The 136,744-nt window shown below is 39.8% G+C and overlaps 3 protein-coding genes and 2 long non-coding RNA genes across 7 annotated transcripts; 3 read left to right on the forward strand and 2 right to left on the reverse strand.

Moving 5' to 3' along the window:
* Window positions 1–37,961: 37,961 nt before the first annotated feature.
* Window positions 37,962–64,836, reverse strand: LOC142160519 (uncharacterized). Its single transcript, XR_012693255.1, has 7 exons — window positions 64,788–64,836; window positions 46,670–46,708; window positions 45,093–45,128; window positions 44,737–44,763; window positions 43,890–43,925; window positions 39,715–39,768; window positions 37,962–38,016 (listed from the first exon to the last, which is right to left on the reverse strand). It is a non-coding gene; the product is annotated as an uncharacterized LOC142160519 (long non-coding RNA).
* On the forward strand, window positions 52,277–61,712 carry LOC142160518 (uncharacterized). Its single transcript, XR_012693254.1, has 4 exons — window positions 52,277–52,392; window positions 52,915–53,007; window positions 60,660–60,748; window positions 61,258–61,712. It is a non-coding gene; the product is annotated as an uncharacterized LOC142160518 (long non-coding RNA).
* Window positions 64,837–84,744: 19,908 nt separating the features above from the next.
* RPN2 (ribophorin II) lies at window positions 84,745–99,325 on the forward strand. Of its 2 annotated transcripts, XM_075177635.1 has the most exons (18): window positions 84,745–84,946; window positions 86,227–86,420; window positions 88,964–89,059; window positions 89,136–89,311; window positions 91,523–91,598; window positions 92,739–92,873; window positions 93,127–93,303; window positions 93,471–93,589; window positions 93,749–93,854; window positions 94,450–94,541; window positions 94,619–94,733; window positions 95,005–95,199; window positions 95,567–95,653; window positions 96,075–96,170; window positions 96,648–96,723; window positions 96,813–96,942; window positions 97,321–97,391; window positions 98,906–99,325. In XM_075177635.1, exons 1-17 carry the CDS (start codon window positions 84,910–84,912, stop codon window positions 97,370–97,372), a joined length of 1,959 nt encoding a protein of 652 aa, XP_075033736.1. In that variant the 5' UTR covers window positions 84,745–84,909; the 3' UTR covers window positions 97,373–97,391; window positions 98,906–99,325. The 2 variants fall into 2 exon arrangements, with proteins under 2 accessions (XP_075033736.1, XP_075033737.1); XM_075177636.1 differs by lacking the exon at window positions 97,321–97,391 and having other exon boundaries at window positions 84,748–84,946.
* A 1,161-nt stretch (window positions 99,326–100,486) lies between these two features.
* GHRH (growth hormone releasing hormone) lies at window positions 100,487–109,207 on the reverse strand. The gene is made up of 6 exons (XM_075215391.1): window positions 107,825–109,207; window positions 106,249–106,329; window positions 101,874–101,999; window positions 101,676–101,780; window positions 101,505–101,594; window positions 100,487–100,743 (listed from the first exon to the last, which is right to left on the reverse strand). Coding segments are annotated over exons 1-6 (447 nt in total). The 5' UTR covers window positions 107,827–109,207; the 3' UTR covers window positions 100,487–100,700.
* A 5,857-nt stretch (window positions 109,208–115,064) lies between these two features.
* Window positions 115,065–119,686, forward strand: MANBAL (mannosidase beta like). Of its 2 annotated transcripts, none has more exons than XM_075177637.1 (3): window positions 115,065–115,178; window positions 115,561–115,728; window positions 118,949–119,686. In XM_075177637.1, the coding sequence occupies exons 1-3, from the start codon at window positions 115,101–115,103 to the stop codon at window positions 119,054–119,056; spliced, it is 354 nt and encodes a 117-aa protein (XP_075033738.1). In that variant the 5' UTR covers window positions 115,065–115,100; the 3' UTR covers window positions 119,057–119,686. The 2 variants fall into 2 exon arrangements, with proteins under 2 accessions (XP_075033738.1, XP_075033740.1); XM_075177639.1 differs by having other exon boundaries at window positions 115,096–115,201.
* The last annotated feature ends 17,058 nt before the right edge of the window (window positions 119,687–136,744 follow it).

Consider the following 136,744-nt stretch of genomic DNA (forward strand, 5'->3'; position numbering starts at 1 on the left):
GTATTTGTGAACTTTTATCAGTAGATCCTTTTCTGAAAGGAAATTTGTATTTTAGGTTTATTTTATTATCTGTCCGTTGCATCCACTCTGCTTTTATAAAAAGTGTCTGTACAGTGACATCACATTACACGTTGGAACTTTTGAACTGGAAATTATGTAGGTGGGTATACATTCCATGAATAGCAGTTAAATGATACTTTTTTAAAAAAAACCAAAAAAACAACAAATATGTTTCCCTTTTCTTAGCAGGACAGTTTGACTCATTCTTAGCATTACATAAGATAAATTATGTACATACAGCCTAGATTATAAAAAAAAAAAAAAAAACATACAAAAAAACCTTTTATTAAGTTCCCACCATCTATTATAAAATTTCCATGTGGAGCAATCATTTCCTTGGCATTGTGCAAGGAAAATCTCCTGGCACAGGAGGCTGCCACTTTGCCTGCATTTTACCAGGAAGCCAGTAAACGTTGGATAATATCCAGTCTGTGGCAGCAGTTTGCAACAGCAGCAGTCATTCCATTTCATAAAAGCGGCCAGACCTAGCAAGTACTGAAAGAGTCAAAGGTCATACAGATAGCTGAGAAAGTAATATATAAATGTATATATATATATATATATATATATATATATATATATATATATATATATCTCTACACATTATGTATATATATATATATATATATATATATATATATATATATATATATATATATATATGTGTGTATAGCCAGCAGTAGAACGTCCAAGACATCCACTGGAATCTCAATTCCCATAATTCTCTAGCTTCAATGCCTGGAGAAGGTCTAACATAAGTGTTTCTCTGTGTCAGTTGAAAGCTGATCATTTTTTAAATGATATATTTATTACATTCTTTATAGATTCCAATAAAACACCTTGGTCTGCGCTTTGAGCAACCTCACCTATCAGAATCACAGTATGGAAAACGACTACATACAGTACACAGGTTATGTCTTGGCCCAGTCCCAGCCAAACGTTCGATGTGCGAATTTGCAAACCGCATATCAAACTGCAAACTGCAGTTTTTTAATTCCCCACCAAAACCATGGTTTCAAAATACAAATATCACATTTACAATGTACTATAAATCAGCTACTAGTTTTATGCTGAATTCCATTCCAGTGTTCCTCTTAAGACCCTAACACTAAACCCAGTGTAAGCCCACATGTAATACCTCACTCGAGACCTATAGTTAAGCTGCCCCACAAGGCCGGTTATGTAGATTCTGAACTGCTATACTAATAATCCTACATATGACTAGGAGATCTCCGGCACTAAATCCAAAAGTTTAGGATCTCAAGACCAGATGCTTAGGATTCTATACAATGTGTCCTGCAGGAAGTCAGTAATACCATCTAGTACACAGGTATCTGCCACTGAATATTACTAACCCTATTGTAATAGACAGCACTCAGACATCTGTCCTGCTATACCAGCATTCAGGGCCCTCTTTTCCATTGGGCACGATGGGCAGGTGCCCGGGGGCCCCACAGGCAAGGGGTCCCCATAGGCAGGGCTCTTAATTAGAATAAATAATCCTGCAAAAGAAAAAACCTGTAAAAAAAACCTTCAAGGGTCACTGAGCAAGTACCTCTATCTCTATATATCTATATCTGTATCTCTATACATCTATATCTATACATCTATATCTATATACATCTATATATTTTTATATATATATATATATATATATATATATATATATATATATATATATATATATATACATATATATATATATATATATATATATATATATATATATATATATATATATATATATATATGTAGGGGCCCTGGTGCACTGCTTTGCCCGGGGGCCCATAATGTTGTTAAGATGGCCCTGCCAGCATTTCCTGTAATCCTTTACAGCAGAAGGGTAAAGCACAGGGAAATATGAGTTAATAGATCTATATAATATATAATTGTCCCTATAGTTTCAATGGACGAATTTTGAACGTGCCAATTGCACTTTTTCTTGAAAGTGCGCTTTTAAATGGCAGTAACCCATACCAACCAATCAGAAATGTGCTTTGTCAAATCAAGCTCAAGGTAAGCAATAAAAGCAAGTGTCTGATTAGCTGCAATTTGCACTAAATAACTCTAAACATCACACAAAGTGGTAATTGTATGAAATAAGGTGACGTTCTGTATATATTTTCCCTTGTCCTATGTTCTCTCCCTAGCTCACTACTACTATTCATTCATTCTTCCATGCAATGATCTATTCCCCCCTGAATCCCTCTTTCCTCTCCATTCATCCTTATTTTTCTCCCCCCCTCTCTTTCAGCCTCCCCACCTGCTCCTCTCGCTCCCCCCACCCGTTCTCCCTATTGCATCATTTCATACATTCCTCTCAGATCTTTAAATCCCTCCTCAGCTTCTAGAAATGAACAGAAAGTGAAAGTCATTTCCTGTCCAACCAGAAAGTTTTATGTCACCAAATAAATGTGTTGTTTTTTTTAAAAAAGAAAAAAAGCACCCCCATCCAGGTGTTTGCAGAACAACTGGGTATTATACAGAGAGCAATGTGTGTATTGGAGTCATAGGTTATTATAGCTGGAGAAAACTCTCAACAGGAGGCTTAACGAGGCGTTTCAGAGACATTTCCTGCATACATCACAGAACAGGACATACAGACCAATGACTTCACAAAGACTATAGCGGTATGAAGTATGAATGCACAACACAGATTTGAATATTCTTGCAGCAAATAGTATGATTCTATTTGGGAGTATAGTTATAACCATACTTGCCAACTCTCCCTGAATGTCAGGGAGACTCCCTGAAATAGGGGTGATCTCCCTCACTGAAGAGTCTGGCATTCTCCATGATGCTGAGCCAGTACAAGACGTGGTTGGCTTCGCCATCTGTGGCATGATGACACAGTTCTGAAATTGTGTCCTATGTCCATGTATTGATGCCTATGGAGGTGGCCATGTTCATGGAGACCAAGAGTAATCAAAGACTGACAGGTAAGACAACATGACTTCAGTAATGGAGACAGAAATGTAAAAGACTCTTCAGTTTCTAGAGATTCATTAGCTGCTTTTCTTTAACACATAGTTGCCTACTCTCCCGGAATGTCCTGGAGACTCTTGCATTTCTCCCAATTCTCGTCCACGCAATAGATAAGTGGCAGGGGCGGGGCTTAATGAGGCAAATATTGCGTCATCTTAGCACATTTAGGGGTGGGGCCAAAATGATGTGATTCATCAAGCCCCGCCCCCAACACACCCACCTCCCCCGGGATCTCCCTGAAGCCAACAAGGAAAAGTTGTCAATTATGGTTATAAGTTGTCAGTTACCTCTCCAGCAACAACAGCAGCTATGCTTACAAAAAGAGGTCCTCACAATGTTTCAGAAAAGGTTCCTCTAGATTTTTTAGATACTTCCTTGGTAACCTTTTTACTATCACCTGTCTCGATAGCAATGTTATTATAAGGGCAGGAAAATAACAGAGAACCCTTGAAAGAGATATCTAACCATATCTTAGAGCAATTTCTGAAAATTATAGTGGTGTCAAAAAGAGGTCTTTCGTTTTTAGGGCCGTATAGGACTCGGGTAGTACTATGTATACAGTTACACCTCCTGTAGATCATGTCACATTTCAGCAGCCCAAAGATTAGTGATGGGCAACCTGATACACCTCAGGGGCCTCATGGAGAGGCCCTCTGACCTCCAAATGGGACGCACATTACCTTTACTCTCAGTAATAAGTTAAAACAACACATCTAATCAAAGATAGAGACACCTATCTGTAATAACATGTCAGCAAGCACTGAAAACAAGTGTTATAAGGTATAACAAACATCTTTGACAATACAGTAGGAAAGAGCTGGGACCACAGGTGAAGGGTCGTATATTTCTGTTTTACTACAAAGACTGTTATATGCACCAGCATTGGTACAGAGACAGTGTTATATACATGCATTTCCATTAATGCATTGCTACCTGCTTTACCACAAAGATTGTTATATTCATGTATTGTCTTTTAGGTGAGACTCCTCCCTGCACTACCTCAGAATTTGTGTTTTCATCTGGCTTCTCTTGGCAGCGGTGACTAAGTGGTTAGCACTTCTGCCTTACAGCACTGGGGTCATGAGTTTAATTCCTGACCATGGCCTTATCTGTGTGGAGTTTGTATGTTCTCTCTATGTTTGTGTGGGTTTCCTCCGGGTGCTCCCGTTTCTTCCCACACTCCAAAAACATACTGGTAGGTTAATTGGCTGCTAACAAATTGACCCTAGTCTGTGTGTGTGTGTGTGTGTGTGTGTGTGTGTGTGTGTTATGGAATTTAGACTGTAAGCCCCAATGGGACAGGGACTGATGTGAGTGAGTTCTTTGTACAGCGCTGCAGAATTAGTGGCGCTATATAAATAAATGGTGATGATTACTACAATATCCATTGTGCTTGTATTCAGACCATCATTATATGCACTGAACTGCAGTAAAGTCCATTACATTTCTGCTATAACATCACCACGTTCAGGGACATCTACCTACTGGGGACACCACTGTTTCTCATTACCGCATCCCTCTCACAGGCAGGATCCTCTACACCCTATATCTCATGTCTGTAACCTTTGTACAATCCTGTTGTCATGTCGTAAGTAGGTGGTATTATGCTTATTTGTATTCATGTATGTATTATATTTATTGTATTCATGTATCTCGTACCTGTTTGACGCTACGGAATCAGCGGTGTCCTATAAATAAACACAGACAATGACGGGTGTATGGTGGTTTGGACCGAAAATCTATATTATACACAGAACAGCGCATTCATCTATATTATACGCAGGATACAGCACGTACATCTATATTATACGCAGAACAGCGCGTTCATCTATATTATACACAGAACAGCGCGTACATCTATATTATACACAGAACAGCGCGTTCATCTATATTATACGCAGGATACAGCACGTTCATCTATATTATACACAGAACAGTGCGTAGATTTATAATATACACAGAACAGCGTGTACATCTATATTATACACAGAACAGCGTGTACATCTATATTATACACAAACAGCGCCTACATCTATATTATACACAGAACAACGTGTACATTTATATTATAAACAGAACAGCGCGTACATCTATATTATACACAGAACAGCACGTACAGCTATTACACAGAACCCTGCGTACATCTATATTATACACAGAACTGAGTACATCTTTATTATACACAGAACAGCGCCTACATCTATATTATACACAGAACAGTGTGTACATCTATATTATACACAGAACAGCGCGTACATCTATATTATACACGAACAGCGCCTACATCTATATTATACACAGAACAGCGCGTACATCTATATTATACACAGAACAGCGTGTACATCTATATTATACACAGAACAGCGCGTACATCTATATTATACACAGAACAGCTCGTTCATCTATATTATACGCAGAACAGCGCGTTCATCTATATTATACACAGAACAGCGCGTTCATCTATATTATACACAGAACACCGCGTACATCTATATTATACGCAGAACAGTGCGTACATCTATATTATACACAGAACAGTGCGTACATCTATATTATACACAGAACAGCGCGTACATCTATATTATACACAGAACAGCGCGTTCATCTATATTATACGCAGAACAGCGCGTTCATCTATATTATACACAGAACAGCGCGTTCATCTATATTATACACAGAACACCGCATACATCTATATTATACGCAGAACAGCCCGTACATCTATATTATACACAGAACAGCGTGTACATCTATATTATACACACAGAACAGTGTGTACATCTATATTATACACAGAACAGCGTGTACATCTATATTATACACGAACAGCGCCTACATCTATATTATACACAGAACAACGTGTACATTTATATTATAAACAGAACAGCGCGTACATCTATATTATACACAGAATAGCATGTACATCTATATTATACACGAACAGTGCGTAGATTTATATTATACACAGAACAGCGTGTACATCTATATTATACACAGAACAGTGCGTACATCTATATTACACACAGAATAGCATGTACATCTATATTATACACGAACAGTGCGTAGATTTATATTATACACAGAACAGCGCGTACATCTATATTATACACAGAACAGCGCGTACATCTATATTATACACAGAACAACGCGTACATCTATATTATACACAGAACAGCGCCTACATCTATATTATACACAGAACAGTGCGTACATCTATATTACACACAGAATAGCGCGTACATCTATATTATACACAGAACAGCCCATACATCTATATTATACACGAACAGCGCCTACATCTATATTATACACAGAACAGCGCCTACATCTATATTATACACAGAACAGCGCGTACATCTATGTTATACACAGAATAGCGCGCACATCTATATTATACACAGAACAGCGTGTACATCTATATTATACACAGAACCCTGCGTACATCTATATTATACACAGAACAGCACGTACATCTATATTATACACAGAACAACGTGTACATCTATATTATACACAGAACAGCGTGTTCATCTATATTATACACAGAACAGCGCGTACATCTATATTATACACAGAACAGCGCGTACATCTATATTATACACAGAACAGCAGGTACATCTATATTATACACAGAACAGCGCGTACATCTATATTATACACAGAACAGCAGGTACATCTATATTATACACAGAACAGCACGTACATCTATATTATACACAGAACAGCGCGTACATCTATATTATACACAGAACAGCGCGTACATCTATATTATACACAGAACAACATGTACATCTATATGAAGAACAGAGCAGTGCTTCCAGATGCATACATTTATCATGTTGAAGACTGTACAATGTTATCTAATTATGCAGGATCTCACTCCTAGGGTTAGGTTTTAGTAAGCTGTAAGTTCAAGTGAGTGACAACTGAGCAATCTAATGAAATGGAGCCATCCTCCCAAGGTAACGGAATTTCCTGCTGCATGTCAAGTTGCCTGTCCTGTGAGGTTTGTGGTTCTCCTGGTAGTTATTACAAACTTAGTAAATAAAGGTTTAGCAAAGGAAGACCTGGCATTTACCAGGGTCACTTGTGCCCCTGGAGCAGCCAGGTCTCGTTAGCATCACCCCCACTGCGTTCACGCTTGACCTGAATGGTAGGGGTCAGAGTTTGAAAGATTTATTGGTGAAGTGCAGGACTGTAACCGACATCATGGGAAGAGAGACAAAGATTGGTAAGAGTGGAGGCTGTTCAAGGGGATTTAGACTGAAGACACCAACAAAATAGAAAACTGGTATAGAGGTAGTATAGTTAGTGAGGTGCTAGATGGACAAGGACAGCTAGGAATTCCACTTTCAGGAACTGCCCCAGTGATATCCTTTTGCGGATTGTGGGTGCAGCTGGAACAGGGCCTGATGTAGAGTCCAGGACACCCTAGGCTAATACGCCCACAGCGCCTCCTCACCTTCTACACCAGGCTAATACGCCGTGGGTTAAAAAGGTCCTTAATTAAAAATTGGGCTTTGCTTCATCCCTCCACCGTTCAGGTGTTTTCGAAACTCCGCCCCACTTTTTAAAAGGGTCACGGCGATCTTTGTCACTTATTTTCATTTCATTTCAAGCGCCCACCCAAGGGTGACTCATTGTTTTCAGCCTTTAACATGGGCAATACATCAAGATGAAAGAGAGCAATATATAGGCTCATTCCTTAATGTATAAATCTCATTAAATATATATTTGGAAGACATTCCAATTGATTTGTTTTTATGTTTTTTATATTTTTATTCTTTTTAATAGTAGTCACGTTGTAGACAGACAACACAACATCTATCTTTTAAATGGGTCATTTTAAAGTACTGAATTCTAAGTATTTATTAATAAAGTTTATCGACCAATTAGGTATGGAGGCTGAGTTTTTATAGCCCCGCTTGGATAGGAGATCATTTACCTTGACAAAGTCCGAATTGAGTGGATGAAACGCAGGGCCATAACTAGGGCTGTGCGATAGGGGTGACCGTCCAGGGCGCAAAGCTGAAGGGGGGCGCAGTTTAGGAATATTTTAGGTTAATTTGGTTAAAATTGAGGGCTATGGGGGCAGCATTTGCCTTTCTCGCCCCAGGCGCTAGCATTCTAAGTTACAGCTCTGATACTTTGCAGCCACCAAACATTTGCGCTCCTTGAATCACTTCCGCGTTCCATACACGGTAGGACGCCAACTTCAGTAGCGTGGACCTAGCCTGCTGGGAGACAACTATCCGGACCACCGAGTAGGGATAAATAGGGTAAGACAAAGGTTTTTACCTTGCCAGTGTACCAACGCTTACTGTGACCTTTAAAAAGGGCTATAAACATTACATACGGCAGTTTTTCCTCTTGTTGTCTGTCTATTATACTTTCCTATTTGACACTCTGGAGTAAATGTATAAAGCTGAGAGTTTTCCGACGGGTTTGAAAAAGCAATTAGATTCTAGCTATCATTTATTTAGTATATTCTACAAAATGATAGCTAGAATCTGATTGGTTGCTATAGGCAACATCTCCACTTTTCAAACCCAGGGTTTAGTAAATACACCCCAATGTGTATTATTACATGGTCAATGTGTTTATTACATGTTCGAATTGCATCTAGAAATACGCTTTCCCATATAAACTGTGCTTAGAAGGTGCAAAACGTGCCCCATTAAGTGTATAGGTTGAGGCCCCATAATTACCACCTCGGAGGAAGTGTAAAAATCAAGTGCTGTGGAGGATTGGTCAGAGAGAAGAGAGAGCACACTGTGAAAGGGGAGAGACAGATACGTTAAAACACAGGATGAGAATGAAGTGAGAGAGCAAAAAAAAAAATCAGGTAAAGTAGCAAGAAATGGACAGAAGAGAATAGTAAAATGAAGAATAGAGTAGATGTTGGAAACTAATGGAATGAATTCTAGGTTATAGCTGGAATCACTGGGTTTGGGGGATGGAAAGAGGAAGGGACAGAGGGGGTTGTGGAGCATAGGAAGTGAGAGTGAGAATGGAGGTGAGTTGTGCCCTGGGAGCTGTAAATTTCTCCTGGCTTCGCTGGTTTCCATTAGAATGTTGGCTGCACATCAGAGTATGTGTCACGGGATACGAAATAGCTGTATGTGTGCAGGTGTGCAGTGCTCTCTGCAGTCAGTGCTGGAGGAGGTACCTGCGCTATGTAGCAGTATGTGATGGGGAGCAGGCTGCTATTCCCGCATTCTGAGAAGTGTGTAATGAATCGGAAAGTGGCCAGTTCTACTACATCCTGAATATAAATCTGTATGAATGAATTCATTTACATACGTGTATATACATGCACATACTTTCTGTGCTTCTCTGCACACTGAAAGTTTGGCTGTGAAGGGGGGGGGGGCTAAAGGGGAGGAATATGTGGCTTAGTGGAGGGTGGGGGTCTCATATTCCCGCTCTGTATTTTATATTTTAACATTTTTCAGCTGTCTGTGACAGTCAGTTACAAGAATGCAATGGTAGAGGGGAAAAGGCGGGTGGGGGGATTAGGGAGAGATGCACTGTTTGTAGGGGTAGAGATATGGGGAGCAAAGAGGGGGAGGATGAGGGGCTCTGGTTTATGTTTTTTTTTGGGTTAATTTGAGGCTCTGGGGAATGAAAATGTGAAGCTATCAAGAGATCGCATCTGAGCAGGGGGAGAATAAATTCCTGTGTGTGTTCTTGAAGACTGAAAGAAGTAGGGGGGAGAGAGACAGCAGGAAAGGAGAGAGAAAATGAGAGTGGGTAAAAGAGAGGAAAATAAAGTGGAGTAACGGAGAATGAAAAATGAGGGATAGAAAACAGGAATGATGAGCAAAAAGGTTACAGTGGCGGGGGGAAATGACCAAGCAAAGTGACAATGAACAGGAGAAAGAAGCCACATTTTGGTGATAGTATAAGACAAGACAAAAAAAATAAACGTCACACTTATATACATAAAACATATCTACAAAACTTACACATATACAGAGAGCAAAACTAAGGCCACATACCCACTGATAGGTTTTTTTTTGTTAATGCTAGCACAGAGGCATGGTGATTAGCCAGGGGCGCACGCAGCAGGGGTTTCTGGGTCTCCAGAAACCCATCCCCTCCGCTAAAGGAGTGCCCCTACATAGCGGCACTGTACTATATAGCAGCTGTGGTGCTGTCAAAGAAGTATCCGCTGCGGTTCTGTATTGTATACAGCACCGCCACGAGCGCCTCTTTGACAGCGCCGCGGCTGCTGTATAGTACAGTGCTGCCGAAACGGATGCATGCGCAGCAACTCTCTCGTTTTTTTTGGGTTTTTTGGGGGGGGACCCCTAAAAATCCTGCATGCGCCCCTGTTAGCATTGCTGCAGTTACCCTGTTTTTCTCTGGACGCTTCGGTTTCCTCCCACAATCAAATAATACAGGTAGGTAAATTGACTTCTGACCAAATGGACCCTAGAGAGTGTGTTTTAGGAATGCAAGCTCCAATGGAACAGTCACTGATGTGTATGATTATATATACACTGTACAACGCTGCGTAATATGATTGGCACCAGTGGCCGAAGTGGGCCGGTGTACGGTGATACGCCGACACTTCTACAGCTTTGATTGTAAGGCTATCCAGTTCCATTCACTTACATTCTCCATACCGCTATTCTAAATTTCCATACCACCGCTTCTACATTTCCTCTTCAACCACTGGTTAGCGCTACATAAATAAACATTAGTAATAGTAAAAAGACATGTCCGCATTTGTGTTTGGCAAAAGAGAACGGTGCAGCCATTCCCAATGTATTTTGCCCTTGGTAAATGCAAAAAATAGAATGCAATGCTTTCAGAAAACAGAAGGCAATGCTTCGCTAGTAAAAACTTAAAATATGTATGCGCTCTAAAAGGCATCTTATACCCATAGCCAACCTTAATTTATTGGTCTATACGTACCCTTCTACATCTTCTTCTTAATACATTGCTCTAACTTTCTGCCTTCTGTGTTTTTCACCAAGACAAAGTTATTATTTCCATTGTTGTTTGACACAACACAGTTTAGCTTTGCACATTGGGTATAAACTTTGTCCAGAAAGCAACATTCTGTCATACGTGAGGACAACTCTGTATAGAACATATAAAGGCAAACAACACAATAGCCAACTAGAAAAATAAAGCAATGTATTTTATAAAAGTTGTTGATACAAATTAACATAACACACAGAGGACTATACACAGTTATACACCATATTCTATATATTTGCTTCTTCTTATGTTAATAAAGTACAAAGCAGGTGTAGTTTACTTGACTTCACAATAAAAACACAACTTTTATAGAATACACGTCATGTAGTCACTTTTTATGTATTGTTTGATGAGGAATTCAGAACTACACACTAAAAAGTAGGAAATGAACATGTCTCGGAAGAGACTATAAATTTCCTTAAAGTGTATCTGTCACCTCGCCCTATCAGAGAAGATAATAATGCAGGCTATCAATTCACTAGGAGCCAGTACCTTATGCAAGTTAGTCAGGGATTGTTTAGGTGATGTCACTGATTTCTAACAATTTGATTGGATGCATGCTGGCTCCACCCCACCATATGGATGATTGTACCATGTGACAGGTCCACTTTAAAAAAGCGTGTGAAAAACTGCTTTTCTTTTAAGGATAAAAAAATAATCCCATTTTTTTACTTTTTTTATTAGAATTTGCTACAAAAATATAAAGTGATTCCATCAAAAACATTTCTTTTGTGTTTTTTCCATTCAAAACTAAAACTGAAATTGTTAGTGTAGCTAGTGTGATGCCTTATAGGATCTAGAAAGCACATCATCTATATACTCTGTTTCCCATCCACTTACTACCTGGAATAATAACTATAAATAGTACAAAGCCTATTGTATCTATTGTACTCCCCTTCATATAGTTACCATCTCAAACATTTTATTATTTCATACGGGTTGGGTACGGTTTACTGATTACGAGAAGCCCGACAAGGTTGACACCTACAAAAAAATTCCGACTGACTAAAAAAAACGAATAGAATAAAAACAGACTTACCTGAAAACTGCAGTGATTCCGAAGACCCAGCTGTCCGGCACTTAGATGTAGGTTAAGTTAAAGCGGCAATGTGTGGATGCTGAAGGTTAAGTGTTTAAACACTTAACCTGCAGGGTCCTGACATTGCCCTAGCATGTGACATTACAAGCTTCTCAGGTCAGTTATGTCCTTCTGCTGTCACACAAGCACTTTGATATTAGGCTCTGGCTTGTGATTCATATGACTACTCCATTTCTATACATGTACATACATATAGGACATATACTATATATAACATGATAAAAAAGAGATGTTCTGTGGGGGTATATTATATAGCAAAAGTGCATGTGATATGCATATGGCTCACAATATTTTGAAACAATTTTTCTTGTCGGCTAAAAAGGAGGAATTTACTTAACACTGCAGTACCACTTGTAACCATCAGGTGGCAGAGCAATGCTTATTGATCAGTTCCTTGCCATACAAACATTTGTAGTGAGCTGTATTTAGACAACAGTGCAGAATGGAAACTTATTATACACTTTTGGGATTTTGTTAATATATATGTTATGCATAACAATGTTACTTGGTGAGTGAGTGTTAAAGTTACGAAAATAACACAGATAATGCCCAGCAATGATATATGCCAATGCTAATGCCAAAACAGCAAGATCTAATATGTGAGTGGTACGGACCCTGATAATGCCCAGCAATAGCAGAAATGCCCAGTACGATATCCAGTAGAAGTAATGCCCATTGATAGCCGTGAAGATCATTAAGATGTCCATTAGTAACAGTGATGCATAATAAAATTTAGTGAAAGAGGAGAAAGTGCGCTTCTTTAAATTAATGCAAAGTGTACAAGTTAATGAAATCATTTGAGACGACAGCCAAGGACAATTGAGACCAATTTTGTTTGCACGTGCAAAATAAAATCCCTATTTGTAGCATTAATCACCTATACCACCCCCACCTCTCTCCCCAAACATTGCGACAATACCACCCCCACCCCTCTCCATCCACATTACATTAATACCACCCCCACCCCTCTCCCACCATATTACATTAATACCACCCCTACCCCTCACATTACACCAATACCACAATACCACCACTCTCCCCACACATTACACCAATACCACCCCCATCCTTCTCCCCACACATTACACTAATACCACCCCCCTCTTCCCACCCATTACACCAACACCACCTCCATCCCTCTTCCCACACATTACACCAATACCACTCCCACCCCTCTCTCCAAACATTACACAATTACCACCCCAACACCACCCCCACCTGCTGCTTCCACACAACACGCCCTGTAGTCTGGAGCAATAGGAGATCCCAAACCTGCAAGTCAGAGTGAGAGGCAATTGGCCAGCAGGGGGCAGGCAGGGGCCATGTCCTCCGTGCGGAGTGATTTTCCCGGAGCATTTTCTTCTTTCTGGGCAGTAGCAGACCACACAAATACTTGTCAGGAGCCCTCAATGGTGCCCTAGGCAGCTGCCTAATGGTAGCTGCTGGGCCTGAGTGTGACAGCTCAGCTCACAGCTCCTCCACACTTCCTGGAAATAATTTTGACAGATGAGGGAGAAAAAGTAAAGTACTGTAAATTCAAAGGTATTAAATTAAACACAAAATATGACAGGACATATCCCGGAAGTCAGTGGACCTGGGACTGCTACAAAAACAATTATCAGGTATGCATGTACATCTAGAACTTAAACACACATAATTATTATTATTATTATTATTATTATTATTATCATTAATAACCTTTAATTATAGTTTGCTGCATGAGGTACGCAGCACTGTGCAAACAACAAGACAGTACATGATATAACAGTACAATACAGTAAACAAATAACACTATGGGGCGTATTCAATTGTTCCGAGATCCCGCAGTGTAAAAATTATCACGGTAGTAGTTAGCTGGATTTCAGCTCGCGGCTCAGGGAGCTGCGAGCTGAAATCCAGTGAGAAAATTACTGTAGTAACTGTTTTTCCGCGCACTATTACCGTAATAACGGTAATAGTGCGCGGACCAGGGGATTTACGGCGTTTCCGCCGACAATTGAATACGCCCCTATGACTCTCAACACAGCTACTGGGGTGGGGTATATTCAGCTTAGGCTGAAAACTGTGCCCATTAGAGTGGGTGCAACTAACAGGTTTAGAGCCACTGAAAGAGGGGCAAAGATCATGGAGAAGTGGAGTTAATGGGCAGAGAGCCCAAGGAGGAGGTGCGCAGTGTAGCTGGTGAGCAAAGGTTATAGGTAATGAGAACAGGAGGGAAGAGGGCCGTGCTCACTAGAGCTTACAATCTAAAGGGAAAGGGGTAGACAAATGGTTGACACATGGGGGTAAGCCAATGTAAGGGGATCTGAGGGTAAGAAGCAAGAGAGGGAGAGATGGAGGATAAAAGAGGGTGCGGTATATGGTGAAATAGTTAGGTGAAGGACTGGTAGGCTTTTCGAAGCAGGTGGGTTTTCAATGACCGTTTAAAGCTAGGGGATAGTCTGACAGAACAAGAGACCTTGAGTATCCAAATTAGGTAAAGCATGGGGGAACAAAACAGGGATCGTGCCCATTAGCTATACATATTTTCTCAATAGAACATCATCATTTAATAATACAGAAGCAAATGAATTTAAAGGATAGACAGTATGACGCCACATACAAATAGAAGTATGTCACAGTAACAACCGAGTGGACATATGTTGTACGCACACAGAGCTCTTATTCAGTCCAGGCTCAGTTATGTCACACACATGCTGAGCACATGTTCACTAAAAGGTAACATTCATTTCTGATGAGAGGGAGGAGAGGGATCCTTTAGGAAAAGGGACAGAGAAAAAGGGAAAGAGAGGAAGTGGAGAAAAGAGAACAGAAGAATGGGAGAGAGTGAAGAATAAGGATAAAAGGAGTGAAAGATTGTTCTATAAAGAATTAATAAGCAAAGACTTGGGGGAATTCTCCACCCATCATCATCATCAGCAGCAGCTATTTATATAGCGCCACTAATTCTGCAGCGCTGTACAGAGAACTCACTCACATCAGTCCCTGCCCCATTGGAGCTTACTCTGCCAGATACTGACGTGCGAGGCATGCTGGGGCTTGTAGTTTCACAATCCTGAGATACTTGAATAATAGAGAGCAGGGCCTATATTACTGTGTTTGTTTATAATTGCAAAGCACAGCAGAGTATGCTGGCAGCAAGTAAATATATGTTATTAATAATAATAATAATAATAATAATAATAGTAACAATGTACAGGACTACAAAGGAAGCAAAAAATGAGATCTTCATAGGAGCCAAACCCAGCTGGGGGCAATTATTAGACTGAAAACAATTATGTCAAATGATTCCAGTTTGTGAAAGCCAGTTCAACAACTAGGTTTTTCTACACTGTGATTTCCCTGCACTGTGACTCTACCAGACAATATGTATAAATTAAGAAAAGTACACCGTAGGGCTTCATCAGCTATTATATAATAACAGCCATGAAGATGATCAGTTAGTAAACAGTCCACAGCAGCAGATAAAATATTCGTAATGCTCGTCTTACAGTAGGCAGCTTGTTCCTGACTATAATTCAAAGAATGCCAGTGTTTAAATAGAAAGATTACATAAACAAGCAAAGTATGATCTTAAAGAATGTAGAAAACAGAAGCCCTATCTAAAATGCTAACAGGGGAGAACTTCTGCGCCCTCTGGTGTACATTCTGGGAGTAGCACCAAATCAGAAATATCTTTACAGCTGCACTAGCACTATCTACCATTTTTCCAGCTTCTGCCACAAATCATTGCTGTTCATGGTATTAAAAGAGTGGCAGAGAAGATGGGGGAAGCTGTGAGCTGGGAGAAGGATCACAAGCTGTAAAATAAAGTATCAGAAGATGAGCTCAATCAGTCAATAGACTACAACTGGAGGTGTCATCATGGTAATACGGGAGTAATAATGCAGTTTAGCCAAGGATAGCTAGGCAGCCTCAACCCAAGAATGCACTTATATACACAATTTTATTTTACTTACGAATAGATGATGCAAGAACCCCTGAGGCTGCTCGGTTAAGATATCAATCTACCATCTGACATGACTTATATGGTCTAGTCATGCAATTTGATCATACATTAAAGTCAATCTTGGGAAAATTTATTCAAACCGAGAAGAACTGTTTCTGAGTCCTCAACAGTCTTTTGGCCATTTGAGCTGTTACATGGCTGGAACCCTTGGGGTATACTCAACCTTTTGAGAGAATTGTGGATGGAACAACCCTTTATGTACAAAAATGTTTTTTTGTATGTTCTAAATATGACCAACAACCTGGATTTAGTTAGTCAGTTGGCCCAGGAAAATCGAAGACACGCACAACAAACTCAAGAGTGGTTGTATAACTGACCTGAAGGACCTGTCACAAGCTGGGTAGTTCTGATGGCCTCACCTGCCAGTATCTGCGATGCTATGTTGGGAGGAGCAGAGTCTAAACACGCCTCAGGTCTTCACCAGGGATCCACGCAAGGAGATTTGGGTTTAGCTGCTGAGACGTGCAGGTGGCGGCCCTCCCAGGTAGGAGGTACGGTGAACAATCGAAGTCGTGCAATCCAAGGTCAAAACCGAGATAAGGTAAGATAAGGCAAAGGAATCGTCAGGAAGCCAGAGGTCAAACCAGGAAATCAGGATGGGTCCAAGGAAGAATCTGAAGAGGGTAGTCAGGCAAAGCTGGCTCAATTCCGAATAGACAGGTAAGCAAGGGGGACAAAGCAGGCAGCCGTCCCTGGCACCTAATCTGTGTGCGGAGACAGCGCCTGACAGTACCCCCCCTCTCCACTTAAAGGTGCGTCCTGCAAGGATTGTCTTTTGATGAAATCAGCCAGAAGACGAGGAGCATGAAGATCTTCCTTATGTCAGGCGCCGTCCCCGCTGATCGCTGACAGCCGGGAACAGACGCCCGACTTCCTGCTTTGCCGTCGGGCGCATGCTCCCTGCCTCCGTCCCGTTGCTAGGCAACGGGACGCTACTACTCCTCAGACGCCGCTCCCCGGAAGCCCTCCAATCAGGAACTGTCCCTGGCTATTTAAACCTGACTCTGGCGCCATTAGGGTGCCAGAGTAACAGTTCCTTTCCTGGTGTTCCTGGTTTCCATACTCCTGCAGTGTTCTTTGTATTCCTGTCTCCTCATTGTGACCCAGCTCGTTTGACTACTCTTCATTCTGTGTGACCCATTCTGCTCAGCGACCTCGGCTTGCTTGACCATTCTCTGGATTTTCCCTGGTACCCTGCATCCCCGTTTTGGCTTGACCCGGACGTCTGACCCCGCTACACTACAGCGGCAACTGGCTAGCAGGACCGTGACCTGGGTACCCTGTGCAGCGAAGTCCAAACCTCCTTGCGGGGGTCCCTGGCGAATACCAGGGGTACGTTAGACTCCGCACCTGTTAGTTCAGTAGCGTCAATACCGGTTAGTGCCCTGCTCTCATTCTCCTCAAGAGGCCACGGCCTGACACCTTATACACCCATGACCGTTCTTCGGGTCCATAGCCCTTACAATGGACCAAGTACTGGGAACGCCCACGGAAGTTATGGGTATCCAAAATATGGCTGATTTCATACTCGTTGCCAGAGGCAGTTAATAGAGGCTGTGGTGAAGAAGTCTTGCGGGAGAACCTGTTGAGGATCAGTGGTTTCAACAGAGACACATGGAAGGTATTGTGAATCTTCAGAGAGGAAGGGAGACGCAGTCTGTAGGTTACTGGGTTAATGATTTGTGTCACCGGTTATGGCCTAATAAATCGTGGAGCAAGAGACCGTAAAGAAGGGGGAGGATCCAGTGGTATCATGTAAGTGATTATTATGGGCGAATTCCGCCCAAGGGAGCAAATTGCACCAGTCATCTTGATTACCGGAGGAGAAACAGCGGAGAAATAGTTTAACATCCTGGTTTACGCGTTCCGTCTGGTAAATTGGTCTGAGGGTGATACCCCGAGGAGAACTTTAGATCAATTCCAAGATCCTTACAGAAAGCTCTCCAGAAATGAGATATAAATTGTACCCCACGGTCTGATATAGTCTCCTGTGGACAACCATGGAGCCAGAACACCACTTTTATAAAAACTTGAGCAAGTTTAGGAGCAGATGGAAGGCCCTTTAATGGTACGAAATGGACCATCTTCGAAAACCTGTCAACAATCACCAAAATAGTATTGAAACCCTTATTGGTAGGCAGATCGGTAATGAAGTCCATGGAAAGGCTTGTCCAAGGGTGCTCAGGAATGTGTAGAGGCAGGAACAACCCAGAGGGAGGGAGCCTAGGAATCTTGTTTTGGGCACATATATGACAAGAATCTATGAACTCTTTGAGATCAATCCGGAGGGTGGGTCACCAGTAGTGTCGGGATAGAAGAGAGAAAGATTTTTTGAATCTGGCATGGCCAGTGAATTTAGTAGCAGGGGCCCAGCGGAGGGCTTTCAGGCAAAGGTGAGGTTTGAGATAGGAACATCCAACTGGAGGAGTTCTGGCACTGGTCAGAGCACTTATGCTGGAAGGTTCGAGAATGTGAGGAGGATCAGCTGAGGGTGCCACATCCGCCCGAGAATTCTGAGTACCAGAACAAAAGGTGAGGTGAAAGGTGAAGACCACCTTGCCTGACGGGGATTTAGGCAGCGAGCATCCCGGAGGCAGGAAATGCCTAGCAACGGAGACGCGATGTACGGGTACATGTGCCCGAACTTCCTATTATGGCTGGAAGTAGCTTAGCTATGGGACGGCCAGGAAGAAGAGAAGGCATCCGTCCCCGGCACCCGGTGAGTGTGTGGGGACAGCGCCTGACAGGACCCTATTAACGATGATTGTGGCCCTTAGGCCGCTGGCTGACCTCTACCCTTCACTGGTGTAAATAAACCGTGAAGAGTTTAAAAGAATAGATGCTCTCCTCTGCCAGGTCAAACTTTTAAGTGCCCACATGAAAAATGTAATACAGGCAGGTACCATTGTCGTTTTACTACTCCTGTCCCAGACTCCCAATTCATTCTGCTTTTTAATGTTTTTAAGTTTGAAGGGGATGCCCCATCTGTATCTAAGCTGGCTAGAACATAAAAGTTCAGTCAAAGGTTTAAAAGCTCCCCTTCTTGTAAGGGTGGAATGTGCTATGTCAGGGTAAAAGTCTACTTGGAAAATCCCTGACCAGGAAAATGGCCATCAGATCACACTACTGCCTTTATAACCTCTGAAAGCAATGAGCATGATCCAGTTACCAGCATTCAGCTCATCATCATCATTTATTTATATAATGCCACTAATTCCGCAGCGCTGTACAGAGCATGCAATCACATCAGTCCCTGCTCCCATTGGAGCTTACTATCTAAATTCTCTAACATACACACACAGACCGAGAGAGACTAAGGGTAATTTAAAAGCAGACAATTAAACTAGTAGCATGTGTTTGTAGTGTGGGAGAAAACTGGAACACCCGGAGGAAACCCACGCAAACACGAGGAGAACATACAAACTCCACACAGATAAGGCCATGGTAAGGAATTGAACTCATGACCCCAGTAGTGTAAGGAAGAAGTGCTAACCACTAAGCCACCGTGCCCTGAGATCCTGTTTTGCCATTGTAGGCCGACTCATTAGATTTCCAAGACCCGGGGCCATCTTGGGAGTGTGAGGGAGTTTGACATTGCCTGAATAGGTCAGTCAATTGGAATCCAGATTAGATTTTGTTTTCATGCGTATAAATATGTCAGGGGCAGCAGAAGTTGTTCCTAAACAGGTAAGTAGTATTATATATTGATCTGCAATCTGTTATTGTGCTTAGGTCCAATTAGTTGCCAAACCAAATATAATAAAATATTTTCTAGAATGGCAACCACATAGGGAAACATTAGCTTATATTGGAATAAAATAACTTTTTCCTTTCCCTAGTTTCACACATTACAACAACCCCAGAAATTCACCATAAAATCTGGACTAGTTCTCTGGGCTCTAGGGATGCCAAATATGTGTATACAAGGTCTGACACAGTTATATGACCCAAGAACTAAGATGTACATTTTAGTTTAAATGTATTTTCTTTTCCATGATGGAATTTTTATTTGGGGAAACCACACAGTGAGTGTAGACTCTGATGGATCTCTGCATACTAACACTATTCAGTACATTGTTAGTTTTATTTTTTAACAGCTTCTATATAAGATATTATATCCAGATTACTGTGAATCTAATAGTATTAGTGGCAGGAGAGACTAGGGAATTTCTGGTGACATCACTACGATGGACATCCCTGGCAGCCCATGTCCAACAAAGGAGGTCCAGCGCAGTGTTGCTCCGCCATTAGTGGTACAAAATAAGTTTGTTGTAAACTCACCCTAAGAAGTGAGTATATTTACCATAACGTGACCTATTGAATGCTACCTCCTACACTTTATCTTGTTGCAGGTAAAAAAAAATAATTTTCATGACTCTATATCTTGTAGCATTAGGGAATGGTGATGTATTTAGTCATCATTTGGTGCGAAAAGTACATGATAAATATTTTGTTGTGCACATCCATGCGAGGTTACTTGAAGATTAGTGAACGGTGATGACTTAGGTGATGCCGCACCAGAACTTGAAGGAAACTTGCTCTGTAGCTCTGGCTCATAAAATGACCATGAAAAAAACATAAAATACAGCTTACAATAAACAGCTACAAACACCAATGCAAATCACAAAAACATTTACACTACACAAGAGACGCTTTGGGGAACTAAGTGTATTCAAACCTAAAGAGACTACAAAGAAAGTTATTTAGGTTGTTTTCTCAAACCTCAAATCATTGTCTGTACATGGGTATTCCACAAACCAAGCAACTGTAGAATAACGTCATACAATGTTAAAGTGTTCCAAAGAAAAATTAAACAGAATCAAGCAAAATACAGGAAGTCAAAAGGGTTGAAAATAGAATGAATGGAGCTAGTTAACAGGAGAACATTTGTAAAAAAAAAAATGTTTACAAAAGGTTACTTAAGAAATATATGGCTTGGTACAATTATGCTTAAATAAACGTGGCAATTATATAGTTAAAAAGAAACGCAATCACAGAGTGATTAAAGGTTAGCCAAGCAGCGTGTGTATTCTCTAAATTTCCTGCACAATATACAGTTAAAATATACGAAGCAAAACTTTTCAATTAACATTTTCATTCTATGGGTGGTACAAGTGACAAAAGTGTATCCCTGGGGATTTCACTGAAGGTTTCACCTTTAGCAGTGAAATGAGGTTTATCACAATAAGGCCAGTCAAGTTGAATTAATTACCCAGAATGGCTGCAGGAATTTGGGGCCCACTGTCAAGACTGATTGCTCAAATTAAAGCAAGTTTTCGAGCAACAGGAAACTGGTTTTGGCTGTGTCTAGGTTTGCAAGTGTGAGACTCACGAAAGTGGTCGTTTCTGGATACATGGACTAAAGTATCACTGGAATTGTACTGAATTATAAGAAGTTTATCCCATAATTGAAACTAACATTTAAGCATGTGTTGTGATTTCTTGTAACTTAGGGTCTATTGGTGGTGACCAGTGAAGGTAAAGGGCTTTTGTGGCAATAGTGTTGAGACCAAAATCTTTCCCAAGACCTGATCAAAAAAAGTAGATGCCGGAGGAGTTGATTGCTGTACTGTATATACAAATTAATTTACGATAGACCACCCCACAAATTATCCCAGTACATATAGATAGTAACCACAAGCTTCTGAACCTAGGGTGCTTTGAATACCTGTGAAACTACGAATCTCATAACATATGATAATACAGGCGAGATAGTTGAAATAATCTGATACAACCTGTTCTATGTAGCTAATTACCTAACTTTTTATAACATAATTTTCAATCACTGTGTCCGCTGATAAATATTTGCTGACGTTCTGATTCAAGCGCAGTATAAAATAAATTCTTCCTTCTACTATCCATAAGAGGTATAAATTAAGAGCGGCGTTTGAATGTCGCTGATTAATTAAGACGGCCATTGGAGCTCATTTAAATGCTAACCATATATAGATTGTAACAGCAAATTTTTTAACTAATTGTGCTTTCAATATTGTGAGATCACAAACTTTTCAATACATGACAAGATAGGTGTGATAATTGAAACAATTTGATACAGTCTGGTTTATGTAGCTAATTTTTGGCAACATAATTTTATTCATTGTGTTCCCTGATAAACACATGCAGACGTTTTGATTTGAACACAGTATAATAGGAATACTTCATTTCACTATCTATAAGAAGCAGGTTTATTAAGATACACATTGTCATGCATGATCAGTATGTTATTCAAAGACTAATATTATGGGCCAAATAAAGCCGATTTTATATGTATTGGAATAGACTAAGCATCATTATAATGTCATACTATCTGACAGTGAGATAGATTTGAATAGATTGTTAATTCGACAACACAATAATTTCTCCTAAGTGGTTAATGGTCTGATTTATGGGGCTGCTTAATATTCAAATGGAGGTTTATAATGTGGTTATAGTGGCAGCATGGTGGCTAAGTGGTTAGCACTTCTGCCTCACAGCACTGGGGTCATGAGTTCTATTCCCGACCATGGCCTTATCTGTGTGGAGTTTGTATGTTCTCCCCGTGTTTGCGTGGGTTTCCTCCGGGTGCTCCGGTTTCCTCCCACACTCCAAAAACATACTAGTAGGTTAATTGGTTGCTATCAAATTGGCCCGAGTCTCTGTGTGTGTGTGTGTGTGTGCATGTTAGGGAATTTAGACTGTAAGCTCCAATGGGGCAGGGACTGATGTAAATGAGTTCTCTGTACAGCGCTGCGGAATTAGTGGCGCTATATAAATAAATGATGATGATAATGATGATGATGTGGACATTTATTAATTCATATTTAATTTATTAATATCTAATTCAGTATTGTCAGTAGTGTGTTTAACCTCTTGTGCTCCATATATACTTAGAGCGCTGCTATCTTGTATATAGCGTTTAGAGGTATGATGTTAATGAATTAAGTCAAATGGGAATCAAATATTAAGTTCTTTTTCGTCTAAATATTTACTCAACCAGTGAAAGTATCTATTCTTTTTCTGTTTTAGTATACAATGTTTCAATATAGGGATCGTAAGGTTATAGAATGAAAGTTATTTTTAATTTTTCATAGCACAAAGCAAAGGACAAATAACCATAATTAGTCTTTATCACCTCCCCGATCAATATACCGTAACCTGTCAGATTTGCAAGGCATTCGTTTTCATCATGCACAATATTGTATATAACGTAGCATAATCCTGCTGTGTCCCACAGGTGACTGTGTTCAGCGGATCCACCCGGCTGTATAAGATGTCTATAATTAGAGAAAGCAATATAAATCACTCATATTATTCAGGGAATGTCCTTTGTCATATTTTAGTTACGGTTAACAGTGCAGGTTTTCCATATCTCCTTGCTGGAGCACAGGTGTATTCATTACTGACTGACACATTGTAACAGATAAACAGGGGGTATAATTATTTCCCTGGTCTCCTGGAAGACCTGCACTGTTAGGGGTCCCTGAGGACTGGGTTTGGGAAACCCTAATTTAAGCATTGATTAAATATAGCCTTGTAGCAATCTCTTCCAATGTAAGAAAACAAAATAAAATGTGTGATAGTGAGTGTATAGTTAAACTAATAATATAAAGGGTTAAAATATGGTGTCAGGTAATGTGAGAATATTGAACAAAAATATTTAGTGAATATGTGGCTAAATAAACAAACTAATATAATAAAATTAATGTGATTAGCTGATATTAAGGTGAGACAAATGGAATTTACGAATTTAAAATTAACCATAATTATTCTGTGAGATAAAAATTTTAATAATTGTAATCTATGGATTAATTGCATGTATGTATGTATATTCCCAGTGTTGTGGTGTAGAATCATCTCGATATTTATTAGTGCCCAGTGCTGCTTATCCACATTCCCCAATCTTCATCAAAATCTCCGAAACAATGTGATATCGTCGAGGAGTTTATGATAAAATCTCCAATAACAGGGCCGAAAATGAAAGTGAAATTTTATATGATTGTCCTACACAACAGAGTTCGTTACGATTAATATTATTTTCCAATAGATTCCATTTGAAAAATAAACAGAGTGAAGCAACTGTGAAAGTGTTAGATTTTTGTTGCCAATAGTGATATCATATAAATATGGTTATCTAATATTAATACAGTTGACCTAAAATCATTATTATTAAAGGTGAGGCCATTGATAAACGTCAATCTAATTATATATATACATTCTCAATATTATAATACTGAGCCATCCTATTAATATTCATATTTATTATTTGTAAGTTTCCGATATCAGCCACCAACTCCCCCCGATCATCATCCAGACCACCTGAGCAGTGCAACCCAGCACGGCCACATCCTAAGTAAAATATATATTATTATATGTATAAATCAAGGCCTATTACGTTTATTGTCTAACTTTTGATCTTCATCAATAAAATAATGTTGTCTGTAGATTAAATGCCCTTCTGATCGGAGAAACGTCAGACGCCCAGATGCTGTCCGTGGTCCTTGTAAGAACTAGTGTTCAGGTAATTATTGCCATCACTATAACAAAATCTATCATTGTCATCCTTTTTATAAGCCATTGCCATAGTGAGACTTAGTGGAGCCATCCTTGTCACTACAGCTGTAACCACCCTAACAGCGTAGTCCTAGATAGTATTAGTTAGACAGATTGTGCTATTTACATGTTAAGGTGACATACTGGTATTACAGTTTCTGTTGGTTTTAGTTTATTAAATAGTTTCCTCTTACATCAAATGTATGGGAATTTTTCTCTACATGAAGTAAATTCGGACAACATTTACTTCTATGGTATGACATAATGGTTTTACTTTCTGTGTTAATTATAACATATTTCTTACTACATAGATAGCAATTTCAGTGCTCAGATGTTTGATTATAATCTTACAATGTGGAAAAAATTAACTATTTCAGATATCTTTAGTCTTCTTCTACAGACAATATACTGAAATGGATTACGTTAATTAAGTCCACAATTTAGCTAAAATGTTCATAATTTATGATTAATGTCTGTAAGTTACACGATTTGGCTAAAGTATTCAGAATTTGTAATCTATATCTGCAGACTTTATATTTGTAGTTGGTATCTGCAGGGTACACAAATGATCATCTAATTCCTAAAGTATATTTATGATATTCTTTTTGATAAATATCATAAAGTTGTTGTTCTCATTTAATCCTTTTGGACTAATTGTTTCCAAGATAAATATATATTTAGCTTCCTTTATTAATAGTTCTTTTTGATGTCACCTCCTCTGATGCCCAAAGATATTTTTTCAATTGGAAACGCCTAAAGGTGTTCAGGATTGCAATCATGCGTTTTGAGGAAGTGTTTGGCTACCGTAGTTAGTTGTTTCATTTTTGATGCATCAGTTCTTGCATTGCGAATATTGCTAACATGTTCCAATATTCGTTGTCTCAATGGTCATGTCAACATATTTGAGATTAGGGGGTAAATGTATCAAGCTGAGAGTTTTCCGACGGGTTTGAAAAACCAATCAGATTCTAGCTATCATTTATTTAGTACATTCTACACAATGATAGATAGAATCTGATTGGTTGCTATAGGCAACATCTCCACTTTTCAAACCCGCCGGAAAACTCTCAGCTTGATACATTTACCCCTAGATGTACAAGAAAGACAATAGACAACTGCAGGAGTTTTACAATTCATTAAGAATTTGATGATATGTTCCCTTTGATATTTGTCCTTAAAGGATTGACGTTTAAGTATATATCTGCATGCTGTACCACATGGGAAAGAGCCACTTGTTTGATTCCACTTTAACTTTATGTTTTCCATTTTTGTAAAGTGGCTTTTACTAATAAATCTTTAAGAACGTCTCCAGCTAATTGGGATCTTGTCACCAATCATCTCTTTCAAATCTATATCCAATTGTAAGATGTGATATGATATGATGTGATCATTTGACCTTTTCTTATGAGTTGGAAAGAGTAACCTTTCTCTATCCACTTTTTTTTGTGGCTTTGTAGGTTTTTTTAAACAGAGTATGGCTGTGTCCTCTCTGAATTAGTCTCTCTTTTAATCAGAAGCACCTTTCTCAAATGTAACCGAATCCCTGCAATTCCGTTTTGTTAGGAGGAATTTGCCCTTCGGAATGCTCTTAATCGTTGCTGGTAATTGTGAACTGTTGGCATGTAAAATACTATTGGTTGCTGTAGATTTTCGATACTTATCTGTTGTTAATACATTTTTAGTAGATATTGCTATTGTTAAGTCCAGGAAGGTTACCTGTTTGAAATCAATCGTTGATGTAAATTTCAAATTGATGTTGTTGTTATTATTCAGTAAGGATATAAATTCATGGAATCCATCCTTTGCCCCCCCCCCCCCGGATAATCAAAATATCATCTATAAATTGCAGCCATTTAGTAATATTTTTAGTGTATTGTTGGTTTCCTGCTCCCACCAACCAAAATAAATATTCACAGAGGGGGGAGCGCAGGTCTTCCCCATCGCCGTCCCTCTAATTTGTAAATAATTTTTTTTATTAAATACAAAAAAAATTGTTAATAAAACTTCTAATAATTCCAAAATGAAATCATTATGTTCACTTCTTGTCTTCATTTGTAAAAAGTATTTCAAAAATAGCACCCACCTACCTCACACTCACTACATTGCAACAAGCCCCCTGTGCCATCACACACACATTACTGTGCCCCTTCTTCACAACTACACTGTGCCCCCTTATGCTCACACAGCGCCCTCCATGCTGCTCTCCCCCCTTCTTTTTCCCTCTGTGCCTCTCTCCCCCTTTTTTCACTCTGTGCCTCTCTCCCCCTATTATTTTCCTCTGTGCCTCTCTTCCCCTTTTATTTTCCTTTGTGCCTCTCTTCCTCTTTTATTTTCCTTTGTGCCTCTCTTCCCCTTTTATTTTCCTCTGTGCCTCTCTTCCCCTTTTATTTTCCTCTGTGCCTCTCTTCCCCTTTTATTTTCCTCTGTGCCTCTCTCCCCCTTTTATTTTCCTTTGTGCCTCTCTTCCTCTTTTATTTTCCTTTGTGCCTCTCTTCCCCTTTTATTTTCCTCTGTGCCTCTCTTCCCCTTTTATTTTCCTCTGTGCCTCTCTTCCCCTTTTATTTTCCTCTGTGCCTCTCTCCCCCTTTTATTTTCCTTTGTGCCTCTCTTCCTCTTTTATTTTCCTTTGTGCCTCTCTTCCCCTTTTATTTTCCTCTGTGCCTCTCTTCCCCTTTTATTTTCCTCTGTGCCTCTCTTCCCCTTTTATTTTCCTCTGTGCCTCTCTCCCCCTTTTATTTTCCTCTGTGCCTCTCTTCCCCTTTTATTTTCCTCTGTGCCTTTCTTCCCCTTTTATTTTCCTCTGTGCCTCTCTTACACTTTTATTTTCCTTTGTGCCTCTCTTCCCCTTTTATTTTCCTCTGTGTCTCTCTCCCCCTTCTTTATAGTGCTGTCCCTTTCTGTTCTGTCCTCCCCTTGCCTCTCCATTTCTTTGCTTACCTTTGTCAGCTTCTTTCTTTTTCTCTTCTTCTCTTCTGTCTTCTCTTCTTTCTTCTGGCTTGGTCCTGGCTGCGGCGTTCCTCACTGACTGACGGGCGTGACTTGATGACGTCACGCCCGGCAGTCAGTGTGAATGGATAAGAGAGCAGAGGATGGACGCTGCCGCGGCAATCACGTAAGTATATTTTTTTTGGGGGGGTTTTATCTTCCAACCACCGCCACCAACGGAACCCACCAAACCCCCCCCCCAACCCCCCCCCACACACAAAAAAAATGAAAGAAAAGGAAATATCGCAAAATAAAAAATGGAAAAAAAAAAAAGGAAAATTTTAAATCAACAGTGAGGGCCCCCTGGCAAGGCCGGGCCTGGGTAAAATGTACCCGCTCCCCCCCCCTCTTGGCGGCCCTGGTGAGGAACTTTCCTTGCTTTGCACTTCGGTTTACTTGGTGCAAAGAAACTAAAGCTTCATGAAAGTTTTCACCACCTGGGCATTTTACATGACATAAAAGCCCTGCAGTGCCAGGAAAAATGATGAACAGCTTTATACTTGTACATCCCATTAAATGTCTTGACCCACAAAACAAAATATTGTGCATCGAGTGTTTAGGAAACAACATGATCTGCCCCTTTCTACCAATATGTCCTATGTAGAGTTTACTTCTTTGTATTTTGCACACACATCCATCCCGCAGATTTTAAAATAGGCCGAGATCCACAAACAGATTTTCGTGTCGTCACAACAGCAATTCTAGGACACTTTGTGCACAGTATAGTACACCTCCCAACTGTCCCGATTCCAGCAGGATAGTCCTGATTTCAGTGGACTGCCCGCTGTTCCAGTTTGTTCCAATAAGTGAGGAGAGGAGTTTGTTTTTATTTTATTTTCAGTGAGTGCTATGGACAGCAAATTATCTGTTAGTTGCACTATTGGTATAGCATACTGCACTTTCATTGTAGCTTTGAATTCTTCATTTCATGGAGCTTCACTTACAGTCAGTGCAGCACGGTGGTCGTCACGTTCCCTACTCTGATTAACACGATTACAATAAATCCACATGAAAATAACGATAATTCATATTTAGACGCAATTAAGACATTACCAAATTAATGACATTACAACAATTACTAAATACGCAACATATTTAATCACGACACATTCTAAAACCTATATCAAACATACCTACACCAAAAAACCCAATAATATTAAAACACCTAATAAAAGAAATTACGACCTTAATAATCGTGACCAGAGGCAAATAACTACGGAAATATGGACATATAAATGAACACGAATTAATGAACGATCCAGAATAAAACCTACTAAGAGAAATCCTGACTTACCTAATTCCGATTCCTACATAAATGTAGAAATATTAATGAAAACGACATACATAAATATCGACAAAAAGAAATAAAAAATCAACACAAACATTAAATACATTAAAAAATAAATGTATAATATGCACCTACGCAAATGGTTGAACACTATGCTGATAGTTATAAAACAAAAAACTCACCCATTATTTACATATATCAATATGTTTTATTTGATGCTCATTTATATTGTTGTCCAAACACAATTATCAAGGAAACAGTCCATTAAACACAACAACCCAATAAAATTGTCTTGTTAATAAAGTCATACTTGTTCAAATAAAAGAACAGGTACAGAAACAGGCTTATGCAATTGTCTTATCAATAAAGTCATATTTACAAAAAAATAAAAATAAATAGGTACTTAAACTCCTAATACACTGATGATGTCACAGAAATATGAATATATTAATACTATCCTATCAAATGAAAAAGATTAGCATAAAATTGATACAATTGGCGCCTCTAAACCCCTACTATAAAAATGTTGGTCGTGAATATGCACGCTGCCATTTCTACGATTCTGATGACCTTGCTGCTTGTTGTGGTGGATTTGGATTTCCTGACCCGTTTAGTGCTTCCAGAATTCCTTTACCAGTGGTGCACAGTTTGTATAGCCATTAATTTGCCACTGAATAGCGGACAACAAAACTGCATTTTTAAAAGCGCAAATTATTTTTTATTCTGTACTTCTCTAATCTTACAGTATGTCTAGGGACAGTAGGAGGTGTGTTTCTTCACAGGACAAGGCCGAGGAAAAGCGACGACTTCAAGACTCAAGTGAAGAGGAAGCAGTGGTTCAGAGTGCCAAACCCGTTCCAGCTCCATCAACATCCACCATTCCAGAGGCAGAAGATGAATAGGACATGGGTGACCAGGAATTGAGCAAGGATGATGACGGTGATTTCTTACAGACCAGTCAAGATATACTATTCAGTGATTTTTTGATTGAACTACTTAAATTCATTCTAACTACAAACTTTTTTCGTATTTAATGATCAATTTTACCTACAAATTCGAGGAACGGCGATGGATGCGTCAAGGGAGTATGCGAACCACATTATAATCTGGGCCCACTATATAGATGACATCCTCATTCTTTGGAGGGGGAATGCTTTGGAATTTGAGGAATTCATTAAGATCTTGAACACCAATGAGAATAATTAACAATTAACCTATGAGATAAGTTTGGACAAAATCAATTTCCTAGACATCACAATTATATGGTCAATAGTAGATCTACTAGGGGGAATGAGTGAATGAGCATTAAACCTTTCTCCCACTATGAGAACAGCGAGGGGAGAATAGCTGTACATGAAATACCGAATGAGTAACTATCTGAGTATTTCCCACTGTAAGATCAGCGATGAAAGGACTGATACAATTATGTATCTCTAGTATAATCATATACAGTGCATCCGGAAAGTATTCACAGCGCTTCACTTTTTCCACATTTTGTTATGTTACAGCCTTATTCCAAAATGAAATAAATTTATTTTTTCCCTCAAAATTCTACACCCAATACCCCATAAATGACAACGTAAAAAGTTTTGCAAATTTATTAAAAATAAAAAAATAATAAATCACATGCACATAAATATCCACAGCCTTTGCTCAATACTATGTTGATGCACCTTTGGCAGCAATTACAGCCTCAAGTCTTTTTGAATATGATGCCACAAGCTTAGCACACCTATGTTTGGGCAGTTTCGACCATTCCTTTTTGCAGCACCTCTCAAGCCCCATCAGGTTGGATGGGAAACGTCGGTGCACAGCCATTTTCAGATCTCTCCAGAGATGTTCAATTGGATTCAAGTCTGGGCTCTGGCTGGGCCACTCAAGGACATTCACAGAGTTGTCCTGAAGCCACTGCTTTGATATCTTGGATGTGTGCTTAGGGTCGTTGACCTGCTGAAAGATTAACCTCTGCCCCAGTCTGAATTTAAGAGCGCTCTGGAGCAGGTTTTCATCCAGGATGTCTCTGTACATTGCTGCATTTATCTTTTCCTCTATCCTGACTAGTCTTCCAGTTCCAGCCGCTGAAAAACATCCCCACAGCATGATGCTGCCACCACCATGCTTCACTGTAGGGATGGTATTGGCCTGGTGATGAGCGGTGCCTGGTTTCCTCCAAACATGACACCTGGCATTCACGCCAAAGAGTTCAATCTTTGTCTCATCAAACCAGATAATTTTGTTTCTCATGATCTGAGAGTCCTTCAGGTGCATTTTGGCAAGCTTCAGGTGGCCTGCCATTTGCTTTTTACTAAGGAGTGGCTTCCATCTGACCAGTCTACCATACAGGCCTGATTGGTGGATTGGTGCAGAGATGGTTGTCCTTCTGGAAGGTTCTCCTCTCTCTACAGAGGAATCCTGTAGCTCTGACATAGTGACCATCGGGTTCTTGGTCACCTCCCTGACTAGGGCCCTTCTCCTCCGATCGCTCACTTTAGATGGTCGGCCAGCTCTAGGAAGCGTCCTGGTGGTTCTGAACTTCTTCCATTTATGGATGATGGAGGCCACTGTGCTCATTGGGACCTTCAAAGAAGCAGATATTTTTCTGTACCCTTCCCCAGATTTGTGCCTCGAGACAATCATGTCTCGGAGGTCTACAGACAATTCCTTTGACTTCATGCTTGGTTTGTGCTCTGACATGCATTTTCAAATGTGGGACCTTATATAGACAGGTGTGTGCCTTTGCAAATCATGTCCAGTCAACTGAATTTACCATAGGTGGACTCCAATTAAGCTGTAGGAACATCTTAAGGATGATCAGTGGAAACAGGATGCACCTGAACTCAATTTTGAGCTTCATGGCAAAGGCTGTGAATACTTATGTACATGTGATTTCTTAGTTTTTTATTCTTAATAAATAAGCAAAAATCTCAAAAAAACTTTTTTCACGTTGTCATTATGGGGTATTGTGTGTAGAATTTTGAGGGAAAGAAGGAATTTATTTGATTTTGGAATAAGGCTGTAACATAACAAAATGTGGAAAAAGTAAAGCACTGTGAATACTTTCCGAATGCACTGTACACTTACCATTATATCCTCTTGGAATTATTTCCAAATGATTGTATCTAATATGAGACAGTGGCATAGGAGACTACCCTATGAGAATAATTCCATTATATACTATCTAGTGGTTATTTTAGGGACTATCACAATCGTGTTCCATTAGATCTAATGTCTTCATATACATGTATTGGGGAATAACCTATTGTAGGAGTCCTTTTTGTTGGTTTTTCTTCTAACATTTGTGACCATTTGGCATAAGGTCCTTATAAGAGAAAGTATGGATGATATTATTCATTATCAGTACCACATATACTGTTCATCTCCATTTGATATTTGGGAAATTATACAAACAATATGAGATAATAAGACCATGAACTGATGAATGTCTGCATGATGGTTAGTGGATAATTTATAGATCCCATTTACTGGCTCCATATTCCGCGGTTGTTATTTTTAAACACTACTGTCGAAGTCATATAATTGGATGAACAAAAGTATATTGGTTGATATTGTTTTATCGTGCGATTGCACTCAGTATGCCACACTACACGGGGCATGGCGCTATCACGCGGTAAAATACGCACGCACACACTCGCACTACAACATTTAGTTATTTATATATATTTCATATTTATATTGATTCCATTCCACAGTGATTTATGAGCAGATAGTATTTAGTTTATTATTAGTTTATATATTATGATTATATGTACACTTTAGTGTTATTTAAGGTTCAGGTTATAGGAAAAATGTCATGTTTGGTATCATTTTAATCCCCTATTCATCAGCAGTTATCCAGTTCATTCGCCGAAGAGATCGCACATTGCATACTCTAGTTAGTGAATAAATACTTAAAGTGATACTGACTGTAATGTGTAAATAGACTAGCTTAAACTGGTTTCTGGGTAAGAGAATCATCTGGAATGTTGACCCTCAGCCTTAGAGGGGGTTGTTTGAACTAGCCTATGACCTGTTTACACTGGACCCACCCGAAGCCTGGACCTATAGAAGCAAGCCACGTCATCTGCATTGTTCTCTCTGTAACATTGAGTGTATATAATAACAGCTCTCACTGGCACTGGCCTCAGTCTACTCTGACCACAGTATTCTGGAGTGAAATATTGTCTGCTGGTACCAGTGGGAGCGCGGTATGTATGTATCTCTTTTGGTATTGGCTGTACTGTATTATAATCATGCATTGAATTGTTAAATTATTGCATCTGCTAAAATAAATGACTTTGTGCTTTGGAAACTCAATACAATCGCTTGGGCAATGCTTATTTGAAAACGATAGAATTACTTTGATACTACTTTATTTTCTATTCACATTCTTTCTATTTTTTTTAGATATTTCACCTTATTAGACTGAGGGTATATTTATATGCAATAGAGATATGTTTTTAATGATATATAATTAATAAAGCTATTTACCCATGGTTTTAATATAAATACTAACTGGATACGAGTGCTCTGTAAGTCCATTTCTTTTTTCTTCAAAATCATTTCTCATATCTATAATTGGGAGGAGCACCCCTTCACCTGAATATCAATTTTTGAATGAGGTATATCCTGAACCCTGTGCGGATGATTCTACTTCTCTATATATCCATCTTATCTTTTCCTGGACCATGCCTTTCTTTTCTTCTTTCTGGCTTATCCCTCCTCTTTTCCTGTTGCACAAATGCATTTGCTCACAGGCCATTTATGCCACTGTTGTAGATTTCATGTTGTAACAGTGCCAGTCGCTAAGCACACCTCATCGTTGAAGACAGAGGAATCGCCTGCCCTGCGCCACTGCAGCACATCAGGTAATTACAATTGTCAAGCAACAAATATGTCTTTCCTGGCTCATCTTGTCTCTTGCTGTCCTTTTTATTTGTTATTTTTTTCTCTATACAGTTCTGTGACTCTTTCACCCCTATCGGTAGTCTCACAGCCTTCTTATATTTTATCACTTTTTAATTAACTTTTCAGATGTGTATAGGATTTTTTTTTTTTATTTTGTTTTTAGGGTGGGTTGTGTAATCTATTGACAGACATTGTAAATTCAACTACAGAATATGTGCTCAAGTGTTTTGTAAGATAACCTCTTCAACTCTCAAGATACACAATGAATAAATGTAAATGAAACAGCATTTCTAAATCTAAGTATATATATAAATAAAAAAAAGTACTTGTAATCATTAGGTCTAGTCCTGTTTTTTTTATTTTTTTTATTTCAGTGGTAATCTTTATAATTCTTCTTAGTTAAAATAATATTGTTAAAGGTTTTTACAAATCATGTGATGTCCAACTTTTATTTTTTTCATTCAACAGATGGTAGAAAATCAGCTTCGCCGTGAAAGCAAATATCTTCAGGAAGAAAAGATGCAGTAACTGAAATTAAAAGAGAGTAACCTAAATTGGAGAGCATTCTGCAAAGCTTTATCAACCATGTGAACACATTCACCCCTAATTTTTGCAAAAATCACTGGACATTATTATTGGCATAAAATAATTTATGTATATTGCAAACAGTGGTTTTTCACCATATATTGTTAATGATTGTATTGCTAAAATTGCTGTTTTTCAAATTACACTGAATTCATTCTGATTAAATTTTTCTATGCAATTAATTCAAATACATAAGTGTTGCAAGGGGTCTATGGATAATGCGGTTGCAGTGAATAATAACATCCGTATTACATTATCATGACAAAATTGATAAAGGGTATGGAGTCATTAAGTTATGAGGAAAGGTTAGCCAGTTTAGGCATGTTTACTTTAGAAAAGAGGCGCCTAAGGGGAGATATGATTACTATGTACAAATACATTAGGGGTCAATACAGAGAGCTTTCATGGGAACTTTTTACCCCAAGGACCATACACAGGACACGTGGTCATCCCCTAAGGTTAGAGGAGAGGAAATTTCACAACCAGCAAAGGAAGGGGTTCTTTACAGTAAGGGCAGTCAAGATATGGAATTCATTGCCAGGGAAGGTTGTGATGGCAGATTCAATAGATATGTTTAAGAAAGGGTTAGACAACTTTTTAGCGGAAAGGTGTATCCAGGGATACGACCATTAATTTAAAATAAAGGATAATAGTGGATATAGGGTAAAAATTGGATTGCAATATTGAGTCTGGGGGGATTTTCAAAATTGAAACAAATGGGCGGTTGCCTACTCTGGATTAATTACAAATATAAGTGCAGGATCGCAGGAGATCCAAAATAGGTTGAACTTGATGGACTGGTGTCTTTTTTCAACCTCATCAACTATGTTACTATGTTACTATGTCACTTTTGGGTTAATTTACTGGTTAACTTGAAAAATAGTATAATATACTTAGTAAATTTTCAAATAAAAACTTAGAACAACACACAAATATATATTTTAAAAAAAGGAAAAAAAGGACATTAGGACATATGTTGACCAACAATCACTTTATAAATTTAGTCTGAATCACAAAGTTTATAACCTTCATAGTAATACAATTTAAACTGTAGAAATGCTATAGTGTGCCCTGCACGAATAGGCATTACTTGCAATAATTAGATATTTTTTTAAAACCTCAAAAAATCAAATACACGCTACATAACAGTGATAGTAACATTCATTAACATAACATGGTCAGTAAACCACCAGTGTTATGAATGTGCCTTTTATTGTGAAATTAAACAATTCAAAGTTGTAATTAATAATAAATAAAAACACAACGTTAAATTAGCTGTAGAAAGTACATTTATTACATATGGAATAACGTATTACAAACATGTATGTTACATGTATGTAACATGTATCTGATTCAACAGTTAAATTTATTATACTAATTTCCCACATGGTTTGTTAAAAAGTTCTGAATGTCTGTGGCTTACAGTGTACACGTATAAACAAACTGAAAACCTGTCGCCAAATTTACAATCCAGTAAACTTCACGCGACCATGTCAATTGACAGTGTATCTGTTACAAGTGTTAACTAATTTAATAACAAACAGTAAATTACTGCAGAGACACAGTCTGACATCTACAATTTCAGACATTCAGCCATAGTCTAAATAATTACGTAATGTAGGTAAATAGCCTCACATCTGCCCCTATAAAAACTTCTCCTGACCAGAGTCACATCTCCACTTATTACTACTGAATAAGTTTGCTAATTCGTGTTGTATACCTGGCTTTACCTGACTCTTTTACAGAGAACGGATTTTGCTATATACCTGTTTGGGATACCTGTTATCCACCTTTGTGAAAAATCTCTGCAATTTCAAGGAATTTGTTTAGACGCGGATTATACTATTACCAAAATTATGGTGACTGCATCTGTTTCCCTAGTGCCATCTCAGAAAGGTGGAAATCTACTCAACGTTGATGGATTTCTTTTCACCAGGAACAAACAAAGTGGAGAAAAGTGTTATTGGCGTTGTAAGGAGTTTAAGAATGGAAGTTGTCATGCATGGGCCATCACCGTGCAATTTGCCAATAGCCGCGAGCTCATCTCACACACTGAACATAACCACGCAGCGAGGGCAGAAAGAACTGATGTTGCCAGAGCAAGACACAACATCAGGGAATGGGCACGTAATACAATGGAGAGCCTGGCACAGATCATACTGCATGTCACAGCTGAAACGCCATCAACAAGCACAGTGCACATGCCAAATCGATCTGCTCTAAGGCAATCGGGGAAGAGGGTGAGACTTGCTGACATGCCGGCACAGCCAACACCTCTAAACTATATAAATGTGACCGACAATTTAAAAGAAATTGTTGGAGAGCAATTTCTCGGGAAGGACACCACATTTGGCAGTGAACGAATTTTACTGTTTGCAACTCGTGAAAATTTGGAAAAACTACAGGAGGCTGCATATTGGGTGATGGATGGCACCTTCAAAACGTGCCCAACATTATTTGGGCAGATATACACCATCCATGCTATGTTTGGTACTAATGAACACACCAGACGTTTTGTGCCACTGGTTTATGGATTACTTTCAAGTAAAAGCCAGGAGTGCTATCAAAAGTTTTTAGAAGAACTCCAGGATTATGCCATGGAATTTGACATTGACCTGGCACCACAATATATCCTCACCGATTTCGAGATAGCTGCAATAAATGCCACTCAGCTCGAATTTGGAACCTGCCAGCATAAATATTGGTTGTTTCACCTGGGTCAGAGCCTTTACCGTAGCATACAGACAGCAGGATTAGCTCAGCCGTATGGCAGTGACCCAGCTTTTGCTCTCCGCATGAACAATTTGCAAGCCCTTGACTTTTTGCCCCGAATGAGATCCCAGATGCATTTGAAGAATTGAAAAGACGTTTACCAGAAAATGCAGAACCGGTCGTTAAATATTTTGAAAAAAAATTATGTTCTTGGTAGAAGACGCGAAAGAACTCGCAGCCAATCTACAAGAACAGCACCGTTGTAATTCCGCAGCACTGTACAGAGACCTCACTCACATCAGTCCCTGTCCCATTGGGGCTTACAGTCTAAATTCCCTAACATACACAGACAGACAGAGACTAGGGTCAATTTGTTAGCAGTCAATTAACCTACCAGTATGTTTTTTTGTAGTGGGGGAGGAAACCAGCCACCCCATCCACCCTTATGTTGGAACTTAAAAAGGACATGAACACTTTAACAAACCAAGCACTTCAGCGACAAGGAGTGCCATATTTGTGGCTGAAGAGCTTGGTTTGTTTGGGACTCCATAAAACAAGCTATTTTTTCTGATAGTAAATTCTTTGATGTGGAGATGGTACAGGAATTATTACAAGCAGCTAAGTGTGCCTTTTACAGCAGAGATATACACTGTATGCCAACACTCTGGTCAACTAGAGCTCATTAATTGGGGGCAGGGCCTATTTTGGGAGCTATGTGTATACTTCATTGTAGTAATTGGTTTCCACTACAGAAATTAGCACATTTCACGGCAACTATAACTATACTCAGAACATTATATCTGGACTTTACTTACATTTGCTCTTTTTTATTCCTCCTCGACTACAAATTCTTCCTCCTCAACCTCCCTATCAAACACATAAAATAAAACACTCATTAATAATGATCACCACTGCAAAATTATTGTATATATTCATGTGAATTCACAGAATATGAAACAACTTATTTTTTCATGAAATTGCTGCTTTAATTATGTATTAATAAAATTCACTGTTGTCAGCTATAAAATCACCATGATAGCTAGGTCTTTAGCTTTTTTCTTGGATTCTTTCTTTAGACTGCTGTTAATAATTTTTAATTTTGCAGGCTTTCAACAGTGTAATGTGATTGCCATGGTAACCACAGTCAAATGGCACATGATGTAGTGAGCAGAGAGGCTTTGAAACTCTCATCTGAGCTCTATTTTCACTATGACAACCGCCTTCTTATCATCCCCTTCTGTCATTACATGACATGTTGAGAGCTGTGAGCCTTTGGCAGCCATGCATGTTTTCTCTCCAAAGAGATATTAGTAATGATATGTATTCTTAAAGGCTAATTACCTTGCTATGTAAAGAAAAGAAAACTTCAATGTGGGATTGCCAGTTCTAAGGATACACTCATGAGATATCCAGCATAGGCATACTTGCCAACTCCTAAATGGCAGACTGGCAGACTCCTAAATTCCGAATAGGTCTCCTAGACTCCCGGAAGAGCAGGCACATTTCCCACATCCTGACCACTTCCTAGTAAAGTGGGAGCCTCCAGTAAGTGATTCGCTATGAATCGTGTCATTTTGGCCCCACCCCCACGGCAAACTGATCCTTTTTCGTCATTGCATTGTGGGGGCAGAGCCACAATGACAGGATTCCCCGTACCCTACCCACCTCCATTCTCACTCTTTACCTCTCCCAGAGGGAAAGAGGGAAAAGTTGGTAATTATGGGCTTAGGTCACATTTCTCTCCTCTCTGGTACTTTCAGCAGCTCCTGGTATTAGAGCCAATTCCTTAATGTCCCTTTATATTACTGTTATTCAGAGTCCCATAACTGTTTTGTAAATGGGGACATTTGTAAAAACTGACATAACTCGACAGAAGCACTGTAAGGAGTATCATACAAAGCTAAAAAAGACTTACACTAATAGGCACAACTTCTCCCCACTTCCTCTGAAGCTGGCCACAAGCAGGCGTCTCTTTAAGAGCAAGTGACCATTAGATTAAAATACAGTGCTCTCTCATCTGTCAAGAGTGTAGGAGAGTGACGCCCATCTACTTAGTGTAAGTCTTTATATTTATTTCCCAAAAACTTCTCAGAGTCTATATGCAAAGATTTGGCAACATTTGAAAAGTTTGAAATATGAAAGTGTACAGCAATATGTAATACTGTACATTTACCCATACACAGTACTGTGCAGTTATCCGGTCTCTAAATCAAGTGTAACATGTGATAAGTTGTGACCCTGGATAAGAGCCCTGCAGAGGTTTAATGTAATAGACCTACGCCCCAACCATATGCATGGTGCACATGTTGTGACCCTTTACACACATTTTTATCCACCGATAAACACAATTTAGACCAACAGAAATTGGTACTGACTGAAAGCTGGAGTTTATACTGAAACCTTTTATGTTTATAAACTCACCTAAGATCTTACTGGTATTTCCTATGTTTTCAGTATAGAAAGTAAAATGAATTGTCTTAGACACAATACTATGACACTTGGTAATAATGGAGTTATACAGTTAGGATATAGTTTCCAAACTATTGCGTTGTTCTATACACTCACCAGATTGTTGGTAATTCTGAAAACCATCTGTATTTTCTTTTGTATCTTCTTATTCTAGAATAAAAACAGGATCTGTGAGAGGTTTTATCACTTTCGCCCCAGACACCATCAGACACCATCCATTCAATTCAGAACTAAAAGTATCATCACTAATCATCTCCCATAAAGCTTTTACCTCTGATTAATAAACACACTCAAATTGTTATTTTTCTCCTTTATATTATCAGAGATTAATGATTTTTACATGTACTTTATGTAACAATGTTCAGTATTTGCTAAAATGTTATATCATAAGGTTGGTCAGGTGTGAGTAAGGACACAAAAAAAACAAATTCATGAAAGTCCCATTGAGATTAGATTTTTATTTAGACTGGCTGTACAACCTGCATGGACCTCATGTATACCTCACAACATTCCTGATTGTACAATTAGTACACACTAGGCCACTCCCACAATATACCTACCTCAACACCTGTCATAACTATTTCCTGTGAAACCACAACAGGGCAAACAGCAGCAGAACTTAAGCAACAACAATAGAGTCAAAGCTTTAAGAACAGGTAGGAGAGAGCAGCACAGTCTGACAACTGTCCCAATTCTGGTGGGAAAGTCCCAGTTCTGCTGGACCATCCTGCACTGTCTGGACTTTGTCCTGTCTGTCACACGTCACACTGCTATGCTTGGGTAGAGGGAGCCGCATGCATGTAACATTGGTGCACGCTGCGCTTCTAAAGTGTTAGAATGGGAGGGGTTGAGAATCAGCCAATCACAGATAGTCACGTCCTTTCATAGTGACAGAAAAATCTATAAGAAGCCATAACATGAAGAATGGATGGTGTCTGGTGATAGAGGGGGTTTGAGGGCGGTCTAGTGTTTATAAAAGGCTAGGCGTGCCCACACAGTAGGTTCATCCCTTTGAGATGGCATCTACTATCACTCCCACCAAAATAGGGGGTATGATGACAGTGGTCATTATCGCCCAGGCACTGAAATGTCTGCAAAGGGCTCTAATTGTACCTAACTTCTTCTTGAGCCCTATTCATTCTAGTTCTCCAGTACTATGAAAGACAGCCCTATTATAATGCATTAAAGCCAAAATTATAATGATTTTAATTTATTGTTCATTTAAAATACCTGATAATGTCTTTAAATGTAATTTTGTTTCTAATGTGGAGATTAATGCCAGTATAAAACATATGATCATCAGAGATTCACATGTTAAATATATTTCTTACAATATATTCTTATCCTATAAGCTTTATAAGCCGATATTTCATAAAAAGGTGTATTTACAATGTAAAATCCTACATTAGAATCAAATTCAAAGAAGAAAATGTCATTTTTCAGCCTGGTCCTGAACCTGAAACATGGTACAAGATGCTCAGTTACCAAACTTCCAAAATATTTTCCTAGCTCAATAAATAGTTTATTGATGAGAATGGGGGTTTGTAATCATAGTTCATTAATCAATCACAGACCGGTTGCTGTTACAGGAATTAGAGATGTGTGAAGCCCCCGAGTTTTGGTTTTGGTTCTAAAACCATTGTAGTGTTTTTGTTCTGGTTTTAGCCAAAAGTCCTCATGGGTTTAAAAATTGTGAAAATCAGGTAAATTGTGTAAATTTGAGCCGTTTTTGTCACTACATTACTAGTTATATCATTAACATTCATTCAGTCATTTGTAGTCTATTCTCTAATGACCTCTTCACAACTGTCCAAATTTTCCCCTATATTGGCCAAAGGCTGCAGCGAGCTGTTTGGCTAAAATTACTGACATATCAGCAGCACAAATACATGGCAGTGTAATAAAAGGTACAATCCCTATGAAACATAGTGGGACAGCAGTGGGCATAAAGTGTGGAATTCCACCTCGTTACTACCTCTTGCTTCAGTTGGTGTCAGGGCAGGTTATTTAATTTTAAGCTGCTGCAGTGGTCTACATGCGTCCACTGAACATGCGCAGAAATAATACCGGCCATAGACAGCATCTCCTGCACTGACCTCTCATTTTTAAGAAATTCTTAAACAACCAAGTATTGTGTGCAAAACATAGTACATGTTGAAATTCACCCGGTCATAATTCACACACTATGTTCGCTCCATTGTCGGCAATGAGGAGTCCTGGGGAGAGTCTCAGCGGGGTGAGCCATTTTGCTAGGACAATGAGTTTTTACAACAGTATGCTCCATAGTGAAGACAGCAAAACAGAGTGTAGCTTGTCTGTGGATGACTGTTTTGAGCACCACCCCCTGTGAAGGCAATTGTGTGAGGGGCAGTATCACATCTGTACTAGTAAGACAGAGCGCTTTGTCTGACAGCACACCACAAATAAAAGAAAACATTTACTTTAGGGAATCAATTGTATTAATTTGAATGATATATTGGAGTTGTGTCTACATTGCAAAGTAACAGTCCATTCTATCCCCATCTCCTTGGGCTTCACATGGTATGGTGGCAGCTACAATTAGATAAAGCTTCAAGTAGCTTTACTCTTGTTGTCAATCATGGATCAGTCTATAGATCAGGAGCATCCTGGTTCAGGTACTGTCATTAGTAATACTTGTATAACCCCCAAGAGTAAAAAGGTCATGTGGGAAGAAGGTGTAATAAAGCATGCTCAAAATCCAAACACTGTTTGCCAATCACAAAGAAAACATCAAATCTTGGTGTAAGGATTAAGGGAAAAGTTACTGATGAATGTGGTGAGTTGTCTAAAACAATGAACATAGCTAACAATCTATACATCACACACAGTCGCAAAAAAAATCTCAGTCCATGACCACGTTTTGAGTGTAGGTCTGTCACTTCCAAAACACCCACATCAGTGCATGTAAAGAACAATGAGGTTAAAAAACAAATTGGGCGGAGTGTAAGGGTGTCTATGAGTGCTATATGTGAGTCTGACATTTCAGATTCTCACACTGTAATTATAGAACAGCCTCCTCCCAAAATATCACAAACATTTTGAAAGGGTGTCATACATATGTTTTACAGTTACATGATCGATAGTTATATTGTCGACACCATAATATAGACAGGGTTGGAAAGTCGACAATAATGACATTGACAGTATTACTAGGTTGACAATGCAAAAGGAGATAGTATTATTAGGTCAACAATAATATCCCTAACCCTAACCATATAATACTGAATTGTAGTCCTAATAATACTGTCTGCATATTAATTGTAGACCTAATAATACTGTCAACATTCAAATTGTCGACCTAATGATGCTGCCGACATTTAAATTGTCGATCTACTAATAATGTCGACCATGTGAACTGTGGGCCTAGTAAAACTGTCGACCTAATGTTGTCAACTTTCTGAATGTCGAGCAAAAAAAAAAGCTAAAAAATCAACTTCTTATGTGTGGAAATTCTTTTTATTCCAACCCAGACAACATTTGTCAAGGCACCTGTAGCCTTTGTGATGCCACAATAAGTAGAGAGAGGGATGTCCTCTTTTCATCATCATCATCATCATTTATTTATATAGCACCAGCAAATTCCCTAGCACTTTAATAATCGGAGCAAACACAGTAATGAAACATTACTGGGTAATACAGACAGTGGTGGCGGTTATAATTGCGATGGAGTTAATGACGGCACTTTATGAGCACAGAATTGCAGCGCTCATCCTACACACATTCTATCACTTCTAAAATGGCAGCTGAGAACAGGAGGAGGGCTATATGTAAAGGATAGCAATCCAAAACTCGTGGGATCTCACATTTTACTGGAAATGAAGTTTGGCTTGTTTTCAGCTCCGAATTTGGTGCAAGAACCCAAGTCATGACTTTGTCTGACTTGGAACCTGAAAATACACATCTGTCTGATCTCTCCGGATCTGAACCACTCATCTCTAATAGGAATATAAGTGGTAAGTTTGGAAGCAGAGAATTTAGTACCAGGTGGATGTAGTCATGGTGATGATAATCTGTTATTACCTGCTAGTAATAAAATACAGCCTACATTACACACAGATCCAGATTAAACAACATTGGTGCTCTTACACGTATAGTCCCCATGTATGTATGTATGTATGTATGTATGTATGTATGTATGTATGAGCCTTGCTATGGCTCACCCAGTAGAATTACATCTATATTACTCTGTAAGAAGAAAAAATATATTGCAGTTGCAGGGAAATACATTAATTTGTGTGTAAGATACATACCTGATTACTTGGTGCTGACGCACACGTTTAATAAATCTGTTAGATAAAATGAAAAAGTTAGAAAATATGACAGATATTTCATGCTTGTCAACATTACACAAAATCCATTGAGGAATTCCTATTGGCCAGGTGAATGCTCCTAAAAACCAGGGACAATGTTTGGGACAACACAGTATTGTATTCCTGTACATGAAGTAAGGAAACGCTGCATGATACACAATACATGTTGTCAGTCTATAGACCATACTTGCCAACTCCCGGAAACTTGCTTCCAGGAGTTGGGGACGTGACTGGAGGGCGGGAGGGGGCGGGACAAAGCAAATCGCGTCATTTTAGCCCCGTATTTTGGCAAGTATGCTATAGACAGACTGGGCCTCAAGTAGAGTTGGACACATTAGAGTCCAGAACCTACACATAAAATTATTGCTGCAACAATGGCCCATTTACATGTATGTACTGAGTTGCAGGTATCTTAGTATATATCTTCTGCGCAGGCCCCAGCACCATATTTCTGGTGCTCTCTTTACATGCGGTCAGTGGGCTCAGACCAGTCAGACAATAATTACATGTTTATTTAGTATATTTTTGTTATACACCACAAAGCTCTGTGCTGCTGCTGCTGATTATCAGTGTGTATCTTTATACCAGGAATCCAGCAACCTTCAGAGATTCACCTCCTTACAGACATATCTGTGGATGTCCCACCACTGGTGTAGATACAATTACATGTACATGCCCTTACTGTACTTGCCCTATGGGTGCACGCCCCTTACCTCCCCACTTCTGCCTTTCTAAGCATAACTGGTATGTATATCATTATATAGTAATGTATAATGGATGTACTTACTTCTTATCAGGGTACGATTCTTCATCTCTATTAGACAGAATAAAGAAGACTTTGAGAACCCAAAACACATTGTACAGCTGTGTGATAACATCATTATCTATTGCTACATGTTGATGTATAAAATTGCTAATAAATAATACATTCAGCCAAGAACGCTGTATAATAAAGTGTAAAAGGTCCTGGTTGTTGTTGACCTTCTGAAATAGTTACTTTACTTACTTAAACAAATGAAAAAATCTACAACAACAGCAAAATAAATTGTATATGAAAAGCCTCATGACATAATATTAATATTAACCAGGGATTGGGGGACATTAACCAGACAGGTAATAGTAGAAGTAGAATAATATATTTACCTGATGTCAGAATCATTTTCTGTACATTTTCCGCAGCTATAATAGAAAATATACAGAGTTAGTGGATCTATGATGAGGAGTGAACAACATATAATCATAGTAAAGTGATATCACATCTATGTGCAGCCTGAAGCATTGTTAGACCTGTATAATGTAAAACCGCATTCCCATGATAACATGTTCTTTGTTTTACACAAACCACTGTGACCGGCTATAAGAAGGATGTTGGTATTTACCATATCCCTTATTTATTTTCATTAGGCTGCTTTAAATGATTTATGATTGCTCAGTCACATGACACATGGTGCAGTGAGCAGAGAGGCTTTGTAACACCCCTCTGAGCTCTGTCTGCACTGTGACATCCACCTTCTCCTACTCTCTGCCTTCACATGACATGCAGAGAACTGGGAGCCTGTGTCTGTGTAGCAGACTGAATGGCTCTGTGTTTGGCAGCCATTTTTGATTGCCAACCAGAGAACTCTTGAAAAGAAGATAATGATAAAATAAAATCAGACCAGGTAGTGAGAAATGCATTTAATATACAGAGTAACAGGGATTGTAGTGATTATTGGGTCAACACTGGAAAATGGGGATTATTTTCAGGGAGAAACAGTTTCAAGGACAAATCTTTAAAACCCAGGTATGTCAGTGGAAATTAGTCATGTCTGTTACTATGTAATTACTAAGCAGCCACGTGTAATAGGACATCATGCCGATCTACACTAAAACCTTACGCATTTTACCGCCTCTTGCCCCATTTCACTTCCTTCTTGCTCTTTCTCTCTTCTGTCCTGTCCATCCCCCTAATAACTGTGTCATTCCATCCAATGCTCCCTTCCTCCCTTTTTATATACATTTCATTACTATTCACTCTGATTTCCGCTATTTTCATCCCCCCATCCTCATTTTCCATCTACTCTCTGCTGTGTAACAGAACAACATGTCTTCTCCATTTATAATATCATCATAGTCAAATCAAACTGTTACACAATATGAAGTCTAATCTCTATATACTATTATCGAGTATTTTCATTTGAGCATTATGAAAGTCCTTCAAGGGGACCTATCAGCTGTGAGATAATTTGTTCTTTACATAGAGCCTAATGCACTAAGTAAGTGTAAATCTAATTGAGCTTTTTTCATACTTCCTCCACTTGGGACAGTATAATAAATTAGGGCATACTGTATATAAAGGCAGTGACTATCAAGCAGAGACAGTATAGAAATACTATGAATATGAGCCATATGAACTATGTTCTAGGCTCTGTGTAAACAACTAATTATTTCACAACTGACAGATTCTCTTAAATTATATAACCGGTCATACAGTGAAGTTAATAGTCCTGAAAGGTCACCTAAGTCATATATGTGTCCATACAGTCATCAATGTAACAGGGCCAACAAGAACTAAATTATATTGATAAATACAATTATAGATATTTACTTATTAATTATAGATATATAGAATTATATTATATTATATTATATATTATAGATATATATTATATTATATTATATATTATAGATATATACAGTTATATTATATTATATATATACAATTATAGATATTTACGTACCAATAGCTGAAGTATTGCCCCATTCTTTGCACTTTATCACTAAAAACAAAAACAGTTGTTATACAAGAGTAAAACCAAAAGTTGTAATAGAAATGTTCCTTTTTGGTCAATAAATGTATTCTCGCTGGCTACTGCTCTACCCACTACATCAATACCCCCTTAATGTGCACCGGGAGGACCATCTAGATACATGGGTGTACCTAGATGTTACACATTAAGTGCACGTCATCAATGAGGACTAATGAAAAGATGCTGAGATATAATAATCATGTAATAAAATGTGTGATGAGTGGAGATGAAGATTTTGTTTATATTAAATAAGTTTCAAAATGTTTTACCTTGTTTTATCTACAACAGTTTTAGTAAATTACTACAATAAGAATTGTTGTTTTCCCAGAATATCAGTTGTGTAGTGAAACCATTGGGTGCACCTAAAAGAGTTATGTATTTGTCTATCTAATCATCTGGAATAAGGATTGGCACAGTCAATGAATTACTTATCCTAAGGATTTGATGATATTATTGAAGAATAAAGGAAGGGTAGAGAACAGGTAATGTCCGCAGGTAAGTGATGGAAAGGACCTATAGGACGAATATATTGGCAGAACATAGAAAATATAAGAACAGAAATTGAGCATAGGAGAAAAATACATACAGTACTTACAGTCCAACTGAATGTAACAAGTGAGAGTTCTAAGCCGGCAGGTCAGTACATCATGTGACTAACACATGTGAGGTCATAGTGCCCAGGCTCAGTAATACATTGTGACATCACTCCATCATCAGCAGCAGCAGCAGCAGCCCCAGCATCTGATTTAAAGTGACCAAAAATGACTATAACTTATACAGAGGGCGTAGTCATAACACAAATAAATGGCCAAAGTCTTTTTTAAGAGATTTTTTTAATTTTAAAATTGAAATATGAATAAATTTAGGAAAACCTAAATAATATATAAATAATCAGACCAATTAACAATCTTAAAATATAAAACATTACATTGTACTGTTTAAACCAAAGACTTTGGATGATAGGATACTATTTAAAGATGTCCTCTGCTATCCATGTGGCTATGAAGATGATGAGGATCATGAGACAATAGTACTGCAATAAGGCATAACAAGAAGAAACAGTTACTCTAATCATATGTTCAAAGGTGAGCAGATAACGTGTAACATTCAAACAAGCATAAATAAAGCGTACAGTCCATTAAATATAAGCACCATCTAAAAGGCTATTCAACCTCATAAACTGAAAATCATAAGTTTGGATTTTCAAGAGTAACATGGTTAATATGTGCTTGGCTCTGTGCATAATGATTGTGGGAGAAAAACACAAGACCTGACAATCCATATTGCAGTTCAAAGTGTAGATGTCATTAGTACAGTTGGCATAATATATATATATATATATATATATAGACAGAGGGAAAAACTACAGTAGGGCACGTCCTACAGTGCACACCCTAAATGTTCCTTTAACAATAAATGATACAGTATGTTTAGAAATGCCTTTCAAGTTTCTTGAATCTGCATCATTTTGGGAAATGTTGGCTTGTGCACAGCTGAGATGGGAAGTACGTAGATGATATTATTTTATGACTAACTCAGTACCTGCTTTATTTATATATAGAATTCTGTTAGTGGTTCATGCTACACAGAAATGTAGTTGGGTGACTTGCCAAGGTCAATATATGGCATTCACCACTCACTGGATGATTCATGGACACCAACATCATCATCATTATCATCCTCATCAACCCAACCAATACCTTCTCTACCTGCTATATGTAATGGTATATCATATTGATGTAGAAAACAATAACATTCATGCAAATGGTGAGGCCATTAGCCAAAGTATGAGATACCATTAATGCGAAGTAAAATCAGGCAATATAGTGATTAACAACCATTTTCCTTGGTGTAATATATATATATATGCTATATTTAATGCAGAAATTAACAAAGTTGAAGCAAAAGGTGGGACATCCAACCAAAATCTGAGTCACATTCAAAGCAAATTAAAAACATGAGACTTTTTTGCATTTGAATAAATAATTTATTACTAATTTCAAGTAAGTAAACTACAATCTACAGTTGTTTACATTATAAAAGTATTAATTAGAAATAATATATGTCAATTTTTTTCTTCCATAATGGCATATAAATACCAAGAAAATACTTACCATACAAACATAATGTTCATCATAACACTTTGCCCCTACTGACAGGTTTAGAATACTTTTTTTTTACTTTTTATTTTAACAATCATAGATTACAAACTAGTATAAATGACAGGTTGGAAAAAATTTAAATGGAATCACAATCAAAACCAGGTATACAATAACAATTGTAGCGATAAACAAACTAGGACATATAACAATACAGATTTTACGTATTATGGGGGGTGGTCATCATGAAAAGGAAGTTGTGGTAACTATATCTGGGGCAATGGTTAGATGGGGCTTGATTTAATGTATAGTAATTGGGAAATGGAGATGGAGGAGAACAGTTCCAGGGTCATACAGTGAGAATATGAGAAGCCAACTGTGCCGAGTGATTGCCCGCATCCTGCAGAGAGTGGCAAAGCAGAAAGAACCAGGGGACTTTCAGGACTGGACATGGGGGAAGCAAGGAGAGGAGGGTCTTGATCTTACCCAGAAAGAAGATATCTTTGGGCAGGACCACCTGGAATTTAGAATATAGATAAGGTCAATGGTTCTCCTCATGTTATCTCTTGTTTGTCTGCCGGGGTAAATACTGTATATTTTTAAGTCATTGTTGAGCAGGGAAATTGGGTGGTAGAAGTGATCTCAGTGCTAAACTGGTCAGTCTTTTAATTTTGGTAGCTCGGCAGCTATAAGGAAATCCAATGTTGTCTTATTTTGTCTCTGGTGTCCTAATTCTTCTGGGGGCTGGGGAAGATTATAGAGTTTGAGGTAATATTTTTAAAATTCCAAACAGATTTTTGGGGAGTCAAAAACTAGTATTCCATTGGAGTCCCTAATAGTCTGGAGACAGCAGGATGAAATTTTCACACAGAGTTCAGTGGCCAATAACTTGTCAGCCTTATCACCCTTTTCATAATAGAGCTGATTCAGCAATTTCAACCTATTTGCTGATTCGTGAAGAGAGGTCATAGGAGATCAGGGCATGGTGACCATGTGATAAGGTGAATGTGGGATGTGATAAGTTGTAGGGTAAGGTTGTGACTGTGCAGGACCATGCTGATTCCGGAGAAGGTGTTATGGACAGCAGAATAGAAAGAATAGTCTCTGGCAAGGGGGTCAGAAACTCTCCATGAATTAAAGCAGTTGTGAAGCATAAAAAGTCCTGCGTCATCATCATCAGCTATTTATATAGTGCTACTAATTCCACAGCGCTGTACAGAGAACCCACTCACATCAGTCCCTGCCCCATTGGAGCTTACAGTCTAAATTCCCTAATATACACACACAGACAGAGACTAGGGTCAATTTCATAGCAGTCAATTAACCTACTAGTATGTTTTTGAAGTGTGGGAGGAAACTGGAGCACCTGGAGGAAACCCACAGAAACACGGGGAGAACATACAAACTCCACACAGATAAGGCCATGGTTGGGAATCTAACTCATAATATCAGTGCTGTGAGGCAGAATTGCTAACCACTAAGCCACCGTGCTGCCCTAGAATTCACGGTATCTCTATGGTTGGACACAGGGCTGCCGAGAAGGGGTGTGGCAGGTACTATTTACCCGGTCCCAGGGTGTGCCAGGAGGCCCGTGGCTGCACTACCGATTATTATAATTATTATTATTTTTTAAAAAAAAATTTAAACACATGTTTTTTTTCCAACCTTTTTTTATTATGTGCCCCATTGGGAAGGAGGGGGGGGGGGGTTGTTGTCCACGGCGGCTGCTTCTTGTGGGTCCACCATTGCTATGGTTACGTGACATTACGCGAGAATACCCTGATGTGCTCTCGCGTGACTTTCAGTCTCACTTGTTGACTCCAGCCTGTGACCACGCCTATAACGAGCGTGAGTCACGAGGCTGGCTTAGTTTAGGTGCTGCAAGAGGACATGAACATTTTTCCTGCAGATCGGTCGATTTAGCACAGACAACACAGTCTGTGGTATGTGAGTGTGTGTGACAGCCTCAGGCAGCAACATACTGCAGACTGCAGTAAAAGCTTCTTCACTCAGGAGCAGTTTGGCTGGATTGTTTCCTAATTTGTGTTTTTTTCTGTAAGATAAACATAATATTTACTGTGTGATTGGTTCTGTGAGTAATGGAAAATGTTATTATTTTACCAAATGTTCCAGTTGTTACAGTCAATAATGTTTGAATTCTTCTGTTTGACTTTCTTTGAAGCTTCCCTCTTAAGTAGTGTCATGACTTTACTATGTTTTTATTTGCACTGATTATTAAGGTATTTTTACCATAAACTGTGCCAGGAGAGACAACAAAAGGCCCCACAAAGAAATGAAAGAAATGAGTGTAAGCTCTGCGAATACACTGTATTTTGGCGTGTTTGATATCAAAAGATGGACAGTGTCATAGGGGATTTATTAATGATAAAATTGGATCGATGTAACGCTCTACAGAAAAATTAGATCACATAGTAGAATTAGTTAGTAAATCAGGCAACATGCAAATGGTGATTAAAAAAGTGTCCCAGGCCACAACCCCCTATTAGCATTAAACATTGCCCCTGTGAAGACCATCCCATTTCATTTTGCTTAAAAACCTGTGTTTTGAAGGGACAAACGGTCAGCTTCTTCGGGAATCAATCTAATTGAAGAACTGTCCATCTTTTCTGCCTGCCCCAGGCTTACAGATTATGATAAGTAAGTTATGCTCTGTACTTTTATCCCTTTTGTTTTTATACTGTTTGCCATTTTTTATTTGTATGTCAAATCTTTAATTGTTTTTATTATCTGTAAGCATTGTACTTTTTGTATATTAAATCTAAAATTTAACAGTTCTGTCCTTATTGCTGTAAAAGAATCCATTGACTGTTTAGAAGAGACAGATTGCTTAGCTGGATTAACTCTTTAGATACCTGAGTGAGAAGAGTTAACTATTTAGCTACCAGAGCACAGAGTGTGCGCAATTGGGTGATTAAGTCATAGGCTTGCTACGGGCCTTATTCATAGCTGGTAGCAGTTTCTGAGAGGTGTGAAGCGTGTCTGTGTTGGGACAGGACCAGCGAAATCTGTAGCCTTAGAGGAAGAGAGAAGTGTGAGATTTGGGCTGCAATTCTGTGTGTTCCCTTAGAGTAAGCTTTCAAGTCACAAGTGCGCAGAATGCGGTTTGTGATCAATATAGGGGTTCAGGAGCGGTTTCCTGACAGAATAGAGGTGATATATTTTATGAAGGTTGGAATGATAAGATATCTAATCAGGGGGTAGCCAGAGGGGCTTATCCCTGACAGTAATGATTATAGATTGCTTTGCAGCTGATTGTAGTGTACAGAAAATATCAATTTCAATTTTGCCATTTTCGGCTGGTTTTTTTTATTCATTTTTTTGTTAATTTTTGTTAGTCTTAAAATTAAGGGCAATGTGCTACCCTTTTGAAGATTGGATGCATGGATCATATACTGCATGATCTGTGTTATGTACTGTGTTGACTTATTGCTCTGCTTTTCCATTTTTCATGTACCATACATTTTCAAAACAGACCTCAACATTCCAGGGTCCAGAGAAGAAACCAGCAGCAGACTGTGAAAGCTGTAGTAACGGGTACGATAGAGCAACACAGTCCACCAACAGTCATGTTCTTTAGCCCTGCTAATTTTGTTTACTAACCTCTCTTACTCTCTACCTCTTTTAGTACCCTTCTAACTGTTCTCTCACCTTCCTTTCCATCCACTGCTGTGTTTCTACCTTCTATCTTACTCACCTCCTTCCTGCCACCTTCACTCCTCCTCATCCTCTCTAATCTTACCCTCTCATCACACTTTTCATGTTTGACTTACACCTGCCCTATACCTGGAGCATATGATACAAGGCATGCCCTTGGTACGCCCTTACTGTACATTTCCTACCTCCGTACACCCCTTCTGCTCTTCAAGTTGCAGGTAGTTGTGTTAGTTGCATTCAGGTATGAATTTCATGCAATTGCGTTCACTGGTGTAAGTTCAGTTCTGGTGCATGCACAGACCTTTTTCCACGCTAGATACAGCATGAATCAGGCCCAACTGCGTCTTGGTGTATGTATGTGCTTATATATGCAAAAAATTATATTTCTTTTTGTCCGGGTAGAATTGAGATCCACTACTCAATGAAGAGCACAGCTCAGTGACTTCAGGGGGAACTGGTGAAGCCTGGAGCGACTTGATCTCAAAGACAAACAAGGTAAGCTGTTGTATTATAAAGCATAAGGTAAGGGAAGGTGGGGTACTGTCAAACACCAGACTCTCCGCTGTCTTTCTCGGCTGTCCGCAAACTTTGCTGTTCTCAGGTCTCCCTCTAGGGTGTTGCCCTATCTGTCTCAATTCCAGAAATCCCTCTAAAACCAGTGCCTTGGTGTCAACATCTTGGATTTTGTCACATGGTCCCTCTCAGCCAGTCAAAGTGCTGCTTCAGCTCAGCTGAGCGCAGCCTCTAATCAGGGTGCAGCAGCTCCTATAAAAGGATTTCCTGGAGCTCTAACCCATTGCCAGTGCAATGTTGATTCCTCAGATGCCAACCTGGTTTCCAGCAGTCTGCAGTCTATTCAGTTAATTCAGCGCAGACAATGCAGTCAGCAATCCGGTTTCAGTCCACTTCAACAACCCGGTTTCTTTCCAAACCAGCAATTTGGTTTCAGTCTGGTCTTCCCTGCTAGATCACTGTCTTGCTATTCTTCTTGCCAGACTCTAGTGCCAATCATCACATTTAGTAGTCACCTGAACTCTCGGCAACCTCCATCTGTACCAGTTCTCTCTCTCCCATGGGAAAGAACTTAATCAAGCCAGTCAGCTTTTTGCACGTAGCCACAACGCTGTCAAATGCTCAGGCGTGACAGAAGAGCTTGCTGTATATTCCAATTAACTTTGAGAAGTTATCTTGCTGTTTATTAGAAAATACTTGGGAGTATGAGAATTGTTGTGTATCTTGCTACATTTGGGGTGTCAGGCTCAAAAAATGAAATAAGTGATTCAAAGTGCATTTTAAGGTACTGTAAGTGTTTCATTGGGTGATCAGTCCATGCTATTTTGGCAGCATGAGGGGGACCTACACAGAATTAGGCAGGGGGTTTTAATGTTGTAGCTGATCGGTGTATGCTGAGTGGTGTCTTATGACTTTAGAATCACCCAGTGACCATACTTGTTTTAATATGCCAAAGCATGAGAACAGGAAGAAATAGTGTAAAATCGAGGAAAATGATTTCAAAGTGTATAAATAACCAAAACTAAAAGTAAAATAAGGAAAAGTCCACACAGAGCCATTTGCGATTGTCCACACTTGATTTTTATGAAAACAGCTTGTAACATTATCTAAAATCTCTAGTCATGGAGGACTTTTCATGAAAAAAACAACATAATTGTACTGGAAAATAAATTGTTAACTGGAGATCTAAGATAAATGTATATACATACGTTTGCCTTGCCTGAGCAAACCTATCTAATCTAGTAAACCTCTTCCAGGGGGTAAATGTATCAATAAATGTATCAATCTGCATTTTTTGCAAGTTTCCAATAATCTGCGACTTCAAGCGGCAATGTCTTTAAAGGCAAGTTTTGTCTTTAAAGACATTGCCGTTTGAAATCTGCCCTGCAAAGTCGCCGATTATCAGCAACTTGCAAAAACCGCAGATTGATACACTTACACCCAGCAATGTAATATGGAGGCTTGACTGTATGGACTCATACATACTGTTTTCATTGTCACCATTTCCACCATCTGGAGATACCCACAACTAGCTTCTATTTTATATTGATAATTTCATAAAATGTAAATTTACAGAAATATTTTTTAATGACATATAGGGATGAATTCAATTTGCCGCGTTACTGACGAAAATAACACGGCCTGGGCACTATTACTGATATTACGGTAATAGTGCGCATAATTACCGTTAATATGGTCATTTCAATGCCGGCTTTTTGCTCACAGCTCTCTGAGCCGCGAGCAGAAAGCAGGATTAAAATTACTGTATTAACGGTAATAGGTTTAGCGCGGCGATACTCTGGGGTGAATTGAACTTTTCCTATAGCATATACAGAAAATAGCATTTAGAGGTCAGGGATTATCATCATAATCATCAGCTATTTATATAGCCCAACTAATTCCGCAACGCTGTACAGAGAACTCACTCACATCAATCCATATCAGTCTAAATTCCCTAGCATACACACACCTAGAGACTAAGGTCAATTTAATAGCAGCCAATGAACCTACAGTCAAGTCCATAAATATTGGGACATTGACACAATTCTCATATTTTGGGCTCTATACACCACCACAATGGATTTGAAATGAAACAAACAAGATGTGTTTTAACTGCAGACTTTCAGCTTTAATTTAAAGGGTATTTACATCCAAATCACGTGAATGGTGTAGAAATTACAACGGTTTCTATATGTGCCTCCCACTTTTTAAGGGACCAAAAGTAATGGGACAAACTAAACAATCCTACATCAAACTTTCACTTTTTAATACTTTGTTGCAAATCCTTTGCAGTTAATTACAGCCTGAAGTCTGGAACACATAGACATCACCAGACGCTGGGTTTCATCCCTGGTGATGCTCTGCCAGGCCTCTACTGCAAATGTCTTCAGTTCCTGCTTGTTCTTGGGGCATTTTCCCTTCAGTTTTGTCTTCATCAAGTGAAATGCATGCTCAATCGGATTCAGGTCAGGTGATTGACTTGGCCATTGCATAACATTCCACTTGTTAGCCTTAAAAAACTCTTTGGTTGCTTTTGCAGTATGCTTCGGGTCATTGTCCATCTGCACTGTGAAGCGCCGTCCAATGAGTTATGAAGCATTTGACTGAATATGAGCAGATAATATTGCCCAAAACACTTCAGAATTCATCCTGCTGCTTTTGTCAGCAGTCACATCATCAATAAATACAAGGGAACCAGTTCCATTGGCAGCCATACATGCCCACGCCATGACACTACCACCACCATGCTTCACTGATGAGGTGGTATGTTTTGGATCATGAGCAGTTCCTTTCATTCCCCATACTCTTCTCTTCCCATTACTCTGGTACAAGTTGATCTTTGACTCATCTGTCCATAGGATGTTGTTCCAGAACTGCAATGGCTTTTTTAGATGTTGTTTGCCAAACTCTAATCTGGTCTTCCTGTTTGTGTGGCTCACAAATGGTTTACATCTTGTGGTGAACCCTCTATATTCACTCTTGTGAAGTCTTCTGATTGTTGACTTTGACACATATACACCTACATCCTGGAGAGTGTTCTTGATTTGGCCAACTGTTGTGAAGGGGTTTTTCTTCACCAGGGAAAAAATTATTTTGTCATCCACCACAGTAGTTTTCCGTGGTCTTCCGGACAGTTGATTTGGCCACACCTAATGTTTTTGCTATCTCTCTGATGGGTTTGTTTTGATTTTTCAGCCTAATGATGGCTTTCTTCACTGATAGTGACAGCTCTTTGGATCTCATATTGAGAGTCGACAGCAACAGATTCCAAATGCAAATGTCACACCTAGAATCAACTCGACCTTTTACCTGCTTAATTGATGATGAAATAATGAGGGAATAGCCCACACATGTCCATGAAATAGCTTTTGAGTCAATTGTCCCATTACTTTTGGTCCCTTAAAATGTGGGAGGCACATATAGAAATCGTTGTAATTCCTACACCGTTCACCTGATTTGGATGTAAATACCCTCAAATTAAAGCTGAAAGTCTGCAGTTAAAGCACATCTTGTTAGTTTCAGTTCAAATCCATTGTGGTGGTTTATAGAGCCCAAAATATAAGAATTGTGTCGATGTCCCAATATTTATGGACTTGACTGTATCTGTATGTTTTTGGAGTGTGGGAGGAAACTGAAGCACCCAGAGGAAACCCACGCAAACACGATTATGTAAAATAAGATAATTCATTTATGGCTCATTTACACAAGCTATTTTTCACTGTTCTCTTTAAAAAAAATATCCAAAAAGATTGCCTATCCATGTTTATTGGGATCTATCTGATGTCGATCAGGACAGATGGTGAATCTGGTCAGATGTTTGCAGCTGACTTCGCTAATCACGCTTTCGCTAATCAACCTGTCAAAGATACGGCTGCTTGATGATTGGGTTGAGAAGCTAAATTGGTCAATGAAAGGGTTCGTTTACACAAGTGCTTTTTCCTTCTTCCCTCTGTTGACTTAACAAAATCACATGGAAGAGAGCAGCAGTAACTATTTAACAGCCCTTGGGACCACTGCTCTTGGAAACACTTTTAGGGCTAGATTTTCTAAACTGCGAGTTTGGAAAAGTGGAGATGTTGCCTATAGCAACCCATCAGATTCTAGCTTTCATTTATTTAGTGCATTCTACAAAATGACAGCTAGAATCCGATGGGTTGCTAAAGGCAACATCTCCACTTTTTCAAACCCGCAGTTTAGTAAATATACCCCTTAATTCCCATGAAGAAGTGGGAATGATATACTGCAACAACATAAAAAGAAGTTGTATGAATGGTTCCTTGGTCTGTTAAATAGTCACTACCTCCATGTGCGTGCCATTAAAAGTTGAACAAGACAAAAGAGGGAAAAATGATTGTGTATAATAGCTCTTGCATGGCTTATCCAGCAAAGACATCTGATAGATCTCAAACAGCATGTATCAGTGTTCTTTTTGAGCCCATACACAGCAGGGTGTGGGGCCCATTAGGTCTAGAATGTTATTTGTAAAAATCAGTGTACATCCATCAGCCACAACATTAAAACCACTGACAAGTGAAGTGAATAACATTATCTTGTTACAATGGTATCTCTCCAGGGGTTGGATATATGAAGCAGCAAGTGAACAGTCAGTTCTTGAAGATGATGTGTTGGAAGCAGGAAAAATGGACAAGCATAAGGATCTGAGCAACTTTGACAAGGACCAAATTGAGATGGCTAGACAACTGGGTCAGAGTGTTTCCAAAATATCAGGTCTTGTTGGGTGTTCCCGGAATGCAGTGGCTAGGGCCTACAAAAAGTGGTCCAAGGAAGGACAAACGGTAAACCGGCAACAAGGTCATGGATGCCCAAGGTTCACTGATGCACGGGGGGAGCTTAGGCTAGTCCTTCTGGTCTAATCCTACAGGTGTCAGAACACACAGTCTGTATGGGGCTGTGTATCCGCAGATCGGTCAGAGTGGCCATTCTGACCCCTGTCCACCACTGAAAGCACCTATAATGGACATGTGAGCGCCAGAAACGGATCATGAAGCAATGGAAGAATGTAGCCTGGTCTGATGAATTATGATTCTTTTACATCATGTGGACAGCCTTTTGCGTGTATGTCATTTACCTAGGGAAAAGATGGCACCAGTATGCACAATGGGTAGAAGGCACGCCGGCGGATACAGTGTGATGCTCTGGGCAATGTTCTGCTGGGAAACCTTGGGCCCTGACAGTCATGTGGATGTCACTTTGACACATACCACCTACCTAAACATTGTTGCAGACCAAGTATACCCCTTTATGACAGCTGTATTCCCTAATGGCAGTGGCCTATTTTGGCAGAATAATGCGCCCTACCACACTGCAAAAAATTGATCAGAAATGGTTTGAGAAACATGACAAAGAGTTCAAGGTGTTGACTTGGCCTCCAAACTTCTTCCATTTACAGATGATGGAGGCCACTGTGCTCATTGGGACCTTCAAAGAAGCAGATATTTTTCTGTACCCTTCCCCAGATTTGTGCCTCGAGACAATCATGTCTCGGAGGTCTACAGACAATTCCTTTGACTTCATGCTTGGTTTGTGCTCTGACATGCACTTTCAAATGTGGGACCTTATCTAGACAGGTGTGTGCCTTTGCAAATCATGTCCAGTCAACTTAATTTACCATAATTAAGATGTAGGAACATCTTAAGGATGATCAGTGGAAACAGGATGCACCTGAACTCAATTTTGAGCTTCATGGCAAAGACTGTGAATACTTATGTACATGTGATTTCTTAGTTTTTTATTCTTAATAAATAAGCAAAAATCTCAAAAAAACTTTTTTCACGTTGTCATTAAGGGGTATTGTGTGTACAATTTTGAGGGAAAGAAGGAATTTATTTAATTTTGGAATAAGGCTGTAACATAACAAAATGTGGAAAAAGTAAAGCACTGTGAATACTTTCCGAATGCACTGTATACTTACCATTATATCCTCTTGGAATTATTTCCAAATGATTGTATCTAATATGAGACAGTGGCATAGGAGACTACCCTATGAGAATAATTCCATTATATACTATCTAGTGGTTATTTTAGGGACTGTCACAATCGTGTTCCATTAGATCTAATGTCTTCATATACATGTATTGGGGAATAACCTATTGTAGGAGTCCTTTTTGTTGGTTTTTCTTCTAACATTTGTGACCATTTGGCATAAGGTCCTTATAAGAGAAAGTATGGATGACCACATGATATTATTCATTATCAGTACCACATATACTGTTCATCTCCATTTGATATTTGGGAAATTATACAAACAATACGAGATAATAAGACCATGAACTGATGAATGTCTGCATGGTGGTTAGTGGATAATTTATAGATCCCATTTACTGGCTCCATATTCCGCGGTTGTTATTTTTAAACACTACTGTCGAAGTCATATAATTGGATGAACAAAAGTATATTGGTTAATATTGTTTTATCGTGCGATTGCACTCAGTATGCCACACTACACGGGGCATGGCGCTATCACACGGTAAAATACGCACGCACACACTCGCACTACAACATTTAGTTATTTATATATATTTCATATTTATATTGATTCCATTCCACAGTGATTTATGAGCAGATAGTATTTAGTTTATTATTAGTTTATATATTATGATTATATGTACACTTTAGTGTTATTTAAGGTTCAGGTTATAGGAAAAATGTCATGTTTGGTATCATTTTAATCCCCTATTCATCAGCAGTTGTCCAGTTCATTCGCCGAAGAGATCGCACATTGCATACTCTAGTTAGTGAATAAATACTTAAAGTGATACTGACTGTAATGTGTAAATAGACTAGCTTAAACTGGTTTCTGGGTGGGAGAATCATCTGGAATGTTGACCCTCAGCCTTGGAGGGGGTTGTTTGAACTAGCCTATGACCTGTTTACACTGGACCCACCTGAAGCCTGGACCTATAGAAGCAAGCCACGTCATCTGCATTGTTCTCTCTGTAACACTGAGTGTATATAATAACAGCTCTCACTGGCACTGGCCTCAGTCCACTCTGACCACAGTATTCTGGAGTGAAATATTGTCTGCTGGTACCAGTGGGAGCGCGGTATGTATGTATCTTTTGGTATTGGCTGTACTGTATTATAATCATGCATAGAATTGTTAAATTATTGCATCTGCTAAAATAAATGACTTTGTGCTTTGGAAACTCAATACAATAGCTTGGGCAATGCTTATTTGAAAACGATAGAATTACTTTGATACTACTTTATTTTCTATTCACATTCTTTCTATTTTTTTTAGATATTTCACTTTATTAGACTAAGGGTATATTTATATGCAATAGAGATATGTTTTTAATGATATATAATTAATAAAGCTATTTACCCATGGTTTTAATATAAATACTAACTGGATAGGAGTGCTCTGTAAGTCCATTTCTTTTTTCTTCTAAATCATTTCTCATATCTATAATTGGGAGGAGCACCCCTTCACCTGAATATCAATTTTTGAATGAGGTATATCCTGAACCCTGTGCGGATGATTCTACTTCTCTATTTATCCATCTTATCTTTTCCTGGACCATGCCTTTCTTTTCTTCTTTCTGGCTTATCCCTCCTCTTTTCCTGTTGCACAAATGCATTTGCTCACAGGCCTTTTATTCCACTCTTTGTAGGTTTCATGTTGTAACAGTGACAGTCGCTAAGCACACCTCATCGTTGAAGACAGAGGAATCGCCTGCCCTGCGCCACTGCAGCACATCAGGTAATTACAATTGTCAACCAACAAATATGTCTTTTCCTGGCTCATCTTGTCTCTTCCTGTCCTTTTTATTTGTTATTTTTTTCTCTATATATTTCTGCGACTCTTTCACCCCTATTGGTACTCTCACAGCCTTCTTATATTTTATCACTCTTTAATTAACTTTTCAGATGTGTATAAGATTTTTTTTTTTTTTTTTTTTTTTTTAGGGTGGGTTGTGTAATCTATTGACAGACATTGTAAATTCAACTACAGAATGTGTGCTCAAGTGTTTTGTAAGATAACCTCTTCAACTCTCAAGATACACAATGAATAAATGTAAATGAAACAGCATTTATAAATTTAAGTATATATATATATAAAAAAGTACTTGTAATCATTAGGTCTAGTCCTGTTTTTTTTATTTTTTTTATTTCAGTGGTAATCTTTATAATTCTTCTTAGTTAAAATAATATTGTTAAAGGTTTTTACAAATCATGTGATGTCCAACTTTTATTTTTTTCATTCAACAGATGGTAGAAAATCAGCTTCGCCGTGAAAGCAAATATCTTCAGGAAGAAAAGATGCAGTAACTGAAATTAAAAGAGAGTAACCTAAATTGGAGAGCATTCTGCAAAGCTTTATCAACCATGTGAACACATTCACCCCTAATTTTTGCAAAAATCACTGGACATTATTATTGGCATAAAATAATTTATGTATATTGCAAACAGTGGTTTTTCACCATATATTGTTAATGATTGTATTGCTAAAATTGCTGTTTTTCAAATTACACTGAATTCATTCTAATTAAATTTTTCTATGCAATTAATTCAAATACATAAGTGTTGCAAGGGGTCTATGGATAATGCGGTTGCAGTGAATATTAACATCCGTATTACATTATCATGTCAATTTTGGGTTAATTTACTGGTTATCTTGAAAAATAGTATAATATACTTAGTAAATTTTCAAATAAAAACTTAGAACAACACACAAATATATATTTTAAAAAAAGGAAAAAAAGGACATTAGGACATAAGTTGACTAACAATCACTTTATAAATTTAGTCTGAATCACAAAGTTTCTAACCTTCATAGTAATACAATTTAAACTGTAGAAATGCTATAGTGTGCCCTGCACGAATAGGCATTACTTGCAATAATTAGATATTTTTTTAAAACCTCAAAAAATCAAATACACGCTACATAACAGTGATAGCAACACTCATTAACATAACATGGTCAGTAAACCACCAGTGTTATGAATGTGCCTTTTATTGTGAAATTAAAAAATTCAAAGTTGTAATTAATAATAAATAAAAACACAACGTTAAATTAGCTGTAGAAAGTACATTTATTACATATGGAATAACGTATTACAAACATGTATGTTACATGTATGTAACATGTATCTGATTCAATAGTTAAATTTATTATACTAATTCCCCACATGGTTTGTTAAAAAGTTCTGAATGTCTGTGGCTTACAGTGTACACGTATAAACAAACTGAAAACCTGTCGCCAAATTTACAATCCAGTAAACTTCACGTGACCATGTCAATTGACAGTGTATCTGTTACAAGTGTTAACTAATTTAATAACAAACAGTAAATTACTGCAGAGACACACAGTCTGACATCTACAACTTCAGACATTCATCCATAGTCTAAATAATTACATAATTTAGGTAAATAGTCCAACCTCACATCTGCCCCTATAAAAACTTCTGACCAGAGTCACATCTCCACTTATTACTACTTAATAAGTTTGCTAATTCGTATTGTATACCTGGCTTTGCCTGACTTTTTTACAGAGAACGGATTTTGCTATATACCCATTTGGGATACCTGTTATCCACCTTTGTGAAAAATCTCTGCAATTTCAAAGAATTTGTTTAGACGCGGATTATACTATTACCAAAATTATGGTGACTGCATCTGTTTCCCTAGTGCCATCTCAGAAAGGTGGAAATCTACTCAACGTTGATGGATTTCTTTTCACCAGGAACAAACAAAGTGGAGAAAAGTGTTATTGGCGTTGTAACGAGTTTAAGAATGGAAGTTGTCATGCATGGGCCATCACCGTGCAATTTGCCAATAGCCGCAAGCTCATCTCACACACTGAACATAACCACGCAGCGAGGGCAGAAAGAACTGATGTTGCCAGAGCAAGACACAACATCAGGGAATGGGCACGTAATACAATGGAGAACTTGGCACAGATCATCCAGCATGTCACAGCTGAAACGCCATCAACAAGCACAGTGCACATGCCAAATCAATCTGCTCTAAGGCAATCGGGGAAGAGGGTGAGACTTGCTGACATGCCGGCACAGCCAACACCTCTAAACAATATAAATGTGACCGATAATTTAAAAGAAATTGTTGGAGAGCAATTTCTCGGGAAGGACACCACATTTGGCAGTGAACGAATTTTACTGTTTGCAACTCGTGAAAATTTGGAAAAACTACAGGAGGCCGCATATATGGTGATGGATGGCACCTTCAAAACGTGCCCAACATTATTAAGGCAGATATACACCATCCATGCTATGGTTGGTACTAATGAACACACCAGACGTTTTGTGCCACTGGTTTATGGATTACTTTCCAGTAAAAGCCAGGAGTGCTATCAAAAGTTTCTAGAAGAACTCCAGGATTATGCCATGGAATTTGACATAGACCTGGCACCACAATATATCCTCACCGATTTCGAGATAGCTGCAATAAATGCCACTCAGCTCGAATTTGGAACCTGCCAGCATAAATGTTGCTTGTTTCACCTGGGTCAGAGCCTTTACCGTAGCATACAGACAGCAGGATTAGCTCAGCCGTATGGCAGTGACCCAGCTTTTGCTCTCCGCATGAAGAATTTGCAAGCCCTTGACTTTTTGCCCCGAATGAGATCCCAGATGCCTTTGAAGAATTGAAAAGACATTTACCAGAAAATGCAGAACCGGTCGTTAAATATTTTGAAAAAAAATTATGTTCTTGGTAGGAGACGCGAAAGAACTTGCAGCCAATCTACAAGAACAGCACCGTTGTAATTCCGCAGCACTGTACAGAGACCTCACTCACATCAGTCCCTGTCCCATTGGTGCTTACAGTCTAAATTTCCTAACACACAGACAGACAGACACAGAGACCACTTTCATACTGCCGCCCCTGCAATATCCCGGGTTTTTGAAGCCGGGTTTTTGCAGGGGCTCGGAGCGTCCCAGCTCAGAAACACCATTCATACTGCACCTCGGACCCGGGAATTTCTCGGGTTGACCCCATTCATACTGCACATATGTGTGCCCTGGCAATTTGTGTGAGTCATCACCAGAGCAGTTTTCATTGAAAGAAAAGACTGGATGCTGCTCCAGTGTTTAAATCCTGGCAGAAAATCTCTCTCTCTCTCTCTCTCTCCTCTTTTCTGTGCAACCCGGGTTTTTCCATTCATAGTGCAGGCAACACGGGTCCGACCCGGGAATTACCCCTCGATAAATCCCGGGTTGAAGACCCGGGTTTTTAGACCCGGGATTTTTTACTTGTACCATTCATACTGCACCAAGACCCGGGTCGTTTCAGCTCGACCCAGGAAAAACCTGGGATTTTGGTGCAGTATGAATGGGGTATAAGGTCAATTTGTTAGCAGTCAATTAACCTACCAGTATGTTTTTTTGTAGTGGGGGAGGAAACCAGCCACCCCATCCACCCTTATGTTGGAACTTAAAAAGGACATGCACACTTTAACAAACCACAATGAGTGCCATATTTGTGGCTGAAGAGCTTGGTTTGTTTGGGCCCCCATAAAACAAGCTATTTTTTCTGATAGTAAATTCTTTGATGTGGAAATGGTACAGGAATTATTACAAGCAGCTAAGTGTGCCTTTTACAGCAGAGATATACACTGTATGCCAACACTCTGGCCAATTAGAGCTCATTAGTTGGGGGCGGGGCCTATTTTGGGAGCTATGTGTATACTTCATTGTAGTAATTGGTTTCCACTACAGAAATTAGCACATTTCACAGCAATTATAACTATACTCAGAACATTATATTTGGACTTTACTTACATTTGCTCTTTTTTATTCCTCCTCGACTACAAATTCTTCCTCCTCAACCTCCCTATCAAACACATAAAATAAAACACTCATTAATAATGATCACCACTGCAAAATTATTGTATATATTCATGTGATTTCACAGAATATGAAACAACTTATTTTTTTCATGAAATTGCTGCTTTAATTATGTATTAATAAAATTCATTGTTGTCGGCTATAAAATCACCATGGTAGCTAGGTCTTTAGCTTTTTCCTTGGATTCTTTCTTTAGACTGCTGTTAATAATTTTTAATTTTGCAGGCTTTCAACAGTGTAATGTGATTGCCATGGTAACCACAGTCAAATGGCACATGATGTAGTGAGCAGAGAGGCTTTGAAACTCTCATCTGAGCTCTATTTTCACTATGACAACCGCCTTCTTGTCATCCCCTTCTGTCATTACATGAAATGTTGAGAGCTGTGAGCCTTTGGCAGCCATGCATGTTTTCTCTCCAAAGAGATATTAGTAATGATATGTATTCTTAAAGGCTAATTACCTTGCTATGTAAAGAAAAGAAAACTTCAATGTGGGATTGCCAGTTCTAAGGATACACTGCTCTCTTATCTGTCAAGAGTGTAGGAGAGTGACGCCCGTCTACTTAGTGTAAGTCTTTATATATATTTACCAAAAACTTCTCAGAGTCTATATGCAAAGATTTGGCAACGTTTGAAAAGTTTGAAAGATGAAAGTGTACAGCAATATGTAATACTGTACATTTACCCATACACAGTACTGTGCAGTTATCCGGTCTCTAAATCAAGTGTAACATGTGATAAGTTGTGACCCTGGATAAGAGCCCTGCAGAGGTTTAATGTAATAGACCTACGCCCCAACCATATGCATGGTGCACATGTTGTGACCCTTTACCCACATTTTTATCCACCGATAAACACAATTTAGACCAACAGAAATTAGTACTGACTGAAAGCTGGAGATTATACTGAAACCTTTTATGTTTATAAACTCACCTAAGATCTTACTGGTATTTTCTATGTTTTCAGTATAGAAAGTAAAACGAATTGTCTTAGACACAATACTATGACACTTGGTAATAATGGAGTTATACAGTTAGGATATAGTTTCCAAACTATTGCGTTGTTCTATACACTCACCAGATTGTTGGCAATTCTGAAAACCATCTGTATTTTCTTTTGTATCTTCTTATTCTAGAATAAAAACAGATCCTGTGAGAGGTTTTATCACTTTCGCCCCAGACACCATCAGACACAATCCATTCAATTCAGAACTAAAAGTATCATCACTAATCATCTCCCATAAAGCTTTTACCTCTGATTAATAAACACACTCAAATTGTTATTTTTCTCCTTTATATTATCAGAGATTAATGATTTTTACAAGTACTTTATGTAACATTGTCCAGTATTTGCTAAAATTTTATACCATCACAAAAAAGGACACAAAAAAACCAAATTCATGAAAGTCCCATTGAGATTAGATTTTTATTTAGACTGGCTGGACAACAAGCATGGACCTCATGTGTACCTCACAACATTCCTGATTGTACAATTAGTACACACTAGGCCACTCCCACAATATACCTACCTCAACACCTGTCATACCTATTCCCTGTGAAACCACAACAGGGCAAACGGCAGCAGAACTTAAGCAACAACAATAGAGTCAAAGCTTTAAGAACAGGAAGGAGAGAGCAGCACAGTCTGACAACTGTCCCAATTCTGGTGGGAAAGTCCCAGTTCTGCTGGACCATCCTGCACTGTCAGGACTTTGTCCTGTCTGTCACACGTCACACTGCTATGCTTGGGAAGAGGGAGCCGCATGCATGTAACATTGGTGCACGCTGCGCTTCTAAAGTGTTAGAATGGGAGGGGTTGAGAATCAGCCAATCACAGATAGTCACGTCCTTTCATAGTGACAGAAAAATCTATAAGAAGCCATAACATGAAGAACGGATGGTGTCTGGTGATGGAGGGGGTTTGAGGGCGGTCTAGTGTTTATAAAAGGCTAGGCTTGCCCACACAGTAGGTTGACCATTTTGAGGTGGCATCTACTATCACTCCCACCAAAATAGGGGGTATGATGACAGTGGTCATTGTCGCCCAGGCACTGAAATCTCTGCAAAGGGCTATAATTGTACCTAACTTCTACTTGAGCCCTATTCATCCTAGTTCTCCAGTACTATGAAAGGCAGCCCTGTTGTAATGCATTAAAGCCAAAATTATAATGATTTTTAATTCATTGTTCATTTAAAATACCTGATAATGTCTTTAAATGTAATTTAGTTTCCAATGTGGAGATTAATGCCAGTATAAAACATATGATCATCAGAGATTCACATGTTAAATATATTTCTTACAATATATTCTTATCCTATAAGCTTTATAAGCCGATATTTCATAAAAAGGTGTATTTACAATGTAAAATCCTACATTAGAATCAAATTCAAAGAGGAAAATGTCATTTCTCAGCCTAGTCCTGAACCTAAAACATGGTACAAGATGCTCAGTTACCAAACTTCCAAAATCTTTTCCTAGCTCAATAATTGGTGTATTGATGAGAATGGGAGTTTCTAATCATCAGTTCATTAATCAATCACAGACAGGTTGTTGTTACGGGAATTAGAGATGTGTGAAGCCCCCGAGTTTTGGTTTTGGTTCTAAAACCATCGTAGTGTTTTTGTTCTGGTTTTAGCCAAAAGTCCTCATGGGTTTAAAAATTGTGAAAATCAGGTAAAATTGTGTAATTTTGAGCCGTTTTTGTCACTACATTACTATTTATATCATTAACATTCATTCACAGTCATTTGTAGTCTATTCTCTAATGACCTCTTCACAACTATCCAAATTTTCACCAAAATTGGCCAAAGGCTGCAGCGAGCTGTTTGGCTAAAATTACTGACATAGCAGCGGCACAAATACATGGCAGTGTAAGAAAAGGTACAATCCCTATGAAACATAGTGGGACAGCAGTGGGCATAAAGTGTGGAATTCCACCTCGTTACTACCTCTTGCTTCAGTTGGTGTCAGGGCAGGTTATTTATTTTTAAGCTGCTGCAATGATCTACATGCGTCCACTGAACATGCGCAGAAATTATACCGGCCACAGACAGCATCTCCTGAACTGACCTCTAATTTTTAAGAAATTCTGAAACAACCAAGTTTTGTGTGCAAAACATGGTACATGTTGAAATTCACCCAGTCGTAATGCACCCAGTATGTCCGCTCCATTGTCTGCAATGAGGAGTCCTGGGGAGAGTCTTAGCGGGGTGAGCCATTTTGCTAGGAGAATCCTGAGTTTTTACAACAGATTCAAACCAGTATGCTCCAATGTGAAGACAGCCTGTGGATGACTGTTTTGAGCAGCACCCCACTAAAAAAAAAATTTGATTTTAAAACCTAAGTGTTTCACTGTGAAGGCAATTGTGTGAGGGGCAATATCACATCTGTACTAGTAAGACAGAGCGCTTTGTCTGACAGCACACCACAAATAAAAGAAAACATTTACTTTAGGTATTCAAATGTATTAATTTGAATGATATATTGGAGTTGTGTCTACATTAGAAGGTTACAGTCAATCCTATCCCCATCTCATTGGGATTCACGTGGTATGGTGGCAGCTACGATTAGATAAAGCTTCAAGTAGCTTTACTCTCGTTGTCAATGCTCAAAATCCAAACACTGTTTGCCAATCACAAAGAAAACATCAAATCTTGGTGTAAGGTTTAAGGGAAAAGTTACTGATGAATGTGATGAGTTGTCTAAAACAATGAAAATAGCTAACAATCTATACATCACATGCAGTGGGCAAAAAAAGTGTCAGTCAATGACCACGTTTTGAATGTAGATCTGTCACTTCCAAAACACCCATATCAGTGCATGTAAAGAACAATGAGGTTAAAAAACAAATTGGGCGGAGTGTAAGGGTGTCTATGAGTGCTATATGTGAGTCTGACATTTAAGATTCTCACACTGTAATTATAGAATAGCCTCCTCCCAAAATATCACAAACATTTTGAAAGGGTGTCATACATATGTTTTACAGTTACATGATCGATAGTTATATTGTCGACACCATATTATAGACAGGGTTGGAAAGTCGACAATAATGACATTGACAGTATCACTAGGTTGACAATGCAAATGCAGATAGTATTATTAGGTCAACAATAATATCCCTAACCCTAACCATATAATACTGAATTGTAGTCCTAATAATACTGTCTGCATATTAATTGTAGACCTAATAATACTGTCAACATTCAAATTGTCGACCTAATGATGCTGCCGACATTTAAATTGTCGATCTACTAATAATGTCGACCATGTGAACTGTGGGCCTAGTAAAACTGTCGACCTAATGTTGTCAACTTTCTGAATGTCGACCAAATAAAAAGCTAAAAAATCAACTTCTTGTGTGTGGAAATTCTTTTTATCCCAACCCAGACAACATTTGTGAAAGCATCTGTAGCCTTTGTGATGCCACAATAAGTAGAGAGAGGGATGTCCTCCTTTCATCATCATCATCATCATCATTTATTTATATAGCACCAGCAAATTCCCTAGCACTTTAATAATCGGAGCAAACACAGTAATGAAACATTACTGGGTAATACAGACAGTGGTGGCGGTTATAATTGCGACGGAGCTAATGACGGCACTTTATGAGCACAGAATTGCAGCGCTCATCCTACACACATTCTATGACTTCTAAAATGGCAGCTGAGAACAGGAGGAGGGCTATATGTAAAGGATAGCAATCCAAAACTCGTGGGATCTCACATTTTACTGGAAATGAAGTTTGGCTTGTTTTCAGCTCCTAATTTGGTGCAAGAACCCAAGTCATGACTTTGTCTGACTTGGAACCTGAAAATACACATCTGTCGGATCTCTCCGGATCTGAACTGCTCATCTCTAATAGGAATATAAGTGGTAAGTTTGGAAGCAGAGAATTTAGTACCAGGTGGATGTAGTCATGGTGATGATAATCTGTTATTACCTGCTAGTAATAAAATACAGCCTACATTACACACAGATCCAGATTAAACAACATTGGTGCTCTTACACGTATAGTCCTCATGTATGTATGTATGTATGTATGTATGTATGTATGTATGAGCCTTGCTATGGCTCACCCAGTAGAATTACATCTACATTACTCTGTAAGAAGAAATACTATATTGCAGTTGCAGGGAAATACATTAATTTGTGTGTAAGATACATACCTGATTACTTGGTGCTGACGCACACGTTTAATAAATCTGTTAGATAAAATGAAAAAGTTAGAAAATATGACAGATATTTCATGCTTGTCAACATTACACAAAATCCAGTGAGGAATTCCTATTGGCCAGGTGAATGCTCCTAAAAACCAGGGACAATGTTTGGGACAACACAGTATTGTATTCCTGTACATGAAGTAAGGAAACGCTGCATGATACACAATACATGTTGTCAGTCTATAGACCATACTTGCCAACTCCCGGAAATTTGCTTCCAGGAGTTGGGGACGTGACTGGAGGGCGGGAGGGGGCGGGACAAAGCAAATTGCGTCATTTTAGCCCCGTATTTTGGCAAGTATGCTATAGACAGACTGGGCCTTAAGTAGAGTTGGACACATTAGAGTCCAGAACCTACACATAAAATTATTGCTGCAACAATGGCCCATTTACATGTATGTACTGAGTTGTAGGTATCTTAGTATATATCTTCTGCGCAGGCCCCAGCACCATATTTCTGGTGCTCTCTTTACATGCGGTCAGTGGGCTCAGACCAGTCAGACAATAATTACATGATCATTTAATATATTTTTGTTATACACCACAAAGCTCTGTGCTGCTGCTGCTGATTATCAGTGTGTATCTTTATACCAGGAATCCAGCAACCTTCAGAGATTCACCTCCTTACAGACATATCTGTGGATGTCCCACCACTGGTGTAGATACAATTACATGTACATGCCCTTACTGTACTTGTCCTATGGCTGCACGCCCCTTACCTCCCCACTTCTGCCTTTCTAAGCATAACTGGTATGTATATCATTATATAGTAATGTATAATGGATGTACTTACTTCTTATCAGGGTACAATTCTTCATCTCTATTAGACAGAATAAAGAAGACTTTGAGAACCCAAAACACATTGTACAGCTGTGTGATAACATCATTATCTATTGCTACATGTTGATGTATAAAATTGCTAATAAATAATACATTCAGCCAAGAACGCTGTATAATAAAGTGTAAAAGGTCCTGGTTGTTGTTGACCTTCTGAAATAGTTACTTTACTTACTTAAACAAATGAAAAAATCTACAACAACAGCAAAATAAATTGTATATGAAAAGCCTCATGACATAATATTAATATTAACCAGGGATTGGGGGACATTAACCAGACAGGTAATAGTAGAAGTAGAATAATATATTTACCTGATGTCAGAATCATTTTCTGTACATTTTCCGCAGCTATAATAGAAAATATACAGAGTTAGTGGATCTATGATGAGGAGTGAACAACATATAATCATAGTAAAGTGATATCACATCTATGTGCAGCCTGAAGCATTGTTAGACCTGTATAATGTAAAACCGCATTCCCATGATAACATGTTCTTTGTTTTACACAAACCACTGTGACCGGCTATAAGAAGGATGTTGGTATTTACCATATCCCTTATTTATTTTCATTAGGCTGCTTTAAATGATTTATGATTGCTCAGTCACATGACACATGGTGCAGTGAGCAGAGAGGCTTTGTAACACCCCTCTGAGCTCTGTCTGCACTGTGACATCCACCTTCTCCTACTCTCTGCCTTCACATGACATGCAGAGAACTGGGAGCCTGTGTCTGTGTAGCAGACTGAATGGCTCTGTGTTTGGCAGCCATTTTTGATTGCCAACCAGAGAACTCTTGAAAAGAAGATAATGATAAAATAAAATCAGACCAGGTAGTGAGAAATGCATTTAATATACAGAGTAACAGGGATTGTAGTGATTATTGGGTCAACACTGGAAAATGGGGATTATTTTCAGGGAGAAACAGTTTCAAGGACAAATCTTTAAAACCCAGGTATGTCAGTGGAAATTAGTCATGTCTGTTACTATGTAATTACTAAGCAGCCACGTGTAATAGGACATCATGCCGATCTACACTAAAACCTTACGCATTTTACCGCCTCTTGCCCCATTTCACTTCCTTCTTGCTCTTTCTCTCGTCTGTCCTGTCCATCCCCCTAATAACTGTGTCATTCCATCCAATGCTCCCTTCCTCCCTTTTTATATACATTTCATTACTATTCACTCTGATTTCCGCTATTTTCATCCCCCCATCCTCATTTTCCATCTACTCTCTGCTGTGTAACAGAACAACATGTCTTCTCCATTTATAATATCATCATAGTCAAATCAAACTGTTACACAATATGAAGTCTAATCTCTATATACTATTATCGAGTATTTTCATTTGAGCATTATGAAAGTCCTTCAAGGGGACCTATCAGCTGTGAGATAATTTGTTCTTTACATAGAGCCTAATGCACTAAGTAAGTGTAAATCTAATTGAGCTTTTTTCATACTTCCTCCACTTGGGACAGTATAATAAATTAGGGCATACTGTATATAAAGGCAGTGACTATCAAGCAGAGACAGTATAGAAATACTATGAATATGAGCCATATGAACTATGTTCTAGGCTCTGTGTAAACAACTAATTATTTCACAACTGACAGATTCTCTTAAATTATATAACCGGTCATACAGTGAAGTTAATAGTCCTGAAAGGTCACCTAAGTCATATATGTGTCCATACAGTCATCAATGTAACAGGGCCAACAAGAACTAAATTATATTGATAAATACAATTATAGATATTTACTTATTAATTATAGATATATAGAATTATATTATATTATATTATATTATATATTATAGATATATATTATATTATATTATATATTATAGATATATACAGTTATATTATATTATATATATACAATTATAGATATTTACGTACCAATAGCTGAAGTATTGCCCCATTCTTTGCACTTTATCACTAAAAACAAAAACAGTTGTTATACAAGAGTAAAACCAAAAGTTGTAATAGAAATGTTCCTTTTTGGTCAATAAATGTATTCTCGCTGACTCTTCCCACTACATCAATACCCCCTTAATGTGCACCGAGAGGACCATCTAGATACATGGGTGTACCTAGATGTTACACATTAAGTGCACGTCATCAATGAGGACTAATGAAAAGATGCTGAGATATAATAATCATGTAATAAAACGTGTGATGAGTGGAGATGAAGATTTTGTTTATATTAAATAAGTTTCAAAATGTTTTACCTTGTTTTATCTACAACAGTTTTAGTAAATTACTACAATAAGAATTGTTGTTTTCCCAGAATATCAGTTGTGTAGTGAAACCATTGGGTGCACCTAAAAGAGTTATGTATTTGTCTATCTAATCATCTGGAATAAGGATTGGCACAGTCAATGAATTACTTATCCTAAGGATTTGATGATATTATTGAAGAATAAAGGAAGGGTAGAGAACAGGTAATGTCCGCAGGTAAGTGATGGAAAGGACCTATAGGACGAATATATTGGCAGAACATAGAAAATATAAGAACAGAAATTGAGCATAGGAGAAAAATACATACAGTACTTACAGTCCAACTGAATGTAACAAGTGAGAGTTCTAAGCCGGCAGGTCAGTACATCATGTGACTAACACATGTGAGGTCATAGTGCCCAGGCTCAGTAATACATTGTGACATCACTCCATCATCATCAGCAGCAGCAGCAGCCCCAGCATCTGATTTAAAGTGACCAAAAATGACTATAACTTATACAGAGGGCGTAGTCATAACACAAATAAATGGCCAAAGTCTTTTTTAAGAGATTTTTTTAATTTTAAAATTGAAATATGAAAAAATTTAGGAAAACCTAAATAATATATAAATAATCAGACCAATTAACAATCTTAAAATATAAAACATTACATTGTACTGTTTAAACCAAAGACTTTGGATGATAGGATACTATTTAAAGATGTCCTCTGCTATCCATGTGGCTATGAAGATGATGAGGATCATGAGACAATAGTACTGCAATAAGGCATAACAAGAAGAAACAGTTACTCTAATCATATGTTCAAAGGTGAGCAGATAACGTGTAACATTCAAACAAGCATAAATAAAGCGTACAGTCCATTAAATATAAGCACCATCTAAAAGGCTATTCAACCTCATAAACTGAAAATCATAAGTTTGGATTTTCAAGAGTAACATGGTTAATATGTGCTTGGCTCTGTGCATAATGATTGTGGGAGAAAAACACAAGACCTGACAATCCATATTGCAGTTCAAAGTGTAGATGTCATTAGTACAGTTGGCATAATATATATATATATATATATATAGACAGAGGGAAAAACTACAGTAGGGCACGTCCTACAGTGCACACCCTAAATGTTCCTTTAACAATAAATGATACAGTATGTTTAGAAATGCCTTTCAAGTTTCTTGAATCTGCATCATTTTGGGAAATGTTGGCTTGTGCACAGCTGAGATGGGAAGTACGTAGATGATATTATTTTATGACTAACTCAGTACCTGCTTTATTTATATATAGAATTCTGTTAGTGGTTCATGCTACACAGAAATGTAGTTGGGTGACTTGCCAAGGTCAATATATGGCATTCACCACTCACTGGATGATTCATGGACACCAACATCATCATCATTATCATCCTCATCAACCCAACCAATACCTTCTCTACCTGCTATATGTAATGGCATATCATATTGATGTAGAAAACAATAACATTCATGCAAATGGTGAGGCCATTAGCCAAAGTATGAGATACCATTAATGCGAAGTAAAATCAGGCAATATAGTGATTAACAACCATTTCCTCGGTGTAATATATATATATGCTATATTTAATGCAGAAATTAACAAAGTTGAAGCAAAAGGTGGGACATCCAACCAAAATCTGAGACACATTCAAAGCAAATTAAAAACATGAGACTTTTTTGCATTTGAATAAATAATTTATTACTAATTTCAAGTAAGTAAACTACAATCTACAGTTGTTTACATTATAAAAGTATTAATTAGAAATAATATATGTCAATTTTTTTCTTCCATAATGGCATATAAATACCAAGAAAATACTTACCATACAAACATAATGTTCATCATAACACTTTGCCCCTACTGACAGGTTTAGAATACTTTTTTTTTACTTTTTATTTTAACAATCATAGATTACAAACTAGTATAAAAGTATAAATGACAGGTTGGAAAAAATTTAAATGGAATCACAATCAAAACCAGGTATACAATAACAATTGTAGCGATAAACAAACTAGGACATATAACAATACAGATTTTACGTATTATGGGGGGTGGTCATCATGAAAAGGAAGTTGTGGTAACTATATCTGTGGCAATGGTTAGATGGGGCTTGATTTAATGTATAGTAATCGGGAAATGGAGATGGAGGAGAACAGTTCCAGGGTCATACAGTGAGAATATGAGAAGCCAACTGTGCCGAGTGATTGCCCGCATCCTGCAGAGAGTGGCAAAGCAGAAAGAACCAGGGGACTTTCAGGACTGGACATGGGGGAAGCAAGGAGAGGAGGGTCTTGATCTTACCCAGAAAGAAGATATCTTTGGGCAGGACCACCTGGAATTTAGAATATAGATAAGGTCAATGGTTCTCCTCATGTTATCTCTTGTTTGTCTGCCGGGGTAAATACTGTATATTTTTAAGTCATTGTTGAGCAGGGAAATTGGGTGGTAGAAGTGATCTCAGTGCTAAACTGGTCAGTCTTTTAATTTTGGTAGCTCGGCAGCTATAAGGAAATCCAATGTTGTCTTATTTTGTCTCTGGTGTCCTAATTCTTCTGGGGGCTGGGGAAGATTATAGAGTTTGAGGTAATATTTTTAAAATTCCAAACAGATTTTTGGGGAGTCAAAAACTAGTATTCCATTGGAGTCCCTAATAGTCTGGAGACAGCAGGATGAAATTTTCACACAGAGTTCAGTGGCCAATAACTTGTCAGCCTTATCACCCTTTTCATAATAGAGCTGATTCAGCAATTTCAACCTATTTGCTGATTCGTGAAGAGAGGTCATAGGAGATCAGGGCATGGTGACCATGTGATAAGGTGAATGTGGGATGTGATAAGTTGTAGGGTAAGGTTGTGACTGTGCAGGACCATGCTGATTCCGGAGAAGGTGTTATGGACAGCAGAATAGAAAGAATAGTCTCTGGCAAGGGGGTCAGAAACTCTCCATGAATTAAAGCAGTTGTGAAGCATAAAAAGTCCTGCGTCATCATCATCAGCTATTTATATAGTGCTACTAATTCCACAGCGCTGTACAGAGAACCCACTCACATCAGTCCCTGCCCCATTGGAGCTTACAGTCTAAATTCCCTAATATACACACACAGACAGAGACTAGGGTCAATTTCATAGCAGTCAATTAACCTACTAGTATGTTTTTGAAGTGTGGGAGGAAACTGGAGCACCTGGAGGAAACCCACAGAAACACGGGGAGAACATACAAACTCCACACAGATAAGGCCATGGTTGGGAATCTAACTCATAATATCAGTGCTGTGAGGCAGAATTGCTAACCACTAAGCCACCGTGCTGCCCTAGAATTCACGGTATCTCTATGGTTGGACACAGGGCTGCCGAGAAGGGGTGTGGCAGGTACTATTTACCCGGTCCCAGGGTGTGCCAGGAGGCCCGTGGCTGCACAACCGATTATTATAATTATTATTATTTTTTTAAAAAAAATTTAAACACATGTTTTTTTTCCAACCTTTTTTTATTATGTGCCCCATTGGGAAGGAGGGGGGGGGTTGTTGTCCACGGCGGCTGCTTCTTGTGGGTCCACCATTGCTATGGTTACGTGACATTACGCGAGAATACCCTGATGTGCTCTCGCGTGACTTTCAGTCTCACTTGTTGACTCCAGCCTGTGACCACGCCTATAACGAGCGTGAGTCACGAGGCTGGCTTAGTTTAGGTGCTGCAAGAGGACATGAACATTTTTCCTGCAGATCGGTCGATTTAGCACAGACAACACAGTCTGTGGTATGTGAGTGTGTGTGACAGCCTCAGGCAGCAACATACTGCAGACTGCAGTAAAAGCTTCTTCACTCAGGAGCAGTTTGGCTGGATTGTTTCCTAATTTGTGTTTTTTTCTGTAAGATAAACATAATATTTACTGTGTGATTGGTTCTGTGAGTAATGGAAAATGTTATTATTTTACCAAATGTTCCAGTTGTTACAGTCAATAATGTTTGAATTCTTCTGTTTGACTTTCTTTGAAGCTTCCCTCTTAAGTAGTGTCATGACTTTACTATGTTTTTATTTGCACTGATTATTAAGGTATTTTTACCATAAACTGTGCCAGGAGAGACAACAAAAGGCCCCACAAAGAAATGAAAGAAATGAGTGTAAGCTCTGCGAATACACTGTATTTTGGCGTGTTTGATATCAAAAGATGGACAGTGTCATAGGGGATTTATTAATGATAAAATTGGATCGATGTAACGCTCTACAGAAAAATTAGATCACATAGTAGAATTAGTTAGTAAATCAGGCAACATGCAAATGGTGATTAAAAAAGTGTCCCAGGCCACAACCCCCTATTAGCATTAAACATTGCCCCTGTGAAGACCATCCCATTTCATTTTGCTTAAAAACCTGTGTTTTGAAGGGACAAACGGTCAGCTTCTTCGGGAATCAATCTAATTGAAGAACTGTCCATCTTTTCTGCCTGCCCCAGGCTTACAGATTATGATAAGTAAGTTATGCTCTGTACTTTTATCCCTTTTGTTTTTATACTGTTTGCCATTTTTTATTTGTATGTCAAATCTTTAATTGTTTTTATTATCTGTAAGCATTGTACTTTTTGTATATTAAATCTAAAATTTAACAGTTCTGTCCTTATTGCTGTAAAAGAATCCATTGACTGTTTAGAAGAGACAGATTGCTTAGCTGGATTAACTCTTTAGATACCTGAGTGAGAAGAGTTAACTATTTAGCTACCAGAGCACAGAGTGTGCGCAATTGGGTGATTAAGTCATAGGCTTGCTACGGGCCTTATTCATAGCTGGTAGCAGTTTCTGAGAGGTGTGAAGCGTGTCTGTGTTGGGACAGGACCAGCGAAATCTGTAGCCTTAGAGGAAGAGAGAAGTGTGAGATTTGGGCTGCAATTCTGTGTGTTCCCTTAGAGTAAGCTTTCAAGTCACAAGTGCGCAGAATGCGGTTTGTGATCAATATAGGGGTTCAGGAGCGGTTTCCTGACAGAATAGAGGTGATATATTTTATGAAGGTTGGAATGATAAGATATCTAATCAGGGGGTAGCCAGAGGGGCTTATCCCTGACAGTAATGATTATAGATTGCTTTGCAGCTGATTGTAGTGTACAGAAAATATCAATTTCAATTTTGACATTTTCGGCTGGGTTTTTTTATTCATTTTTTTGTTAATTTTTGTTAGTCTTAAAATTAAGGGCAATGTGCTACCCTTTTGAAGATTGGATGCATGGATCATATACTGCATGATCTGTGTTATGTACTGTGTTGACTTATTGCTCTGCTTTTCCATTTTTCATGTACCATACATTTTCAAAACAGACCTCAACATTCCAGGGTCCAGAGAAGAAACCAGCAGCAGACTGTGAAAGCTGTAGTAACGGGTACGATAGAGCAACACAGTCCACCAACAGTCATGTTCTTTAGCCCTGCTAATTTTGTTTACTAACCTCTCTTACTCTCTACCTCTTTTAGTACCCTTCTAACTGTTCTCTCACCTTCCTTTCCATCCACTGCTGTGTTTCTACCTTCTATCTTACTCACCTCCTTCCTGCCACCTTCACTCCTCCTCATCCTCTCTAATCTTACCCTCTCATCACACTTTTCATGTTTGACTTACACCTGCCCTATACCTGGATCATATGATACAAGGCATGCCCTTGGTACGCCCTTACTGTACATTTCCTACCTCCGTACACCCCTTCTGCTCTTCAAGTTGCAGGTAGTTGTGTTAGTTGCATTCAGGTATGAATTTCATGCAATTGCGTTCACTGGTGTAAGTTCAGTTCTGGTGCATGCACAGACCTTTTTCCACGCTAGATACAGCATGAATCAGGCCCAACTGCGTCTTGGTGTATGTATGTGCTTATATATGCAAAAAATTATATTTCTTTTTGTCCGGGTAGAATTGAGATCCACTACTCAATGAAGAGCACAGCTCAGTGACTTCAGGGGGAACTGGTGAAGCCTGGAGCGACTTGATCTCAAAGACAAACAAGGTAAGCTGTTGTATTATAAAGCATAAGGTAAGGGAAGGTGGGGTACTGTCAAACACCAGACTCTCCGCTGTCTTTCTCGGCTGTCCGCAAACTTTGCTGTTCTCAGGTCTCCCTCTAGGGTGTTGCCCTATCTGTCTCAATTCCAGAAATCCCTCTAAAACCAGTGCCTTGGTGTCAACATCTTGGATTTTGTCACATGGTCCCTCTCAGCCAGTCAAAGTGCTGCTTCAGCTCAGCTGAGCGCAGCCTCTAATCAGGGTGCAGCAGCTCCTATAAAAGGATTTCCTGGAGCTCTAACCCATTGCCAGTGCAATGTTGATTCCTCAGATGCCAACCTGGTTTCCAGCAGTCTGCAGTCTATTCAGTTAATTCAGCGCAGACAATGCAGTCAGCAATCCGGTTTCAGTCCACTTCAACAACCCGGTTTCTTTCCAAACCAGCAATTTGGTTTCAGTCTGGTCTTCCCTGCTAGATCACTGTCTTGCTATTCTTCTTGCCAGACTCTAGTGCCAATCATCACATTTAGTAGTCACCTGAACTCTCGGCAACCTCCATCTGTACCAGTTCTCTCTCTCCCATGGGAAAGAACTTAATCAAGCCAGTCAGCTTTTTGCACGTAGCCACAACGCTGTCAAATGCTCAGGCGTGACAGAAGAGCTTGCTGTATATTCCAATTTACTTTGAGAAGTTATCTTGCTGTTTATTAGAAAATACTTGGGAGTATGAGAATTGTTGTGTATCTTGCTACATTTGGGGTGTCAGGCTCAAAAAATGAAATAAGTGATTCAAAGTGCATTTTAAGGTACTGTAAGTGTTTCATTGGGTGATCAGTCCATGCTATTTTGGCAGCATGAGGGGGACCTACACAGAATTAGGCAGGGGGTTTTAATGTTGTAGCTGATCGGTGTATGCTGAGTGGTGGCTTATGACTTTAGAATCACCCAGTGACCATACTTGTTTTAATATGCCAAAGCATGAGAACAGGAAGAAATAGTGTAAAATCGAGGAAAATGATTTCAAAGTGTATAAATAACCAAAACTAAAAGTAAAATAAGGAAAAGTCCACACAGAGCCATTTGCGATTGTCCACACTTGATTTTTATGAAAACAGCTTGTAACATTATCTAAAATCTCTAGTCATGGAGGACTTTTCATGAAAAAAACAACATAATTGTACTGGAAAATAAATTGTTAACTGGAGATCTAAGATAAATGTATATACATACGTTTGCCTTGCCTGAGCAAACCTATCTAATCTAGTAAACCTCTTCCAGGGGGTAAATGTATCAATAAATGTATCAATCTGCATTTTTTGCAAGTTTCCAATAATCTGCGACTTCAAGCGGCAATGTCTTTAAAGGCAAGTTTTGTCTTTAAAGACATTGCCGTTTGAAATCTGCCCTGCAAAGTCGCCGATTATCAGCAACTTGCAAAAACCGCAGATTGATACACTTACACCCAGGAATGTAATATAGAGGCTTGACTGTATGGACTCATACATACTGTTTTCATTGTCACCATTTCCACCATCTGGAGATACCCACAACTAGCTTCTATTTTATATTGATAATTTCATAAAATGTAAATTTACAGAAATATTTTTTAATGACATATAGGGATGAATTCAATTTGCCGTGTTACTGACGAAAATAACACGGCCTGGGCACTATTACTGATATTACGGTAATAGTGCGCATAATTACCGTTAATATGGTCATTTCAATGCCGGCTTTTTGCTCACAGCTCTCTGAGCCGCGAGCAGAAAGCAGGATTAAAATTACTGAATTAACGGTAATAGGTTTAGCGCGGTGATCCTCTGGGGTGAATTGAACTTTTCCTATAGCATATACAGAAAATAGCATTTAGAGGTCAGGGATTATCATCATAATCATCAGCTATTTATATAGCGCCACTAATTACGCAACGCTGTACAGAGAACTCACTTACATCAATCCATATCAGTCTAAATTCCCTAGCATACACACACTTAGAGACTAAGGTCAACTTAATAGCAGCCAATTAACCTACAGTCAAGTCCATAAATATTGGGACATTGACACAATTCTCATATTTTGGGCTCTATACACCACCACAATGGATTTGAAATGAAACAAACAAGATGTGTTTTAACTGCAGACTTTCAGCTTTAATTTAAAGGGTATTTACATCCAAATCACGTGAATGGTGTAGAAATTACAACGGTTTCTATATTTGCCTCCCACTTTTTAAGGGACCAAAAGTAATGGGACAAACTAAACAATCCTAAATCAAACTTTCACTTTTTAATACTTTGTTGCAAATCCTTTGCAGTTAATTACAGCCTGAAGTCTGGAACACATAGACATCACCAGATGCTGGGTTTCATCCCTGGTGATGCTCTGCCAGGCCTCTACTGCAAATGTCTTCAGTTCCTGCTTGTTCTTGGGGCACTTTCCCTTCAGTTTTGTCTTCATCAAGTGAAATGCATGCTCAATCGGATTCAGGTCAGGTGATTGACTTGGCCATTGCATAACATTCCACTTGTTAGCCTTAAAAAACTCTTTGGTTGCTTTTGCAGTATGCTTCGGGTCATTGTCCATCTGCACTGTGAAGCGCCGTCCAATGAGTTATGAAGCATTTGACTGAATATGAGCAGATAATATTGCCCGAAACACTTCAGAATTCATCCTGCTGCTTTTGTCAGCAGTCACATCATCAATAAATACAAGGGAACCAGTTCCATTGGCAGCCATACATGCCCACGCCATGACACTACCACCACCATGCTTCACTGATGAGGTGGTATGTTTTGTATCATGAGCAGTTCCTTTCATTCCCCATACTCTTCTCTTCCCATTACTCTGGTACAAGTTGATCTTTGACTCATCTGTCCATAGGATGTTGTTCCAGAACTGCAATGGCTTTTTTAGATGTTGTTTGCCAAACTCTAATCTGGTCTTCCTGTTTGTGTGGCTCACAAATGGTTTACATCTTGTGGTGAACCATCTATATTCACTCTCGTGAAGTCTTCTGATTGTTGACTTTGACACATATACACCTACATCCTGGAGAGTGTTCTTGATTTGGCCAAATGTTGTGAAGGGGTTTTTCTTCACCAGGGAAAAAATTATTTTGTCATCCACCACAGTAGTTTTCCGTGGTCTTCCGGACAGTTGATTTGACCCCACCTAATGTTTTTGCTATCTCTCTGATGGGTTTGTTTTGATTTTTCAGCCTAATGATGGCTTTCTTCACTGATAGTGACAGCTCTTTGGATCTCATATTGAGAGTCGACAGCAACAGATTCCAAATGCAAATGTAACACCTAGAATCAACTCGACCTTTTACCTGCTTAATTGATGATGAAATAATGAGGGAATAGCCCACACATGTCCATGAAATAGCTTTTGAGTAAATTGTCCCATTACTTTTGGTCCCTTAAAATGTGGGAGGCACATATAGAAACCGTTGTAATTCCTACACCGTTCACCTGATTTGGATGTAAATACCCTCAAATTAAAGCTGAAAGTCTGCAGTTAAAGCACATCTTGTTAGTTTCAGTTCAAATCCATTGTGGTGGTGTATAGAGCCCAAAATATGAGAATTGTGTCGATGTCCCAATATTTATGGACTTGACTGTATCTGTATGTTTTTGGAGTGTGGGTGGAAACTGAAGCACCCAGAGGAAACCCACGCAAACATGATTATGTAAAATAAGATAATTCATTTATGGCTCATTTACACAAGCTATTTTTCATTGTTCTCTTTAAAAAAAATATCCAAAAAGATTGCCTATCCATGTTTATTGGGATCTATCTGATGTCGATCAGGACAGATGGTGAATCTGGTCAGATGTTTGCAGCTGACTTCGCTAATCACGCTATCGCTAATCAACCTGTCAAAGATACGGCTGCTTGATGATTGGGTTGAGAAGCTGAATTGGTCAATGAAAGGGTTCGTTTACACAAGTGCTTTTTCCTTCTTCCCTCTGTTGACTTAACAAAATCACATGGAAGAGAGCAGCAGTAACTATTTAACAGCCCTTGGGACCACTGCTCTTGGAAACACTTTTAGGGCTAGATTTTCTAAACTGCGGGTTTGGAAAAGTGGAGATGTTGCCTATAGCAACCCATCAGATTCTAGCTTTCATTTATTTAGTGCATTCTACAAAATGACAGCTAGAATCCGATAGGTTGCTAAAGGCAACATCTCCACTTTTTCAAACCCGCAGTTTAGTAAATATACCCCTTAATTGCCATGAAGAAGTGGGAATGATATACTGCAACAACATAAAAAGAAGTTGTATGAATGGTTCCTTGGTCTGTTAACTAGTCACTACCTCCATGTGCGTGCCATTAAAAGTTGAACAAGACAAAAGAGGGAAAAATGATTGTGTATAATAGCTCTTGCATGGCTTATCCAGCAAAGACATCTGATAGATCTCAAACAGCATGTATCAGTGTTCTTTTTGAGCCCATACACAGCAGGGTGTGGTGCCCATTAGGTCTAAAATGTTATTTGTAAAAATCAGTGTACATCCATCCGCCACAACATTAAAACCACTGACAAGTGAAGTGAATAACATTATCTTGTTACAATGGTATCTCTCCAGGGGTTGGATATATGAAGCAGCAAGTGAACAGTCAGTTCTTGAAGATGATGTGTTGGAAGCAGGAAAAATGGACAAGCATAAGGATCTGAGCAACTTTGACAAGGACCAAATTGAGATGGCTAGACAACCCAATGTAAGTACAGGGACAATCACAGATATCTGGGACACGGTAATGGCTCTGATCTTAACAAAAAAAAAAGGATTGCAGCGGTACATGTACTGCAACACCTGTTCTGTTTTTGCAGAAACAGATGAAAGTCATAAAAAGTGCTCTATTCTTTGAAAAAAGGCATATTTTTTATGTGTAAAGGCTTCTTTGCCCAAATCTGGGCATTATGTTGCACAGCACATGCCCATATCTGCAGACTGAGAAAGCAGTAAGTTAACCTTTACTGATCACCTGCACAAGCAATATTTTATGGTAAAATGGTGAAAAAAATCAGCCTTATTGCTTGAAAAATGTATATTTATAAATAGGGCCTAATACCCACAAATCCTCTCATTGACTGGTGCAAACTTCTGCATCCCTGCAAACGCCGCCATCTTGGACCAGCGCTGAAGTTTCGCACTTTTTGTTGGTAAATAGCCTCCATTGATAAATCACAAAACCTAGCAGCTATTTCCAGCAAGTGGCACAAGTGGCTGGGGCTCTGGCTGTCTCTCAGTGACTGACTGAGTGAGTGAGTGACTGACTGAGTGACTGAGTGACTGAGTGACTGAGTGACTGAGTGACTGAGTGAGTGACTGAGTGACTGACTGACTGACATCACCTAAACAGGCGCTTATCCAGCACTGCAGGAGTTAACACCTAGATGGTGACGATGCCAATCATGGCGTAAAGTCCCGCCTCATACTGTGATTGGCAGCTGCTTTCTCCAATGAATCACAGACACATGCGCGTCGCATCCCTGCCTTTTTTTTGGGCGAGACCATTCACTGAGTTCTCAGGGGGGGCCGCGGTTGATGTTACTCATGTGCCGGCACCGACTTGGCATTTCGGCGCAGCCGGCATTATGGCTGAATGACAACGGCTTACAGGTCCCGGGGCGCGGGGTCTGGTGTCTGAGCGCTTAGTCTCCTCTCAGTAAATTCCAATTTTGTACTTGGTTCTACCCCCATTCCGCCCATTCTACGTGTCCGTCCAGCAAGCGCCGGAAATAGTGTCGGTCGGTCGGTGCGGGTGATGCTGTCAGGGGCGGGAGCGAGCAACATGGCAGCGAGTGAGTAGTCCAGGCTGGAGGAGACAATGAATTGTAGGGTTACGGGGAATTACATCAGCCGATCATATGTTACTAGATGACCTCAGTGGGTGCACCAGCATCACTGTGCACTGTCTCCTGAGACCTTATGTGATGTCTATCACTGTGTGATACCTTATGTGTGGCCTCCAATATGTGTGATACCTTATGTGATGTCTATCACTGTGTGATACCTTATGTGATGTCTATCACTGTGTGATACCTTATGTGTGGCCTCCAATATGTGTGCACCGACTGGTGTCTCTGGGGCTGCTGTCAGTGTGTGCCTCTTATTTTAAAGATCATGCTGTAATGGCTTCCTAATGTCTGTGTGGTATGTTGTGTGTGAGGGTGCTGTCTGTGTGTACTATTATCTGCAGGGGCTGCAGTCAGTGTGCCCCTCATCTCTTGCAGTGTACTCTGTGTGCACCCCTATCATATCTGTACCTCAGTGCTGTCAGTGTGTGTGTCTGTGCCCCCTCCCATATCTGTACCTCAGTGTGGGTGTGTGTCTGTGCCCCCTCTCATATCTGTACCTCAGTGCTGTCAGTGTGTGTGTGCGCCCCCTTTCATATCTATAGTCCAGTGCTGTCAGTGTGTGTGTGCGCCCCCCTCTCATATCTGTACCTCAGTGCTGTCCGTGTGTGTCTGTGCCCCCCTCTCATATCTGTACCTCAGTGCTGTCAGTGTGTGTGTGTGTCCCCTCTCGTATCTATAGCCCAGTGCTGTCAGTGTGTGTGTGTGCCCCCTCTCATATCTGTACCTCAGTGCTGTCAGTGTGTGTGTGTGCCCCCTCTCATATCTGTACCTCAGTGCTGTCATTGTGTGTGTGTGTGTGCCCCCTCATATCTGTACCTCAGTGCTGTCTTTGTGTGCCCCATCTCATAGCTGTACCTCAGTGCTGTCTGTGTGTGCCCCCTCTCATATATGTACCTCAGTGCTGTCTGTGTGTGCCCCCTTTCATATCTGTACCTCAGTGCTGTCAGTGTGTACCCCACTTTCATATCTCCATGGGGTGCTGGCATTATGGCCTGCATCTGTTCCTAACAGTGTTGCCCTCTCATTCATATCTCAGGGTAGTGTCTGTTAGCACCCTTCTCAAATCTTTTGTTGAATCAGTAGATAACATATATGTTGTATTTTTGGCTTAATATTTTTTGTTTTGTATTATACACAAAATGGGATTGAATATTGCCTTGAGTAGTACTTAATTCTAAATTCTGTATCTCAGTTTGGTAAAGCTTGTCACTCTTTCTCTGCAGTTCCACACTCATTGTTCATCTGGGCACTTGTGCTCCTAGCCGCTGTCAATGCCTTGTCCCCCAGCCACTATCTAAGCCGGGCAGATGTGGAAAGACTTAAAGAAAGTTTGGAACACCCAGTCTCTGAACTGGAGAACGCATATTATTACATTGTAGGGTTTCAACATCTTGACGCCAGTGTATCAGATGAACAGGTAAGGTTACAGAGCCCGTAACATACTACTTGCTATCATTGAGTATATGATAAAACTTTGGGATATCTTGTTATGATTTGCATGAATTATTCTATCATTTTCCATTAATTTAATTGTCATAGATTGTAAGTCTGGCTGGGTCACCTCTTTTTTTCTGTCATGTTAGTGTGCAATTTTTGGTAACCTAATTCCCCCCCCCCCCCTAATTATTTGCATCAAAATGAGCATAGTATAACATATAATACTCATAAATCATAAAATTACAGCTAAGGTTGTTATGACTATAATGCAGGTTCTTAAAGTGGATCTGTCACAGGTGAGGCTTCCATTTGTTTCGGATAAACCAGTAGCCTATCGGTGACATCACTAAGGCACTGGTTGACTTGTATTCACAAAGTACTGGTTCATAGTTAATTGATTAACTATTGTTAATGAGAATATAGTCTAACGCACAAAATGTGTCTCCACTGTGTGTAGGTGACAGATCCACTTTCATTGGAGAATTGGGCCTAAAATACAATAGCGTTTATTTTACATAAAGTAGATACTAGTGACCTTTACATGCCTTTTTATGGTTGCTTATTTCTGACTTGGATTTAGTTGTTAATGTTACACTCTCTGATCCAATATGAAAAGAATGTAAGTGGACTTGCTTTGACATTTTCATCAAATAATAAAATTGGGTTTAATGGAGACCATTAAGGGGTTCACAGTGTTTTGGTTTTTAAATTAACTGTAAAGAAGCATGCTAGGGTTTCATTAAATATTTATATAATGCCAGAATACTGTAACACTACAGTTGTGGACAAACACAGTGATAAAAACAAAACTGGATAGACAAAGTAGTAAGGGTGCCCTATTTGCAAGTTTACAATCTATAGGGAAATAGGAGCGTGGTGCGTAAGGTTAAGTGCACTTATTGAGTATTGGATCAGCCAACTTGCAATGGGAAAGTGCTTAGTTGCTGCTATGTGATGCAGTCAGAGGGTTTTAGACTATACAAGAAGAATGAATGTAAGCCTGTGTAGTGTGGTGGTAATTGGGTACAGTAGTCTAGGGTGGATAAGAAGGTGGCTCAGGAATTTGTTAGCTAGCCTAAAGAGATTAGTTTTCAGGAAGCCCTTGACGGTTTGGAGGCTAGGGGCAAGTCTTGTGTGAGGAAGGACATTCCAAGTAGTGGGCGCAGCCCGAGACAAGTCATGTCATCGACATGTTATGGCTGGAAGGCTATGCTGGTACTTGTAGTTTCACAACTGGTGAGCCACAGGTTGGCCTGACCTGCACTACACGCTTAGATTTTGCTTCCATTATTAGCTACAGTGGTTCCTCTAATATATGCCACTACTATGTATTTTCAGTCCTAAATGATATTTATAAATAAATCTACTAATTTTTCCCGTCATTGGTTTCTGTGATTTTGTTCATTTTTAAATATGACTTTTTAAAGTAACTTACGTTTATAGCACTGCCATTTTCTCTAGTTGCACACAACTGACTAGTAATGACCGGTAATGGCTCGGCAACACCAAAAATGCTTGGTTAAAAGGTTCTGTCTTTAAAGTGCTGCCAAGTTTTTGTTAGGCTACAGCATAAGATCCTAGTGGCTGTGCTTGATCACTGCCATTATACACTGGCGAAGTGTTTTAGTTAACTTTTTTTTGTGTTTGCTGAGTGAGACAGTAGTGCATCAGCCACTTATTGCACCATCATCATTTATTTATATACTGGCACTAATTCTGCAGCGCTGTACAGAGAACTCGCCCAAATCAGTCCCTGCCCCATTGGAGCTTACAGTCTAAATTCCCTAACACACACACACACACACACACACACACACACACACACACGGCCAATTAACCTACTTGTATGTTTTTGGAGTGTGGGAGGAAACCGGAGCACCTGGAGGAAACCCACGCAAACACGGGGAGAGCATACAAACTCCACACAGATAAGGCCATGGTCGGGAATCAAACTCATGACCCCAGTGCTGTGAGGCAGAAGTGCTAACCACTAAGCCACCGTGCTGCCCCAGATAAAGTTGTACCCAGTGCTGTTTTTGGAGACCTCCCTTGATTGCTTTATGCTTGCCATATAAAGCTATGGACATTTGCAGATTTATCTAGTACATATTTGATTGGATTGGGAAAGCAGAAAATGAAATATTGTCTTATAAGCAAGGAAATTGCCACAGTTGTAAAGTGACTGCATTATACTAGGGGTTCTTAAACTTGTTCAGACCAAGGCCTGAACAAAGTCTAGAAGTTAACTAATAGTTCAGTCTTGTGTAATACTTTACAATTTTGGAGTGTAAATTAGATATGTTTACATGTTATTTAAAAACATTTTTGGGTCTTGTTAATATATGTACGTGTGAGTATGTTGAAGACGTTTTCATGCCGAAACTCTGGTATTGAAGTTAGAAAACTCTGAATAAACGCCTATTGTCTCGACTTACGTGACTATTAATCCTGAACTCCACATTTGTGTTTGGGATACTTAATAGTGTTTTATCAACCTTTGCACCTGTTGCTTATTCTTCTTAGGCAGCCTGTGATTTCATCCGCTCCAGTGTAGATACCAGTAATGTGGATTCTCTGTTCTACGCTGCTCAGTCCAGCCAAGCCCTGTCCAAGTGTGAGGTAGGTAAATAGATGGAATTGTCACTTCCGTTGCTTAACATACACAGGACAATCTAATGTAAATGTGTCTTCACAGGTGCCTATCTCCAATGAAACAAAAGACCTTCTGCTTGGTGCAGTTAGTGAGGATTCCTCTATCACCCAGATATACCATGCAGTGGGGGCACTAAGTGGCTTTGGCCTTCCTCTGGCCTCACAAGAAGTAGTAAGTGCTCTTACCACCAGGCTCAGCAAGGAGGAGAATGTCCTGGCGTAAGTTATTTTCTAGAACAGTGTGTCTGCCTCTCTCTTACTATGCATGTGATACAGAGAATAAGACCAGCAAAGGAATACTCGCCTGCATGTTTTGTATTGCTAATAATGCACTCCTATGTGTTTATCTGCATGGTTATAATCTAGTTTCAAGGTAAACTTAATCATAGGTACATTCAGCGAGAGGAGATGCTGGTCACGATAACAGAATGAATTTTGAAGCGTTAATGTCACTGGTGCTCCGGGTAATTGCTTTGAACCGTCTTTGCAAAAAAATACTGCTAGCGGAATTAATTTGTCCTGCGATTTCTTAAAGAGCCCTAATTTACTTATGACAAATGCAATTTTCCTTGGCATCCTGACACTCATTTCTGTTTAATGTAGTAATGTATGTATGTTGGCAGCTTGTATGATTTAAATATACAATCCTATGCCTGAATGCTAAGTAACAATACGTGCTTAGTCTCATTAGAATTATTTATTTTTTAACTACGTCTTGCAGCTGTATCCCCTTAGCCAAGTTGTTAGTGATTTGGAATTATTCAATAACTGGGGTGCAGTACAGTCTATATTCAGCTGGGCATACAAAGATGCGTTCACACCAGCTTTCTACTAGAAAAGTGTTATCACTAATGCCATGGTGTCTGGTGGTTGGAATCCAACATTCTCATAATTAGGACCTTTCTGTACATCCATGACCTGGTAACAATGTCCATATTCATGTAGTAGTTGTCCACAAAGCCTGTGTCCATCACTAGGATTCTGTTGGCTCTTTAGGGTCCACAATGATCCGCGCCATTTTATGTTTTGCCTTGTGCTTGATTATGCCAATCTTGGATGATGGGTCCATTGTATATCTGTAGATGCCAAAGTAATACCCTTAAAGACAAGGGGGGTAGACTACTATAAAGAATGGCTGGCCGTTCTGGGGGCAAGTTTTTGAGTTGGCCAATAAAGTCACTTCTCAAAGTCTGAAGCCTGCCCCTGAGGTAGCATTGTTGCATCATTTTCCTCCACAGTTTCCGTTTTATGCTAGGTATGTGTTCGGTCACATTCTGATTTCCGCAAGAGCTTCTTTGGCACAAAATTGAAAGTCTCCAATTCCACCCTTGTTAATTAAGGTGATGGCCAATGTACAGTGTAGCTTCGAAATGGAGACTGTGGGTATGCCATATTCTTCCTCACCCCTAATGAGGTGGTTTACTTATTCGTTACTTCCTTTTCCCCCATTCTCGCTGAATGAATCTCCCTAGGGGCCCACACAGCTTCTCCCGGGTGGCTGAACCATTGTTGTTGTTGTGCCCTTCATGCTTTTTGCTTATAGTGTTATTGGCTATCTCCATAAAATGTATTACAAGTATGGTATTTTGTATTGTGTTCTTCCCCTAGTTTTTTTTGTCCTTTCCTTTCATCCCCCTCCCATTCTTTCTGTACCCCTTAAACTTTGAAGAATAATAAAAATACTATTGAAGTTAAAGAATGGCTGGCGGTCTTAACAGTAGCAGTACCCCAGTTCATGGTCCTAGGTCATGGTCATGGACACGTTAATTCTATCTCCTTGTGCTGACACTAATGTTATAATTATTTCCTATCTTCTCTGTATGTGGTCACGTTCTCATTCCCAGAGGATTCATCTGTACTAGCGTTAATTGAGTCACTTAACATTTGAGCTTGCTTTGAGAGTATAATGTGTATATATATCTAATCTCCATATAAATGGCAACGTTAACTACATGCTTAATTCTGAGTAAGAATAAAATGCATTTACGAGGTACCTTTTTTAAATGCACATTGTAGTGTGATAAAAAGTCCCTAGTGACAGGAGAAAATTGTCATACCCAGAAATACCTTGCTTTCCACATCAATCTGTCATTGTGCGTTTATGCAAAGTTATGGTCCCCCTGCACTTCCCACAGGAAACCCTGTGTATTTATCATGGAAATGAGGCTGTCATGTGTAGAAGGGGAAGATTTTCCTTTTGGGGTGGGATCCTACCCACATACATACACGCTACCCTTCGACTGCACAGTTGTTATGTTGAGGGATCTCATATACATGTGAATGCACTTGTGATAGCAGAAGGAGAGACAGTAATTGCCATTGAGATTTTCTGTCCCACATACCCATGTACCTTGAAGGCTTTAACCTCTCACTTTCCAGAAAGTCGTGAAAATCTGCAGCACCCTCACAACTTTGCATCTCTCATTGCAGAACCATTGAAGCCCTGTTAACGGCTTCAATGCTGTCCCAACAAGCTGACCTGCGTGGGATTGTGGAAGAGATAGAGGTAGAGAAACCTTTTCCTGTTTGTTAAAACCTGTATTATATTCAGTTCCAATCCTGTCATTGAAAACATAAGACTACATTTCTAAGGCGATTCTTCATAAGACACTGTGACCCACTTCCATGGCCTGTAGTATTTCCCTTCGCCTTCAGTGGATTTGCAGTCTTATGGTTATTTTGTTTCAATGTAAGAATATTACAATGATAAAATGCACAATTAGTTTGTTATTGTTCTATATAAAATCATAGCTACTTTAATGTATTTGATCCATTGATGTAGTGCTATAGGTTGAAAGGGTAAATCTAATTAGGCCTTGTGATTGAGCGTTGATCATGTTACTCTTTCCTGAAGAGATTGTAAAGCTGATGAGATTTCAGTATATTTATGTTGCATGCTACAACAAAAACTGATATTTACTTGGTACTGAGCAAATAATAATCCCTTCAACAGACACCAGGCAAAATGCATCAAATGTAGTCTGACCACCAGTCTTTAAGAAGTTAATGTATTCATCAATGCCTGTTTGTACGAAAGCGGCTAATATCTACACAAGCATTGAGGAAACATGCACACAGAACTTATTCCAGTCCCGTTTTACTGATTTGATTGTGCTGTTGATTGAGTCTTGGGTGGCGTACTACTGCAACTGTTGCCTGCACAGGAACCGGACTCTCGCAGACAGCAGTTATGGCTGGGAACCATCCTGCCCATTATATTGTTCTAGCACATCATTCAATATAGAACACTGTATGGGAAGCGATTCCTCCCCTGGAATCCTCAGTGACATGATCACAGAGAGGGTCTCTGCACTTTGCCCTATTGTTACAGCCAGTATTGACATCTAAGCTCATGTTCTTGCTTGTAGGCACTGTTTCAATGAGTAAGGTCAAATATGTCATTAATTTTATGACAGTGTAATCTGTGCTAAAGTAGACATATTAGGTATGTAAAAAAAAATATATATACTATGTAAATCTCACTTGGGTAGACGACAAAATAAGTTCTTCTCGTGGATTTGACTTCTAGAGAAAGTGTGAACATTGTTATGGTCATATGGGCTGAAACACTTATGATCCTGAAGGAGTAGGGTAAAAGAAAATTGTCGCATCTTCTGTCAATGACTTGTCTCTCCTCTCTGGTCAGGATTTGGTGGCACGTCTAGATGACCTGGGCGGTCAGTTCCTGCAGTTTGAGGAAGGTCTAGAAGCCACCGCTCTGTTTGTGGCTGCTACTTACAGGTTGTCAGACCACGTTGGTGTGGAGCCTGCACTAAAAGAGGTAAGTAGAGGTCAAACATCTTCTTTAGCCACATTTAACCCGCTTATACTAATTTCTCAAAGTGATCATGTTAAAATGTATTGTGTTTTTTGGATGGAAATGTATAAAAAATTGTATTCGAATTGCCAACAAACAGTTGAAAGCAAAAGTTAATTGATCATCAAGGAGAGAATCCCTTTTACCAAAGCTAGTTGTCGAATTATGTCCTCCTGCATTGTTTGGTTCAGCAATCCTTACCCATCTCGTTTCATAGGACCAGATTGTCCAGCTGGTGAATGCCATCTTTAGCAGGAAAAACTTTGAATCCCTCTCTGAAGCCTTCAGTGTGGCATTGGCTGCCTCTGCTCTGTCCCACAACCGTTACCATCTTCCCCTTATTGTGGTACCTGATGGACCTGCGGCTGTATCTCACAAGCAGCCCCTACTTAGGGTGAGCCTCTTCCTCCCAGAATGTATACATTATGGATATTGCAGGGGCTAGCGAATATGTCCTGTTTGTGTATACTTGCTAACAGGGCTTTATTATATTAGTCGGGTAAGCGCATGCAGTTGTACTTTGCGGTGGCACCATCCTAAACTTATGGTTTCTGTGTGTAGCTGCTGGTTACGAATGTCCTCTCCCAACCACTGAGAGAAGCCAAAGTGAAAGTCAATCAAGCCAAGTCCAGCAGCACCAAAGCCACAATTTTGCAGCAGGCGGCATTCACATCTTCTGGGTAAGAGACCAGCAATTGCTGTTCCAGCTTCTAATGTTGTATTAAATGTTGGACATGAAAAGTGAAAATGTTATTGTTTGTAGTTTATTCTCTGTTGCTGCGTCCTCTTAACTCCAATGTCTGCTTTTGACTGCTTATATCTGATACTTTCTCCTTCAGGGACTCCTTTGAACTGAATTTCATGGATTCCAAGCCAGCAAGCGGCTACTACGACTTCTCAATCAGCGTGGAGGGTGACAGCCGTTTTCTGGCAAGCCAGTTGGAGGTGAGGGTGACCTTAAATGGTTGGCACAGAGACCTGCAATTAATAGTGTCAAGTCATCTAGTGATTGTGCAGCATAATGTGATGTAGAGCTTTCCGAGGCCCTTTCATTTGAAATGTGCAGGTCTAATTATCCTAATTACCCACTTAGAATGTCTGCATATGAAAGGCGCGAGCAGAGAATGATGGCACTGAATCCCTGCTTCCCTGTTTCTGAACCCCCTTGAGATGAGCAAGAGACTCTTGAATGAAATTGTGTAAAACTGCAGGACATTGTGTCCTCAATCTTCTATTCTAAACACACAAGTATGATGACCGTGTATGTTGCTCGCTCTGGTACAGTGGTTGTACTTAGCTTTTTGCGTTATCAGGCAGCGTAATGGGTTAGTGAGGAAGTTTTGACAGTTTTTCAGTCTTTGTTATCTTCTGAAATTTTACCCCTCTATATGGTGGGATTTACCACCTAAAACAAAACAATAGTCCAAGGCAAAATACTTGACCTGATGGCTCCTTTTTATGTGAAAATGTATTTGTGGGATGAGTTTGATGGATTGTTTTTTTTATTTATTATCCATCTGTCCATCTGTTCCATTCACAGATCAAGGTGAAGGTGTCCACAGAGGTGGGAATCAGCAATGTTGACCTCTCCATTGTAGACAAAGACCAGAGTATCTCTCCAAAAACCGCCAGGTAATTCTGGGAACAAATAAGTGTTCTTCAAAACCAAAAGGAAATACTGTACAAAACTAATAAGATCTTTCCGATAGGGTGGTGTTTCCCTCTAAAGCCAAAGGACCATTTGCTGCTGACAGCCACCAGAACTTTGCTCTATCTTTCCAGCTCACAGATGTGAACACAGGGACTAACCTGACCCCACACCAGGTATGTTCTGTTCACCTATCTCGCCTAATCTTTTACCTGATCTGTTTACTGCCATGTAGTGCTTCTATGTGCAGTGTTCACATTGAACTACAAAACCTGCATTTGTCATCCACTATGCATTTTTTCATCACAGCTGCATTTAAATCATTGTTTAATAAATTAAACCACATTTAGGGACCTTCATTATTCAGTATCTGAATTTTTTACTACCATGGTTTTAAAGTCAAGAGAACATTTTATTGTAAGGTGGTTTTTTTTCTCTTGTGTCCAGACATTTGTTCGACTGCACAACCAAAAGACGGGCCAGGAGGTTGTGTTTGTGGCTGAGCCAGACACTAAGAGCACTTATAGATTTGAGTTAGACCCATCTGAAAGAAAGTCCGAGTTTGACTCTGCCTCTGGGACTTACACCCTCTACCTGATTGTTGGAGATGCTACGCTGGAGAACCCCATCCTATGGAATGTGGTATGTTGCTTTTATTGAAGTGATCATATGGTTTATTTTTCAAGGAAAAGGGGCATTTTTGGTGCCATGTAAGCTGGATAGCAGTAGCATTTTGATAGGTAATTGGTGGTAAGCTAAGTTAGAGCCTGAATTGCTCGTGTCTGAAAAGTGCATGACATTTGGGCTATTTGTGAATACATTAATTTCTATGTAGTTGATATTTACGATGGGCTGGCTTAGTGGAAGATAAAAGCTTTAAGGATAAGAGGAAGACTATGTTTTGGTATAAAGTGGTAATAGCTGGTGGTGTGAAATGGTTAAGTTTTGTCTAATGCTCAGTCTAACAACTTTGATACAGAGTAATAATTTATCTCAAATACTGTCCCAGGCTGATTTGGTCATCAAGTTCCCTGAAGAGGACATTCCAACCCCCATCCAGAGCAAGAGCTTGTTTACTCCCAAACCGGACATTCAGGTAACTGGCTCTGTAGCATGATACGCACAAGACTGCTTTTCTGGGTTTTTCTGGGTTGGATAAATTAAGTATATTTCTATACTGCTAACATGGAAATTCTAAATAAATGTAAGTGTAGGTCTGCTTCGCTATACTAGCCATTACTTGGATGCTATATAAAGGACAAGAGACGGCATGTGCTGGCTGGTGGAACACTTCTGCCGCCAGCACTTACAGCTGCCTAGTGGAAGCCAGTCATGTCTTCCAAGGTAAGTATTAACGAGGCATAAACTAGAGGGAACATAATGAACTTTTCTTCATAATGACAGATTATTATGATCTTTTATTTTGAAAACTGTATTTTGAAAACTTTAACAGGACAAACATAAATTTGGTGTAGAGTTTATTTTGCCTAATGCCTTCTTTTATTTTTAATCTGAAGCATTTATTCCGGGAGCCTGAGAAGAGACCCCCGACAGTTGTATCCAACACCTTCACTGCACTGGTCCTGGCTCCTCTGCTCCTGCTCTTCATCCTTGTAAGTGATCGTATAACCCTCCACTGTCTATAACATTATAGTCGCTCTACCCACTCATTCATGTGTAATTGATTTGCCGAGAACCCATATCGCCTGCACTGAACAGCTAATAGGGGCGGACCTAGACTTTATGTTTAGGGGGGGTGATTTTGCATAATCAAGCCCCTCCTTTGCTATGACTGGTGGCCCGCGTTTAGCCCCGCCTTCTGCTCACGATTGGCCCCGCCTCTCCCATTTTGATCGGCACCTGACCTATTTTAAAGGTAGGCTTTCTACTGCTAGGGAGGGGGGGCGAATGCCCCGATCGCCCCCCCCCCCCCCCTTCCCCTGGATCCGCCACTGGCAGCTAATGAATGAAGACAAAGGCAAAAAGAGGCACTGGCACTCACAAATTAATGGATGTATGAATGTGAAATAAGTAATACTGGAAAAAGGAGGTTTGTTCTGCTTTCACTAATTCATGTCTTCTCTTATCAGTGGATAAAGATTGGTGTGAATGTCTCCAACTTCAGCTTCTCTCCAGGCACACTGGTCTTCCATCTGGGCCATGCAGGTAGGTATATACATACTGGTGAACTACAGATACGGTGTCTGCTGCTAGTACAGGAGAGGTACATCTTACCATTATATCTTCTCTTCTAGCTATGCTGGGCCTAATGTATGTTTACTGGACTCAACTAGACATGTTTCAAACTCTGAAGTACTTGGCGATACTGGGAGTCATCACCTTCCTGGCTGGAAACCGCATGCTTGCCCAAAAAGCAGTCAAGAGGTAAAATAATCTGAGATTTGACATTTCCCCTGCAGTATGACCCTATCCTGCCTTAAACAGATTGGAGGATTTGAATCGCCCAATGACTGAAAACAAATATGTTTGACAGTTCAAGACCATTGTATATTTTTGCCCTAATGAAACTTATATTTCAGATATTCAGGAAACCATGTGTCCATTCTGAGCATAGGAACGGAGATATCTCTGCAATGCAGCATTTTAGCACCAAATCATCTGTTCCCCTTGTAGTAATAATCTGATTTCTCTACACTTATTTTCCTTGGAGTGTCTGTACTCTGAGCTATCTCTATAATTCCCAGCCTTCATCTTCTCTTGAAGCTCTCACTGTCCCGCTTCTTTTTCTCCTCCCTCTCTCAGGACTGCAGCTGAACAAAGCAGTAGGTTGGCAAAGTATAGAACACTTCGGTAATCTGGGAGTGTCCCGTGAAGTAAGGCTGCCTTTCCAAATCATTCTTCCACCTGTCCAACCTGCATGCTAGCCACCCTCATGCCACAATACCCTTGTTTCCTGTCTGTGTCCATCTCACAGGCCTGTGACTACTGTAATGGCATCGAATATGTTCTGTTAGGGATATGCTGTAGCCAAGGAAGGTTTTGTGTTCAGAAGAGGGTCACCGTTTCTTCGTATGTCTTTAATCATTGTTTGTGCTCAGTTTTCTAGGGCAATCCTAAACAAATTACAACAATTGGATGGAGATGGCACTGATGAGATGTATAGTAGATGAAAAATGTAAAAAAAGATCACATATATGATGCAAGAATAATACAAGTCTCAAATCTCTCACAGTTCCATTGTGCAAAATCAATTCAAACATTAAAAAAAAGCACATCATAGTGTAACCCGTATTTTAAAAAATTACATCTACTAAAAATTAATAAATCGTGAAAACAGAAAAAATAGATTATTGTTAAATGGTTTGTAATCAGTGTGTGTATTTAAACACCATAAATCAAAAAAACACCCAATTTCATCTGCCTATATATAATAAAGCCAAGTGTTTTAACTCACAATAATAACACTTCTCCAGTGTCTGCAATATTTAATATTGTCATTCTTAAGAACAAATATTTAGTAATAAGAAGACAGGAGGAGAAGAAAATATTTTGTACATTCACCTTTGGAACTATGTTTCAATTATTTTTACGATGTAAGGATCGTAGGAAAGATCTGAGATTTGAGACTTTTTATTATTCTTATATTTTATGTGACTGTACATGTTTTGTATATTTTTCATCTACTTTTATTTCTCATCAGTGCCTTCTCCTTCCCATTGTTGTAATTTGATATTTATGTATTTATTTATTTTTATGGGTTTTTTTTTGGGGGGGGGGGGGGGGGGGGGTTGTTTAGATCCCTGGTATAGAGGGCTGCATTTGAGTATTTGTGCCAGACATCCTAGACCTTTTCTTTGTTCCATGTACTAACCAATACGCCACCTGCAATTCCAGTACATAATTCGTGCTATTAATATCCGTATGTGAAGCCATTTCAAACTACTGAGGGAAATTATTTTCAAGTATTGTATGTTGTGTTCATTAGAATCAGTTTACTCCAAATATATATTTAAATAATTTGTAATGAACAAACTTTAATCTGCTGTCTGAAATCCCACCTGTTTCCAGAACTAATTGAATGAGAAACAGCATTTTAGGCAGATTCTTCTATGTTCTTATTGAAGTTAGTCTTGTGCCTTTTATTCTTTGTATAGCTTTATAAAATATCGGTGGACATGGTTAGGCATGTTTTTTCTATGAAGGTCTATGCTAAATGTGGACGAGTCAAATAGGCTTTTCCTACACTGTCTCATACAGCGGACTTTGTTGATATGTTTCAGACAAAATTTGCTGATAGAAGTAATAATTAGGTAGTCATGTTGTTAAGTGTTAACCATTAGATGTTTAAAATAAAAGTTGTAATAGTTATCCTCTTTCGTTCCATTAGGACAGAGAAGTAAATGGAGACAGGATACAAAGCGAACACCTTAAGATGCCAGCGTCGAGATGTACAAGTTGAAACTGCAGTCCGTTTTTATTTTTGTGCCCCAAATGTGTGTCTTTTGCACTGATTGTAACGTGACCATCCCCACCTCCACCTCTGTTCTTGCCTCTCTTCATTGAAACCACTGTGAAGTCCATTCCAGACACTGTGTATACTGGCATCTTCTGCTGGGGGAGGCTGTGCCCCAGCTGTTGGCTGGAGTCATCTGAGCAGCTTCACACATATACAAACCATGACATTGGGGGCTTTTGGGGATCAGGGCCATTTTTTTTGTTTGAGGAGTGGAATTGGGAAGAGAGAAAATGGGACTTTTTAAATAGGTTTGTTTTTCTCTCCTGACAATAAAATTGAAGGTGAGCGGGACTGACGTTGTTTTATTCCTCCGCAAGTACTGTAAGGTTACCAGTGTACGCTCCCTGCCCAAGTTCTGGTTTATATGGTAATTTGTCAGGCAGTTGAACATTAGTAGACAGAGGAAGCAGAATGCATGTTTCCTAACACAACCGCTGTAATAAAGTTAGGGAATATACATGAACATGGGGTACAGTTTTGAGCACATGGGTATAACGAAAGACTTGAGAGCTCTGAGACCAGCTACCTTATTAGTAACAGAAATTAAGGGGTATAATAATTAAATGAGACTTCACAACCTGGGTTTGTTCACTTTGGGGGAAGAGAGGGAGCTTAGTTGTGACCTATGTAATGTACATAAATACATTGAAGTATAGCATGAAGATTTGTCTGGCTAGCTTTCTACACCCAGGATTATATTGGTGGCAGGAAGGCAGCTCATGCGCCTAATGGAATGATTTTCACACTACTAGGAAGGTACTTTCTATGGTGAAGGTAGTTAGAGTGCAGCACAGCTGGGTAGAGATGCCAGAATCATTGGATGGATATAAAAGTGGATTAAATGCCTTTCTGACAAGAAATAATACACATAGTTGAAGAGAGCAGATTAAACCATTGTGGCGACTGATTCAGGTTGCTATATGTATATGTATATGTGCTATAGCGTAAGGGAGGATTTTTCTCTCCATCTGAGAGTTTGAATTGGCAAATGCCATCGCTGATTTTGTTTTAATATTTTGAATTTATTAAGTGTTGCAGTTTTATTACCACCACTGCTTTAAATTTATTTAACGATGCTACAATGAGCTTCATCATATTCTGTTGTGCTTTCTAGGAGAGGAGCACAAGTCATACTGTATTACCTTCATTCTAAAACAGGAACCGTGGTTTGGGTTTAAACATTTTGGCTACAAAATGATGTCACAAGGCTGCTATACTTGCATGGTACATTGTGGTATCTAACATACGAACTGTTGAGCCACAATAAGTGGTGGCATCTAGTACAAATTGTGTCATTGTAATCCCAGTCTGCTGAAATATCTAACTGGATGTCCTGTGAAAGCAGTAGTTACATGGAGTGATGCAGCAGTCATTGTGTACACCAACGTAACACCAATAATCCTTATATCTTTGCTATGCCCATAAGGGAGGCTGGAAACGGGCTGCTTCATAAAACTTTTTTTTTATTTAACAAATACATAAATTTACATTTTAAACAGAACTTGATGGTAGAAGTGAATGTAGGGTGGAATATTTAGCATATGTCATACAGCTATTATATCTTGATTTGCCATGTTAACCATTTCTCGGCAGACATTTTACTGTACGGCCCCCCCTGGTGGCAAAAGGGAAGATAAGAGCCAAAGAAGAAATCGTTCCGTGTTTGTTATAGCTGTTGAGGCTGAACTGCTCTCCAGGTTGGGTTCTGCCTGTAAATATAGTACTGTGTGTTACATACAATATGTATAATAAGTTAGTCCTATGTTTCACCAATATAGTACAGATATACAATCGATAAGATGTGTACGACTATACATACATGTGACAGTAACAATCATTAGACTGATATGGTAGACAATACAAAACATTCTGTAGAAAGAACTTGATGTAAAAGTGTTGTACAAAAATTGAAAGTAATCAAAGTAGAAACATTTCAAATTGATTACATTTATGTTGGGTATTTATTACTGAGTTATCAATTCCCTTCTTATATCAGGGCTGTTACTTTGTGAGGAATAGTGATCACGTTCCATGTCTGGAGTTATAATAGGTAAATGCTGCAAATAGCTTAGGTCTTAAAGTAGGTGGAGGGCAGCCAGTTTGTGTGCTGAACCAACATTTAACACAGCTCAGCCTATCAATTCTCTAGGAAGCTATGACATCAGCGAGGCCCTTTGGGGAGGCAGCTCCTTTGTGTTGTGAACCACTATTCATGCGTGCAGCCTCTCATTGCAGTAAGAACCAGTGACATCACTGTGACACAGTGCTCCTCTTTTCTGTCACTAGTTCCTAGTACATGGCCTGCGTTCTTGTGAACATTGGTTCAGTTCACAAAATGACTTTCTACTGTGTATCGATACCCAAATGCATTAGGTTTCCTATGATATATGACATGTAAGAAGTTTTTAGATACATAGAACCATGTACAATTATTGGTAGTCTTAAAAAAAAAAACAAAAAAAAACCTTACATGTTCATTAGCACCGATGTAATCTTCTCTCTTAGTGATCTGTCTCTTCGCTCACTGTCACTTTGGTATTGCCCTCTCATTTCATCTTGCCTGTAATCCGAGATCAGTGTCAGAAAGACTTGATGTTGGACAGTAAATATTTGTTTAACGTAGTTTCATTATTACACTTACCCCAGACGTTTCCCCATCATGTTCTGCAAGTACCGTCTAGCTGAGATTTGTCCCAGGAATTTTCTATAGGTATTAGTGAATATAGCATCTACATGTCTCTCCATCCTAGAGTAGTGACACCACATTGCAGCTGTAACACAGATGTTTGCCAGCAGCTGGTCACAAGCCTACAAGAAAAGCTATGCCCAAGACACCCACCTTTTTTCTGAAAGCCCTCCAACTAATCCCCGCTCCTCATCAAGTGACCAGTCTGGACTCTGCATGGGGTCTTTCACCATTGCTAGGAGATTTACATTTCTTCCGGATTTAAAGGTCTGACCATAACTGCAGGATAGAGTATAAATAAAAGGACTATTGTTCTGTACATCACTTTCCTGCATAGGCATTTGTCAACATATTAGTGAATGAGGTTCTATTCGTACTGTACTCAAGTAAACTGATATACCAATAGACTGCAAGGGGGAGGGAGAAGAAACACAAAAAAATGGTGCAATTGCTTGACTAATATTGCAAACAAAATGAATGAAGCACCAAAGAGATGTAGGGGGAAGCAGGACAGGGAAGTATTTTAGTTTTGTCCATCAATGAGAATCATACATGTATTTAGATGTGGTACAGAGGATTTTCAGTGCCTACTGCAATTGTCAGATCACTGATGTCTTTGTGGGCAGAGACAAATACATTTAATGTTTTGTAGAGGGCTTTATACAAAGAAATGGAGTACCTTTGAGTGTCTTTTTTAGGACTAAATTCAGAGTGAAGCCCTGTTCATGTTTGTAATTTCACACAAAGACACAGAGTAAATGTGTCGATATATGAGCTGACGTACATAAATCCAGATTGTCCACAGCACATTAAGTTACTTTATATAAAAGAGCTACTAATAGATATACATAACAAACCTGCGGGAGTTTATCAGAAGTTTTGGGTTAAGGCTTTCATCATAGGGGAAATAATACATCAGTAGTGCTGTCTGCATACATTGCAATATCGTGACATTGGCCACAGAGCATTGTGTGTATGGCCCCCAGCACAATGCCCAATAATGGAAGCGTTGTGGCCTCTCGGCCTGAGCACTGACTGGCTGAATTACCCGTGTGTAGCAAGTTTAAGCCTGGTGAAGGATATGTAAGAATATGTTTTAATTGGTTAAAATTACAGATAATAGGTTTATAGTTTGCAGCGTGGTAGATACAATTTTATATAATCTTAACCCAGATGGTATTAATTTGTATCCAGCCCACCTGTATGGTAGTAATCATCCATGGTCTCCAACTCCTCCCCTGCCTCAGGTCCCTGTTACCCAGAATGGTACTAATTCACCACTGTCTTTATCTACACCCCCACCACAGGTCCCTCGCTTCCAAGAATGGTACTAATCCACAACTGTCTTCATCTCCTCCCCCGCCACAGGTCCCTCTCTCCCCAGAATGGTACTAATCCACCACTGTCTCCATCTCCTCCCCCACCACAGGTCTCTCCCCAGAATGGTACTAATCCACCACTGTCTCCATCTTCTCCCCCGCCACAGGTCCCTCGCTCCCAAGAATGGTACTAATCCACCACTGTCTCCATCTCCTCCCCCACCACAGGTCTCTCCCCAGTATGGTACTAATCCACCACTGTCTTCATCTCCCCAGCCACAGGTCCCTCACTCCCCAGTATGGTACTAATCCACCACTGTCTCCATCTCCTCCCCCACCACAGGTCCCTCTCTCCCCAGTATGGTACTAATCCACCACTGTCTCCATCTCCTCCCCCGCCACAGGTCCCTCTCTCCCCAGTATGGTACTAATCCACCACTGTCTCCATCTCCTCCCCCGCCACAGGTCCCTCTCTCCCCAGTATGGTACTAATCCACAACTGTCCTTAACTCCCCTGCCTGAGGTTCCTCTCACTAGAATGGTACTAATCCACCACTGTTTCCATCTCCTCCCCAGCCACAGGTCCCTCACTCCCCAGTATGGTACTAATCCACCACTGTCTCCATCTCCTCCCCCGCCACAGGTCCCTCTCACCAGAATGGTACTAATCCACCACTGTCTCCATCTCCTCCCCCGCCACAGGTCCCTCTCTCCCCAGAATGGTACTAATCCACCACTGTCTCCATCTCCTCCCCCGCCACAGGTCCCTCTCACCAGAATGGTACTAATCCACCACTGTCTTCATCTCCTCCCCCGGCACAGGTCCCTCTCACCAGAATGGTACTAATCCACCACTGTCTCCATCTCCTCCCCCGGCACAGGTCCCTCTCACCAGAATGGTACTACAACACAGGGGTGTTTTAGAGGGAAGGTGGTTGGTGCGGAATAGTGCTATCCGTCACCCTAGGCACTCCTCAGTGTGATATGGCAACACACTCTCTTTTGGACTGCAGTACACTTTCCTCTGCTTTCAATATTGCCAATATTTGGATTGTATGTATTACAGTAGAGCATTGTTCAGAATGAAGATCCATGATCCAGTGACAGCTGTAGGTTGGAAAACCGTAAAACTATGACGGCACAAGCTATCGAGCCGCTGCTAGTGTCCAGGGCAGCAACAAAGCTACCTCTGGGTCGCTGTTCCTAGGATACTAAAGCATCTTAGCTGCAAACCAGAATAACTTTGTTGTGATCCTTAACTCTAGCTCTCACATGTGCAATCCTGACACGTTACCTTTTGCTCCAGGTGACCCCTACCTACAATTTCTCTTATTGCTCCATATAAATGCCACAGAGTTTTGATCATATAACACTTTCAGGCTACTGTCCATCGCTACACATAATTATATTTGATGGGAGTGCAGTAGATGGGTTAATAATGCAATACAGATGATGAAAGGAAGAGACAGTGGTCAGAGCAATGTACTTGAGAGAAGTAAAAGGAATAAAGTCTGGACTTTATGACCTCGCTCATGAGAGTACACTTAGCCTACAGGCTACCATCAAACACCATCAGTAATTTATTCACTTTCCATATTCCATATCAGTCTATTCATCCTTACATCGAGTCTACTCTGACATCTTATATCTGCCATTCTCAGGCACTTTGTGGTGTAGTGATATCCTACTTCTGATATTATTATTGTCCATGTTTATTTATCACCAACTTATTACATAGAGCTGTACAATCAGAGGTTTATTCATTCACCCTACCACTATGGAGCTTGCAATCTAATTTCCCTTCTACAAGCACAGAAATGCTCATACACACTAACGTCAATTCCTATATTTACATATTGCTTTACAAGACCAATAACCTGAGCTGAATTAATTTATGTTAAACTTGTTTTTTCATATCATTTACTTAGTCCAGCCCAGATTGAAATTGAAAAAAATACGGAGATTATTGTCACACTGCTGTCATCTCCCAGTACATGTTTGTTCCGATAAGTGTTTAATCATAATCTACTCATGAGGTGTTTTAAATGAAATGTAACATAAGCAAGCTTCTTTAAATATTTCACAAGCATCGAGATCATTGATCCTGGTGCTTGCACATCTCTGTTGTTCAAATTAACAGCATCGAAAAATACAGTTGAGCCCAAAAAGCTTTTCTTGTTTCAATCACTCCTGTAACTGGACTCAGACTCGGGCTACTTAGGCTATAGACAACATGGTCAGGTCATTGTTTGCAGCGCGGTGAAAGGTCAATGAGGCTCAGAGAGTGAAGCATTGTTGCAGCTCCCACAACAGTAAAGTTGGATACACAAGGACCTACATCGGATTCCTTAGTGTGGGAAGTTTGAGCTCCATTCAGCCGCTTGAAGAATGCAACTCGGACCTGGGAGTATATTTACTAAACTGCGGGTTTAAAAAAGTGGGGATGTTGCCTATAGCAACCAATCAGATTCTAGCTGCCATTCTGTAGAATGTACTAAATAAATAATAACTAGAATCTGATTGGTTGCTATAGGCAACATCTCCACTTTTTCAAACCTGCAGTTTAGTAAATATACCACCTGATGTTAAATAAGGTAATTGGGAAAACTGTGAGGTTGATTCTTAAACTTTATGTTTTGAACTGTTATGATGAAATGGTTACATCTACTTGTTAGCACCTCAATAAAGATTACAAAAAAAAACAAAACATCTAAGGTAATTGTCCTATAAGAGAGATGGAACCGGCAGTGACTTCCACCACATACACTATGCTTTTTTTGCAAACTTTCCAATTTGCTTTTGCAGTTACCTGTGTGCAATCAATTGGGGTAAAAAAAAACAAAAAAACACCTTTCTCACCAATTAAGTCATCACAACTAACTGCAAGTGCAGAGTAAGTGAGCTGTTCAAGAGCAGAAAATGTTGGAGGGTCTGTTTTTTTTTTTTTTAGGGTCAACATTAGTTTCTAGCTTTCTATGTATCCTTCCTTATAGATGACCTCAGATCCGAGCTGAGCAGCTCAACCTCACCACACCACAGATGCTGCAAACTCCTTGAATGTACCACGCCTTAAGGTTCGGTTTATACGTTTAAACATAGACTCTACAGGTGTAAATTGAAATTATACAATTTTGATAATACTGTTCCTTTAAGTGATGAAACTTTAGGTTGCTAGTGATATCAGCATTCCATAGAGGCTAATGACATACCTGTAATTTGGATGTAGAACGTAGCAGTGAACACACAACCCGAGCTGCAGCACCACAAGGTACAAGGATCTGTGTAACACCCTGAGAGACAAAAGCAGATGTGTGGAAGATTCTTAAATAATCATCTCCATATCTCAAGGCAATGGCAGGAATCATTTTTATCTTTTAATGCCTAATATCAGGTGAGTGATCACAACAAGCTATGTGTTCTAGTAATGAAAGAGTTAAAGCAGAGCTCTATTGGCAGTTTACTGGTCAGTAGAACTCTACAGAATGAATGGCTCATAAACATGACTCTCGTATTGCCAATATGAACAGCTGAATGCAAATCAGTCTACTGCTATTTCTAATTGCAGACATTAGCGTTAAAAGCTTATGTTTCTGTGAACTCTCCACTGAAAGGGCTCATTCAGATAAGTAGTCAATGAGCATTTACTAAACATTTGCTCAGGCGGAACAGGACATTCCAATCGGAATATTGAGCAAGGATGTATATAGATTATTGATCCCAGTACCTAGATATCTCTGCTGTCCAGATGAGCCGCAAGAGAATCCACAGGTCACCCCGAATACTGGAATATCATACATCCTCAATATTTTGGGGTGATCCACAATTTTTCAACATAAATGTAGTCTTCATCGGAACAGAGGAGTGCGCAGTAGAGGGGTTTCCCCACGTTGCGTTACGTCTGGAACACCACCTGAGCAAATTCCTACTAAACATTACAAAAATCATTAAGCACTCATCTGAAGGAGGCAAAGGCTGCATTTTGTACCTTCCTGCACACTTTAATGGCAGGAACATTACATCCTACTAAGATTTATTTAAAAGTCTCAGTCTGTCAGTTGCGTCACTCATTACAGGACTTTGTGCCTAATATTGACTTTTTTATGGTGCAGCTTTCTTGTGGGGGGAAAAAACGAATTTAAATAGCAAGATAAGTTTTATGCTACAGTTGAAAACAAGTTTCTCCTAATTTTCACACCATTTAATGTCAGACAGAGGTGTAAGTAAGGTTTGAATTGAAGCTATTTTTCATGGGACTCAACAAATGAACTTGTGCCTCATTCATAACCTCATAGTTGCATATTTGCACCTTTTTACATTGCTAAATGTAATTGTTACACTAATACATCATTATTACTATTTTATTAATCTTCAGAGACCTACCCACTGACAGGTACATACCCATGTATTTTATGCAGCATCTCAGAATTAAAAATTGTGGATAACCTCAAAAGTGGATTAATTAGGATCCTTTACATCAGCAATGTATTAGGTAACTAACTTAACACTTGTTTCACCTCTGCCATTCCTCTAGGCACCAGAAAAATGCCCATCTGAAACACATTTCATCAGGAGGCTGCATCACTACAGCCCAGAATGAAATGTACCCATTGCAGTGGTCAGAACCTGGAGGGACAGGATGTTATTCCAAATGAGGAGTCACTATTGGCAGGTGGCAGAACTCCACCCAGCAGATTCCCCAAAAGAGGTGACTGTGCAAGAATTAGAGTTATAACCAATACATGTGAAGTATTAGCCATGTTGGATAAAGTGTTAAAAGTTACTTACATTCTCAGCAGCACTAATTTCCTCTCTTCTTCCCTGTATTAAGGATGTTATTCGCTGCACCAGAAGTATATTGCAGCAGATGTGCTTGAGTGTATCCAAGTTAAAACCCACATTCTTATATACCTGAATTCCCCTGGTGGGAGGAGAATGGGGTGCTTGGGAGACGCATATGAAACGGAGGGGGTGACGTCTATAGGGCTATTATCCACTTGCAAACACATCTCGGTCAGATCAGATGTGACAGTGAAGGCTGATAAAAACAGCTCCGTGTGTTCAGTGCCCATCACCAAATACTCCTCATTATATCGTATGGCTTATTCACGATCAAGGTAGAAATTACTCAGTATTACTTTACACTGTGCATTTACTTTAATGTATATAGATATGTCATTGTAAAATGCTAATTGTCAGACTATACATTTCCAACACTTATTTGTTGTTAGCCTATAGACATTCATACAGAGCAGTGTTCATTAAAAGCGCATAGATGCTATGTATTATTATAAAGTGCACCATAGTCATTATTAATGCATATAGTTATACTTTATGTACATTTTCTTAGTGCACATTACTAAGGAATATGAAGATGTTACATAAAGAGACAACATTAATAATCAGGATACTTGTCTAAATTGTACCTGCTGCCTGAGACAATTATCTCAGTATGCTGCATTGTAAGCATACTCCTGTATGTCATCAGTACCTAGTGGTGATGTACAGAATTACCACCTGCATTTTTCATATAACCTGGTGCTCAGTGGCAGCATTATTTATACTATTTAGAAAATGGTGTAAGCAGTTTAGAGATTGGGCCAGACAAAAGATTTAAGTTGATTTGAACTAAAATTTTAATGGACACCCAACAGTTTGGGTTTTATTGGATCAGAAAGGACACTGGTTGGATTTTCACCTACAACGTGTGTACCAAAAAGGGTCGACCACCCAAATCGTAATCCAGCCAACAGCAGTCCTATATTTACGAACAACATTAATGAAAGGGGTCAATCGATACTGACGCTACTTGTGCAAAGTAATAGACGGGTTACAGTCTGACGACTAACAACTCATCATACATTGTCGTGGATGAGTTATGGCAGCTGAGGACCCCGCTAAGTTCTACTCTCAAAAAAGAAAAGGTGCCACTGCAGTGAGCTAAGGAACACAAACCATTGGTGGAAGTGGGGGTGAATATGGTGGTATGCCATACCGCCACTTCTCCCACTGCCTTCCTTGTAAAACTATCAAATTATATTCACTTACATTCCCATTACATTTTCCATACTGTCACTTCTAAATTTCCATACCGACACTTCAAACACTGACACAAACAATAAAAAACAGTGTAATGGGAGTGTTTCAGTGACATACTGTTGGGACCATGGCTAATAGATAAACCAGAATACTGGAGACAGCAATCGGGGACAGACCAAAGGTCAGTAGCGAGCAGGAAAGTCCAAGAACAGGTCCGAGATCAGGGCAGGTAGCAAACAGGTAAATCCAGAAAGCAGGCAGAAGTTAAAGGGCATAACAGGTAAGCAATATCTTAGGACAGCAAGGTATCCAAAGGAGCAGGTCAGCAAACTGTGAGACACACTAACACTATAATCGGCAGGGGGGCTAAGCCCTCCCTGCTTTAAATAGTCAAGGAAACCAGAGTATTAGGGTAACAACCCTGTAATCAGCCACAGGAGGCTGATAATTAATTGTCATGCCCCTAGCCAATGAATAATTAAATATTTATTTATCTGCGCACTCGTCCGGCTGCCCCCTAATGCCGCGTGATGCTGCACTTCTGATCATTAGAAGAGCATCCTGACTGTTGCCTAGGAGACGGTTGTCATAACGTCACAGGAAGTGACATCTCGGTCGTGATGACGACGGCGGGGCGCTGCTGGTGAGTTGCGGCGTCTTGGGGCTCCACCACGGCTCGTGACGGTACATCCCCCTTGAGAAGGGGTTAAGGAACCTGATAAGTTTGGTAACATGTAAGAGCCACTGCGAAACCCAAGATCATTCTTCAGGGCCATAGCCCTTCCAGTACATCAAGAAATGAATTTGCCCCTGGACATTCTTGGAGTCAAGAATCTTCTCCACAAAAAAATTGTGGCACCCTTCCACGTTGGGCGAGGTTTTTTTGATTTGTGAAACTTGAACAATGAGTTTCAAGAGAGAGCAATGGAAAGTGTTCGGGATTCTCAATGAAGGTGGAAGCTTAAGCCTGAAGGCAATGGGATTAACCTTTTTGATAATAGAAAAGGGTCCAATGAATTTAGGCCCAGTTTCTTACAGGGTTGTCTGAGCCTAATGTTCCGGGTGGAAAGCCAGACTTCATCATCTACTTTGAGGGAACAATTCCTGCTATGGCAATCCACAAAGATTTTGGCCGAAAAAAGTACCTGGAGCAAAGCGGAGAGTACCTTCTTCCAAATAACTCTGAGGTAATAGGCTGTAAGATGTATACCAGGAAGACCAGAAGGAAAATGGCAGAAAGAGAATCAGCCCTGGGATGAAAGCCGAAATTGCAAAAGAAGACATGCGGGTGGAGGAATTAAAGAAATTATTATAGGCGAGTTCAGCTCACGGGAGCAAGGAAGACCAATTATCATGAAATTTGGAGATGTATAACCAAAGGAATTGTTTAAAGGATTGATTAACCATTTCTGTCTGTTCTTTTGACTGCGGATAATATGCAGATGATAGCTGATTTTGATGCCAAGGAGTGTGCAGAAATTCTCCAAAACTGAACGATGAATTGAGAACCACGGTCGGAGACAATGGATATGACAAATATGGCGGATGAACAATGATGCCAAGTTTTGAGCATTTGGTAGCTTTGCCAGGGGAACGAAGTGAACCATCTTGCTAAACCAATTAAACTATTAAGTTCATTGAAAGATGTGACCAAGGTTTAGTTGAAGTGGGCAAGGGCATAAGTTGGCCCAAAGGATAGCTGGAGTTCACGGTTGTCCACGTCGTAGTTGGCCTCAGCAGAATAGAATTTCCGCAAGAAAAATGCACATGGATGCAACTTGTGATCTCTAGGGTCCTTCTGAGACAATATGGCATCTAATCCAATATCAGAAGCATCTACTTCCACCACGAAAGGTAGATCTAGATTAGGGTGTCTCAGGATAGAAGCAGAAATGAATGAGGCCTTCAGTGCTTCGAAGAAAGTGATAGCATCAGAGGTCCAGTTAAAGGTATCGGCTCCCTTGCGGGTTAAGCCAGTTATTGGTGTCACCAATTCCGAGAAGGTATGATTGACTCTCCGATAATAGTTTGTAAAGCCCAGGAATCTTTGGATGGCCTTTAGTTTGGTTGGCCGCACCCAATCCAAGATAGTCTGAACCTTACTAGGGTCCATAGAGTGCCCAGCAGAGAAAATCACATATCCAAGAAATTAAACTTTCTGGACTTCAAATTCACATTTTTCCATCTTAGCGAAACATTGGTTTTCTCTGAGTTTTAACAGGAATTGCTTGACCTGAAGGCGGTGCTGAACAAGGGACTGTGAATAGATTAGAATATTGTCTAGGTATCTCACAGCGAAATGACCCAGGAATTCATGAAGTCACTGATTAGGTCCTGGAGAACCGCAGGGGCATTATATAGGTCAAAATGGCATTACCAGATACTCATAATGGCCTGACTGGGTGTTAAAGGTGGCTTTCCATTCGTCACCCTTTTTGATGCCTACAAGTTATATGTCCCAGGTAGGTCGATCTTGGCGAATACTGTGGCACCCTGGAGCTGATGAAACAAAACTGATTTGAGCGGAAGCAGGTAGGTGTTTTTAATGGTGATCCTATTTAACCCACAAAAGTCTATGCGGAGTCATAGAGTTCCGTCTTTCTAGGACACAAAGATAAAACTCGTTTGGAGATTCTCCTTTACATAATCTTCCATGGCCCGAGTTTCGGGTACAGAGAGAGAGTATAACCTCCCCTTGGGCAATTTGGAGCCAGGAACTAGATCAATTGCGCAATCATAATCGCGATGTGGGGTTAGCGTGTCAGCTGCCTTTTTGAAAAATACATCCTGGAATTCATGATATGGTAAAGGTAACTGATCAGGTAGGGACTGAAGCAACCGGATAGACAGGGTTAATCAGGAAGAGGAACAGTACGAAGCCCAACTAGTAATTTCTACCTTGTTCCAATCGATTTCCTGATTATGAAGTTGGAGTCAGGGATACCCCAAGATTAATGAAACCGAAGGGCAACTGATGATATAAAAGGACAAGGATTCAGTATATAGGGACCCTACAGTGAGCTGCAAAAAAGGTGTTTGAAAGTAAATTTTACCTCCAGGTAATGGACCACCATCAAGGCTACAGACGGTGATGGTTGGATAAACCTTAATGGGAATAATTCCCAGGGAGTTGGCAAAATCGACATCCAGGAAGTTCCCAGCAGCGCAACTGTCCAAGAAGGCAGAGACAGAAACAGTATGTGTCCTCCAAGAAATCAAAGCTGGAAACAGAAGGGCATATTTAAAAGATATGATCTGCAGATCTAGACGAAACTCTTCCTCGTTCTATAGGACTGCTCTTTTCCCGGCTTTTTAGGACAACAATGGAGAAGATGGCCCTTATTGCCACCGTATAGACAAATGCCCAAGGTATGTCTCCTTGTTCTTTCCTAGCTGCATAGGTTCCACAGCTTTCATAGGAGGAGGAGGAGATGAGGAAAAAGGTGTACCAGAGAAAGATGCTTCCTTCTCAGCTCTCCTCTCTTTGATGAGTTTATCAATTAATAGCAAGTTGCATAAGTCCATCCAAAGAAGTGGGTGAAGGATATTGCACCAGAGAATCCTTGATTTAATCTGATACACCTACACAAAGAAAAATCCAGCTCCTAGAGGGGACTTAGGATAAACCTAGGCGGAACTGACTACGTAATGCAGGGATCATTCCATTCGCTGTTAGTGGACCACCGGCAGAACTCGGCAGAATATTCCTCGGTGGAGCACCGACCTTATTTCAAGGACCTCAAATATGATTCAGCAGAAGCCACCCGATCTGAATCCTCCTATAGAAGGCCCAATGCATGTATCCACTGATCGTAGAGTGGGACTCTCAGGAGGCAAGCTGAAGGCCCAGGACTGAAATCACAATCCCCAATCTCTGTTGGCCGAAGCCGGAGGAGAGAGGACGCAGGTGGAAGTACAATTTGAAGTTCTCTTTAAAATTCTGGAATAAGGTCCGATCCCCAGAAAAATGGGCCGGAAGAATAATTAGGGCTCAACAGACAGGGCTAGGGTGGCCTGTGAGGACATAGCTGCCTCCACTTGAAGGGATAGCCGGTGGGATAGTTCCTAGATGACATGGGACAATGTCTGAATTTGACCTGCAAAGACCTGGGCAGGATCGGGAGTTGTCTGACTGGGATCCATGTAAACTGAGTCTTCCGGTAATTGTCTTTTCTTTTTTATTGAGGCCGGTTATGTTGACCACGGCTAACAGATAAACTTTTAGAACTGAGCCTTTAGCAACCAACTTTCCTGTAGAACTAGAACGGAGGTACTCTAAGATAGAAGTTTATTAATTTAGCTGTAGCGCAGGGGGTAGGAAACCAGAATACTTGAGGCAGGAACCGGAGAAAGGCCAAAGGTCGTAGGTCTGTGACGAGCAGGAAAGTCCAATAACAGGTCACAGGTCGGGGCAGGTGTCTGTGTATGTGTGTTAGGTACTTTAGACTGTAAGTCCCAATGGGGCAGGGTACAGCACTGCGGAATTAGTGGTGATATATAAATAAATGGTGACGATGGTGATGAAGTTCTAACCCTCCATAAATCTTATTTTATATAAGATAAGTGGCACTGTGCAGTCTAATTTTTAAAAAAAAGCAATTTTCCGACACAAAACCGGAAGACTAAATTACATGGAAACAAGAGAGGGTTGGAACTTATATAAACTTTGCTACTGAACAAGTGCATTTAAGCACATGCATGGTACTGTCTACAACAGGCCTGGCAAACCAGTGGCTTTCCAGATGTGAAACTGTAAGCCCCAACATGCTTTGCCAGTAGATAGCCAGCCAATAGCTGTTAGGGCATGCTGGAACTTGTAGTTTCACAACACCTGGCGAGCCACAGGTTGACCAAGCTAGAAGGACATTGGAACACTAAAATCCCTGTCTTGATTTGTTCACTGGCCTAGTTTATATTTTGATTTATATGCATTTTAAATACACCACCTCCATAAATACTAATATATAAAGCCTAGAAGCTAACCCGGCACTAGCTATGAGGCAACCCTGGGTGATACACTACCATATTGGGTGTTGAGCCCCTACTGCTTCTTATATTAGCAGGTGGTAATTGGTGACAGCATTCTCTGCTCCTCAGAGTGGGAGCGTGGTAATTGGTTGTGACATCGTAGCCAAGTACCACACTCCCAGACCTTCACAATCATGGAGAAGCAGCAGCTGGCAGCTTCACAGGGAAGTTTAGAGCTGGCCAGTTATAATTTTACGGCTCTGTCCTGTGTGCTGGAAGGTTGGGAGGTATGTCCCATTCACTGGATGTCTGCTTAGCAGAGCAGCGTCGAACAGGTGCATGTACACCTGACAATGTAGTATTTAGCAATGAAAGGGGTAGGTAGCTCTCAGGGCTGGGGGAACACAGTAAACATGACTCACTTATTACAAGTCCTCACTCTAAATAAAGCAGGTATTGGAAACAGTATAGTTACTATAGTATCAGCCCATTCTCAGTGAGTGGCTTGTCCTGCACATACACAATGAAGGGCAGGGAGCCGCTGGAGGGCCCAGCACCAGCCCTGCAAGTGCTTTAACAGCTCGCACCCCCTCCCTGTGGGGTTATGTCAACATGTCCTGACTCCAGCTGCAGCTGCTGCAAAGTTCCCATTTATATACATGAGTATACTTGGTTAGTATTGAAAAGTAGGAACATTTATAAACAATTCCAAGAACAAATATTTAAAACCTAGGACATCCCTTATAAATTAGGGACAGTTGGCCACTATGCAGATATATTCACAGTATTCACTAGACATGTTGTTCTATTCTGCGTGCAATGATTGCTCCATAATACAACAAACTCCGGCAACATGTGGCTCTCAAGCTCACGTGGAACTACCAGTTCCAGTATGTTCTGCCACATGCGTTGCTAAGGAGATGTGATTGGACGTTATTTACTAGAGCGAATATTTTTTGCTACATTCTACGGTCGGCGCAGCGGCCATTTTTGTGGAGACCAAGAATAGTCTTGGCCTTATGGACCAAGCGTACGTAACATGGCGGTTCACTGGTAGATGTGCGAGCAGGTAACTCTTCCCTTCCGGACAACGGCAACGTCACCTCCGGCATTCTGCTGGGGCTGCCTTTTGTCTGTGAGTGATATAATTATTATATGGTAGGTGAATTTATTAGGATCACAGTATATTTCCCCTCTAAAGATTCTTCCTAACATGCGTTAGTTCCACCTCATTTTAGCTATGTCACAATAAAACTCTTGTTTCTTAGACATTTGCAAAAATCTGGGCTGTATTAATCAATTGGTGTTAGTAAATACATTGTTAAAGTCATTTATTTAATTCAGCCCGAGTTACTGCAGTTTTTAAATAAACAGGAAATGCAATATGATTTTAATAAGCCCTAAGTCTGCCTAATGCAGATTTGCACATCTAGCTGAGTATCAGTATTGTGAGTTTTCTATGAATTGCAGGTGTCAGTCACACAATAATAGGTGTCTTTTTCCTTGCTGTCTTGCAGGTGGATGTTCTTTACACAATGGCAGAGCCTCTAGATCTCTCACCGCCAGACATCCCAGAACCAACCTTTGTAGAGATCTTACTTCGTTATGGACTCTTCTGCGGAGCAATTTTTCAGCTCATTTGCATTCTGGCGATTATATTCCCTGGAGGCAAAACACAGGATATGGTAAAATATATTGTCTAGTCTAATCTGGGCTAATAGGAATATTCTGGGCATCTGTTATTTGGAAACAAATGTATAAGTTCCCCATATTGCTAGGTAGCACTTCCTTCTGAAGCCTGAACTGAAATTTTCACATATGTTCAATGTAGTTCCCATTGTCCTTTTAAATGACAGGTGGTATGGAACTTTTGCTGCTTTGGTGTCTTGTTCCTCTGTGTCAGGCATGTCAATTTGTTTTTGTTTTTTTGGGACAACGTGTGACCGTCAACCCCATTCCTTGAGCCATAATCCACTATAAAGCATTTCAAATTTGTGGGGCTTTACTCACAAAATGTCCTTAATCATATTATGGGTACTCTGATATTATTTTCCATTTGGTTAATAGTTCTGGTGATGTATTTTTGTCTTATGACTTTATTTAAATTTATTGTTGAAATGTAGTAGTTTTCAGTAATTAGAAATAGAAGCTTAATCCTTAAACAAGTTGAGCTTTCGAATGAATGTGCACCAAAAATAGAAATAATGTGTCCTGTGTCTCCTACTCTGTGTGACACTCTTGCTCTTTGTATTTACTTAAATCACTGTTGCCTTAACAGTTACACAAGCTCCAGTGATTAGGATGTACTTCTCCCATACATAGACTCCTCTCTGAAACAGTACAATGATTATAAAGCCATACTTAGGCTAGGTACACACTGGAGAATTTTTACAACTTTTTTTATAACTTTACCTTCGACCGAAGGTCTGATCGCTCGGATGATTAATGCTTACACACTAGTCATGTTTTAGACGATTAATGAAAGACCGACCGCCCGGGAAGCGACTTTTCATGATTATTTTAGACGATGAATTAAAGACCGACCTCCGGGAAGCGACTTTTCACTGCCATATTGTCGTGAGCAAAGATTTGAGTTTTGTACACACTAAGACGACATATGAGGTCCATCTAACCATATCCCCAAGAAATGTAAATAAAGGGCAGAGCATGTTCAATAGTAAGCACCCCGAACCTCATAAAAAAAGCAAAGATAACACGTTTTCTTCATTCCTTCGCACATGTACAGTGTACGTTTGTTCACAACTGCACATCCACAATTGTTTTTACTAATATGGATACTGTTGAAGAACAAGCAGCAACTGCTCTTTTCCTGCTCACTGTGGCAAGAAGACTGCAAGTACAGAACCAAAGGGAAAGAAGGAGAAAGAGAAAAGATCTTGTTGGACCAAAGAGTGATTTAAGAGGAGAGACTCATTCTCTCATATGCTTAGGTTTATAATTAAACTGGCAGACATATGCTGTACGTATAGACACCTATTCAATAGACACCTGCTATTGCTTTACCGCTAGAAACACCTAATTACCAAATGAGTGACGTGCGGACACCACACCACGTGGGACAGGTACAGGCATCAGAAATTAACATACACACTCCCCCAAAGTAGTCCAAGCTCGAGGAACTATCGGCAGTTGCTTGTGGATCGATTGGAAACTTATACACACACTACATGATCGTTAGGTGATTGATCGGAAAATATTAAACAGTACGACTAACCAAATGAGCCGACAATTGGCACTTTGGAATGACTTTCAACCATTGTGTAACCATACACACTAACCCGACTTTCGACCGAACGGTTGTATTTCGGCTGACTTGCCCAATTATTGGACGAAAACGCTCCAGTTTGTACCTAACCTTAATGAGAGATTCAGAATTGAGCTATTAACATAATTAAAACACACATGACACCTCCTGGAAGCCCCGTCTTTCAAACAATGCAGTGTGTAGTGTGACAACTCCGTCATAGTCCTGGAGTTGTCATTAAGATTTTTTTAGTGGGCAGTCCATCGGCTTCATATAAATGTAATTATTAACAAATATCTGCAGACACATGTGGTCTTTTAGGTATTGGAACAGGAAGTCTAGTCTTGAGCTGCAATGTACAAATGTTCATAGCTTGTATAAAAGGCGTATCCCATCCAAATATAACAGTTCACTAATAACACTAATTCCATTCACTAATAGAACTGTAAGAACCCCATGTTTGCACCTACATGGTTTAGGATTTTATAAAACCTATCAGCACCAATCTCCAGTCTCTGGCTGACAGATGTGACCATTCCATCCAGCTCCATCAACTGCTCTCTAATGAACGCAGTTTACATTTTGAATTGTGTTTTTGTTTTGGAAATTTTTTATAAACAAGAAAAATAAAGCGCCCCAAATCTTGCCTATGTTATGCTAGCCAGCATTTGTTAATCTGATCAATGAATTGACATTATTCAGGTTAAAAATATAGTAACATGTTAGGTAAATGGTTAATTATAGGATATAAACAATTATTAATGAAAGGCTGACATAATATCAGTTGTTCTAATACAGAGATTTAAAACATACATAGCTGTGTCAATGGATAAACTAAAAAAACATATAAAACAGAATTTCTGTACATTTAATAATATAGCTCAGGATAACATATAAATAGGTGTATGTAAAGGACCATGCTATCCAGGGACCCAGAAAGAGAAGCCTGTGAAATATACAGGAGGTACACAAACTTCCTAGTTTCCAGAATGTATTCTATACTTAAGAGTTATACCAGCAAAACCATATCTGAATAATACCTATGTCTGTCATTTCTAACCATGTACATGCAGCATTCACAGTCCGTGACATCATTAACGAGAGCTCGCCATTTTTGGAAGTCAAATCAAATTCTTTTCTTAACTCGGCGAAATATTTAAGTGCACTGTCACAATAAATATATTCAAGTGTAGATATACTGTATTTCCTCCATATATTACTCCTAGAAAGTTTATGTAATTCCTGCAGATTGCCGTTATACAAGAGAGGCGTATCAGGGTCATATCCTTCCCCACCTAAAATATTATGAGCTAATGACCATGTCAGTATTGGTTGTCTGATAATGGGGGCTACTCACTGCCTTCTTTTGCCCACCATGAGCGTTTGAAGTAGTGTGTTAGGAGACCAAGTCTGCTCAGCCAAGAGCCCCACCAAAGCATTGTCTCCTGGAGATTTCATACAATTAATCCGACAACTGAGCAGCTAGGTAGTAAACACAGTTTACTTTTATTAGTCAGGGAGACATTATTAATACAGGTGGTGGGATGACATTGCAGATATACTGCAGTTTGGTGCAGTTCTTCTCCCTAGTGTTTGGTTTTTCTCCTAAACATTCATGCTTTTCCTTTACCCCTCCCCAGGATTCTGATACTTCTGAAGTGAAAAGCACAGAAGTCTTGAGAAAGCCCAAAATGGCTGCTGTACCAGCTGGAAAAAAACAAAAGAAGGAAACGAAGAAGAAGAGGTGAAAGGGCAGAACATGGCCTCACTGACTATTCCTTCTTGCCTCACCTAGACTGATGAGACTTTCACAGCTGTGCTGGCTTGGTTACACTCTAACCTTGACATCTGTGTGTCATACACATTGTATAGTATTATCTGTTTTACTCACAATTATTAACCTAAAGTACAAGTTGGGATATGCAGCTACTGTACTGTGCAGTGCATACTTTTACTGTATTCATTTCACATATGCATGTCCTAAAAATAGGGCATTGCAAAAAAGACATAAACTCTATTACTCCTTAAATCGGTATTTCACCACCAACAGAAAATATCAGCTGATGAGATAAGCATGTACTGCTTTAATATTTTCTGTGTTGTTTTTTTTAAACTATATTTAGAAATCAGTTATAATCAGCTTGTAGGATCATATAGCAACAGCCTTTTGATGTATCAGCAAATATGTTACAGCTTCAAGCATGCACTACAGAGACAAAGCACTAAAAGTCAAGACACTCTAATTCTTTTCAACTGGCTTCTCTGATGTGGAGTCGGAAAAAAAATACTCCTGAAATCCATATGTCATTGTGGTTTGTTTGTTTTTTGTTCTGTTTTTGTTATCGATGCTTTTGGAAAATAAATAAACAAGGTTTTTTTTTATGCTATTATTATGTTTCATTAAGAGCGAAGTGTGTTTAAGCCTGTAATTTTTGGGGTCACCGGTCAATTCTGGGACAACTGTTGGTTTTGGAGAATGACATGTTCTGTTGCATGGAAAGATTAGAAGTTTGGCACAGTAATTAGGGCCCTACCACAGATTCCAAAATTGCTCTTATGTGTAGAAAACCCTTAATTATAAGGAGGAGTTACGAGTATGTGAAGAGTGATTTTGCTTTTATTATTATTATTAATTTTTATTTATAGGGCGCCACTAGGTGTCCGTGGCGCCGTACAGGGACAAACAAAATTACAATACAAGGTGAGACAGCACAGTACAGTAAACAATAATCACAGTAACTCAATGAGCTCAACGCTAGGGTAGGGGGAAGGGAGAGTCCGCATACGACGGAGCCCAGAAGGGAGGGCACGGGTGACAAATAAACTCCCAGAGTGAGAGGAGGGAGCGAGAGGGGATGGGGGGGGGGGGGAGAGGGTCCTCGAGGAGGAGGGCTGATAGCTGGAGAGCAGAGTTAAAAGTGGTGGAGACAGGAGGAGAGATGACCCTGCTCAAAGGAGCGTACAATCTAAGGGGACTAAATAGTGCTTGGGACTAAATAGTGTGTGACAGAAGATCCTGAGATGGTGGACACCTATAACTATATTCCACATTAATCAGCAGTAATGGTGCTCTCTGTGCCTTGGCATGAACCAGGCGTGACAATTAAAATGTGTAATCGGAATCCATGGTATCAGATTAAACGTGGTGCCACATGAGTGTTTGTAAAGGAAAAAGTACAAGAAAAAATCTGTTCAACACCTGAAACATTTTTCACCACAGTGCACTTGCGCAGAGCTGGATTAAGAGGGGGAGGATGCACAGGTGACACAAGGCTTTTTCTCAGCGGATCCCCCGGACCCAGTATCGTAATTATATGCCCGAGCAGGATGGCAAGATCGGGACGTTGCAGACTGAGGGCGTGATTGCCGGGCCGCGGAATATGAAGCAACGTTTGTATCCCTTCCCTCCTGCTGCACTTAGTTGTCTGTCCTAGGAAGGTTGATGGATAGTTGTCGCAGTTATCACACCACCCCTCATCAGAGCTAGAGGAAGAGGAGGATAAGAGGTAAAGGGGAATTGCGGAGCAGAGTGTCCGTGGAGGTGGGAAGGAAGAAGATTCATCCTGGGCACAAGCCTGGTAAGGTGAGAACAGTAGACGGAAGTTGGAGGTGATATTACTGTAGGCTCCAGGCATGTCAGTGACACTTGTGTGTGTGTGGCTGAATTTGGACATTGTGATATGTCCCTGATTGGATGCTAGCCCTCATCACCTGAGTGGAGGTATGACTTCATCTTACTCCCCTTTGTGATGACTGTATGGTGCTCATAGAGATTGCAGGTACACAGTCTTCTCAATGTAATCATTTTTACTGAGCGACTGAATAGTAAAGTAGATTTAAATTCTTAATAGCACAGTACCTAACCATCTCCACTTTCCACCTATACGCCGTATTGGCATTTTGCACAACAACTTTTAAACAGTAATTGGCCCTGAATTCTTTGTGATTTACAGATGGTATGCTATGTGCGTCTATCAGCATCAGCGAGCCCCACTACCGAGATTGTATCTCGCCTGCTCGCTGAAAACAGTGAGTGCGAGTATTATAATAACGGTTCTCCAGCACAGTTACGCAGGTTTTATGTGTAGTTAGTGACAGACTTACGGGAATTGGTATTCCCATAACCTCGCATGGAATTAAATTGGGGCCTTTGTCTTTGTCTTACATTTATATTTATACCTGGTGGAAACAATTTGAAGCGAGAAAAAGCCCTATTGGCTAATCAAAGGGCTTTCCACCCTTTAATAAATCGAATCTTTAGTGTATGCAAGATCTCCAGTGAGGAATCCCTGACAAGCTGTCTCTCAAAACCCCTTTAGTGCTTGCTTGCACTTATGGGGATTTGAGAATGATAAATGAGACCCATAATATAACAAAAGTTTTCTATTGTAGCTCTCATCCTTAGGCACATTGATGTGCCAATGGGCATGGTTGTTCCTCTGTTCATCCACATCACTTCTGATCAGCGGCCACCAGTACTGGTTCTGCTTACCTCTCTAGCAGAACTAAGTAAAAAACGGGGGAGAAGATTTGGCACAAAATAATTTTTGATGCCTTTTCCCAACTAAGTTTAGAAAATATACTTTTATTGTTAACTGTAAAAAAAATTAAATACAAGGGCTTCATTATGTAATTAAAATAATACAATGTCATTATATATATAAAATCACACTGTTCCACCCTTCATTATTGCGTCCCTCCATCATAACACTTGTTTCCCCTTCATCGCACTGCTCCCCTCCTTCATTCAACTTGTTCAACTTCTTCCTCACACTTGTTCCCCGTTCATTGTGTGTGTGTTACGGAATTTAGACTGTAAGCTCCACTGGGGCAGGAACTGATGTGAATGAGTTCTCTGTACAGTGCTGTGGAATTAGTGGCGCTATATAAATAAATAGTGATGATGATGAATTTGCCAAAAACCCTGCAGAATGAATAAAAAAAAAATGTCCCGCTATTAGGTCACAGCAAATGTGGTTACACGCAGATATCTCTGGTAAAAAAAACAACAACTATCAAGTACTGATACTCTTCTGCACCTTTCACTAAATACAACACTTTCCTTTATTTTTAGCCATATATTTGTATCAGCAGGCACAGTGGTTAATTCTCATTGTCCTGGGACACTGTGAATGTAATGACAACCATAATAATCTTCATGTAGCCTATCAATTCACTGAGATCCAATGCAGCATGCATACTGGACATGAAGTTCCCCATTGATGTCACTGACTGAGGGGTAAAAAAAGAAAAAAGGAGCAATGAAACAAATGAAGATAAAATAAATGTGTAGACGGGGCTGGCTCAGTAAAATCTAGGACCAGCACATTACAACAAAACTATGAAATCTGAATTCATGAGCAAGGATTTTCCAGAAAGAGGGTGGGAGGAGCAGTAAAGGGCACAAGTATTGTTGATTACATACATTTATGATGTATGAGGGAATGCTGGTTTTCTGAGATGCAATGAATATACACAGGTTCAGTATGACAGCTGCATGCTCTCCTATACATGGTGCATAGTGTCGTTCACTGCATTGGTTTCCATAGTTATAACCAGGAACTTGACTATGGCTGTGATACATGCAGTTACAATGACCTAGGTTTCCCAATATAGAAGTGAGAACTGCTAGGTATAATTACTAAAAAAGCAAACAAACATTTCAACTTTATGTATTTCTTTCTGAGATTTTATGCCTTACTGTAGAAACTGTAATTTAAGCAGTTGTACTTCATTTGCAGAGTGATAACAACACCAATGGCAATGAATCAACAGTGAGTTCTAGGGTGGACTTTGCATAGCTAAACTTCGATCTAATAAAATGGAGAACAAGTCCCACTTTTTATTACAAATAAAAATAATAAAAATCACGTTCCGTTACAAAAGTGCAATAATGTGCATACATAATGCATGCTTTTATGCACTCATTCCCTTGTTTGTCCTCTTAGCACATACATACATATGTCTCCAAAGTCCTGCCTACATCCATTTTAGGACCCCCTTCATTAACTTAGGGGTATATTTACTAAGCGGTGGTTCTGATGAACTGCCAATTCTCTGCGCTTTGCAGTCATTTTCTTAAAATGACAATTTTATTAAAGACAAAGCCCAATGGGCTGAGAACTGCCGCTTAGTAAATATACCCCTTAGACTCTTTTATGCCTTCAGTTAATCATCAGAGCTAGTGTAGATCAGTACTGCGATATCACATGTGCTGCGAAGGTTGTGACAGGTTGTATCCATAGGAACTATTGGTCCACATAGTCACTTTTCCCCTCCCAGGTGGTTCCATTAACCAAGGAACACCATTGTAAATGTGCCTCTTCAACACTTACATTCAAATATGTCGCCCCACAAAGCAAATGTACTTTTTTGCATTTGAGTGTAATAGTCGGTGTACAAGCGGTATACAGAAGACAAACTAGTAACGATGCAGATAGTGAAGGGCAGGCAGCAAGCAGGGATAACTGTATACAAGCCAAAAAGGTTGAGGTGGGCGGTGAGCAGGGATGGTGCAGTTACAAGCTAAGACTGTTTGCTGCCTGTCTTGACCCGTTCACCCAGTTATTGATCAAACAGCAAGGCATACAGCAAAACAGCAGGTAAACAAGGTGCAGGCACAGCGCTATAACCGGCAGGGAGGCTAAGCACTTTCTGGTATCTAAAGCACAGCGGACCAATCATGGGACTCCTACAGAGGCGAGCCCATTCCCACAGGGATAGGAGAAGAGGGTCACATGTTTGCTAGAGCGGACGGAAGAAGCAGCCCACCTCCTTTGCAACCACTGGGACATACAGAGTGGCAGCCAGTCAGAAGGTGTCCTGGCTGCCTAGCAATAGCCGGGAAAGAAAAATCACAAGGAGCCGTTGCAATTAGTGCGGCGGCTATTGACAGTACCCCCCCACACCCACTTGAGGAGGGGTTATTTAACCTACAGCCAAGTTTATTCGGAAACTGATAATGGAAGGCTTTTCTCATACTTTACGAATGAAGATTCTTCACAGAAATCCAAAATCTCTCCTCCAGTCCACAGCCATTCCAATTAATTAAATAATGAGAAATCCAAAATCTTCTCCACAATAAATTCTTGGTGTCCATCGACATCTATCGGAGGTGGTTTAGTCGAAGGACTAGACCTAAAACTTTTTAGAATAAACAACAGGTTTGAACAGAGAACAATGAAATGTGTTAGGAATTTTGAATGATCTATGAAGTTCTAATCGGAAGGCAACAGGGCTCACTTTCTTAAATGGACCAGAGTGTGATGTTTTGGGTAGACAACCAGACCCTATTAGTACATGCCTGGCAGTGTTGGTCCGTGAAGAAATTTGAGTGAAAATATGTGTGCAACAAGGCTGAATGAACTTTTCTCCAGATATATTTAAAACATAGAGTGATATTATGTACTTCAGGGAGATTATTGGGCATGAGATGTTCTAATAAATTAGCTCTAGGATTCCTACCAAATACGCAAAAGAATGGTGATGTATTGGAAGAAGAAAGACAGAAACTGTTGTATGCAAATTCCGCCCACAGCAAATATTTGACCCAGTTATTGTGAAATTTAGAAATATAACATTGCAGATACTGTTCCAAAGACTGATTTCCTCAGTATGGCCATTTGATTGTTGGTGGCAAGCAGAGAATAGACTTACATTAATACCCAGTAGAGAGCAAAAAGACTTCCAGAACTGAGTAACACATTGAGATCTTTAGTCTGAGACTATATCAAAAGGCAATCCAGGGTCTGAAAACATGTTGAATGAATAGAGAGGCTAAAGAATTAGTGGTGGGTAACTTGGTGAGAGCAACAAAATGAGTCATCTTGCTGAAGCAATCAGCAATGACCCAGATAGTATTATGACCATCTCAAATGGGTAGTTCAATTACAAAATCCATAGAAATATGGGTCCAAGGTTTGTTGGGCACTGTTAGAGGCATTCGTTTTATTTCTGGCACAGATTTCACAGGACAAATTAACTTCTTTTACATCCTGTTTCACTGACGGCCACCAGACTGAACAAGATTACAATTTCCATGTTTTGAAAATACCGGGATGGCCAGAGATTTTGCAAGAATGAAGTTCAGAAAGGGCAGCTTTTTTAAGACCTTTAGGGACATACAAGAGTGACCAGCTAAAACTGATGGGTAAATTCTTAGTACTAGGATCTTGCCTGAAAAGAAAACTTTGGGATAAGGCATCGACTTTTAGGTTTTTTGAACCAGGTCTGAGAATAATAACAAAATGAAACCGGGTAAAGTACAATGACCAACATGCCTGTCTAGAATTTAACCTTTTGGCTGACTCAATATATAACAGATTTTTGTGGTCACTAAAAACTTTAGGATTGTGGTTGGCTCCTTCGAGCTCCTAAAGGCCCATTTAATAGCAAGGTGTTCTCGATTACCAATGTCAGAATTGGATTCCACCAAAGAAAAGTTGTGGAAGCAACAGGGATGTAACTCTTATCATTTTGATCCACTTGAGAGAGAATGGTTCCAGTACCAACATCGGAAGTATCTACCTTGCTGATAATGAAAGGTAATTCTGGATTGGGATGATGAAGCACTTGAGGAGACCAGATTGCTGTGTCAGCCCCTTTTGGTCAGTTCAGTGATTGGTGCAACCAAAACAGAGTATGAGTGAATAAATCTTCTATAGTAGTTGGCGAAACCTAGGAACCTTTGGATGGCTTTAAGTTTGGTGGGATGAGCCCAATATATGATGGACTGAAGTTTACTGGGATTCATAGAAAATCCATCAAGGGTGATTATGTATCAGAGAAAGACAACTTGGCAAGTTCAAAATCGCATTTTTCCAATTTTGAAAAAAACTGATGCTCCCAAAGTTGCTAAAGTATATTCTTTGCATGAAGCCAATGAAATTCAAGTGATGGAGAATACGAGCTGGTATCAACAGCAAGAAGAGTCCAGTCAACATAGCCAGGACTGGAACATAAATGGACTGCAGGGTGCCAAATCAACAGAAGGAGTGTCAGAACAAGCCGGGTCAGCAACAATCAGGTATAAACAGTATCAAACAACAGCCAGAAGAGAAGTCAAGAACCGTCCGGGTCAGAATCCACTGGAATAAGCCACAATATGAACCAGAATGCCGGAGTAAAGGTTTGGAGCCTAATACTCTGGCACAGGCCACAGATCATGTTTAAATAGCTGAGGTGGTGAAATAGAGCGGGTCTCAGGTCAGCACACATGACTACAGGTTCAGAACTGTTAAAGGGCTTTACACCTGCACAGGATTCTGCACCTGGAGTATAGGGAAGAGCAAAGGGGGGTAGCGTACCAGAGAGCGAATTTGAAAAGTAACAGCCGGACTCTGATGTATGACAGTACACCCCTCTTAAGGGTGGACTCCTGTCAAAGTCAAATAATTGGATGAAGTAAATCAAATTGATTAATGTCGTTTTACCGTGCAATTGCGATTAATACGCCACGTGTTATGACGCAATCGCATGGATAAATAACACACACACACACTTACACTCCCACATTCTTTTGTAAATAGTTCACCTTAGAATAGGTCCAACACACAGTCGTTTATAGTCAGATTTAGTAGGATTTATAGTTAAATATAATAATGTTAAAAGCACTTTATTGAGATCTAAGGTTCAGGATACATGAAACATATCATGTCTAGTATCATTCTAATCCCCTATTTATCCTCAGACGTCCGTTTCTATTGGCTAAGAGATCGCACCTTGTGTATGCGAGTTATGGATTAAAGGGAATAAATGATCAGAATGGTATTGTGTGTGTAATGCAAATAGACCAGTTTGAACCAGCTATTCGGCAAGAAGATAAGTATGCAGCTTTTTGTTGTCATTGTGCGATTTAATGTGATTTGTTTTGCATAATATATGCATTACCTGTATTGTTGCCATGTGTTTAATCAGTTATTTTGATATAGTCCTATTGTATTTTATATTGAAATTAATTGTTAAAACCTCTGAAAAGTAATTACAATCATTTTGGAAAGTATTTTTCCGCGCAGAAAACAAAGGTGTATGTGAATTGTGTGATTGTGAAAGTACTGGTTAAGGCAAAGGTTCTGTTGAGAAAACAGGGTATAAAATTGACCTCTGAGACGTTCTGCTGAGAAGATGGGATAAAAATTGACGTTGTAGTATATGTACATGTTATAAGAAAACTGTTTTTTTCATCATAATCCCAATTGTAATTGCACAGGCTTGCAGATAATTAGTACCTGCAGGTCGTGCGATCGGACCGCATTTGTGGCATACGCACGTGATTGTGAAGTTGTGGACGGTGGAGAGGAAATTCGCTGGTAAGGCTGATATTCTTCAATATTCAGTATTCCCAGTTCTAAAGTACTCGAATAGGTGTGCTGGAAAGGCAGGATATTGCAAGGTTGATATTTCTGTTCTCCCAGTTTCTATATTAGGAGTCCTCGCCATGTACGCTTATCATCGCATGAGGTGTTAAGTTGTACCCAGTTGAGAAGAAGTGAGTGGACGCAGCTTGTGTAATTCGTCCACGGCCACCACAAATCTCACACCGGAGTTAATGCATTGCGAAACATTGGGAAATTCTGTTTCCACATTGGTGCTAAGCAAACGTGTGGGATGGCCGATGTGACCGACTTACAGGTAAAAGAAGGACTGATTGGATCTTCTAGGTATATAAATGTGTAAGAAATATGGTGCGTACGCAATGGCGTACTGTGATAAGTGGGTCAAGATGACCAATGAGTGTGTGAAACCGTTTCCCAAGTTTGGTACTTTCGATTCAGAGGTACTAAATACTGTTAAAGATAAAATCTGTTTAATAAAGTTTTTAAAACTGAGAATTAAATACAATGACTGTTTAAAACTGTGGCAACAGGAAGGGAACACGTGGCAGGGTAACGCTTGCGTACCGGAGGGAAGCATTGAGAATCGAGCATAAGGGAGCGCAAGCGCGCCCCCGCCACCATATGTGGTTGGGGGCAAAAGTACAGCCGATACAAAAAATTATAAAAATAAGCCATTTATATCCAATGTTAAGCAATTTTAAAGGTAATGTTTCTGAAGAAGATGATGAACCCACTGCCCCATTATTATTATTAAGATAAAGGGATTAGTGAAATAGTAGAGCCATTTCCCCATAGTGCCCAATCCAGCTGTCATTTTGCTGTAAATCTCCTTCTTTGCTTTTCTATTGTTCTGCAAGTCACTTAAGTATTATTCTTCCTCTTTGCTGTCTTATTTCCCGTTCTTTACATTTCTAACTGTCAGTATCTCATTCTTTTCTTATAAAGATATACAAAATATATAGACACTGTCCCAAAGGTCCAATACTAGAGTTATTGTCTCACCCACGGGACTAAGACATTTTTGACAATGGACAGAATTAGGGGCACACGCACTACACTGACATAGTCATGAAGGTAGCTAAAGGTTTTGTTTTTATATTTATAGAAGCTGCTGATTTTAAGCAGGAGTTTTGGTGTGGAAATATGATTTGTTTTATAGATTGCACGTGGTATCTGCCCTCCTAAGTTCTGCCTAAACTACATATGTCTCCTGAACAAAGTGTACAAAGTTTGCCTCTAGATGCACAAAGGGTGGAAGGAGACTAGTTAAAGGTCAATTAGGCAGACATACAGATATGCATGACTGTGTGGAACATTTGATTCATATTTTTGCCACAAGACCTGATATAAGTGAAACCCTTTAGAAAATGTAAATTTTTCATGTTTTATATTTTTCATAGTCAGACAGACGTGTACTGGATATTGTTATAATTGATGAAGGTGCTAGAAAAATTGACCCCTTTGCCCTCCTCACTTAGCCAAGGAGCTGAACTTGTGGGATTGAGAATGGCATGTGAATTGGCAGAGGGTAAATCAATTGATATACATTGGTTTTCAGTATTTTCCTAGGATAGGGGTCGACGCTGAGGCTACTGAGGAACTTTTTGATGACAATAGCAGTACATAAGTAGAACACTCACATCACATGAAGTACTTGTGACAGTGACACAGTTACCAGCTGAAGTAGCTGTTATTTAAGTTAAAGCTTACACACATGACTTTAATAACAGGGCAGACATAGCTGTCAAGTGGGCAGCAGGTTTAAACATGACAACCAACAAATCAATGTTTTATTTTAAATTTTTTTGGTTTTTAAACTGTAAACACACATGAATTGGCTAATATATGAGATTTGTGTTACCTGAAGAAAAAGCGGACTGGAAGATGAAGGGATGTGGTCAGGAGTCCTCTGGACCCTGGAGAGATGGACAAGGTACACCTGTGGCTCCCAGAGTGTATCTTCCAGGCCTAGCTGAAGCAGCACATGATCTGACTCAGCTGGGTAAAGAAGGTATGTGCAAGCTGGTAAGTGCATACTGGTGTGCATTAGACGTTTCTTCTCAAGCTAGTAGGAAGGCAATGTCCTGCCTTACTTGATTGAGAGAAAATGTCAGGAAGACAATACCAATAGAGCCATCCCATACCCCTCCTACAGATGGACTTTCTCCCGGTAAAACAAATCAACTTCATCCAATTACCACCTTGCAGGATTCTCAAGTATGTACTGGTGTACTGAAATATATCTGGTTAAAGGTTTATTGAAATGTTTCTAATATTGCTGTGTCATATTTAAGATTTTTGTTAGTAGATGTGGTATCCCTAGAGTTATAGAAAGCGATAGGAGTATTATTATTATTATTATTATTATCCTTTATTTGTTAGGCGCCACAAGAGTTCCGCAGCGCCGTACAATGCACAAACAGTAGACAGTACAGGGTATTATATTACTGAACAGTAAACAAAAAATACTGACACTTCAGGAGCTCTAAGCAGGCTAATGCGGTAGAGATGGAGCAGAAGAGCTGGTAAGGACACAAGAGGGAGGAGGGCCCTGCTCAATGAGCTTACATCCTAAGGGAGGGTTAACAAAACACAAGTACAGAGGGAGTGAGTTGGCGTATAAAGGAGGGGAGGCAGGGTTAGGTGGATGGTGGGTAGGCTTTGAGGAAAAGGTGGGTTTTTAGTGCCCGTTTGAAGGAGCTAAGAGTGGGAGAGAGACGGATGGAGCGTGGCAGGTCATTCCAGTGAAGGGGGGCAGCGCGGGAGAAGTCTTGGATTCTGGAGTGGGAAGAGGTAATCAGAGTGGAGGAGAGGCGACGGTCATTGGCCGAGCGCAGAGAGCGGGCAGGAGTGTGAATGGAGAGGAGGTCAGTGATATAGGGGGCAGTGGACTGGGAGAGCGCCTTGTACGTTGTGGTCAGGAGTTTGAAAAGGATTCTGTGGGGTATGGGGAGCCAGTGTAGGGCAAGGCAGAGAGGGGATGCGGAGGAGGAGCGGCGAGATAGGAATATGAGTCTAGCAGCCGTGTTAAGAATAGAGCGGAGGGGGGAGTATTCATTTTACTGGTAATAACTTTACAACGTATGAGCAGTGATAGTAAGTTACATACTTTTGATCAGCCACAAACCAGTGGGAAAATGGAGTAAATGGTACTAGCTAGAACTAATTGAATAGAATGATGGTTGAAACTAGATTGGAGTGGCCATTAGCTTTGGCCACTAGTCCTCCCCACTATCAGAATCACTCCTAAGCCACCTCTTAAGCCTATTACCTTTTGAAAATACTTTTTACTTTCCCTGAGATGAGTTTATAATGGGGAGATTAAAAACTGAAACGTTATACTAACTGTTATGAAGTTGGACTGGGAGAGTATGTTATGGACTGTAATTTCCTACGCTCAAGTTGTCTGGCACACAGGTACCAAGTGTAAACGACCAGCATCACATCCCTAGGAGTAGCAGAGAGACACTTGTACCCATTCCATCCACTGCAGAGGAGTCAACACCCGGAGAAGGTTTCAATTACACTCGTGAATCTGTTCCGGGAGACCCAAGATCGCAGTTAACAATACCTGAGCCAAGGACTTTGCAAAGACTGTTATCCAGCATGGAGCAGCAGTTTTTCCTGATTTTCCCTGTCCAGTCAATTCTATCAATTGTGAAGAGGTGACAGAGGCTGGTTTAGGTAGTGATATTGAGGAGATGGGGATGAAGGAGAAGTTGTTAGCACAATTGGTTCAGCCAATTAATCTATTCAATTCAGGGGTAAAAGGAAAATTTGCGCAGCAGCTCTCTCTCTCGCTCTATTTTTTTTCCCCCGGGGGGCAGAAACCCCCCCTTCTAAATCCTGCGTTCGCCTCTGGAAGCAGAGGGAATGTTAAGCCCAATTTGCCTAGGACCCAATGAGGTACCGCCCTGTTCCAGCCCTAGGGGATTAGTAACTCTCTGAGGGGCGGGTTGGGCCAGAGGAGAGGGCGAACTGAAAGCCCCAGGGTTGGCAGGGGTCTAGGATCAGGTATGGAAGGCACAGGGGGATGAAGTTGGGGTTCGGGGTAGGGTCGGGACCTCCTAGCTGATGAAGACCTAGATGAGGAATCAAACAAGGGGTGGCAACGGGGGCTGGGTATGGTGCTGACCAGCTGTACTCTTCCTGGGCCTGATGCTGGCATGTTAACATAAGATCTGAATCCGCTAACCGTGTCTAATGAACCTGGACCTGGAAAACGGGCGGGGGGGGGGGGGAGTGCCAGTTTGCGACGGGTCTGAGGTAACAGAGGATAACTGAGGGATTAGGTTTGGTGATGCCTGGGTCCAGGGAGCACTGGAGGATGTGATGGAGCGAGAGGGGGAACCAGCCTGCAATCGCCATAGGGATTTATGGGCGCGGTGCGGTACAAGAATAAGGGTGGTTCCCTAGATTGGGTTTCTAGTGGGAATAATAGCGGGGAGTCATGGGGGGGCTGTTGTTGCCATGAAGTTTGGGGCCTTCCTTGACTATATGCCCTCTGGGAAGGTAGTGGGTCAAACGTGAGGGACATGAGAGGCGGAGGGCGGCCAACTAAGGTGTTGTGCCGTAAATGTGGACTGGGAGGCGAAGGGAGATGCGCCCCTATCGGGTACATCCTGGAATTCCTTTGTGGCTGTGGAGGGGTGATGGTGATGGGAGGGAAAGCCTATGACTTCTCTTAGCATAATGCAGTTACTGGCATTGCTGTGTGATTCCTGGCACTTACGCTCCACATAAGGTATGAAAAGTGTAAGGTAGACGGATAACATATAGGAGTGCTGTTCTTAGTCACCTTTACACTGGTATTAGAAATATCTGCATCATGGAAGTGATTAATTACCAGAGTTCCCAAATAATTAATCCTTTCCTGTCAGGGAAAAGATTATTCAATTCAAATCTTTGTGTTACGAAATTGTTTAATCACTACATTACTCTGATTGGTGAAGTTACTCATTTTGACTTATGTCAGGGAAGTGGTTAATCACAGCATGTCTCTGTGATCGGTAAATTAACCACTGCAGGAGGGAACCAGAAAGTCGTTAATCTCTAGTCAGAATAGAATTATTGCACATATTTGTGAAGGTCCAGACAGAATACCTTCACCTGGATTTAAGGAAGCTGTACAATTGCAGCTTGTAAACACCATGTATTTGTACTTCCTAATTTGAAATTACATTCAGGTAATTCACATAAATAATATAATAGTTTTATGGGGAAGTACCACTAAATAACTTCCCCTTCTTATAAAGGGACTTTTCCCTGGACAACAATATTTCTTCTTTCATTTGTAGAGAAATAAAAACTGCATTTCTGCCCACTTTGTATTGGCAATGTGTAAACTGGTTGGTTAGCTGCCACAGTAACCATAATTCTAGCATAGTATAGTAACTGTAGGCACACAACCCTTGGGTGCCCTATGTCCCATCCCAACCACTATCCACATCTCTTTTACACAGAAGATTCTCTAGTTTCCACGGTGTTTGCCACAGAACAGAATATTGTGTTATCTGCTCCCCGCTACTAGTTTATATGGGCACCACTTGAAATGGTGGAGCCTCTTTGGCATGAACTCCACCCACAATGTATGTTGATATCCATTTCTTGAGCAAGTGGCACTAGATTTCCAAATCATGAGTGGCACTGCTGGCCCCTTCCCAGAGAGCCACATCGCTCCCTACTAGCTGTTTAAGGACATTGTGAGTGAAGTGAGCAGTTGCAGGCGGGATGAAAAATAAAATGTGTATCTGCAGGGAAAATAAAAACACCAGAAACAGGGGAGGACACAATGCGGGATCCTACATAGCTCATCTTCCATGTCAAGTGGTGTCACTATGATTAACAAGTACAGATTCTTACCCTCAGCTAATTGTTCTGTGCTGATTGGAGAGAAGCCTGACATACCTGCTGTCCTGTGCAGTGGCAGAGTTACATTTTTCCTTATGCTGCCTCTAGGCGTACATAATTCTACATCCAGGTCTGCATCTATACTTAAAGCTTCAATAGCGCCTACTGTATAATGTTACATGTGTGTTACTACCCCTAACCGCAGCCCAGGGGGAACTCTGCTTATCTCGGAGCTCTATCAGTAGTGTAACACAAATTCCGTTACCCTCAATCTTTGTCAAACAGCCAGTACCCAATACCCTACTGTCACCCCAGCAGTGGCACCTTGTCATTGGATTTACTGGTGGGCCTTACAAATCCCAGTCTGGCTACATATGATATATAGATAAATAATTATTGAAGGCATAGGTCGCGGAACTTGTCACCACCAGGCACCATATCAAAATTCTGGAAGAGGGTTTGGCGATTTGGCACCACCCTCGCAGGTTCTCAAAGTGGGGGCCTCTTCTGAGCATGCATAAGTCTGGCGGGGGGCCCATTTTGGCCACCATAGCGGCCACAGCCCTTGCAGTAGCCACTGATTAAATTGGTTTTCTTTGTAATTTTTTTTGTTTTTAATGTTACACAACTGTCCTTAATTTCCAGTGATAGACACTGGTTTTAAAAATTTGTCCCTGGAAAAATTTTTATTCGGAAAAAAGTCCCTGCTTTTCAGCATTGTTCAACTGCATAATAAAATTCATCTTTTTTCGACGTTGAGCACAATTGTTACCATCTATTCATATGTTTTGGGCTTGGTATGTTATTGAGGAGGAGATTTTTAAAATGCACAAAAGTATGTTATAATCAAATACAGTAAACTTTTCATAATGGAGATTGCTGTGTAGGGTTAGATTAATTGTCCAGGTCGTCCCTTCGCTATTATACTCACAGCGTCCCCTCACCTTCCACGCAAGGCTAATATGTTTCTGTGTTTTTAAAACTCCGCTCCACTTGGCTCTTTAAAAGTGTCGTGGCAAGGAACGAATTTCCGAAAACCTCTTTCCCAGCTCTTTTGGGAGAGAAACATCGGGCAGGATTAACCCAATGTGAGTCTGTCTTCCGCACATCTCACTGCATGTTTCGCTGCTTAAACCATACGGAGATGATGTATAAACTACTCCATAGGCTCTACCTGACGCCGGTCAAACTCCGTAAGATTTGGCCAACACCAGAGGCGGAACAAGCGAGCTGTGGGCCCCTGATACAGGGAGGAGGGAACCGGGGCCCCCGACCCTCTGCATCTGCATTGCAGTGGGCCCCATTATCTCCATGGACCCCGGTGCACAGCACCTGCCGCAACAATGGTCGTTCTGCCACTGGCCGACACATACCAACTCCTGCTGGCAAAATTGTGGGGTGCATGCTGACATTTTCCATATCTTTTGGAAATGCCCTGTGATTGGCCCTTTATGGACCTCAGTATTTACATTGACAACAACTGTTATTAAGCTCACTATCCCTTCTACCCTCTTTCCCCCCAGACTTCTTTAGGAGACCTATACCTCATTGGCCACATACTCATTGCAACTCCGGCCACGATTGCCCAGGCTTCTCCCCATCTCCAAAATTATTTCTTAGGTCCAATTGACTTGTGAAATGGAAACATTAGGGGACCCCTACTCCTCCTCAGCCTCAACCCCCCATATGAAGTGGTTTGCTTGGCAGGAATATATATCGACCCACCCTATCCATCATTGCACCCAATCCTTACAGGGAGCCCCTTCGCAGTAAAATTCACTTACCTCTGCGATGTTATGCAGATACATATTAGATTGCTTTACAAATATCACTTTATTCTGTATTGTACTTTATTTTTCTATTGCATGGTTTGAGTTGAAATCTGTGCATTGTATCTCTCTCCATCTCGCACCTCCCTACATTCTCTTTTTGCTTTCTGTATACTTAACCACAAGATTTACAATAAAAACCATTGTTGAAAAAAAAGTGCAATCTTTGTTACTCATTTTGTTTTCATTAAAATCAGAACTGTATAGCTGAATGGAGGCATGAATGAACGCTACTGAGGGTGAAGATGTGAAGGCGGAGGGGGCTGTCGGAACTGTGCCTGTCGACATCCATGTCTCTCCTACTCAATTATCTGTAAGCGCCCGCATGAGGATGATTCACTGTCTTCAGCCTTTACCATGGGAATACCAAGATTAAAACCATACTACATTTTTCTTTCATGTTTTCTTTTTACTTTGGAGAATAACTACTGTCTTACATTTTAAAACTAATTTCTGTTTACAAGTCTCCCAGTCACAATTCTGCACCCCAAAATATTTTGGCAGCCTCCCTCCCAAAAGCCTTGTGCAGCCTAGTCAGCATATAGGATAATCAGTTGCTGTGCTCCAAAGTTTGCAGAGACATAATCCTGTGTGACGGGTTTAGATGTATAAGCTCAGCAGCAAAATGTCCATGGAAACTGTTTTAAAATTTTGGGAATTATGGGGGTGCCTCAGACAACTGCCATTTGGCCCATTCGTCAGAAGTTTGTTACTTAAAATTAGTTGGGACATCTGTTGGCTTATCTCTGTAATAAAATCTTGGCATGGAGGATGAACAGATATGACGTAGGGTAAGAAATGATACCCAGCTAACAATCATCCATCATCATCATCATCATCATTTATTTATATAGCGCCACTAATTCCGCAGCGCTGTACAGAGAACTCATTCACATCAGTCCCTGCCCCATTGGAGCTTACAGTCTAAATTCCCTAATGTAGACACACACAGACACAGACAGACAGAGAGGGAGACAAACAGACAGGGAGGGAGACAGACAGGGAGAGACTAGGGTCAATTTTGATAGCAGCCAATTAACCTACCAGTATGTTTTTTGGAGTTTATCCAGTCAAGAGCTAGCTCTCATTTCAAGCCCTGCGTCGCATCAACATAGCATTCTCTAATGTTCAGTACATTCTTTAAGGGGTGGTCTCCATATGTTAGGCTCTGTGGACAGATATCCAAAACTGAACTGCCATGCAATGCAATGGGAGTTGCTTGTTTCTTGAGTAATAAAACAGATGGAACCATAGAATATCTGGTATTGTGTATGCTGTCATTTAGCAGGCATGTCTAAACTAATAACAATTCTATATGTATATTTCATGTGTGTTTTAAACGTGTGACATGCCAACATTAGGAGCCATTTGTATGTAGGTGATTACTGGTATTTATTTGTGCATTTGGGGAACTGAATATATA

This window comes from Mixophyes fleayi, chromosome 6 (assembly GCF_038048845.1).
Source record: "Mixophyes fleayi isolate aMixFle1 chromosome 6, aMixFle1.hap1, whole genome shotgun sequence".
Lineage (NCBI taxonomy): Eukaryota > Metazoa > Chordata > Amphibia > Anura > Limnodynastidae > Mixophyes > Mixophyes fleayi.

What these genes read in the sequence shown, in the direction of transcription:
- MANBAL (XM_075177637.1), top strand. Translation starts at nt 115,101, where the DNA reads ATGTGCGAGCAGGTAACTCTTCCCTTCCGGACAACGGCAACGTCACCT. An exon ending in GCTGGGGCTGCCTTTTGTCT is followed by an intron (nt 115,179 to 115,560) that starts GTGAGTGATATA and finishes GCTGTCTTGCAG; the next exon opens with GTGGATGTTCTTTACACAAT. An exon ending in GAGGCAAAACACAGGATATG is followed by an intron (nt 115,729 to 118,948) that starts GTAAAATATATT and finishes ACCCCTCCCCAG; the next exon opens with GATTCTGATACTTCTGAAGT.
- GHRH (XM_075215391.1), bottom strand. An exon ending in GTTCTACATCCAAATTACAG is followed by an intron (nt 102,000 to 106,248) that starts GTATGTCATTAG and finishes TCTATCCTGCAG; the next exon opens with TTATGGTCAGACCTTTAAAT. An exon ending in GGAGGGCTTTCAGAAAAAAG is followed by an intron (nt 101,781 to 101,873) that starts GTGGGTGTCTTG and finishes TCACTACTCTAG; the next exon opens with GATGGAGAGACATGTAGATG.
- RPN2 (XM_075177635.1), top strand. Translation starts at nt 84,910, where the DNA reads ATGCTGTCAGGGGCGGGAGCGAGCAACATGGCAGCGA. An exon ending in GGATTGTGGAAGAGATAGAG is followed by an intron (nt 91,599 to 92,738) that starts GTAGAGAAACCT and finishes CTCTCTGGTCAG; the next exon opens with GATTTGGTGGCACGTCTAGA. An exon ending in CTCCCAAACCGGACATTCAG is followed by an intron (nt 95,654 to 96,074) that starts GTAACTGGCTCT and finishes TTTAATCTGAAG; the next exon opens with CATTTATTCCGGGAGCCTGA.